This window comes from Sciurus vulgaris (genome assembly GCF_902686455.1).
Source record: "Sciurus vulgaris genome assembly, contig: HiC_scaffold_611_arrow_ctg1, whole genome shotgun sequence".
NCBI classification, from domain to species: Eukaryota; Metazoa; Chordata; class Mammalia; order Rodentia; family Sciuridae; genus Sciurus; species Sciurus vulgaris.
In genome coordinates this window covers 1,977,259-2,121,437 of record NW_027632409.1, presented here as the reverse complement: position 1 = coordinate 2,121,437, position 144,179 = coordinate 1,977,259, and positions in this window count along the sequence as shown.

Sequence of the window (144,179 nt, the reverse complement as noted above, 5' to 3'; positions counted from 1 at the left end):
ATATTTATGAATCTACGTAGGTGAGTTGACATCAATGATTCTAAACAGTTTAGTCAATAGCAGAAAATTCACAATGACTGCTTGATAAAATCTACCCCAATGAGTTGATATTGACAAATCTACATGAACTTGTGAATATCAAAGAATTTACCATCACCTCTTAATATTGGCAAATGTATACTGTTGAGTTGATATTGACAAACCTATATGGATAAATTGACATCAAAACATTTAAATTGATGAACCTTTAACAAGTTGATATCAAGTAATATACCCTATAAATTTGATATTGACAGATCGATATCAACAAATCTACATGGGCAAGTAGATATCAAGGAATATAACCCCAAACATCATAATTGATGAGTCTACAATGATGGTTGACATCAACATATGTATACATGTGAGAAGATATTGACAAATCTACCCCATAAATATTGACATATCTACATTGAAGAATTGATATTAACAAATCAACATCAGGCAGTCTACCCTGATGAGTAGATAATGATGAACCTACACCTTCAAGATTATATCAATGAATTTAAATATTTGAGTCAATATTGATAAATGTAGACCCATGGGTCGATACAAAAGAATCTATGCTGATGAGTCAATGTTGATGGATATGCCCAGTTGAGTCAATTTCAATGAATCTATCCTGATAAGTTGATTTGAAAAAAATCTACACCAATGATTCAATATCAACAAATCTGCAACAAAGAGTTGATATCAGCACATCTATTGAAGGATCAGTCCCAAAGGGTCAATACCAATGAATCTACATTGTTGAATTGATATTAACATACCAATATTGATAAATCTTTCCCAAAGGATTGGTATTATTGTATCTATGCCAATGAGTGAATATCAAGGAATCTTCTCCATCAAGTTTACATTGACAAATTGAAGTAACAGGTTGATATCAGCAAATCTACACTAAGCACCAATATTGTGGAATCTATTCTGATAGGTCAACATTAACAAATTTACCCTGTCGAGTCTATATCAAACAATCTGCTCAGAAGATTCAATATTTATGAACCTACCTCAAGAGGTAAATATTGAGGAATCTACCATGATGAATTAATATTAATGAATCTACCCCAATGTATCATTATTGCTGGATCTACACCAAGTCAATTTTGACAGAATATTCTGAGTTAAATGTCTTCATGTAGCTTTACATACAGGACGATGAGCAACTAATTGTAGTTTAGCTATTTTCCTTTAATCCTGATTTATGATCATGTTGAAAAAATCTCATTATACTATTTTCTATATTATTGGACTTTTTCCTTTTAAATATTTAATGAATAGCTTTATTACAGGGGCTGTGTGAAGATACCTTAGGAGACAGCAAACTGATGGATTTTAACTTTTTAAAATAAAATCAAACACTGTTTACAGAAGAATTATTCTTATTGATTTCTCTTTATTTCTCCAAGGAGAAAGTACCACATTTTACTGAACTTTTTCCTGTTATGGAATCTTATCTTTCACATTTTTTAAAAACTTACTTCTTTGGCTTTAGGCAATGACTGAAATATATATGGCATTTTCCCTGACCTTGACTAATATAAATTTAGTATTTTTCTTTTTCATTTTCCCAGTTGATGGATTACTTGCAAATGTATCCTGGAAATATTCTGTTTAAAAAACATGTATCCATTATCTTTAGATAAATTATTTTTGCATGATACTTTGTATAAAATGGGAATAAATTTATGTTTTGAAACAAATCAAGGAATCTGCTGAGTTATGTTATATATAATAATGATCTGTGTTTATGGCTATTGTGGAGAGCCTGAAATTAAACAGACACCATATTTATTTTTTGAAAAACAACTAACAGATTCTTCTTTGAATATTTTTTGTACTCATTGTTTCAACTTAAGACTCTTTGATTACTTTCTCTCTATACTTAGATTGAACAAAGTGGTGATTTACCACTGAGCTACATCTACAGTTCCTCTAGAAGTCCAACATCACAGGTTGCAGTTTTCACCTGTTTGGGCACTGTAGGGAAGGAGGAGCACCCTGCAAGAATTTGTGTGATGTTTGCCAACTCAATCATCACCTAAACCATGAAGTTGCACTGCAGGAACCTCAGTCCTACATCTGAAGTTGTCAATGGCCATCACTGTGAGTGACTCTGAGGGCCATAGGCCAGTTCCCTGAATAAGCAATATAGTGGGTGAGCCCAGACTTGGAGGAGCTGTGAGCAAGATCAATACCACTTTGTCCAGTGTCTTCCTCAGTGATCCTCGACTGAACAATTGGACATGCTTGGGTGGCAGGTGGCTTCCCTGGCCACTAGATATGGTGGGGACCAACAGCCTACAGCAGAACTGGCTTCACCAGCCTGTCAGCTTGCCTGGTGCTAACAGAAGATGGCAGTGCCACCTACCAGGCCTGGAGGGTAGTGTGGGGCTGTGAGTTTTCAGCAAGGTCCCTTGTCCAGGAAGTAGCTGGGCCACTGATAGGCCAGATGGGCCATACCCCCAATACACCCTCATTCCCCTTTCAGTGGGTGAATAAGTTGGGATTGCATTTCCTGAAAACACCAGGCCCCTGGGGCTGCCTATGTCAGTCTTCCCTCCTAACATCACAGCTGAGCTGGCACTTGCCTTGAGTGTTTGTCATAAAGGACCAGGACCAAAAGTGTCTGTGGTTGCCATGGGCAGTGTGACATCATGCTGCTGTCAGTCTGCCTCTCTGTGACATCACCAAGGATCTGCATGCACTTATTGGAATCTATTGCTACCAAGACCTATAAACAGTCCTGGGAACTAAAACAAATTGCACTGTCCTGAAGGAGCCTGGAATCTCCACGCCCTTCAATCTCAACTGTCTGAATGCCAACTGTCCCACTTGGAATATGTAATTGTCTCGTGATTTGCTATCATTTACCAGGAGCATTGTTTACAAACTTACACATTTCTTTGAGAAGGAGCAACACAAGTTTAGCAAGATTTTGGATGGAAGTGAATTATGGAATGCTCAATGAAAGTGGCTTTCTGGAAGCTAATCTTAGTGCAATGATTGCTGAGAGAAGTGCATTCAGCAGGACCTCAGGAAGTTTCTAAATTAGGTGAGGTTTCTTTCTTTTCTGCTAACACATGTTTGGCCTAGGGTCACATATCCCATGAGCCATTACCTTTTCACTTTGCGTATTTGTATTTACAGACAGGGTCTCATTAAGTTGCTTATTCTCTACTAAATATAGGGATGCTGGCTTTGTACTGGAGAATCTCCTGTCTCTGCCTCCCCCATCCCTGAGTTGACAGGTGAGATTCAGTACCTCCTCTGGCCCTTTCATTTTGGCCATGTATGTGCTGGTTAGTATTTTTGAAAGAGAATATCAAGGAGGAGAAGGTGCAGTGGAAACAAAATGAATTGATTATGGTTGGAATGGCTTGGACTTTATGTTTGAATTAACTCAACAGTCTTCTTATATAATAACAAGTTTAGCATATAATATATCCCAGATGTTCTTGCCTCTCCTCCCACTTCAGAGCAGCATGGATCTTTGAAGAGAATTGTCTGGTCAGAGAGTTAATACACAAGTCTTTTCTTGATTCTAAACACAGGGACAAAACTTTCTCTGGTGACACCCCCAATAAATGGGAACTTGATATGCAACTACATTTTCTGAAAATCCTGTTTCCAAAAATGTAATGAAAAATTTGGTTTTGTCTTCACATGAATTTATTTTTCTGTCTCTATTTACATGATGTTTATTTACCCTTAATTATATCAATGTGGTTTCTTTGTCATCCTGGGTTGCAATAACAAATGCCTTAGTTTAGTTGTCTTAGGCAACAGGAATTTTTTTAATATAGTTCTGGAGGATGAAAGGTCAAAGGTCAAAACACCTCCAGGTTTATTGTCTTATGAGGTCTCCCTTGTTGAGTTTCATACTGACACCCTTTCATTATGTCTCAGATGATCTTTCCTCAGCATAGATATTCACATATAAAGAATAATTCCAGAACACTTCTTAAAAGATTTCCAATCTTTTTAATTAGACCCCACAATCATGATCTCTCTTATATGAAATACATCCTAGATTTCCGATATACTAATATAATCTAAATTATTCCCTAGAAATTCCATATCCACTTACATTGAGTATTATTGGGGGAAACAATTCATTCCATAGAATAAGTTACTGTATTGATCGTTCAATGTGAAAAGTAATCTTTCTTTCCTATGATAGATTCCATTTATAAGCACTTTGTTGCTCATTGTGTTTAGTATTTTTTAGACATTTTGCCAAATATTTTAAGAACATTTACCTGTATTTTTAGTTTTCTTGGGATATCTTTGATTTTGGTATTAAGGTGTTACTACTGTATAATGATTTGGGATATATTCCACTTCATTCATTTTTGTTTTTTGAAGATTTTTTCAAATATTAATTATATTTTGTGATTGTTTATTCACCAGTAAAATAGTTGGGACATGGGCTTGAGAAAATATTTTAAGCTATCAATCCATGCTCTGTATTTTTATGTCCTGTCTGTCTTCCTATTTTTTTCTTTTTAAGTATGTGTATCTTATTAGGACTTTTTTCCCTTTCATCCTATTTTTTTACTTTGTTAGAAACATTTTTCAGAGTATTCCATTTCTTAAAATTTTTATTAACAAAAGTCTGTAGTGACAATCTTTCCTGATTTTAGTAATTTTAGTGTCTCATTATTAGAAAGTCATTCTTGTTAAAGGCTTGAACTTTTTTTCAACAAACCAAGTTTTGTTTTATTTGATTTCTTTATATTTTTATACTATTTATTTTTGTTCTCAATGTTCTTTTTCTCCTAGATTCAGCTTGCTTTAGGTTCCTTCTTTCTTCCTTTTGCCTATTTCTTATGGTGAAAGTTTAGGTTATTGATTTGATATTTCTCTTTTTAATATAGAATATAATAGAATCCATTTTCCTTTAAGCAGTTCTTTTGTTTAAAAAATGAGTACTGAGTTTATTTTAAACCTCACGCCATAAATTTTGTGTGCTCTTTGGTTTTGTCTTTATTTCATTCATCTTGATGTTTAATTGATGATACGAATTGTTTTTGAGCCGTTGGTTATTTTAAAATGCATTGTAGGAGTTGACATATTTTAATATCAGTACTATTCATCTGGTGGATCTTATTCTTTTTAGATACTAAAATTATGTTATATAGATTCCTTTAAATTTAATGAGGCTTATTTGATGATGCAATACATTCTCCAGCATAAGAAATGTTCCAAGCAGACTTGAGAAAAAGTGTGCATTCTGTATTTTCAGGTGGAATTACCTGCATATAATCTCTTTGGCATAGTGTTTTACAATGTGGTGCGAGTGAGTCTACTTCTCTATTGGTATGAGGTCAATTATTCCACACAGTACTAAAATTTACAGTTTTTTACCTACCTTTAAAATTTTGTTTTGGTTTTCTTTGTAGTTAATGAATAATCGTATAGAAATTTCATGAAGGGATTAGAATGAATTGTCCTTCCACCTTTTGTGTACAGTCTCTTTGTGTGTTTGTGTGTGTGTGTGTATGTTGGTAGACTTTTAATAAAATTCTTCATTAACCTTCACTTTCTGCTTTTATACAGCCTCAAATTTAGCTAAGTTTAAATATTGAAGCCTTATCATATCTTTCCTTTTTGTCACTATAAATATCTAAGAACTTTTTAAAAATTACTATTACTCCACATTCTTTTTAATATTTGGATCATTCTCATATTGTTCAACTTGGTTTCTCATCATGCTATATTTTAACTTTTTTATTACTCAAAATATATTGTCCATAATAGTTTCTAGGTTTTGAATACTAAATTTAAACTGTAAACTGTGTCAATTTTACAAATAAATGAGACTTTTTTCTCTTCTACAGTGCTTAGAACCTTTGTTTTTTTCTTATTTTATCTATGTATAATTTCAGTTCATGTCTGAAGCAAAGCATAGTGTATTCTTAAGAGTCATTAGTAATTACATTTTATAATACTTAATCGCTGCTATTAATTTAAATATCCAACTTGACAAAATGTGCAATTTGTGTGTAAATAGCAGTCTTGTATTCAATTTCATTCTTTTGATGTCATCTCTGCCATCACACTACTGCAATATCGGATGTATTTTAATAACTAATGGGGCTAGTTTTTCACTATAAAATACCTTTTTAAATTATTTTCTGTGTAGTTCTCATGTTCATTCTTCTAATAGTTTTCAAATAAGTTTAATTTTCAAATCTAATCCACCAAGAAATTGGCAATTAATTGGTATTATTTTGATAATTTATGGTGATTTGAAATCTTGATCTTATTGAATATTCTTTTCAAAGAATAATGATACCTACATATATTCTATAGACATATAAATGTTAGATCTTGCTTTATAACAGTTTTAAAATTTCTTCTTCATTCACTGTGAATATTTATTAAAAGATTAAAGCATTGTATTTTCACTATTGCATTTTAAAATGTATATTTTGTTGCTTTAAATTTCTCCCACAAGTATGTTACCATAGTTTAGATTAGTCTAAGAAGTCCACCAGGAGTGACTGAACAGCTAGTTTATAAAAAGACATTCATTTATACATGCAATATGGTAGAAGTAATCTGTATTAGAGATGCACATAACTTACACTGATAGAGGCTTCATAAGACTCAGCTAAGACTTTACTCTACTTAGGAATAAGAAAATGTGGTAGATAGAAAATATTGGCAAATCCAGGTTTTGAAATAAGTCATCTGGTAGGTTCAAAAAAGCTATTAGAAATGTGGTTGTCTTATGAGAATGAAGAGGTTAAATTAGTGTCTTGAAGAATGAAAATGGATGGACAGAATCCTGAGACAGACTCAGCTAGTTTTCCCTTTGAATCATCTGCAAAATTATAAAGCCAAGCGGGAGAGATCACCAAGAAGGAAAGACACCTGAGGATAGGTGAATTTTTCTAATTCTCCCTGAACTTGGGAGACACAGATGAGAGATTAGATGAGGGATCAAAACCATAAAATAAATAAACAGATACTGATCTGAAAATAAAGAAAGACTAAACCACAGACTCAAGAATGAGCAATGGGGGGATTCAAGATGGCGGACTAGAGGGTGGCTGCATTTCGTGTTGCTCCAGGACTCAGGACTCAAGAAGAGGAGATATAGAGAGCCTTGTGACCAACTCAAAGCAGCAGGGCGAGAGTTCCCCACTGGGCAGGCGTCCCGGATGGGGCAGGAGTCCTGGACAGGGCGGTAGCCCCAAAAGCAGGGATCTTTGCAAAGTAGAACGGCCTGCGAGGTGCCCCTCCCCCCGCCGGAGCAGTGATCGCAGACAGCTGGGAGCATTGAAGAGGGGGCTGCCCAGAAGAGAAGGAGAAATATGGGCTCCGCACGTTGCTTGGAATTGGATCAGCTGCGCCAGGGCTCCGGGCGGCTCTCCGGAGGAGCAGCGGGGACTCAGGACTCAAGAAAAGGAGATATTGAGAGACTTGGGACCAACTCAAAGCAGCCGGGGGAGTGTTTCCCACTGGGTAGGCATCCCGGACGGGGCGGTAGCCCCCGGACAGGGCGGTAGCCCCGAAAGCAGGGATCTTGCAAAGTAGAACTGCCGGGGAGGCGCCCCTTCCCCGGCCGGAGCAGTGATCGCAGACAGCTGGAGCATTGGAGAGGTGGCTGTTCACCACAGCGCTTGGACTCGGCGCAACCCACCTGCACTCTGGGAGGCTGCCCAAATGAGAAGGTGCTTGGTGAGGTGTTTGGACTGAACGTGACCACCCCTGAACACAGGGGGCTGCCCAGAGGAGAAGGAGAAATACGGGCTCGGCACATCGCTTGGAATTGGAGCAGCTGCGCCAGGGCTCTGGACGGCTATCCGGTGGAACAGCGTGGTGAGTGGTTTGGTCCCAGAGCATCCGCTCCTGAACATAGGGGGGTTGTCTGGAGAAGGAGGAGGAGCGCGGCGGGGTGCTTGGGCTCGAAGTGACTGCACCAGGGCTACGGGAAGCAGTCGGGACAAGAAGGTGCACAGTGAGTTCTTGGGACTCGTGACGCACCAGATCTCTGGGTGACTGCCTGGTGGAGAAAGTGGTGCGTGGTGGGTCACTTGGTCTTAGAGCGACCGCACGGAACAACAGGTGGCTGCCGGAGGAAAAGGCGTGTGGCGGGTCACTGGGACGCAGAGCGATTGTAAGGGGCTCCAGGTGGCTGCTCAGAGGAGGGGCCGCATAGCCAGGCGAAAAGTGCAGAGCAGGGTCCTAGACGGCTTCTTGGTGGAAGGGCCCCACAGACAAACTGAGGGGCGGAGCGAAGGCTCCAGGACTGCAGGCAGCTTCTCTGAGGAGAGGCAGCCGAAGGAGATTCGTTTGCAAAGGGTGAGGCTTCCAGGCCCAGGAGGTAGGTCCAGGTCCCTGGGAACATTGCAGAAGAAGGCTGCCCAGCCCAGGCGGTAGTTGTGAATTGAACAGAACCTCTGGGAGGAAAACCGACCAGCGAGACTCCCTACCGGGTGACTCCTCCCTGTTGGGTGAGGTTCTCCCAAAAGGACCGTAAAATCAGAGACACAGGCCCAAACTGGTCTTGCATCAGCCCATAACCTACTTCCCTTCTGGATGACCATTCATCAGCAAGTGAAGGTACCTCTGCCCACTAGCAGGGAATATACCCCACCAGAAGGCCACCACCCCTAGGGAGTCAGCTCCCTTGTAGAGCACTGCATTATCAACTGCCTCCAAGATTTCAGGCTACTGAAGACTAAGAGGGGATATAATAGAAATCTTCAGGGATATTATAAGACAATAGAGGAAATCTGCAATATCACAGCGGTCAACTGATACCTGAACAATATGAGAAAACAAGGAAAGAAAATGCTGCAAACAAATCTAGATGTTACATCAATGAAACCCAACAACAGCATGGCAGAAGAAATGACAGAAAGGGAGTTCAGAATGTACATAATTAAAATGCTCAGGGAAGCAAATGACGAGATGCAAGAGCAAATGCAGGCACTGAATGATCACACAAATCGACAGTTAAAAGAGCAAATACAGGAAGCAAAAGATCACTTCAATAAAGAGTTAGAGATATTGAAAAAAAACCAAACAGAAATCCTTGAAATGAAGAAAACAATAAACCAAGTTAAAACTCCATAGAAAGCATAACCAATAGAATAGAACACCTGGAAGACAGAACATCAGACATTGAAGATAAAATATTTAACCTTGAAAACAAAGTTAAACAAACAGAGAAGATGGTAAGAAATCATGAACAGAATCTCCAAGAACTATGGGATATCATGAAGAGGCCAAATTTGAGAATTATTGGAATTGAGGAAGGCTTAGAGAAACAGACCAAAGGAATGAACAATCTATTCAATGAAATACTATGAGAAAATTTCCCAAATCTGAAGAATGAAATGGAAGATCAAGTACAAGAGGCTTATAGGACTCCAAATATACAAAATTACAACAGACCCACACCAAGGCACATTATAATGAAAATGACCAACATACAAAATAAAGACAGAATTTTAAAGGCCGCAAGAGAGAGGAATCAAATTACATTCAGGGGGAAACCAATACGGATATCAGCAGATTTTTCAATCCAGACCCTAAAAGCTAGAAGGGCCTGGAACAACATTTTTCAAGCCCTGAAAGAAAATGGATGCCAACCAAGAATCTTATACCCAGCAAAACTTACCTTCAAATTTGATGATGAAATAAAATCCTTCCATGATAAACAAAAGCTAAAAGAATTTACAAAAAGAAAGCCAGCATTACAGAACATTCTCAGCAAAATATTCCATGAGGAAGAGATGAAAAACAAAGAAACAAATCAGCAATGGGAGGAACCATCCTAAAGGAATTGTCAAATAAAGGAAGAACCAAGTCGTCTCAAAATAAATAAATAAATAAATAAATAAATAAATAAATAAATAAATAAATAAATTGAACCAAATGACCGGGAATACTAATCATATCTCAATAATAACCCTGAATATTAATGGCCTGAACTCATCAATCAAAAGACATAGACTGGAAGATTGGATCAAAAAGAAAGATCCAACAATACGTTGCCTGCAAGAGACTCACCTTGTAGAAAGAGATACACATAGACTAAAGGTGAAAGGATGGGGGAAAACATATCATGCACATGGACTCAGCAAAAAAGCTGGGGTATCCATCCTCATTTCAGATAAGGTGGACTTCAAGTCAAAACTAGTCAAAAGGGATAAGGAAGGACATTACATACTGCTTATGGGAACCATAAATCAGCAAGACATAACAATCATAAACATCTATGCCCCAAACAGTGGCTCATCCATGTATGTCAAACAAATCCTTCTCAATTACAGAAACCAAATAGACCATAACACAATAATACTAGGTGATTTTAACACGCCTCTCTCACCACTGGACAGATCTTCCAAACAAAAATTGAACAAAGAAACCATAGATCTCAATAACACAATCAGCATTTTAGACTTAACAGACATTTATAGAATATACCATCCAACCAAGAGCGAATACACTTTCTTCTCAGCAGCACATGGATCCTTCTCTAAAATAGACCATATATTATGCCACAAAGCTAATGTAAGCAAATACAAGAAGATAGAGACACTACCTTGTATTCTATCAGATCATAATGGTTTGAAGTTAGAAATAAATGAAAGAGTAAAAAACAGAAGCTACTCCAACACCTGGAGATTAAACAATATGCTATTACATGATGAATGGATAACAGAAGATATTAGGAAGGAAATTAAAAAATTCCTAGAGGTAAATGAGAACAAAGAAACATCATATCAAAATCTTTGGGACACTATGAAAGCAGTACTTAGAGGAAAATTTAATTCATGGAGCGCATTCAATAAAAGAAGTAAAAATCAACAAATAAACAACCTAACACTTCCGCTCAAAGCCCTAGAAAAAGAAGAACAGACCAACACCAAAAGTAGTAGAAGACAGGAAATAGTTAAACTCAGAGCTGAAATCAACGAAATTGAAACAAAAGAAACTATACAAAAAATTGACAAAATAAATAGTTGGTCCTTTGAAAAAATAAACAAAATTGATAAACCCTTAGCCACTCTAACAAAGAGAAGACGAGAGAAAACCCAAAGCACCAAAATTCGGAATGAACAAGGAAATATCACAACAGACATGATTGAAATACAAAACATAATTAGAAGCTATTTTGAAAATCTATATTCTAATCAAATAGAAAATTTTGAAGACATCAACAGGTTTCTAGAGACATATGAATTGCCTAAATTGAACGAGGAGGACATACAAAATTTAAATAGACCAATTTCAAGTAATGAAGTAGAAGAGGTCATCAAAAGCCTACCAACAAAGAAAAGTCCAGGACCAGATGGGTTCTCAGCCGAGTTCTACAAAATCTTTAAAGAAGAGCTCATTCCAATACTTCTCAAAGTATTCCATGAAATAGAAGAGGAGGGTACCCTCCCAAACTCATTCTATGAAACCAATATTACCCTGATACCCAAGCCAGACAGAGATAAATCGAGGAAAGAAAATTTCAGACCGATACCATTAATGAACATTGACGCAAAAATTCTCAATAAAATTTTAGCAAATCGCATACAAAAATATATTAAAAAGATAGTGCACCACGATCAAGTGGGTTTTATCCCAGGGATGCAATGTTGGTTCAACATCCGGAAATCAATAAATGTAATTCACCATATCAATAGACTTAAAGTCAAGAACCACATGATTATTTCAATAGATGCAGAAAAAGCATTTGATAAAATACAACACCCCTTCATGCTCAAAACATTAGAAAAAATAGGGATAGTGGGAACATTCCTTAACATTGTAAAGGCCATCTATGCTAAGCCCATGGCTAATATCATTCTAAACGGTGAAAAACTGAAAGCATTCCCCCTAACAACTGGAACAAGACAGGGATGCCCTCTTTCACCACTCCTATTCAATATCGTTCTTGAGACTCCAGCCAGAGCAATTAGACAGACCAAGGAAATTAAAGGAATACGAATAGGAAAAGAAGAACTCAAACTATCCCTATTTGCGGATGATATGATTATATACTTAGAGGAACCAGGAAATTCCACCAGAAAACTGTTAGAACTCATAAGTGAATTCAGTAAAGTGGCAGGTTACAAGATCAATGCTCATAAATCCAATGCATTTTTATACATAAGTGATGAATTTTCAGAAAGAGAAGTTAGGAAAACTACCCCATTCACCATAGCATCGAAAAAAATAAAATACTTGGGAATCAATCTCACAAAAGAGGTAAAAGACCTCTACAATGAGAACTACAGAACACTAAAGAAAGAAATCGAAGAAAACCTTAGAAGATGGAAAGTTCTCCCATGTTCTTGGATAGGCCGAATTAATATTGTCAAAATGGCCATACTACCAAAAGTGCTATACAGATTCAATGCAATCCCAATTAAAATCCCAATGACGTACCTTACAGAAATAGAGCAAGGAATCATGAAATTCATCTGGAAGAATAAGAAACCCAGAATAGCTAAAGCAATCCTTCGCAGGAAAAATGAAGCAGGGGGTATCACAATACCCGAACTTCAACTTTATTACAAAGCAATAGTAACAAAGACGGCATGGTACTGGTACCAAAATAGACAGGTAGATCAATGGTACAGAATAGAGGACACAGACACAAACCCAAATAAATACAACTTTCTAATACTAGACAAAGGCGCCAAAAATATGCAATGGAGAAAAGATAGCCTCTTCAACAAATGGTGCTGGGAGAATTGGAAATCCATATGCAACAGAATGAAACTAAACCCATATCTCTCACCCTGCACAAAACTCAACTCACAATGGATTAAGGACCTTGGAATCAGACCAGAGACTCTGCAGATTATAGAAGAAAAAGTAGGTCCCGATCTTCAACATGTCGGCCTAGGACCAGACTTCCTCAACAGGACTCCCATAGCACAAGAAATAAAAGCAAGAATCAATAACTGGGATAGATTCAAACTAAAAAGCTTTCTCTCAGCAAAGGAAACTATCAGTAATGTGAAGAGAGAGCCTACAGAGTGGGAGAATATCTTTGCCAATCATACTTCAGATAGAGCACTAATCTCCAGAATCTATAAAGAACTCAAAAAACTCTACACCAAGAATGCAAATAATCCAATTGACAAATGGGCTAAGGAAATGAACAGACACTTCACAGAAGAAGATGTACAAGCAATCAATAAACATATGAAAAAATGTTCAACATCTCTAGTAATAAGAGAAATGCAAATCAAAACCACCCTAAGATTCCATCTCACCCCAATTAGAATGGCGATTATCAAAAATACAAGCAACAGGTGTTGGCGAGAATGTGCGGAGAAAGGTACACTCATACATTGCTGGTGGGGCTGCAAATTAGTGCAGCCACTCTGGAAAGCAGTGTGGAGATTCCTTAGAAAACTTGGAATGGACCCTCCATTTGACCCAGCTATCCCACTCCTTGGCCTATACCCAAAGGATCTAAAATCAGCATACTACAGAGATACAGCCACATCAATGTTCATAGCTGCTCAATTCACAATAGCCAGACTATGGAACCAACCTAGATGCCCTTCAATTGACGAGTGGATAAAGAAACTGTGGTATATATACACAATGGAATATTACTCAGCCATAAAGAATGACAAAATTATGGCATTTGCAGGCAAGTGGATGAAATTGGAGAATATCATGCTAAGTGAGATAAGCCAATCTCAAAAAGACAAGGGACGAATGATATCGCTAATAAGTGGAGGAAGACACATAATGGGGGGGAGGGAAGGGTTAGTGTTAGGGTTAGAGTTAGGGTTAGGGAGGGGGGCAAGTATGGAGGAAGAATGTACTGTATAGAGGGTAAAGAGGGGTGGGAGGGGTGGGGGGAAGGGGAAAAAATAACAGAATGAATCAAACAACATTACTGTATGTGGATTTATGTTTACACAAATGGTATGCCTTTGCGCCATGTACAAACAGAGAGGCAACATGTATCCCATTTGTTTACAATAAAATAAAAAAAAAATAAAAATAAAAAAAAATTAAAAAAAAGAATGAGCAATGGTGTCTCTCTGTCTTTCTCAACTTTAATGAACCAAAAAATTTCAGAATATATGTATATATATATATATATTTAAAAACACACAGACATGTACAAATATATATATATATATATACACACAAAAAAAACATATGTATAAAATTTCTGACAATTTAATCACTCTGCATTTTTTGTCGGGGCTAGTTTTCTTCATGTTGATATCCATATTTTAAAAAAATATTACTACACCTGTAATGTACCAGATGAGTGCTCTAATATCAATTTAGAAACTAATATGAAAGTAACCTAATATATTTTATGACTTTGAATTTGAAAATGTTTCATAAACGAGTTGTATAAAATGCTAAAGAAAAATGGCATATGAGATTTTCTTAAAACCAGAACCACTATTTCTCAAAATAATGCCAACAATGCAGTAATAGGGAATACAGTGTCAGATATTATACAATATGTTTTGCACAAAGCTCATGTTGATAATGTTTAATCTTCATACAAATCAATAACAAAAGACAATATTTCAATAGAGGAGAAACACCTAAAAGTTAAAGCATTCAGTTTATTCAAATAAATATCAAAATACTTAATAAACTTAAGAAAAAATCAAATAAATTACTTATAGAAGAAGTGAAAATTAAAGCTACAAGATAGCAAAAATGCATCTATCAGGATGACTAAAATGAAAAAATAAAATATATTAAATATTGTTTATGACATCAGTTAAATATGTACTCTCATGTGATACTGGTGCAACCACTGTGGAAAATTATGTGGTGTGATTAAAACTATATCTCATGACCTGTACATTGCATTGCAAGTAAATATCTTTCAAATATAAATAGGTGTATATATTTTATCTACTTAAAAATGGGTAGTCATAATAGTATTATTTACTATAATCTAAAAATTATAAATTACCCAAAAATGCCCATAGATAATAGACTAAATAAATATATGTATAAGTATGATGTATATTTTCTCAAAGAAATTTTTTTATGATCATAATTAATAATAATGTATGGTATGCTTAAAATTGATAGGGAATTACATTTCAAATATCTCTGCACAAAATAAAGGTAAATTGGGTGATGGATTTGTAAATTAGAGAGATTAAGCATTATTCAATATATGCATATATCAAAACATCACACTGCAGTTCATAAATACAATGAATAAATGAGGGAACCAGGCATAGACAAAGCAAGAATATTCAGAGAAGAAATAATTGGGTTACAAGACCCTTATCACAATTAGGGAATTAATCACCTAATAGGATTAATTGAGTGATAACTGAAGGCAGGTAGGAAATGGCTGGAGAATGTGGAACAGTGGGGCATGACTTTGGGGTACAAGTTTTGTATCTTGTGAGTGGAGATTCTCTCTCTGTCTCTCTGTCTCTCTATCTCTCTCTCTCTTTCTCTCCCCCCTATTCTGATAATCATGAGGGCAGAATATTTCTTCCACACAATTCTTCTATGATGTTCTGCTTGCTTCAAGCCCCAAGGGATGAAGTCAGACTTCCATGAACTAGTAGTACTCTGAAACCATGAGCCCTCAAACTTTTTCTCCTCTGCAATTGTTATGGTTGTGTCCTTTAGTCACAGCAATGAAAAATTTGGCTAAAACAGAAGGAAACTACAGACCAGTGTACTTGATGAACATAGATACAAAATTTCTTAAAATACTGGCAAACTGCATAGAAAAGTACATTAAAAAGATCAAGTGCATCATGATAAAGTGGGTTTATTTCCAGGGATGCAATGTTGGTTCAACATATGGAAATCAGTAAATTTTATAAAACACATAAAAGGACATATGGACAAGAATCATGTGGTTATTTCAAGAGATATGGCAAATCATTTGAAAAAGTAAAACACATTTTTAATACACTAGAGAAACTAGGGATAGAAGGAAATTAGCTTAATATTGTAAAGGTTATACATGATAAACCAAAGGCAGAAGGTATACAAAAGGAGAAAAATTGAAAGCATTTTCTCTAAAAACAGGAAGAGAAAGCATGCCCACTTTTCCCACTATTGTTCTGCAGAGTCCTTGAAACTCCAGACAGGGCAATTAGGCAAATGAAGGAAATTTAAAGAAAATATGTATAGGAAAAGAAGAGTTCCAATTATTTCTCTTGGCTGACTACATGATCCTATATTTAGAAGAAAAAAAAATCCACCAGAAAACTTCCAGAGTTCATAAATAAATTGAGCAAATAAGCAAGATAGAATGTCAACAACCATAAATCAATGATATTCTTATCTACAATGATCAATCTGATGAAAAATAATTATAAAAATGATACCATTTACAATATCCTCAAAAATAAATAAAATACTTGGGAATCAATCTAACAAAAGGGTAAAGGACTTCTACAATGAAAACTAAAGAACACTAAAGAAGAAAATTGGAGAAAACGTTAGAAGAAATACAAAATAGGTCTGGGGATGTAGTTCAGTGTTCAAGTGCCCCTGGGTTCAATCACCAGTACCCCCAAGATAAGAAAAACATGTCATATGAGTTACTAGTTGAAGTTGAGCTGTTTATAAAATATTCAAGAAGACAGAGTTATTAGGCTAGTAAGAATATAATGCAGGGGTCAAGAGGAAAATTACTTCTGGAAATATAAATTACAGGTAAATGAATTTAAAAGGGAGGTAGATAAAAATATAGAAATGGTAAAAACTTTTCCTGAGAAAACCAGTAGTAAGAAACAAGGCCATAAAATATTTGTATGTAAGAGGAGAATGAAGACAGATAAGTCAAAAAATTTAAATTGCTAAAAACTAAGGTGGGACCAAAACAGTACAAGATCAGCTCTTGATGAGGCATGTGGTATCCATCACCGACCACTTCTATGAAGTGACACCCTTCAATATGCCCTTGGGACCAGTCACAATTCTACTTTTCCCAAACATGCATTTAGTATTTATCCATTTTAAAAATGTTAAATGATACATGATGATTGTACACATTTATGGGGCACACATGTGATATTTTGATTTATAAATATATCAGGGAACTTAGAAAATCTATCACCTGAAATGTGAATCATGTCTTGTGTTGGGGATATTCAAATTTATGTTTTATCTTTTAAAATATATAATTTTTGACAATAGTCACCCTCTTATACTATGAACCATGAGTACTTAATCTCTTCCATGTACTGTGAGAACACAAATGATTGATTGTAATCTTAGGATAATGACTGAGAAAAAGTTATCTCAACTGGATCACAAATAGATCAAATTATGAAGGGTTTGTAACTGGTAGGTGAGGAGAAGTGCAAACATCCTTTCAGGAAGATAAAAAGGAATGATAGAATGTCCTCAGAAAGACAGCATAAATTATTAGAGTCACTGGCAAATATGATTGGAAAATCATGGAATGCATTATTGGACTGGGCACTAATGGAGAAAATGTTAAAAAAAAATAGGCAAGGACCAAATCACATATGTTCCTGTTAACTGTCTTAAAGATACCAGTAGACATATTTAAGCAAAAGGAAGTCATTAAATTTTGAAACAGTGTGCTGATCTGATGGGGGACGTTTGTATTTCCATTGCATAATGTTATTTTGCTGTAGTTTGGAAAGCAAGTTCAATGACAAAAGATTGCACTTAGCAAAATGACTATGAAAACAACTCTTCAGGAGAAACTAGGTAGAATTGTCTCCTTGGTATAAGAAAAGATTTGAAAGAGAAAATGATTTCTAATTTATTAGGACTCAAAATAGGCAGAAAATACACACCATGTAGGTTATAGTTATAGTTATAGTTATAACCATGTAGGTTATAGTTTTTTTTTTTTTTTTAAACAAGTGGCATTGAATAAAAATTCTAGAATTCAAGAGATCTCTCAGAGAGAATTATTTTTATAAGGATTCATTGAATATAAAAGTATGCTAGACAAACGGATTGGTCCTAAGACACATTCCCTAAGCCACCAGAATTATGGATAAGAAGCACTTGGGAAATTATCTTCCAGCTCTAAAAGGCCACAGTATTTTATAATGGAAGTTTATGGAGAAGAACATTTATTGCTATGTTGGCTCCAGATGAGAACAGAACAATATAAAGTTAGAAAATTTTAGGACAGGACAAGTATGGGAATGCAAGAATAGCTGCTGCTCCTGGACTGGTAGGTAATGAAAAGCACCTTGGTGCTCATGCTCCTGGTACATTGAATGAAGTGTTGAAATGTACACTTAGGAGTTAAAAGCGATTCTTTTTGCTCTGATTTCTCTCTTCTTTTGGAACTGTTAGTTGAATAACTTTCTTAACATCTCCTCTCTTCCATTCTCTGGCTTATAACAAAATTAGGACATCTCATTTTCTTATTAGTGGAAATTGTAACTTTGTGTTTTTAACTTAGAAACTAGATAAAGGAAAGTATGAATCAATAAAATAGGAAAAACCTTTCACTTTCCAAATTTACCTTGGGGCAGGAGTTTCAGTGTGAATTATGGATGGGTTGAAATTGAGATGCCCTTTGCAAGTGTAGGCACAGAAGTTCAGAAGAAATTGTGGCATTCAATATATATTTGAATGTTTCCTTAAAGTGAACACATAAATGATTAAATCAAGAAGGAATTTAACAAATATATTTCTTACCAAAATAAGCAGGTCATACTGGTGAATAATAGAAATTAAACAGATAACTAAGTTATTTGACATAGGTCATCTGGAAACATAAAAGAGAGATGTAAAATAAAATAACTATATATCACCAATAATAATGTGAAAAAACTAAAATAAATTGGAAAGGAAGTGCAAGATTTTATGAAATTATATTGAGTCCAGAAGCTATTTTCTTTAAAATTGCACCACTTTCTTCATATGTCTGATATACTAGATTCATTGAAAATGTTATTCGTACACATAACTATGTCAACTTCATAATCTTATAAGTGTATTTTTATATGTCTTTATTATCAATATTAAAATTTAAACTTCTTATTTTAATTGGAATTTAACTTATAGTTATTTTTTATTGCAGAAATTGAAAAAATAAATTTTATCATAGCTTTTTATCTTATTACCTAATAATAATGTCTCCAGTTTTTCACTAAATTGTTGTTTAGCACTACTTGTCAGACATAAGAGTAGTACAGATTATCACCATTACCATCATCATCATCATGATTACCCTAAAATTTTTAAATTTGTTTTGGTGGCCCTGACTGATGCACAACTCTAGAGAATGAGAATAAATATACTAATATTTTGTGTATAACATAGAAACATGGTTCAAATAATTTTCCCCAAATCATAAACCAGTTAATTTTCTGAAAAATTTGGACTAATTATAAGTTTTGTATAACATTAATATATCATTCACTTTCTAATTTGCATTTTTCTACTGTCTAACAATATTGAATACCTTTTAAAATTTTTATTTTTATTTTTATCTCTTCCTTGAATTCTCTGTTGCAATATATTGCCAATGCAAAAAATTGTACACTAATTGGGTTATCCTTATTGAGCTTTTAAGGTTCTATACCTATCATGCATAAATGTATTGTTCATACATATTTTGCCCTTGTGCATGGTTTGTGTTTAGAATATCTTTAAATCTCAGAAATTTTTATTTTAAGTATTCTCTTTTTATAGTTTATCTTTCATTCTACAAAAAAATGTTTTGCCTACTCAAATCATTTTTTGCAGTTTTTCTCTATTTCGGGTTAAAGTTTCTTTCTGTGATATCTCATCAGTTATTATTGACACATACTACACACACTATATTTTTGTCTTTTGAGGTTTATTTTTATACTGATTTTTAACATAAGAAGGCCATCACATCTTCTATATTGAACATATGAAATGTGGTTTTTTTTGTTTTTTTGGTGGTGCTGGGGATTGAACCCAGGGCCTTGTGCTTGTGAGGCAAGTACTTTACCAACTGAGCTATATCCCCAGCCCTTGAAATGTGTATTTTAATAAATGTTTGAAGTCTTTAGTAGTTCACTTAGCTATTTATGGGTCACTTTTCATGGATTTACTGTTCTTTATACATGATATTTTCCTGATAGTTTGGCATTCCTGATAATTTCCATTGGATACTGGAACTGTTAATTTTATAATGTTTCATATTGGTACAGATTATATTGTTGCAATTATTATTTTGTTATTTTTATTATTCTTTGCAAAAACAGGGATTGAACTCACACTACCATGGAGCTGCATACCCAGCCCTTCATGTATGCTTTGAGATGGGATCTCACCATGTTTACCACACTGGACTCGAACTTGGGATCCTCCCACCTCCACCATCCACGTAGCAGAGACTGCACATGCTTGCAAAGATAGAAAACAAAATTGATTTTACATTGGACACCTTTAATTTAAATCTAGGGTTTGCACTCCACACCTCTGGTTGGAACATTTCAATAGAAGTTTCTTCTCTCACTGTCCCACCATCCTTGGGGAAAGAGGTGGAAGTGTCCATTCCAGGCTGTGGGGAGAAGATGACGCACGTGCAAGATTCACTGTGGCCCCAGCACTCCCTTCAGCTCTGCGCATCCAGTGCACAGTCCAGGAGGAGGAGAAGCCCACAAGGGGGAAACAGCCTAAGCAGGATGTCCTGCTGGTGGGTGGACAATGCTGTCCATTGTTTCTGCTGCCTGGAGTCAGAGGTTGTGTGGGAATGGGGCACGAGTGGAAAAAGGGGGCTCAGGCCCAATGTGAAGTGGAGGTCAGATATGTAGCACTGGGGCTCCCTGTGCCAGTTACCCAATGGATCCTGAGTTACTCAGGCATTTTCATGGGGTGGGTAGAGTGTATGTGCATGTTTGTCCCACTCCTCCTGGCGATCATCCCTGGCCATCACCTACCATGCTTGCTGTGGCTTTGGTCTCCAGGGCAGGTGGATCATTCCTCCAGGGGGAGGAGAGGAAGAGGCAGAAAGCTCCCTGAGATACCCCCTCTGCAGGGGTGGGCCCAGATCTGCAGAAGGTGGGCAATAAGGCAGTGGCAATGGGGCTTCCAGCGTCTTGGAGATGCCCAGGGTGTGTGCGGGTTGGCACACAGAGTAACAGGAGGAGCAGGAGGAGCCTTAGCAAGGGGAGCAGATACCAAGACCAGGGCAGCCTTCTGCTGGCAGGTCACGCCCTGAGTGTCAGGAGCAGAGGTGGAGGGAATGTGGGACACACAAAGAACCAGGGGAGGGGGCGACAAGCAATGTGTAGCTTTAGTCATTGTTTTGGGTGTCTTTGTGCCTGATTCCTTTGCTCCCCAAATCCAGTGGATAGCTCCAGGTTCTCCCCCTCACACTGCCACATTGATTGTCCTATGGCTTCCCTCTCTCTTCTCCCACTTTTCACCCACTTCTTTTTTTGGGTAAGCAGTATTTTGCCTACGGCTTGGGGAACCTTTGCTAATGATAGGGTGCCTGAGCTTGTTCTGACCATGAACTGCCTTGAATTCCTCTCTTCCTCCCATTCTTTCCTTTCTGGGACCTAGAATGTCTCATGACCACTATCAATGAGCTTTTCTCCTGCAAAAATGGCAAAAACATTCAGTTGAAATACGTGGTGCCTCTCTTTTATGTGAATATATCCACTGAAGACACATGGCTTGTTATGTTTCCATCACCGCTTAGACTGTGTCTTAATTTTCTAGACATGGAAGTAGCAGATTTTGATTCTTGGTCATTTCTAGTCTCAGCAAAGTGCAGTCAGCCAGACCTTCTGTCACTTATTAGGAAATGATTGACTTATAGATGGATAATTCTCTCTTCAAATTTTATAGTTTTGGGGGGGTGTCTTCATTGAAGATATTTTTTTAAAAGCATTAGTGCTAGATGATGAGAGAAACAATCTGAGTTACAATGTTTTAGACCAACTTTGTTAACACATTGGACAGAAGAAAGTGAATGGGATTTTATGACTTCCAATTTTCTGAGTTGATCTAAAATCTGTCTTGAAGCTAGAAATAAGGCTGAAAACTATATTTTCAGAAAAAAATTGCTAGTGGTAACATCCTTTGTTTATCTTGTTTTGAGTCTGAGGAGTTGACTTAACTTTGGGATGCTTGTTAAAGGAGTCATTTCAGTCTTTGTGATTCTATCATCTTCCTACTTGCATCAACAATGAATTGGAACAAAAGAAATATGACTATACTTAAGATATATTCTATTTTTATTTTTTAATGTTATGAGAGAGAATTGGGGAATGTAAAGGGTGTTATCCTTTGATCTGGCAAATCATCTTATAGGACAGAAACCCTAAGAGTTTGAATGCTGTGTTTCAAAATATTTAGTCTGAATTTAAAATTATTCTACCTTATTTTTTAAAATTTTTAACTGAAATACTTTATTTTTCACATCAATATACTAGGGTCTTATGTGTACAATTTAAAACTATTGACAGTATAATTTTTAATTGTGTAAGTGTCATTTTCCACATAGGGCTTGAGTGAGTTTTTCAAAAATAGATAAAAGTCTCTTAGAATATATTTTTTAAACTAAAATCAGGATGGGATTCAAATAAAAATAGGTATTAAATAAATGGGAGAATTGAACACAAATGTATCACTAAGACATAAGCATAGATATATACTATAAGTGGTTCTTGGTAAACAAAATATTCCCTCACATTGGACTTTAAATTTGTTAGGCAAATATACTTCATTGCTCATTTTTAGTGAAAATAAAACATTATTGTCATATGAATGGAAAGATTATCAAAGCAAAGCATGTTAAATGTGTGGACATTGATATTGGCATCACTGTAAGAGTCAGATCTTGCTGCCTCAGAAGTATTGAAAATATAAAAATTAATAGATTTCAGTTCTGGGACCTGTCTTTGAATTATGGAACTTGTATCAGATCCTAACTGAGACTTGTGAAATTAACTGCTCATCTTCATACTCATGAATAATTTATATACATATATGTATATATATATATTTACAACACATGAAAAAGGCCATACTGTGTCCATTAATTTTTTTTTCTTTTCTTCATGTTTATTAATGCTTGCTTAGATTATTAAATTTATATCACTGTTAAGGAAACATACCAAAAAGAGAAGGAAGGTTTCTGGATGGTAGAATTTATTGGCCACTAATTTTGTTTCTCTGTATTTTTACAAAATTTTATGTTACTTTTATAAATTAAAAAAAAATGTAAAATAAGTCTTGTTAATATCTTAATTTGCCTGTGACTAAAGTAAGCTTTTATAAAGTGGGTAATTCACTTTCCTCCTCAGTTTAGGCCCAACAAAGTAACTTTCAGTTTTAAATAGTTAAAATAGTGTAGATTGTCATAGGTTCTGTTTCTAGAAGGACAAAAGAAAAATATGTAATAAGAAAAGATGAAATTAGAATAATTGATTCAATGGGTATGATAATCCTGTATACCAAACCTCTTTCTAATAAGTCATTAGTTCATAAAATAGCGAAAATATAAATTCTTTTTACTCTGTAGCACAGGATACCTGTGTTGAATAAGCAGATTTTTATGTATGAATGTTGATACATTTAATTTTCAGTACTGTTTTTCAGCCCTACAATTTTGTTGGCAAGGGCTGGCACATAAAATCATTTGCTTTGCTGTGTGAAGTCTTTTTGCCCTTAATTTTAGTAATTATATTTTTCTTCATTCCCTTCATTGATGAAGTAGATCTAACTCAAAAACAGTGCAAATATTTTGTTGTGAACATAGAACTCTACTGGCAAGAGATGAAGTGATTCAAAAGTGAACATAATGATGTCCCTTAATAATAGAAAACTACCTGTGAACACTAATTTTTACACATATTTGTTAACGCTGCATATTTTACACATATTTGTTAATGCTGCATTTGTAAATGCTGCATATTTATGCTATATTTTAAACATTTTTTACTCTTTCCTAATCTTTATCCTGGCATTTTCTACATAGTTTTTACATCCACAGTGATAATTATTTAATTTGTTGCTTCATTGGGGAAAAGCTACTACATGTTAAAACCAAATTATAAAAAATTCTTTACTATTTAAAAAATGTGTTTTATAAATTGTCACTCATTTCCTACTTGGAAAGGAGGAATTATTTTAGGTTCTTTTGAATTTTAAGTGAGCAATTTTAGCTGAAACTTTTAAATAGGAAATAGTTATTTAGAATACATGTTATAAAACAATTATGGCATTTGCACTTTAAATGCTGAAAAGATGTAACAAGTTTATGGCATTTAAAATGTGCTTTATATAGCAATCATGAAGTACAAAAAAACTCCTACACTGGAAAGCTTGGTACAGTGACTAGTGTACAACCTGTAATGTTACCTCTTTTTTTTTTTTTTTTTTTTTGAAACTATTGGAGAGGAGGGATTGAACTAACTTTTAAGAAATTTTATTGTCATTAGTGGATTCTTTCTCATTATTTTGCTCACAGTGTAGTAGGTGTTTACTTTTGATATCTGCAAAATGTTGACTTGGAACAAATGATTGCCAAGGGCTAGAAAAATGTATTGAGTATAACTTTAGGTTCCTATCCTATTTTCTCTCCCTGTTGGAGAAATTTTAAAATTAATATACATCTACCAGTAAATCTCATAATGTTGTGTTATTGTGTTCTGCAGTAACTTATGTTAGTGGATACTGTATTTGAGGAGATAAATTTGTAAATTCATGGTATATTGCGATGACATGAAAATTATCTTGCTTTCCAAATTCTCTTTGTAAAAAGATATTTTTAAAAATAATCTAGCCTAGTCTACTCAAGCTGCCATAACAAGATACCATACAGTATCAAGTATGACTTGAAAAACAAACAGGTGTTTTCTCACAGATCTGAAGTTCAGAAGTTTAATGCGCTGGTGAGGTGTTGATGAGAACCTACTTCCTGTTTTGTAGAGGGCTATTTTTCTAATATGTGGTCTCCTGGACTTTACTCTGGTACCTGTGTGTGGAGGGGAGTTATGAGAGAATGGGAGAGTTGGTTTCCTCTTTTGTTATGAGTTACCTCCTGCAGGGCCTAATATAAACCTAGTTACCTCCAAGAGGCTCAAATCCATAACTGTCACCCTGGGAGATTAGAGCATCAACACAGAAATTTTGGTGCCACTTAAACATTCAGTGCATAGCATAAACTCTATGAAAGTAATTAACATTAATGACATCCTCCGCTAGGTACTAGGTTGCTTTCTTAAATCTTCACAAAAAGTCCATCATATGGATGTTATACCTGTTTTCACATAAGGGAATAAAGACTTTAGGTTAAATAATTGTCTCCAGGGTCTTGCCACTATAGTGATCCTGAGATCCCATTTTAGCATTCAGTCCACTATGTTCAGTTCCTCCACTGGGATGGAATGCTGAAAACTTAGTTCAATGCTAATGTTTGCTCTTTATTAACAGTAGTAAGTTGAAAAGTCCAATTAAAATTAGATTTAAACTTAATTATTTACTATGTAAAAATGGAGCCATATAAATATATAATATAGAACATGTTTATTACTCAATGAATTCAAATAAGGATATAAACATATATTTAAAATATTTGCATATTCACTGAACATCATAAATTTATCAGTTATTTATGCATAAAATGAAATGAATATGAATGTTGGAATGTAAAAATTACTTGCATTGTGATGGAATTATTTTTACTTTTTTTGTATATTTTAATTATTTAAAAAATTTTTAGATATTGATGGACCTTTATTGTATTCAATTATTTATTTTTGGTGCTGAGAATGGAAACCAGTGCCTCACACATCCTAGGCAAGTGCTCTACCACTGAGCCACACCCCAGCCCCATATTTTACTTAGGTGTTACTTATTTGTTTTGAATTTTTAATGTGTTAACATTAGCTTTTAGTATTTGAGTATGTGCCATCAAAGGAAAGGCAATCCAGATACATGTTATGTAAGTTGCTCCATTAGTGGGTGAAAATTTTTCCTTAAGCCAGATAAATTTTATATACACACACATGAGCACCCATTGGTTTAAGTATTTGATATTGCTTATTCAAAGTAAGGTATGTATTATGAACTCATGTTTGAATTCATATGTGATTATATAACAATAAATTAAAATGGGACCAGATTATTCATTTTCTGTCATCACTTTTTATATTGAAAAGTGATCATTATGACATAAAAATAGCAAATTAGTATTATTAATATACATCTTATCTCTTGTTCATATTTAAAGAACAGAAATATTATTTCTTAAAGATAGTTCATTAAAATGAAAATGAGTGACAAAAAGCTTGCTTTCTTTTGTTGCCAAAACATTAATTTAATATAAATATATTTTGTCTATGTTTTACAACACATTCTTGTTTCTTTTTAGGTGGTGTAAATAATTTCAAGAATTTTCTAAATTTTGTATGTTTGTAAAATATGGGAAAAAGACCAAAGGGTTTTTTCAGTCTATTCTAGGTTAGTTATTAACTTTTTATTTTTCATGTCATATACTTAATCCAGCTATATTTATAATTGATGACTTTGTTTATAGTATGTTAATGTTCAATCATACAAAAATTGATAAAAATGAATTTGTGAGAAAATACCGATTAACAACATTGAATCTCTTATTATTCCAAATTGAGATATCCTCCTTAAGTTAATATGTATTACTAAAGAAAGGGGTCAGAGGAGAATGGAAATGTGTACTACCACTGTGATAGATACTGTAATTCAACAATGAAGAGACTGATATGTTCATATTACAAAGCTGTGACATTTCCTTGGACAGAAATTCTCATTTTGCGGCCAAATGTTTACAAGACTCTGCTTCTTTTAGCTGACATTGTGCTCCAGAGGTATCATGTTTTCCTTGAAATTTCCCCATGTTATATATTGTTTAATTTTGGGATTTGGAGAAACAATATTAAAAAATTAGTGTCAGAGTAGTCATGGCACAGAAGCAGTCAAAAGTAAATATTCATTTATTTTTGGTACCAGGGATTGAACTCAGGGACACTTAACCCTGATTCACATCCCCTAGCCATTTTTATATTTTTAGTGAAAGGGTCTTGCTAAGTTGCTGAGATTGGCTTTCAACTCACATTCCTCCTGCCTCAGGCTCCAGAGCCACAGGGATTGTATGTGTGCTCCACTGTGCTTCACTAAAAAGTAAACTTTTATATAGTAGATAACAATCATTCAACAAAGATTTTAAATATTGGAGCTATTGAATGGTAGTGATAGTTGGGTGAGAGTAATCTAGAAGGAGTTTTTAGACCAGTTTTGGCAGTAATTTGGCATTATTGAGACTTATTAATTATACATGATCTATACTAACTTGTTAGGTGAAAATAGGAAAAGAATGTAGCATTCAAGGATTATTTTCTTTTAGACAGATTAAAATAAAGCATTCCATTTTCTATTATATGTACAGACAATGAAAAGACACCAGAAGGACAATTGTCTATGTTCATGGTCTTAGGACCTATCCATAGCAACAAGGCATATACATGTAAGATAGCAATACACCATGGACACAAGCACCTCAGCTCAATTCAGCAAGTATGAATTGAGCACCTATCACCTATATGCTGCTCTGCTTAGAGCTGGTATAAAGACATGGATAAACAGTCTCTGGTATGCACCCATAACTGCTCAAGTAGCTTAATATAGCATCTCAGATGCAAAATAAAGGCATACTGAGCCACACAAGGAACACTAAGAAGGTGGGATTAACATTGCTAAAGGCACTTTGCTTAGGAAGGACTTTGTGGAGGGGGTGTGATTACGCTGGGCTAGGCATAAAAGAAACAGGAGGAATATTTTTGGTAGACAGGGTGAGGAGAGTGTGGGGGCAGGGATCAGCTAGAGGCAAGACACAAATGTGAACAAGCTTTGTGCTTTTGGGAGGTGCAGAAGCTCAGTAAGATGGGAGGATAAATAAAAAAGGAAGGGGAGTGACAGGAGATAAGGAAGTAGCCAGTGTCCAAGGGGCACAAGTCTACACTGTTTTTGAAATCACCCTGAAGGCATGGATTGGGAAGGGAGAGGCTGGATCCAGTTAGGGATACTATCAAAATATTCCAGGTGAAAGGCACTGAGTATGTGGGACAGGATCAGAGAAGATGAATCTGAGGGACTCAGGGAATGCCATCAATGGGAAATGGGGACTAACTTGGGGTTGGGAGAAAGCCAGAAGCTGACTATGAAGAAGGTTAGGGACAGAATAAGCTCATGGGTAAAGAGTTAAGAATTCATTTGGGACCATGTTGAGTTTGAGAACACTGTAGGACATTTGGATGAAAGTATCCAGTTGTAGCTGGAGAGGAGTGTTTGGGGCTGATGAAGAGTTAGGGAGTCATCAACATGTGAGGTACAGTTAGAACCATGGAAGTGGACACAGTCACTGTTGGAGAGAGTCTGTAAGCCCAGGGAACTAGGGGCTGGGTGGTCAGGGAAGTTGTGGGATGAGTGTTGAAAGACAGGTAGTTTGGAATTCAGTGGCTCTCTGTGTATGTTAGATGAGCTCAGGATACACCAAGCAAAGAAGTGCTCACAAAGGGAAGTTAGGGATTATCCAAAATCAGACCTAGAACTCAAGTTAAGGATACTTTTTTTCTCCCTGAAACTCTGACTCTTGAATGATTATGCTATCTTAAGGTGACAGTTTGGTGGCAGCATGCAGAATCAATAGGGAGTGAGGACCTGAGGTAGGTGGACTGGGTTAGCTAGCTGTGTAGGATACCTTCTGTAAAGTGATAAGAGATGAATGCATAAGGAAAGGGAATGAGGGAATACCTAGGATCATGAACCCCAGGAAGGCTCCAGGGGCCATGGAATTATGCATCCTGGCAACTGGGACATGTGGTGGTGGACAGAGTCATGAGCACAGTGATCTCATCTTGTTTTAACCTTGTCTGTGGTGCCTGAAACATATTTATACTCTCAGCCAGTGTTCGTGGAGGGGATAAATGGTACAGTTGACAGGAAGATGAAGAGTTTTAAGAAGTAGTAGATGTAGAAAGATGATGATGAGTTCAAGTTTGAACATGGGCATTGCAAGTAGAGATGCCAGTGAAGAGTGAGGGGACAGGATGGAACACACCCAGAATCATGCATGGCTCCAGCCCATCAAGTATTGAGGGCCTGAGTACTACAGGAGGAATACAGATGAGTTGATGCTTTTTAAAGACTACAGAAAGGTAGCATAAAGATAGACAGATTACCATAAAATGATGCAGCACATGCTCAATGATAAGGGAAAAAGCTATTATACTGTGTCCTAAAGATACAACAGGGAGAGAAAGCCAATCTATTGAAGGAAGGTGAAAAAAGTCTCCTTTGAGGAGATAGCATTTTGATGGGCAAAGGAAAGGAGGAGTAGACAAGAAGACATTGGGGAGCATAATCCTGGCAAAGGACTATGGGCAAGGGCCCAAGGGGGCACATCTGAGCAAGGCCAATGCACCTTGTTTGGCCAACATGTGGGCTTTTTAGTTGACTCAGTAACTATGTCAAAAGTTGAGTGGAGATAAAAAGTGAGATCCTGGTAGGAGCGTCCTTCTCCTTGCAAGTGAATGCCCAGGTGTTTCCTCCTGGCAGCCTGCAGAATCAGGAGCTTCCTATGGACACTTGTTAAAACAAGAATTCTGGGTAGAGGAAGTGATTGCATGGCTTTTGCTTGTAGCTTCTTTCTTTAGCACTTTCCCTTGGTCAATCTTGCCCGTCTGGCTCTGCAAGAATTTGAAGAGAGGTTATAAAAGCTCACACTCTTCCAGAGATAAGTCAGGGCAGGATTTATAGGAACTTTCCTTTAAAATGAACCAAACAACTTTTTAAGGCCACATGGGGCTTAGGGATAACAAAGATGCACGAGGGGAGTGGGTGATATCATTTCACAATGTTGATTTGCACACATTATACAAGGCATTTCAAACCTCTTGCACAAGGCAGTGGATTCTGAGGTATTTATCCCTTGGACAGCAGTGTGCGGCATCTTATGTCCAGGCAGTTGTGGGTACCAATTTTAGAAAATGAAAATCTGAATTCTAACTCTTAATTATCATGTAGATGATTAGAAAGTAATAGGTGTGTATTTCTGATCTTGTTTCAGAGAAAGGTAGCTGTTTTGTGCTTTTGAAAACTGTCCAGTTTTTGTTACTGGGCATTGAACCCAGGGCACTTGAGAGCTAGATAATTTGTTCATTATTATTCTTATTAGTAGTAATGGTAGTATTGAGAGAGGGTCTCTCTAAATTGATTAGGGCCCTGCTAAATTTCAGAGGTTGACCCCAATCTTGTTATCCTTCTGCCTCATACTCACATGTTGCTGAGATTATAGGCATGTGCACCACCTTGCCAGGCTGAAGACTATCTTTTTAGACTTTGGGAATCCTTCATTGAATACTGGGCTGGGGAGTTTGCCTCTACTTAGAATAAAAGCCCCATAGATTTACCAGCCAGAAATCTACTTATTTACCTATTTCTTGTCTTCTTTCTGGCTTGTGGCCAGAAACCCTGTGGCCTGTGTGGAAGGGAAAGCCAGCATGTCACTCTCCTGAGGAGTGTTGGCTGTACATCCAACCAGACAAGAATCACCCCCATAAAGTCCTCATGTTTGCCAGGTAACTGAATTTTCACCAATCCCACATCCAGAGAGAAATCTGAAAAACCCTGCTCAGAGCTTTTTAAGAAGCTAAGACAGGATATTTTAACAGAAGATTCTAAGCTATAAAGGGATGGTCAGTAATGGAAGATATGAACAATTAATGTTTAAACGTGTATGTGTGCTTTGTTTGTTTATAACCTACAGTGTCCACTATAGAAAAATAATTCAAAATAATTCAAAAAGAAAGAAAGAAAGCCCCTTCCTGGGTTCCCATTTTGCCTGAACACTAAATTTTCTTTAATTTAGGAGGGGGAGTAAGTTGAAGAAATCATTTGGACAGAAGTTGTTACAAATTTGAGTTTTCCACCAGAATATCAATACCTCTTTCCCTTATGAGTTGCTAAAAATTGCAAGGGCCAAACATGCTCTTCCAGGTGAGTGTTTGGAAATGAACTTGTAAACGTAGAACTTCTAAGGGATCTCCTTTCTCTCAATCCTGCAGAGGCTTAAGATGGTGGATTCTGCCTCATATTTGGTAAACATGTTGGTTTTCAAAGGGTATTCATAAAGACTGGGCTGCACACCCTTTTAGCGGTAGACACTTTTATTGAGAAAGAAATGGTGTACTTACATCAGCTGCCCGTAAGTGCAGCAATTAGTTCTTGATGTGTTTTGTATATTTTACTTTGACTAGGAAAACTGGACATTTTCAGGGAAATATGAAACTTAAGATAAAATATAATAATCCAGTTACTCAATGTACTGGTTTACTTGAAATAAATTCAAAAGTAAAAATAGCAACAGTTTTCCTCTCCTGGTCTAGAAAAGTTACCTGCATACTTCTAAATCATAATCAAGTTCTTCTTGTTCTGTGACTAAAAAAGAAAAAAAAAGAAAAAGAAAAAAAAAAAGAAAAAGAAAAAGAAAAAAGAGTATTCAGGGCATTGGTTTAAAAGACAATTAATTGTATATAGTTTGTATTGAGTGCAGCTAATACTGACCACCCCTCAACCTGTAGGATCAAAATAAGCTTACCAGGGGGTGGGGGGAAGCTGTAATACCTCAGTTCTTCACTGCTAGAGGGGAAGATACAGTAACAAAATGAAAAAACAGGAGAAGAAATTGTCTCTAACAAACTAAGATGCTATTTTGATAGAATTCAATGAGAGATATCACAAATAATGAGTTTGGAATCTACATAATTAAAATGATCCGTGAAGCTAAAGATAAGAGAACAAATGCAGGCAATGTATGAGCACACCAATAAACAGTTAAAAGAGAAAAAAAATAGGAAGGAAAAGAGCACTTCAATAAACAAATTGAGATTCTGGAAAAAAAAAAACCCAAATACTTGAAAGAAATAAAACCAAATTAAAAACTCAATAGATAGCATCACCAACAGACTAGATCTTGTGGAAGACAAAATCTCAGACAATGAAGACACAATATTTAATTTTGAAAATAAAGTTGGCCCAACTGGGAAGATGGAAAGAAATCATTAACAGTACATCCTAGAATTATGGGACATCATGAAAAGAACAAATTTGAGGATTATTGTGATTGAGGAAGACCCAGAGATACAAACCAAAGAACAGCATCTTCAATACAATAATATCAGAAAATTTCCCAAACCTGAAGAGTAAAATAGAAAATCAAATACAAGAGGCTTACAAAACACCAGGTGCACAAAATTACAACAGATCACACTAAGGCACATTATAATGAAAATGCTTCATATACAAAAGAAAGCTAGGATTTTATGGGCTGTGAGAGAAAATCATCAGATTATATGTAAGGGGAAACCAACACAGATATCAGCAAATTTCTCAGCCTAGACCCTAAAAGCAAGAAGGACCTGGAAAATATATATTTCAATCTCTGAAAGAACATTGATGCCAATCAAGAATCTTATACCCAGCAAAACTAAACTTCAGATATCATGATGAAATAAAATCTTTTCATGATAAACAAATGCTAAAAGAACATAGAAATAGAAAGCCTGGAGTAGAGATCATTCTTAGCAAAATATTTCTTGAAGAGAAAGTGAAAAACAATATAAGTCCACAAATGAAGAAACAACCCTAAAGGAAAAGTCAATGAAAGGAGAAACCACATCAAGTTAAAAACCAAAATTAAGCAAAAATGACCAGAAATACAAATCACATCACAATAGTAAACCTGAGTGTTAATGACCTAAACTCATTAATCACAAGACATTGGAAAGTTGAATTAAAAAGAAAGATGCAACAATGTGCTGTTTTCAAGAGACTCATCTCATGGAAAAAGACATCAACAAACTAAAGGTGAAAGGATGGGGAAAAACATACCATGCACATGGACTCAGTAAAAAAGCAGCAGTCTCCATCCTTATATCAGAAAATGTGGACTTCCAATATAAGTCAGAATGGATCATGAAGGACATTTTGTACTGCTTAGGGGAGAAATAAAGCAGCAAGACATAACAATTTTAAATATCTATGCCCCAATGTTGAAGCCATGTACATCAAGCAAACCCTTCTCAATTTGAAGAACCAAATAGACCACAACCCAAAAATACTGTGTTTCTTTAACATTCTACTATCACCATTGGATAGATACTCCAAACAAAGAATTACAAAGAAATTATAGAATTAAATAATACAATCAATGACATATACTTAATGGGCATGTACAGAGTGTTTCATCCATCGAGTCAATACAATTTCTTCTCAGCAACTGAAAGATTCTTATTCAAAATAGACCATAAGCTAAGACACAAAGAAGCCATTAGTAAACATAAAAAGATAGAGGTACTGTCTTGTGTTCTATCAGATCATAAAGGAATGCAATTAGAAAACAATGATAAAATAAAAAATAAAAACTTCTCTGACACCTGAAAGCTCAATAATATGCTATTGAATGATGCAATGATAACAGAAGACATTAGGAAAGAAATAAAAAATTCTTACAGGTAAGAGAAAACAACAACACAACATATTAAAATCTCTGGGGCACTCTGAGAGCAGTACAAAAAGGAAAGTTCATTGCATTGAGCTCATACATTAAAATAATAAAAAGTCAACAACTAAATGACCTAACATTACATTTCAAAGTCCTAGAAAAAGAAAAGCAGATCAACACCAAAAGCAGAAGACAGGATATAACTAAAATCACAGCTGAAATTAATGAAATTGAAACAAAAGAAACAATTCAAAAATTGATAAGACAAAAAGTTGATTCTTTGTAAAAATAAACAAAATAGATAAACCCTTAGCCATATAAACAAAGAGGAGAGAAAATACTCAATTACTAAAAATCATGATAAAAAATATCATGACAGACACCATTGAAATACATAATATAATTAGAAGCTACTTTGAAAATCTATTGTCTAACAAAATAGAAAACGTTGAATACTTTGACAAATATTTAGAAACATGCAATCCTCCCAAACTGAATCAGGAAGAAATCCACAATGTAAGCATATCAATTTCAAGCACCAAAATAGAAGAAGCCATCAAAAGCCTATCAATGAAGAAAAGCCCAGCAATAGATGGATTCTCAGTTGAATTCTATAAGACCTTCAAAGAAGAACTAATACAAATATTCCTCAATGCATTCCAGAAAATAGAAAAGAAGGGAACCCTTCCAAACTCATTCTATGAAGCTAGTATCACTCCGATACCAGAACCAGACAAAGATGCATCAAGGAAAGAAAATATTAGCTCAATATAGCTGCTGAACATAAATGCAAAAATCCTTGAAAAAATTCTGGCAATTTTCACAAAAGAACGTATTTAAAAGATAGTGCTCCATGATAAAGCGGAATTTATACCAGGGGTGGAAGGTTGGTCCAACATCTGGAAAATAATACATAATTCATCACATCAATACTTAAAGTTAAGAATACAGCACCCCTTGATGCTCAAAACAGTAGAAAATATAGGGATAGTAGAAACATATCTCAACATTGTAAAGACTATGCTAAGCCCACAGACAACATCATTCTTAATGGAGAAAAACTGAAAGCATTCCCTTTAAAAGCTGGAACAAGACAGGAATGCCATCTTTCATCACATCTATTCAAAATATTCCTTGAAACACTAGCCAGAGCAGTTATACAGACCAAAGTAATTAAAGAAATATGAAAAGAAGAAATCAAGTTCTCACTATTTGCTGATAATGATGATTCTATATTTATAGCATCCAAAATTTCCACCAGAAAACTTCTAAACCTAAAAAATGAATTCAGAAAAGTAGCAGGATATAAAATCAATACACTTAATTCTAATGCATTTCCATTCATAAGTGATGTATCCTCTGAAAGAGAAATTAAGAAAACCACTCCTTTCACAATAACCTCAAAAAAAAAAAAAAAGACTTGGGAATCAATCTAACAGAAGAGGTGAAAGACTGCAACAATAAGACCTACAGAACACTAAAGAGAGAAATTAATGAAAACCTCAGAAGATGGAAAGATATCCCATGTTCTTAGATAGTCAGAATTAATATTGTCAAAATTGTCATACTACCAAAGGCGCTAAATTGATTTTAATGCAATTCCAATTAAAGTCCCAGTGATATTCCTCATAGAATTAGAGAAAGCAATCATTAAATTTATCTGGAAGTATAAATGACTCAGAATAACTAAAACAATTCTGAGCACAGAGTGAAGTAGAAGGTACAAGGGACCAATAACATACAATGGATAAAAAATATCCTGTTCAAAAAATGGTGCTGGGAAAACTGGAAATCCATATGCAGTAAAATGAAATTAAACCCCTCTCACCCTGCACAAAACTCAACTCAAATGGGTCAAAGGCTTAGGAATTAGACCAGCAACCCTGAACCTAATAGAAGAAGTAGGCCCAAGTCTTCATTATGTTGGCTTAGGATCAGACATTCTTAACATGATTCCAAAAGCACAAGAAATCAAAGAAAGAATCAATAAATGGGATGGATTCAAACTAAAAATCTTGTTCTCAGAAAAGGATACAATACATAATGTGAAGAGAGAAACTACAGAAAGGAAGAAAATCTTTTCCATATGCACTTCAGATAGACCTCTAATCTTCAAAATTGATAAAGAACATACAATACTTTACACCAGTAAATAATGGGTCAAGGAACTGGACATACTCTTTACAAAAGAAGAGATACAGGAGAGTGACAAATACAGGAAAAAGTGTTCAACATCTCTAGTAATTAGAGAAATGCAAATTAAAGCAACTGTAAGGGTTCATCTTACTCCAATTAGAGTGACTATTTTCAAAGACACAAACAATAATAGATGTTAGTGTGGATGTGGGGAATAAAGTACATTCATATGTTGCTCATGGAGTTGCAAATTATTGCAGCCCCACTGGAAAGCAGTATAGAGATTCCTCATAAAACTTAGAATGAATCCATCTTTTGACACAGCTATCCTAGGCCTCAGTTTATACCCAAAGGACTTCACATTAGCATCCTACAGTAATGCAGCCACATCAATGTTTATAGCAACTCGATTCATGATAGCTAGATTGTAGAACCAACCTATATGTCCTTAAACAGATGAATGGATAAATAAACTGTGGTATATATACACGATGGAATAGTATTCAGCCATAAAGAATAATATTATGGTATTTGCAAATAAAAGAATGGAATTGGAGAATATCATTCTAAGTGAAATAAGTCAGTCCCAAAAAACCTAAGGCTGAATGTTTTCTCTAATAAGTGGATGATGATACATAATAGGGGTGAGGGGGAGAGAAGAATGAAGGAACATTAGATTGCAAAGAGGGAAATGTGAGGATGGAGGGGTAGTGCTATGAAAGATGGTGGAATGAGAAAGACATTATTATACTATGTACATGTATGATTACATTAATGTTATGAATCTGCATTGTGTACAATCATAGAAATGAAAATTTGTACACCATTTCTGTACAATGAATTAAAATGCTGTCTATAAAGATAAAAAAATTTAAAAAACAATGAAGACTTAGTTGCTTTATCTTGCCAAACTCTTTGGATTAGGAGAGCATTATTATTCACTTATGTGCTAGAATATATTGCAGTAGTATCACTTTCTATCATGTGGATATTGGTAATTTTTTCTTTGTTGCAAAAACATTGTTACTCATCCATGCACATTATTATTGTTTGGGTATGTGAATATAGGCAGGACAGATCCTAGGGACAGGAAAGAAGAAGGGTTAGACAAAGTGCAAACTCCCCCTATGGAACACTAGAGTTGTTTCATCCTCTCTGCATCCTGTGTCCCCAGTGTGGTTCATTTCAAACTGATTGCAGTTCTTTGGCTACCATGACATTTAGCACTTAGCATTTAGCCTGTTTATCTGGCAAACTTCAGTAGACTGTGGGTCCTGAATACTGGAATTTTATCCTGTTCCTCAAGGTGTCTCCAAGCATCTAGCTTGTTGACTGGAGTACTGATGATGTCAGCAATTATCAATGAATATCTGAATGAAAAGATACCAAATAATTCATAAAGAGATGTCAACAAGAGGTAAGGGTTAAAAACGTCAAGTCTGTTTACCTTTTGTTTTGGTCAGTTTGCTTGTCAAAATTATACATGCCAAGTACCGTCTCTGTGCCAGAAGTATTATGTACACAATGAGATTTAGTTTCTTATTGGAAAACAGTAAGCTAAAGAGATTCTAATTGCTATTTCACTTCTCTACCTTACTACTGGAATTGGGGTAGGCTATCATGATGTGACTATGTCCCAGGAGAGATTGGGTTTCATTCTTTCCCCTGGCTCATATTAGTATCACATGAATTCAAGCTTTAATCACACAGCAAAACATTGATTTTTAACCATTTTAACTTAGAGAAGCAAAAACTAGTAATTTTAAGTAAAATTGGCAATCAGCAAATCTAGTACTTCAAAAAAGCTTTAGTCTGGGCATCCTAATCCATTGTTAAAATTATATATACCAAGTACAATCTCTGTGCCAGAAGTATGATGTACACAATAAGATTTAGGGTTTTATTGGAAAATGGTGATAAAAGGCCTCATTGTCTTAAAGGCTCAAGGTTAGAACAGCAAACTCTGGGACTCTGTAGAGCAGAAAGGACTTATGTGGTTACAGTGAGCTCCTGGGGGCAGAACCCACAGCCTCTGTGAAATTCAGTAATATTTGTAAACAATGAATGTCCTCTCCTTTCCCTCCTTATTGGGAATTCTGCCCACAATTGAAATATGACTTGGTAATATCCTAGTAAAAGTTTGGGGAGTGACTGGAATTATGCTAATTTTCTCATCAAGTATTTCCACAGTAAGCATTGCTCATGTCCCTGGTTATTCTACACATTATCAGGATCTCTGGAGTTAGGAAGTATGTACCCAGGGGTTCTGAAAATTAGGATCCAGTCACCTGGATTTTGTATTAAAATAAAGATTGCTGAGTTCTTTAGGTCTTTGATAGGGTCTGACATAAATATTTCATTCAAGTGCCTAATAATGTCCTTGGTTCAGGGGTGATATATGGTTAATCTCTGAAGGCCAGTTGTTCCTAGTTTACATTTAGAAATCTGCAGAATAAATTGCACTCTGTTTGGTGAGGGGTGATCTACCACTGAGATGTATCCTCAACCCTTTTTGTTTTGAGACAGGGTCTTGTTAAGTTGCTGAGAATGGCCTTGAACTTTTGATCCTCTTGCCCTAGTCCTGAGTTACTAGGATTTTAACCCTGTTTCAATGTACCTGGCTTTATTACTGCATTTAAAAATTACTTGCTTGAGAGTTCAAATTATAGTTTTACCAAATAATCCTGTTTTTTTCTCTTGGTGACATTCAAAAGGCAGCCTGCCCACAATAAAATACAACCCAGTCTGGATGACTGATGCATTATATGACCTTGGTCCCTGTTTTCTTGGTTAGATCATGAAACTAAGGGAAAACAATTTTGCACCATTTAAGATATTATTATTCTTCTAATTAAAAGAATAGTTGAACAGAGCAATTTTAAAAATGATGAACAAAAAATAGGATACGAGGAAGATTTTCTGAAATGAGATGGCACAATTGATGAATATTCACTATTCCAATTATGAGTATGTCCCCACTAAACTTATAAAGATAATCTCCTTTCAAAATAACAAACCTCTTCCACATATGCCATTAATGTACCGCAAAAGGAAACAAAATAGACTTGGTCTACAACAAATTTTAAGTGATGCTGGTAGTTTTCCTGTTGTGATCTTTGTAATCTTAGGCTGGAAAACTGAGTGTGACAACTGACAAAGCTGAGAAATTTCTGAACATGACCATTAATTGTTCATTCATCTACAATCATTGTAGCAGGCTGTGAAGATATTAAAGAATTCCAAATAAGGAAAAAAGGCACTAGGCTTCCTGGAAGAGGTAGGCTTTTGAACTGAGATATATTTTATAAAGAGATAGATGCCAAAGACACTGTGCTAAGTGTTGAATGTCAAGGATCCCCCTTTACAAATAAATGTCTTTTTCAATTGGATAATTTGGCATTTTGAGCTTACATGTCTGTTCCATTCAAACTTTTTAAATAGATTTTTTAACAAATTTGAAATGCACCTGTAGGTACAGATAAATGTTGAAAGCGGTGGAACTAATGTATATTTGTATTTGTGACTGTGCTGAAATTTTTAGTTTGAAAAATCTAAGCCAGTAAATATCTGCAATGCTCTGAAGCAGGGAATGTTAAAGATATATAACACGTGAATTAACAGGAGAGTAAACAAAGTGAGAAGGGACTGAGAGGTTCTTTGCATCAAGGGACGGGACAGATTCTGAGGAAGAAGTGCTTCCTGGGCTGACGTGGGAGAAGGGACAGGATTTTGATAGAGAGCAAAGCATATTTTAAATTTAGTAGATCTGCCTAGTTTCTATAGGGGAAGAATATTCAGGAAGAGATCTGGTGATAGATTGCTGCTTGCTGCCGCTTGCCGCTTGCCACTGACCAGCAGGACAAATGACACGTACTCTTCAGAAGTTCAGGAAGCAGCTCTGCTGTATTCGGATAACACCCTCAATATATAAGTAGCCTCATGCACATGCAATTGTAATCAGATTTGTCCATCCAATCCTATTAAAGGTCAAGTGATCACGAGCTCAAGCATAAATGTGAGATGTATCTGTCCATGCGCTAGGTGGCTGAACTAATTATCATACAGCCAATGGTAAACACTTCCTGTTTTTCTCAAGGCGTATTCAGCATGCCGTTTTGCTCTCTGCCAGTTGCCATCTTTGGATGCATGTGGTGCAACCCTGAGCCCCAGGTCTCGCCTGCCACATTTCCCCCTTTCTGCTTATAAAAGAGACTGTGCCTGTCTTAGGTTGTCCACAGCATCCTTACCCTTCATTGGGAAATGAGGCTCTAGCTCTCATTTCCTGTCTTAGGTCAGTATGAGCTCCCCATGAATCTTACCCATCTTTGACTACTGGTCCAGCATATTTAACCAGACTTGGGGGGATGAGCCAGCATCAATTTCGATGAGAGCTTGGCAAATAATGGCTGTTTCTCTGCGCCGATGTATACTCATTTTGTATAAACACTATATGCACAGAACAGATATAACACACAATACACCTCTCCCCCGGAGAAAAACCCAAACCATTCATTTCCCAATTGAACAGCGGACTGGAGAAATATGGCCAATTGTTGTAAAAATAGGAGGATATAGAATAAAAGAGTTGGTAAGGGATACAGGATAGGGCCGTCTTTACTATCTCCCATAGTTCACGTGTGTCTCCTCCCTTAACTTGGTGAGAAATTGTCAATACCATCAGCGAGAGAAGCCTCCTCACCTTCTTCCTGTTTTGGGGTCTCTATTGAGGCCTTCAGCAATCTCTCAGGCACCCAAATTGGTGATTGTGCATCTCTCGGGTCCAGATTAATACCGGATCTGGGCCGTTCCATTTTCCCAATAGAATGTCCTTCCAGAGCACTTGAGATAGATGTTTCTTATTAGGTTCTGAATGACGGTCAGCAGCTGATCGGCCCTCAGAATCGAGATATAAGATGAACAAGACAAGAGATAATTTGTCTTTTGGGGATCTGTATGATGCCCCTATTCCCCCTTTTTGTTTATAAAGCATGTTTCTAAGCGTTAAATGGGCATGCTCAACAATGCTTTGTCCAGTAGGATTATAGGGAATTCCTGTGCCATGTTGAATACCAAAGGTGGACAAAAATTGTTTGAAAGCCTGGGATATATATCCAGGACCATTATCTGTTTTAATTTGTTTGGGAACCCCCAGGATGAAGAAAGAGTGTAAACAGTGTGTTATTACATCTTTGTTTTTTTCTCCAGTATGAGCAGAGGCCATAGTAAATCCTGAAAAGGTATCAATAGACACATGAATGAATTGTAGTTTTCCAAATTCTGAATAATGAGTTACATCCACTTGCCAAATATGATTGGGCTGAAGCCCTTTTGGATTTACTCCTAACGAGGGGTTAGGAATAAGTGTAGAACATTTAGCACAAGACTTGACTATGTCCTTAGTAATTTTCTAGAGGATATGTAGAGTGGAAGCATTTACATAAAATTTGGAATGAAAAGTTTATGCATTTTCAAGCATATTAAAGATGTGTGGGTCTCTGGTGGCTGTGTCTGTTAAACCATTGTGTAAACTTAGAGGACCTGGAAGGCCAGTATAAGCCTGAACATGCCCAATAAAATAAAAGATCTTTTCTGTCCAAGAGAAGTTTGTAAGCATTGTAAATATTTAGTAATAGTGGAGGTGAGGGAAATCAGACCAGTTAATTCTAAAGTTTGAATAGCATTAACAACGTATTTGCTATCAGAGAACAGGTTAAAAGGCTCATGGTGGGTTTTGAATACTTCTATAGCTACTAATAGTTCTGTTTGTTGTGCAGATAGAGTATTAAACAGCAATGTTTCTGTAACATTATCTATAGTAATATCACCTGAACCATTTTTTGATCCATTAGTAAATATAAGGGTAGCTCCTATAATAGGTTCTTTTCAGGTGAGAAGAGGATCAGATGGCAAATGATTGTCAGACACAGCAGAAGTATTAGTAAAGACTATAGGCCATGAGATTGAATTATTAATAAGATATTGTATAAGATCAGTAGTATATGGAGTAGTGATTGTTGAGGGATGTGATCCAAAGTGGAAAGGGATACCTTTAACGCCCTTAAGGATTAATTCTGCCACAGATTCAGTGAACAAAGATAAAACCTTGCTAGGTGCATAATTCATGTGAACCCATAGAATAGGACCCTTTTGCCAAAACACTCCTTGGGTAACTCATTTGTAGTCAGGACAATGAATGATAAAGGATTAGCTAGGTCAATAAAATCAAGATGAACCTTTTCAATAGCTGTTTCAACAAGAGTGAGGGCTGTTCGAACCTTAGGGGTAAGCAACCACTTAGAAAGGGAGTCAGAATATCAAACAGGGGGCCCAAATTTGAGGTGGGTAAATGAAGGTAAGGTCTAGTCCAATTAATATCACCCAAAAGTTTTTGAAAATCATTTAAAATTTTAAGTTTGTCCACCTGAATGGGAATTTTTATGGGTTTAACCATAGTTTCATTTATGATAGATCCCAGGAAGTTTTTGATGTCTGTCATTTGCACTTTATCAATGGCAATATGTAAGCCAAATCTTTCCAGTGACTTTAGTAAGGAATTATAACATTGCTCTAAGACAGGTTTTTCCTTATGAGCAAGCAAAATATCATCCATATAATGATAGATTAAAAGTTGAGGGTTAGTTTGTTGATACACACCGGGGTGGAAATTAATCTGATTACCTTGCCCTTCATGTGGTCCTTGGCCTGTCAGCATGTTTAGATTCCATTGAGGATTGCCCGCAACTAAATTATGTCGGGCAGTATCAGAACATAACTCCTGTTTAGCCACCTTCCATTTTAATGTGGCTGCACTTTTGTTAGGATTGGAAGCTATACCCAATCCCATTAAAGTCTGATCTGGTTGAAGTGGCCAGGCTTTGGGCCAATCTGTAATTTTGATAATACTTTTGTCAGCCTCAGTATCTAATAAGTCCTCAAAACTTTTGCCTTTTTTCACTAACTTTGTCTTAGGTCTATCTTTTAAATTCAATGTTAACATAACCATATTTTGGACAGTAGAACCTAATACTTTATTTCCCCTAATAATATTCTTTGATGGATATTGATCATGGCAACTGGTTAAGACCAACAATTGTACTATGCGATCACCCTGAGCTATTATTGCTACACCTCTTGGTGAAGAAGCAAGGATTTTTATTTCTCCTGTAAAATCAGGGTCTATAACTCCAGGGACAATATGTAATCCTTTTCAAGCAGAAGAACTCCTCCCCAGAACTAGTCCCACTGTTTCTTTAGGTAATTGGCCGACAACCAAAGTTGGTACTGGTTGTACTCCCATCTTTGGAGTTAATACTGCTCTGGCGGAGGCACAGAGGTCTGAACATCTACTTTCTCTTTTAGAACGTCGACTTGATTGTTCTCCTTTTACAGTGTCTAATGTCTTTTCCCCTTCTCTTAACCGTTCTTGAAATTTTGGTTTTTTGGAAGTCAGACAGAAATGAACTAATATCCATATGGGCACAACAAAAACAAACAGAAACAAAACAAGAAAAGGTAACACAAATGACACCTTACACATATTCATTTAGTACAGGATGTTGCTGTCTCTTGGGACAGCCTTTCATTACATTTCCTCTTTAGGGGAATCTTCCGTTAACATTCCCTCACTAGGGGAACCTTCTGTTAAAACCTTAAAGCAACCATTTCCTCAAATAGGGAAACCTTCTCGTTAATTACATTAGTGAAACAGTCTTTTACTTACCTGAGCACTCACCGCTCCCTGAACGGGCCACAACTTGCCGCTTGCTGCCGCATGCTGCTTTCCACCAACCAGTGGGACAAATGACACATACTCTTCAGAAGTTCATCAAGCAGCTTCCGCTGTATTCGGATAACACCCTCAATATATGTGGTCTCATGCATATTCAATTGTAACCAGATATGTCCATCTAATTCTATTAAAGGTCAAAGGATCATGAGCTCAAGCATACATGTAAGATATATCTGTCCACGTGCTAGGTGGCTGAACTAATTATCATACAGCCAATGGTAAACGCTTCCTGTTTTTCTTGAGGTGCATTCAGCATGCCGTTTGGCTCTCTGCCAGTCACCATCTTTGGATGCATGTGGCGTAACCCTGGGCCCCAGGTCTTGCCCACCACAATAGATGAATTCTGAAAAGGAGGTATGGGTCTTGAAGTGTTCCACCTTAATATGTTTTTATACCTTCAATAGTTATATCCTTGTGAAGGAAGAACTCAATAGGAAGTGGAAGGAACAGGAAGATAGGAGAAAATTATTACACTATTTCAAATACTGAAGGGAGAGTGGGTATAGGAATCAATTTTGAAGACATTTCAGAGGCAAGATTGAGAAGAATTTGAGTTTAGTTTGAGGAATAAGCAAGTAGTGAAAATGAGGAAGAGGCAAACTGACTGACTATGAGACTGGCAATATTTTAATAATAATAGCTTATGTGAATTGAAGGCTTCCTGTGTGCCATTGTGGGCCACTCATCATGATTTTTCATTTAATACTACCAGTAGTGCTATTTTAAAGTTGAGGAAACTAAGGTACAGATATACTGCCCAGATTATGCAAGATCATACACTAGTAAGTGTCAGAGCCTGATTAAAATTTAGTTTCAATCCCAACCACTACTCTTACTGACTTAGAGCACCAGAGAAGAGCAGCTCTATTCGAAAAGAAGCACTGCACTGACTAGGGATGCCAAAAATGGAAATTTTGTCAGGCCGAGCTATGGCTATGGAGAAAAGTAGGCCAAGGACAGAAGTCTGGCCTATGCTGCAACATAAAGAGGACTGTGATCCCCCTCCCATTCCCTCCCTCCTGTCTCCCACTCAACACACTGCCCTCAGTCAGGAACTGATCTGCCTTTCTATGAAGCACATTTTATTATTAGTTTCTTAAAATCACCCCAGGTTATCTCAGGCCAGCCATCTCAAACATCCTTCTGAAGCCACAGTGTTGATTTGACCATTTGTACTCTATAGATTACATGCTGAAGGACAGGAAATTGGAGGGAATGAAGTCCAAAAACAAATGTGGTTTGACCTGGAGCACTGGGTTCCAGTTTTGCTTGGAACTTCTGCCAGACATGTCCTCAATATTAGCTACTTTCTGGACCATCTTTTGAATGTCTTATATTCAAAATAATTCATACTTTTATTACTCCCATATCTATTAAATACTCATTATGTATAGGAAAAATGGGGGGTTGTAGTAAAGAGTCCATAAAAAGGACTAAGAAACATGCCAGTAAAGCCAGGGTAATTGAGAACTGTGACAACTGAGGGTACAGAAATAAAGAGTTAGGGGCAGAAGTCAGTGATCTCTTTAAAACAACAGACAAGACTAACAAAACCAAAGGGGATTCATTTTTTAAAATAATTTTTAGATATTTATGGATCTTTATTTTTTCATTTATTTGTATGTGGTGCTGAGAATCAAACTCAGTGCCTCACACATGCTAGGCAAGCACTCTACCTCTGAACCACAACCCTAGCCCCAGAAAGGGGATACTACTGAAAATATCAACAAGATGGTCAAAAACTCCAAACATAATATTAAAAAAAAACCCTAACAATAAAAATTTAAGGCCTTCTCTCCTCCATTGTTCACTCCCAGTCAATGGGATTAGTGGTTAGGAGTGTAAATAAAAGACTATAAATTATCGGTGAAGAATTTGAAAACACAGTTGAAGTAGATAACATTTTAGAAAAAAATAAAATTTTAGAGCACCAGAAAAGAACCTTGAATATATAAATAACCACTTAATAAATTGAACCAGTAATTAAGACAGCCCCTTACCCCTTCCACAGTAAGATGGTGGGCAATTTAGTACAGATAAATTCTAGTCATACCTTAAAATTAGGTGTTGCTGCATATTAGCTGTGACATTTATATAATCAGAAATTAAATTGTCTGCTCATTTGTAGCCCTAAATATTAATTGAAATGACAGCCCTTGATAAGCAAGGAGGAACAGATGTAAATAATTTACTGAAAGTCTAAAAAGTGCAAAAATCTATTTACTTGTTCTACAGATATTTATTGAACTTCTAAGAGGTGCCAGGCTTTATAATTTGATATTTAGTGCTGAAGTTTAATATTTAAACTTACTCTGGACTAAATATGAATGAAGCTACAAGACAGCATAGGAAATCATTTTAACATATATGATCCTAGGCAATAAAACATCTAGGTTCAGACAGTCAGGTATTAACAGGAGGCCTTTACTTTAACTTGTTCAGTTGGGAGCACAGATGATGAATTTGCTTCAGAACTGACACTTAGCAGTAAAATATATACCTTTTTATCTTGCTATTTATAATCTTAGTTGCTAGCAATATAGAAATTAACTGTACACTTAGTTTTTTTTTTTTCTTAAGAGTCATCTTTCTAATAAGTTTGATATTACTTATCAAGGAAAATATTTTTTCAGGAGCTGAGGTTTAGAGCTCAGTTCTATAGGGCTTGAATAGCATATGTGGGGCACTGCATTTGATTCACAGCACCACATATAAACAAATAAAGGTCCATTGACAGATAAAACAAAAGAATAAACTATGTGAAATGAAACTAAATGCATTCTGCTGTCATGTATAACTAATTAAAACAAAAAATTTTTAAATACATTTTCAACTTTAAAAGAGATACTTCTTCTAAATACTTCAAGATAAACAATCTTTATTTTTAGTTTACTGAGAAATATCTTAGTAGTGCTCTGGAAATCTGATGACAAATTTGAAAATATAGTATTAGAATTACCTATTTAGAGTCTGATTTAGTTTTTTTGCCCTCAATATTTAAAGCAGATCAGCATTCCTAGATGTCCTAGAACCTATTAAAAACAGTATTTGAATATGCTTTAGTAACACCTAAACTATGTACTTTTTTCTAGTAGCCTGTCATATTGAACAATTAAGTACATTTTATGGGCTTTAGTCTTCTTTGCTCTAGGTAATCTTACAATTGTCATCTGTAAATCATTCTATAAAATGGATTGGTCCACGGAGCTATCCAAGATGGCGGACTAGAGGGTGACTGCATCTCCAGTTGCTCCAGAACCCAGGATTCAAGAAGGGGAGGCATTGACAGATTCGGACTAAAATAGAGCGATGGGGTGAGTCTCCCCCACCCGGTGAAGCAGTGAAGCGCTGCCTGCGTGGCAGGCCCAGATTCCGGTGTCTTATTAGAGTAAGGCAGAGCAGCTAGAGTCCTCCCCAGGCAGCCCTGCACACTCCAGCAGTGGGCTCCTCCCACAGGGCCAAAATCTCTAGTATCCCAGAGCAGGCCCCACAGTGAGAGCCTTTCTGCACAGAACCAAGCTTCAGTTCCCTGAACCAGGGCGGTGAGTTCCTGCCCACAGATTGCTTCAGGGACCAGGACAGGGCAGAAAGGGATTTCCCCAAGCAGCCCGCAGTCTGGCTCCCTCCGGTGGGAAGTGCCTATCCAGGCTAGCTACTCGAAGCAGACGGCCCAGTGAGAGCCTTTCCACACAGAGCCAGCCACAAGTCCCCAAGCCAGTGATGACCTCCAGCCCACAAGCAGCCTCTGGGACCAGGGCAAGGCAGCCAGAGACCTCTCCAGGTGGACCTGTCCCCCAGCCCCCCGGCCACAGGTTTTTCCATGGGGCGATCCAAGATAGCGGACTAGGAGGTGACTGCATCTCCAGTCACTCCAGAACCCAGGATTTAAGAAGGGGAGGCATTGAGAGACTCGGACTAAAATAGAGCCTTGGGGTGAGTCTCTCCCACCCGGTGAAGTGGTGAAGCACTGCCTGGGTGGCAGGCCTGGATTCAGGTGGCTTATTAGAGTAAGGCACAGCAGCAAGAGTCCTCCCCATGAGGCCCTGCCGACTCCAGTGGTGGGCTCCTCCAACAGGGCCAGGTTCTCCAGCATCTCAGAGCAGGCCCCCCAGTGAGAGCCTTTCTGCACAGAGCGAAGCTTCAAGTCCCTGAACCAGGGCGGCAAGTTCCTGCCAACAGGTTGCTTCAGGGACCACGACAGGGCAGCCAGGGACTTCCCCAAGCAGCCTGAAGCATGGCCACCTCTGGCAGGAAGTGTCTTTCCAGGCTAGCTTCTCGGAGCAGACCCCCCAGTGAGAGCCTTTCCACACAGAGCCAGCTACATGTCCTGGAACCAGTAGATGACTAATGGCAGCATTCCTTGGAAGCACTGCATTATCAAGTTACTCCAAGATTTCAGGCTACTGAAGGCAGGAAGGAGATACACTGGAAATCTACAGGGACAATATAAGCCAATAGAAGAATTCTGAAATATTACAAAGTTGCAATGACATCTGAACAATATGAGAAAACAAGGGAAGAAAATGTCCCAAACAAGCCTACATACTATATCAATAAAACACAATGACAGCACAGAAGAAGAAATGTCAGAAAGGGAGTTCAGAATATACATAATTAAAACAATCAGGGAAGCAAACAAGGAGATGAAAGAGCAAATGCAGGCATTAAATGATCGCACCAATCAACAGTTAAAGGAGCAAATAGGGAAGCAAGAGATCATTTCAATAAAGAGTTAAAGATATTGAAAAAAACAAACATACACAAATCCTTGAAATGAAGGAAACAATAAACCAAGTTAAAAGCTCCATGGAAAGCATAACCAATAGGATGGAACACCTGGAAGACAGAACCTCAGATATTGAAGACAAAATATTTAATCTTGAAACAAAGTTGACCAAACAGAAAAGATGGTAAGAAATCATGAACAGAATCTACAAGAATTATGGGATACCATGAAATGGCCAAATTTAAGAATTATTGGGATTGAGGAAGGCTTAGCAAAACAAACCAAAGGAATGAACAATCTATTCAATGAAATAATATCAGAAAATTTCCCATATTTGAAGAATGAAATGGAAAACCAAGTACAAGAGGCTTATAGGACTCCAATTATAAAAATTACAACAGACCCACACCAAGGCACATTATAATGGAAATACCTAATATACAAAATAAAGACAGAATTTTAAAGGCCGCGAGAGAAAAGAATCAAATCACATTCAGGGGGAAACCAATAAGAATATCAGCAGATTTTTCAATCCAGACCCTAAAAGCTAGAAGGGCCTGGAACAACATTTTTCAAAACCTGAAAGAAAATGGATGCCAACCAAGAATCTTATACCCAGCAAAATTTACTTTCAGATTTGATGATGAAATAAGATTCTTCCATGATAAACAAAAGCTAAAGGAATTTACAAAAAGAAAGCCAGCATTACAGAACATTCTCAGCAAAATATTCCATGAGGAAGAGACGAAAAACAACAATGCAAATCAGCAATGGGAGGAACAAGCCTAAAGGAATAGCCAAATAAAGAGGAAATCAAATCATGTCAAAAAACAAAAATAAGTCAAATGACTGGGAATACAAATCATATCACAATAATAACCCTGAATGTTAATGGCCTGAACTCATCAATCAAAAGTCATAGACTGGCAAAATGGATAAAAAAAATTCAAACAATTTGCTGCCTGGAAGAGATTCATCTCATAGAAAGAGATACCGATAGACTAAAGATGAAAGGATGGGAAGAAACACACCATGCACACGGACACAGCAAAAAAGCTGGAGTATCCATCCTCATTTCAGATAATGTGTACTTCAAGCCAAAACTAGTCAGAAGGGATAAAGAAGGACATTACATATTGCTTAAGGGAAGCATAAATCAGCAAGGCATAACAATCATAAACATTGACCCAAAAAATGCCCCAAATATTGGCTCATCCATGTACGTCAAACAAATTCTTCTCAATTCCAGAAATCAAATAGACCACAACACAATAATACTAGGTGATTGTAACACACCTCTCTCACCACTGGATAGATCTTCCAAACAAAAAAATTGAATAAAGATACCATAGATCTCAATAACACAATCAACAATTTAGACTTAACAGATATATATAGAATACACCATCCAACAAAGAACAAATACACCTTCTTCTCAGCAGCACATGGATCCTTCTCTAAAATAGACCATGCCTTATGCCACAAAGCTAATGTTAGCAAGTATAAGAAGATACAGATACTACCTTGTACTCTATCAGATCATAATGGATTGAAATTAGAAATAAATGACAGAATAAAAAACAGAAACTTCTCCAATACCTGGAGATTAAATAATACATTATGATGAATGGATAACAGAAGACATCAGGAGGGAAATAAAAAATTCTTGAAGTGAGAACAAAGACACATCATATCAAAATCTCTGGGACACTATGAAAGCAGTACTTAGAGGAATATTTATTTCATGGGGTGCATTCAACAAAAGAACTGGAAATTAACAAATCAACGACTTAACACTACAGCTCAAAGCCCTAGAAAAAGAATAGCAGACCAACACCAAAAATAGTAGAAGGCAGGAAATAGTTAACATCAGAGCCGAAATCAACCAAATTGAAACAAAAGAAACAATCGGAAAAATTAACAAAATAAATAGTTGGTTCTTTGCAAAAATAAACAAAATTGATAAACCCTTATCCACACTAAAAAAGAGAAAGAGGGAGAAAACTCAAATTACTAAAATTCGGAATGCAGAAGGAAATATCACAACAGACATGAGTGAAATACAAAGCATAATTAGAAGCTATTTTGAAAATCTACACTCCAACATAACAGAAACCCGTGAAGACATCAACAAGTTTCTAGAGACATATGAATTACCTAAACTGAACCATGAGGACATACACAATGTAAATAAACCAATTTCAAGCAATGAAATAGAAGAGGTCATCAAAAGCCTAACAACAAAGAAAAGTCCGGAACCAGGTGGGTTCTCAACCGAGTTCTACAAAACCTTTAATGAAGAGCTCATTCCAATACTTCTCAAAGTATTCCATAAAATAGAAGGGGAGGGAACCCTCCCAAACTCATTCTATGAAGCCAAAATCACCCTGATACCTAAACCAGAGAGAGACACATCAAGGAAAGAAAATTTCAGACCAATATCATTAATGAACATCGATGCAAAAATTCTCAACAAAATTTTAGCAAATCGCATACAAATATATATTAAAAAGATAGTGCAACATGATCAAGTGGGTTTTATCCCAGGGATGCAAGATTGGTTCAACATCCGGAAATCAATAAATGTAATTCACCATATCAACAGACTAAAAGTTAAGAATCAGATGATTATTTCAATAGATGCAGAAAAAGCATTTGATAAAATACAGCATCCCTTCATGCTCAAAACACTAGAATAAATTGGGGTAGTGGGAACATTCCTTAACATTGTAAAGGCCATCTACGCTAAGCCCATGGCCAATATCATTCTAATGGTGAAAAACTGAAAGCATTCCCCATAAAAACTGGAACAAGACAGGGATGCCCTCTTTCACCACTTCTATTCAATATCGTTCTTGAGACTCTAGCCAGAGTAATTAGACAAACCAAAGAAATTAAAGGGATACGAATTGGAAAAGAGGAACTCAAACTATCCCTGTTCGCTGATGACATGATTATATATTTAGAGGAACTTGGAAATTCCACCAGAAAACTCTTAGAACTCATAAGTGAATTCAGTAAAGTGGCAGGTTACAAGATCAATGCTCATAAATCCAATGCATTTTTATACATAAGTGATGAATCTTCAGAAAGAGAAATTAGGAAAACTACCCCATTCACGATAGCATCGAAAAAAATAAAATACTTGGGAATCAATCTCACAAAAAAGGTGAAAGACCTCTACAATGCGAACTACAGGACACTAAAGAAATATTAAAGAAAACCTTAGAAGATGTAAAGATCTCCCATGTTCTTGTATAGGCAGAATTAATGTTGTCAAAATGGCCATACTACCAAATGTGCTATACAGATTCAATGCAATTCCAATTAAAATCCCAATTGTGTACCTTACAGAAATAGAGCAAGAAGTTATGAAATTCATCTGGAAGGATAAGAAACCCAGAATAGCTAAGGCAATCCTCAGTAGAAAGGGTGAAGCAGGGGGTATCACAATACGAGATCTTTATCTCCATTACAAAGCAATAGTAACAAAAACACGTGGTATTGGTACCAAAATAGACAGGTAGATCAATGGTACAGAATAGAGGACATGGACACAAACCCAAATAAATACAATTTTCTCATACTAGACAAAGGTTCCAAAAATATGCAATGGAGAAAACAGCCTCTTCAACAAATGGTGCTGTGAAAACTGGATATCAATATGCAACAGAATGAAATTAAATCCCTATCTCTCATCCTGCACAAAACTCAACTCAAAATGGATCAAGCACCTTGGAATCAGACCAGAAACCCTGCATCTTATAGAAGAAAAAGTAGGCCCAAACCTTCAACTTGTTGGCTTAGAATCAGACTTCCTTATCACGACTCCCATAGCACAAGATATAAAATCAAGAATCAACAACTGGGATAGATTCAAACTAAAAAGCTTTCTCTCAGCAAAAGAAACTACCAGTAATGTGAAGAGAGAGCCTACAGAGTGGGAGAATATCTTTGCCACTCATATTTCAAATAGAGTGCTAATTTCCAGAATCTATAAAGAACTCAAAATGCTCTACACCAAGAATACAAATAATCCAATCAACAAATGGGCTAAGAAAATGAACAGACACTTCACAGGAGATGTGCAAGCAATCAACAGATATATGAAAAAATGTTCAACATCTCTAGTAATAAGAGAAATGCAAATCACAACTACCCTAAGATTTCATCTCACCCCAATTAGAATGTCGATTATCAAGAACACAATAGGTGTTGGCGAGGATGTGGGGAAAAATGTACACTCATACATTGCTGGTGGGGTTGCAAATTATTGCAGCCACTCTGGAAAGCAGTATGGAGATTCCTTAGAAAACTTGAAATGAAACCACCATTTGACCCAGCTATCCCACTCCTCGGCCTATACCCAAAGGAGTTAAAATCCTCATACTACAGAGATACAGCCACATCAATGTTCATAGCTGCTCAATTCACTATAGCCAGATTGTGGAACCAACCTAGATGCCCTTCAGTTGATGAATGGATAAAGAAACTGTGGCATATATATATATATATATAATGGAATATTACTCTGCCATGATGAATAATAAAATTATGGTATTTGCAGGCAAATGGATGAAATTGGATGATATCATGCTATTTGAGATAAGTCAATCTCAAAAAACTAAAGGACGAATGATCTCGCTGATAAGTGAATGAGGACCTATAAGGGGGTCTAAGAGGGGTTAGTGTTAGGGTTAGTATTAGGTTTAAGTTTAGGGATAAGGAGGGTGGTAAGAATGGAGGACGGAAGGACTGAATAGAGGTAAAAGAGAGGTGGGAGGGGTGGGGGGAAGGGGAAAAATAACAGAATGAATCAAACACAATTACCCTATGTAAATTTATGATTTTTAATTAAAATAAATAAATTTAAAAAAATATTTTTAAAAAAATGAATTGGAAATTGATCCATCACAGGGGTGATGAAATTACCAAACTATGGTGGTCTGTTTGGGAATATAAAAATTCCATTTTTTTTCAGGGGATTTGTAATAAGGATTTTAAATTTCTTGCCCCCTGCAGTTTCCCACACTGCTTGACAGTCACATGTCAGTGCCAATTTCATCTGGATAGAGCTATGTATCCAGAACTGCAATCTTTGAACTCTCAGAAATTCTGATGAAGTCTGGCTGAAATTAAAGTCTCATTAACTGATCAAGTTTGTCCCCCTGGGCTAGTTTACCTGTATCAAAAGAAGGACATTGTGAAACCCTCTGTCCATTTGGTTTGCACTTTTCATAACAAGGATAGTCTACATTTATGTTGGCATTTTAAAAACTGTTTTTATATATTCAAGTATATATAAAAATCCATTTTTGCATTAAGTAAATTTTAATGCTTTTTTCTTTTTATATGCTCTTAGCTTTTTGGATTGAACATTGCTGACTCTGAAGAATTTTTCTTAATGTTTTCAGTGGAACTAATTAGGATGTGAACATTTTTTTCTCTTTAATTCTGCATATGCTGAATTGTGCTTGTATACACCCTATAACAAGCCATGCCTTCCTTTGCATTCAGTTTTATGTAGAAGACATATTTTTAGTATTAAGAGAAAATATTTGAAAGACAAAAATTTGTACCAAATTTTATTATTTTTTTTATTTTTATTATTGTAAAATTTTATTATTTTTTATAATAGGCAAAATATAAAATATTTATGTCACTTTTTTCTTTTAGATTTCAATTGTATAAGAATTGCCTTAATATCTCTTTTCAATTAAAATTAAGCAAATTTAATATAAAAGTAACATTTTATAAGAGTAAAATAACCCATACTTAGAAAATAAACATTCATATAAGAAAATGTTCTGAAGAGCATTTTTTTAAACTTTGAAGTCACTTAGATATTCATGCCTTTTCTCCACCCTAACAAAAATCTGAAATGGCTAGTCACTAGTTCATAGCATCCAGACTGCTATACTTTCTAGTTGAGCATATTATTTCAAAAGATTAGCCCTGATTCTTCATATAGAAAAATCACTCCCACCTGATATATTTACTGTATTAATAGAATTTGGGTTTCTCTAAATACCTGCAACCATAATTAACATTTAAAAGTCTACTATTTTGAAAGCTCACTGGTGAACTCAAGCAACAAAGAAGTGATTTTGTAGAACTTTTGTGAGGATAGCCACAATTTTTTTCGATCAAAAAATGTACTATAATACAAACATCAAACTAGGTAATGAAAGCCTTGCTTGTGGAAACAAAGGCATGATAAACTGCTTTATATTTTACTAAATTTATAGTAACATTGGAAGAAAACCTGGCAAAAATTCTTCAGGAATCGCATCACTGTGGAACTACCTGCAGATACAACAAAGAGATTCTTTTGTGTAGTATAGTTTAGAACAGTGATAAAACATTTTGTTATGAAACAAACAAACAAAAAAAGCCCATGATGCATCATTACAGTGGCACCGAACCTATATATGAAGCAGGAATATTCCAATGTAGATAAATGAACTAGAAAGTGCCCATTGAAGAGTAGTTTAGCTGTAATCCTTAACTAAAAATAACAGAAATCAACTTGAAATGTGACTAAATAGCTGATTCAAACCAGGCATTAAATTTCAGGGATTATAAAAAGGCTAAAAAGTGAACCTTATAAATACATATTACTTGAATTTTTAGAAACTAATATTAGGTTTAGTTAGACAGAAATTGTCACAGAGAACTGCTAGCCACACATTTTATAATATATTCTTGTAGTTAGAGTAGGAAATCATTCAGTTTGTGAAGAAACAAACATTTGAAAATAAACTGTTACAGGAACCTCTTCTCAAGAAAGGAAGAGATTAGTTTAGTCTGGTTTATACATAAAATAGTTTAAATTAATCAGATTTACAAAATGCCCTTTTATGCTTAAATATACACAGACACCTTTCCCCCACATGCACACTTTCTTTCTTAACATTACCTGGGACAGTAGGGCCCTGCCCACAGGGTTGACACTGGAGAACACACCATATTTATTACCCTCTCCCAGATGAGTCAGGTCCCTAAGTCTGTCTTTTATTTCACTAGATGACATAATTTCACTGTGACAGCAACTATTTATAAGTTACTTATCATGTATAAATGTTGTTTCAAACTTTTGTCAGAGCTTACTTTTTCCATCCTCTGAACAACCTTAGGAGGAACTACTATCATATAGGATTCTGTACATGAAGAAATGGAGGCCCACAGTGGTTACCTAATGGTTGAAGGACACTGAATTTGCTAGATTTCAAAACCTGCATTGAATATAGATGCTGTGATCTCAACCTACTTCAAAAGAGTTTAAAATTACAACCTGCATCTTTGCACAGAACACTACCTAACATATATAAATCTTAAACACATTTGCTCTATCATCATTCATCTGAGAGCAGATTATTGTTCCTTATAAAGCTGGCCCTACATAGTTTTCTCCCATAGTGACTTTTTCCCAGTCCTTCTCTCCCAGTGGTGTGTGCTGAGAATATCTTGATTATGGGTTAGTTCTTAATTTTCTACAGTCACATATTTTGACCTGTTAGCAAGAAATTTATCTTCTAATTCTAATGAATTTTTCACTGCTGCATTTGTCTTTGGTTCCATCAGATAGAGGAGACAAGATAATTTAATGCAACTGACAAATTTTACTTAGGACCCAGATTTCTTAATATAGTTGTGCTTTCATTCAACCAGCACATGCTACCATTTTTCTGACATGTATTAGGTACTAAGAACAGGTGAGTGAGACAAAATACTTTCCTTCATGGGGCTTACTATCTAAGTGAGAGAAATAAAATGTGAATAGTGTTCCTACAGGGTTAAGCATGAGAATGCTAATGGGATGAATGTAGTAAAATGGCATGGCATGTAACACAGTCTATGATAGAGTAGGGCATGGGTCCTTCTGGAATAAATTATTAAATGAAGACCTGAGGAAGGAGAGTAGCAAATAGAAGAAGACCAGAAGAAAAGAAGAAGCAGAGAAAAGAGAAAGTTTAAAGAACAGGTGAGAGAAGAAACATAGTAAGAACAACAAAAAAAAATCAGTATGGTTGGATTTCCTTTCACCCTGAGCATAGCAGCATAGCATATAACTCATCACCATATGAAATAGTAATGTATATTTGTGTCAATAGAGTATAAATTCAAAGGAAATATGGAGCTTCCAGTTAATGGAAAAGTAATCAAGGAGTGATTGACTAGGAGTCTTAGAAGAGCAAGATGACTGGAGTGGGCCCAAATAGATCTTTTGCTGATTTTCAGTGTTTCTAGAAAAACTATGGAAAAAATCATCCAGAGAACTCTGATGTCTACACTTGACATATCTTCCATTCATTTTCTGACAACCTCAGCTGCATACACACACAGGAAAGAAAACATTATGAAAGCTATACAAGTGGAATTAGTGTCAATACAGCTAGGGAAAAAGACTGAAGATTTTGTGACTCTTTTAATGAACACTGTTCAATGGAAGACTCAAAGTATTCCAAGTCTGTAGTCACTAGAATTCCATGTTCCAACCTGAGCACAATGTAGCCATCTTTTTCTAAATATGCAAGACCATTGTTGGATGCCAAACTTTCCTTTGTTCCTACAAAGTGCTATGTTATCATCCAGTCACCAGGTGCATATCCATGCTCATCTTTATGAGCTAACCAGGCATCTCAACTACAGCAGGGCTAAGAAGATGGAAGCAGCCATTATTATTCCTATCCCAGTCCCTCCTATTTATCTCTCTGCCTTCCTATCACAAATGTGTATCTGTAACCTAGCCCCTGTATATTGTGTCTGAAGTAGTAACATAATTGAAAGTTTTTTCCAGTAAGTTAATTTTCCCACTTCTCTTATAAGCTGCCAATAAAAAGTCTTCCTCAATACTAAAGATCAAAAATTCACCCAGGTATCGTGGTGCATGCCTGTAATCCCAGCAGCTGGAGAGACTGAGGCAGGAGGTTGTTGAGTTTAAAGCCAGCCTCAGCAAAGCAAATCACAAAGCAACTCAGTGAGACAATGTTTTTAAATAAAATAAAATATTAAAAAGGTAAATAATTTAAGCAGCTTCATACTTACTAACATAGTGATAGTCTTTCTATCTTAGTCTAATAGAAAATTGGTGAGTTCAATGGATGTTCTAGATCAGTGATGGAAACTTTTGACTTCAGCTAAGAATCATGATAACTGAGGGAAACTATTATCTAAATAAACCCAGAATCTAAACTTAATGTCAGAAAAGAAGTTCCTGTTGTGAACTGAACAGGAAATAGGGAAAAATACTGTAATGTTCCTTAAGTCTACAGTAATGCACTAAAAATTTTGGAGATTTCAAGTTTGCTATATATATATATTTGTTGATATACATTACAAACAAACACACAGTTTTCTCAGTAGCCCACTCATGAACTTCTATTGCTTCTTACCATTATTATATGGATGAACTTGTTAATGAAAAATATAATCAATTAAAGAATCTATGTTAGAAATTTAAAAAACAGAACCAATGGCATTAGAAATAATAATTTAAAAGTTATAAGACTAGACTACACAAAATAAAAATAACTAAAAAAAAAACACAGAAAAGCAGAGAATCAATATGGTACACGTCAAAAAATCTGAGAAACAATGAAATATTAGAGGACTCAAAGCACAAAAGCCATCTGAGACAAAACAAATAGCTAATTGACAGAACTAAGTCTTCCTTCTCCATAATTATACTAATTTTAACTGTTTACAAGTCTAAAGTTAAAATGCAAAGATTTGAAGAATGATTTAAAAATAGTACATCAATATACTATCCACAAGAGACTCAGTTTAGATAAACATAAACACATATACACACATACACACACAAAGAGGTTGAAAGTAAAAGAAGAGAAAAACACATTCCAACCAAAGAGTAAACAAGAGTGGAACAGGGTGACCTTACATTTGTGTGGAAAAAAAGTAGAATAAGAAAAATTACAGGAGATGAAGGACATTATATATAGATAATGTTCACTGTATTAAGAAGATAGAGAACCACTATGATCATGTATGCACCCAATATAAGAAGCCCAAAATAAACATTGACAGACTGAAAGGGGAAACAGTTATGTAACATTTGGAGATTTCAATAGTCCACTTACAATAAAGGGTAGGATAGCCTTTCAGAAAATCAACAAATACTTAGAAGAACTGAACACTATTAATCAGACACAAGAGACGTACAGAACTCTACCCAAAAACATTCTTCACAGAATGAGAAGTAAACACAAAATATTCTCAAGTACACACAAAATATTCTCTGAAATGTAATATGTTGAGTCACAAAATGGATATCAATAATTTCTGAAGAACCAAAATCATTCAAATATCTTTTCTATCGCAATGGAACAAAACTAAAATCAATAAAGGAGGAAAAGGAAAACTCACAAATATATCACAATTCAGGGGCACTTGAACACTGAGCCATTTCTCCAGTCCTAATTTGTACTTTACTTAGAGACAGGGTCTCACTGAGTTGCCTGTGCCTCACTTTTGATGAGGCTGCTTTGAACGCACAATCCTCTGTCTCAACCTTCCAAACCATTGGAATTACAGGCATGCACCACCTCACCCGGCTACAACATGCTCTTAACCAAGAGTTACAGAAGAAATCATAGCAGGCATTAGAAAATTCTTTGAGTCAAAAGAAGGAAAAAACACAATATATTTACACATATGGAATAGTCTGAAAAGAGTGGTGGAAGAGAGAAGTATAGCTTTAAATGCTTACATTGAAAAAGAAAGATGTCAAATCAAATATGTAACTCTACATTTCAATGAATGAATGAATGAATGAATGAATAAGTAAATAAATAAATAAATAATAAATAAACCAACCTAGGAGAAGGAAAAAAAATAATAAAGATTACTGATAAAGAAGAGAGACTCAAGAAAACCAAAAGTTGGTTCTATTGATTAGATTAATAACATTATTCAGGAAATAAGAAGTAAACACAAAATATTTTGAAGTACATGTAAAATATTCTCCAGAACATACATTGTTGGATTGATGGCAAAAAGAGATTCAAATTATTAAAATGAGAAGTGAAAGAGTAACATTACTACTGAAAGTACACAAACAAAAGAATTAGGAGAGCATAGCATGAACATCTGTATGCCAACAAACTGCTTAACAAAGACAAAAGGGATAAATTTCTAGAAACATAGATTGCCAAAACTTATCCAAGAAAAATAAAAATCTGAAAAGAACTATTTCAAGAAATGGGATTAAACCATTAACAGAATGTCCCACCAAAGAAATGCATAGGACCAGATCACTCCACTGGTATTGTAACAAACATTTAAAGAAGAATTAACATCAATCCTCAAAATATTCCAAAAGAATTGGAGGAAATATTTCCTAATTTATTCTATAATTCCAGAAATACCCTGATACCAAACCTAGACAGGCTCTACAAGGAAAGAAAACTACAGTGCACAACCATTGTAAACAAAGGCAAAACTCCTCAAAAAATTAATAGCAGATTGAATTTATCAGTATGTCCAAAGAAGTCAGGCCCAATCACATTAAATCCCTAATCAATAAACTTGAAATGATGTGAAATCTAAAAATTTTTGAGCAAATTATGCTACATATATTTTTGATTCCAAAACATTTCAGATATATTTTTGAAGTAGGGTTGGTCAACTAGTAAAGTATACACAAATATTGCAAAATTCAAACAGCACTAAAATCAGAAAATCTTCCATTCTGAGCAATTTGACAAGGGATATTCCACCTATAAATATTACAAACAAATGATATTTTCTCCAGGAATGTGAGAGTGGTTTAACATGAAAATAAATCCAAAATAATACACATCAACAGTTAAGAAAACATGACCATTACAAATGATGGATCAAAAAGCTCAAAAAAGCTCAATACTCTTTCACAATAAAAATATCCAGTACACTAGGAACAGAAGGAAACTTAATCAGCAAGTTAAAAAAGAAAGACACAGCTAATGGCATAATCAATGATAAAAAGTGAAAGTTATTTCCTTAAGATCAGAAACAAGTCAAGGATATTCTCGTTTTTTAGTTCTAAAGAGAGCAACTAGGCAAGAAAAAGAAAAGGAATCCACACTAGAAAGTAAGAAATTATCTATCTCTCCTTGGACATGACATAATATCAAATGTACCAAATCCTAAAGAATCCACAAAAAGTCTTTTAAACCTAATAAACAAATGCAGCAGCATGGAACAATATAAAATGAAAACAGAAAACCATTTGCATTTCTATGTGCAGGCAATGAAAACTTTCCAAATCAAATTAAGAAAACAGTTCCACCTACAATAACATCAAAACCAGTAATTACTTAGGAATAAATTTAATCAATGAGGTAGAAGACCTGTTCATTGAAAAATGTAAATTATTGCTCAAGGAAATCACACTAAATAAATGGAAAGACAGCTCATGTTCACAGCCTGGAAAACTTAATATTGTTAAGATAATTATACTACCTAAAGTGATCTACAGATTCAAATTCAGTGCAATCCTTATCAAAGTCCCAATGGTATTTTCTGTTATTTTTATATTTTGAGGAATAGAAAATTTTACTCCAATATTCAAATGGAATTTCAAGAGACACACAATAACTATAACAACCTTGAAAAAGAGCAATTTTGAAGAACCCATACTTCCTGATTTGAAAGCTTATAATAAAGATGTTGTAATCACACGCTGGTACTATCTGTATGGACTGTCATACAGACACATAAGACTAATGAAATACAACTGAGAGACCATAAAGAAACCCTTACGACTTGTCAACAATTTTTGACAAATGGTTGACTTACATTCATGGTCAACTATTTTCAACAAGGTGTTACTATCATTCAATGGAAAAGGACAGTCTTTTCAACAAATGGTTGAAACAAATGGTTATGAAAAAATGGATATTCATATGCAAAAGAATGAATTTGTGTTGATACAGTAGTACATGCCTGTAATCCTAGTGGCTGAGGAACCTGAAGCAGGAGGATTCCAAGTTTAAAGGCAGCCTCAGCAGCTTAGCAAAACCCTAAGCAATCAGTGAGAGTCTGTCTCTAAATAAAATATAAAAGAGGGCTGGGTCTGAGATGAGGTTCGGTGATAAAGCACCCCTGGATTCAAATTCTAGTACCAGAAAACTAAAAGAATGAAGTTGGACCCTAATTTTACACCAAAAAAATAAAATACAATTAACTCAAAATGTATGATGGCCTTAAATGTAAGAACTAAAAGTATAAACATCTTAAAAAAATAAAGGGGCAAATATTTATGATCTGGAGAAACTGGCAATAATTTCTTAAATATGACACCAAAGCCACAGGCAAAAAAAATTGAAAAAGATAAATTGGACCTTTTTAAAATTAATAACTTTTTTGCATCACAAGGGTACCTTCAAGAAAGTGAAAGAAAACCCACAGAATAAGAGGAAATAATTGCAAACAACATACCTTATAATGGTATCATCTCCAGGATCCATAAAGAATTCTAACAACTCAACAACAAAAAGACAACCCTACTTATAAAATAGGCAAAATACGTGAAGATACTTCTTTAAAGCAGATATACAAATAGCCAAAATACACATGAAAAGATGCCCAACATCAGTAAACTTTAGGTAAAGGTATATTAAAGTGAAAGTGAGACACCACTTCACCCCTATTAGAATGAAATTAATAATAAAGGACAATAATAAGTATTAGTGAGGATGAAGAGACACTGAAATCCTTGTGCATTACTACTGGGAATGTAAAATAGTACAAGTTCTATAGAAACAATTTGGTGACTCCACATGAAGTTAAACAGAATTGTATTCCACTTCTGGCTGTATATGTTATACTCCAAAGAATTTAAAACAGGGACTTATATAGATATTTACACCAACATTTCATGTAAGCATTAGGCACAACAGCTAAAAGGCAGAAATGACTCAGTGTCAATCAATAGATGAATGGATAAAGAAAATGTATATATTCATAATAGAGAATTATTCAGTCACAAAAGAAATGAAGTTTGGATTTATGCTAAACATGAAGGAGCCATGAAAATATGCCAAATGAAATAATCCAGATATGACAGAAAAATATATTATGACTCCTCTTACATGAATTATCCAGAATGAGCAAAGTCATAGAAATAGAGAATAGATTAAACTTATCAGGACTGGGGACAGCAAAGAAAAGGAATTTTAAAAAATGACTTCAATTTCTGTTTAGAATGATAAAAGATTATGGAAATAATGGCAAAGTTTGCACAACTTTGTGAATGTCACTAATGCCACTGAACTCTACACTGGATAACTTAAAATATTGTCACTTAAATATCATAGACAAGTAAAGAAAAATACTCATATGAATTGTTCCAATTCTAACAGATAATTATATTATAAGTAGTCTTTCAAACCTAATTGGATAAAGCCTCAGAAAATAGCCACAGTGTTCACGCATAGTGACACATTCTCTTTGTGTTACAAACACTGCTTGGGAAGAAAACAGAGGAGACATCTTCTCTTACCTTACAAACCTCTTCAGTTTAAGAGGATTTTTAAGTATTCAAGGTTCAAATATTTCTGAGTTTAAATTTTCTTCACTGTAATTTTCAGGATCTGAATGATGCTCAAGTATCAATAAACAAATAAAAACAACCCCAACAAACACTAGTTTGATGGCCAAATTTCTCAATGAAATGAAGAAACATCTCCAGAACATCCTAGGAACAAGAATTTTATGTAACAATTGGATGTATTTCTTCACCATTAGTATGTAACAATCAAACTTACAGATAACAATAGACCAAAATTGCAATAAACCAATTATATACACCATTGAATAGCAAAATTAAGTGTGCTGCTATACAAAATGACAGTAGAGATTACTAAATAATTGTCCAGAACTAATACAAAGCAGCTATCAATTCTGACACAGTGACTTCATGGTCTTAAAAAGGAATTATAAAAGAAAATAATCCCACTTTGCATAGTCATCTTCCCCAAAAAAGAAGTATGACCCAACAAAATCACATTTTATATGACATGGAGATAAAATGTGATTCTGTTATTACAAATTTTAGAAAAAAATGGAGGAATTTTAAAATAATATTTAAATCTTGCAAAGTACAATATTAATACCTTTCAGTTAGAAATGATAGCAGTTTATTAGGCTACAGGGTTTAATATAAAACCAATTTACAAATGTGAAAATAGTAGTGGCCCTTTATTCTCCATTACACATGAATCTCTTTCTTCCATAATTTTTTAAATAAAAATTTCAGTATTATAAAATATTAAAATAATAAATCCAAACATGCCACAATCACTATTCACGAATAAAGTTGAAGTGAAATATATGAAACTCACCTAATATTGTTAATGATAATAAACTACAAGATTACCTGAACAGAAATGGTAGGACCTCTGAATATTTTACAGTGAATGTCAGGAAACAATTAAGCTAGGAATATTTTCATGATATATAAGACAAAAATTTACATGACCATTTCAAAATATACCAATTAAGATTTAGTTTTTAAGATACACTAAACAATATTTCTTACAAGTAAACCCAAATGTTTCAAAACACTATTGCCTACACCAAAGTGTGTTTATGATGTTCAAGGAGATGCATAATTAAACTGTAATATTTAGCATCTCTGATAAACAGATAATTCCTCCTAATAATTTTAACACAAATCCTCTTAAGTTCTCATTTCTCTCATTTTAGTTTCTCATGGCTCATTTCAAAAGACATGACAATTTTTAGCCGAGTATTATTGAATGTTTCAGTGAATGTTATTTAAATAGCCCCCAAGTGAAACAAACTGTTCCCCAATGAAGTATCATCCTTGATTCTAATAAATGTATTTAAGACAAACAGAAATTTTCATCTTTAAATGGACTCATATGGTTAAGTTTGAACTAAACTGAAGCACAATGTAAAGTAGTTAAGTGAATTCATATACAAATACCCAGTAATATGCAGTGGACATTTCTAAAATGAAAAATAGGTGAAAATAAAAAAAATCGTGTGGCTTTAATTTATTGGTGTTTAATGTGAGAATCCAAAAATGTCAGATATTCACTTGATTCAATCAATTTCTGTCACATGCTCTCCTAAATAAAATGTGCTTATCAATCTCAGCTACTCTGTTTTCCAATGTTTTATTAGAAATTATGTAGCATGAACATAAGAGTGTTCAACATGGCTCACTTGTTTAACTGTTAAGAAAACTAAATATACATTCCAGGAAACACTGCAGTTTAATTTAAAAAATATACAGTACGAAGACAACTTGTGAGAAGAAATAAATGCATTCACACATAATACAGCCACTGCAACTTCTTCAGGCATTCAACTATTGTGGTAAATAAACAGGTAATTGTTATTTAGCAACAATGATTCCACAATAAGTAATGCACTGTGTTTCTCAGTCCTGCACAAAATATTGCAGCTACATTTACATAGATAGCTGTAACCTACTGACTCTAATGGCAGAGAAGACCTTAAAAATGACTACAAAAAAGCACCACAACATGACAAATAGAAATATAATCTACTGTAGATCTGAAATAAAAACACTTCACTATGAAGAGGACAGTATAGACAAAAGGAGATTCCAAGTCCACCAAAAGAAAAGTTTGCCTCCAGATCTCAGTCCTTGATTAGTAAGAAAGGCTGGGGGCTGGGCTTGACCATATTATTAAACAGCATGCTGTCTTCTGTTCTTCCCATGTCTTAAATACAAAGTCATTTTATGAGGCACTTAATGGTTCAGTTTTGTCCCACATACAGTATTTAGTGACTCTAGGAAGCTAATGTTCCCACCACCAAAGCTCATATTCCACAATAAGAGTGATCAGCACTATCTTACATGACCTTTTGGTGATGGGGTCAGTCTGCAGCTTCTGTGTTTCAAAGTGTTGACCCTGATGACTAGGGAAGCACAAAATGTGTCTTCTGCCTCATGTACCAGGAATGGCATGTGCAGTGATCAAGCAAGGTCACTTGCAAAACATCTTGTGTCATCTGCAGCCTTCAGGACCCCTGATGTGACTGAGTCAGATTTCTCACTCAAGGTTTCCTGAGCTGTCAACATCACATAGAAAACTGACTATGTGCAATGCTAAACACACAGAGTTGTGGAATGCACTGTACTTTGGGTTTTTATATATTTTTATTTGTTCCTGGACCTATATTTTATTTACTGATATGTGTTGCTGAGAATTGAATGCAGTGCCTCATACATGCTAGGCAATTATTCTACTACTGAGCCACAACCCCAGCTGTACATTAGCTTTTACATCCATAATTTTACTCATCAATGTATAAGCCAAAAACTTTGTTCCACAAAAAAACATGATCAACACATGAAATGGATTATGACACACACAACTGCCTCTGGGTAAGAAAAATTTCAAAACCTTGGGTCCTTTTGCAACTAAATCCCTTTCAAACTGAATACTGACATGCCTAAAATCCATGCTGAAATGCATGACAAAAACCATTGGGTGAAGTTAAATATTATTAAAAACATATACAATCCAACTTTAGAATAGCATTTAAAAAGTAGATAGTGATTCAACATAAACATATTTCTCTTATAAGTCTATATAGCCCTGCTGAAAGATTTGTCTTCTTTTGTCTATTTTAAGGAGGAAACCAAGGAAGTAATCCCTTTTCAGAATGCTTTCCCCAAACTCTGCTTCAAAGCACCATGCAAGCAGGTGTTTCTCTGAGAAACAAACAAACAAACAAACAAACAAACAAAACACATACTATTTGTTCCAGAACTTAATGGGTTTGGAGACCTCATCAAATGCATTACCAGGTTCTTATTCCCTCTGTCCTTTATTGCAATCTCATGATGGCATAAAGGTATCAGGTCCTCAAACTCACTTCAGATATTTAGTGAAGAACATGTAAAAGATTGGTGTACTACTTTAAACTGAAATTTTGTATTAATAATGCAATATAAACTTTTTTTTAAAAGGGCGCCTGTAATTCATTTCTCATTTCCAATCTCTGTCAGAAGGTAGTCTTATGTTAAAAAACATCCCATAAATGCTGAGTAAAAAGTCTAAAGGATTTCTTTTTCAATTTACTTGTTGCTCATTGCTATATAAATCTCAATGAATCACTATTGTCTAGTAAATGAGAATGGGAAATAAATGAAAGCTTTTCAAATTTGATTCCCAAATATTCTCCTAATTCCTCACTTACCTTACTCCATTTTAAAGTAAAACACTGGGTTAATGTTTGAAAAAGAATGTCAGAAATAAAATTGAAGAGTTACCTCCCACATGGGAAATATATTATTTTAATGGCTCAGATAATACACTGAGCCCTATCACAGGTATTGTAAAGTCAGAATGACCCCAAGAAAGGAAAATCATCTTTAGACATTAAGGTAAGTTTTTTCCACAAGGAAATTATCTTATGTTTCAACTGTGTCTCATTAATCTTTATAAAAATGCACTCTTAACAACTGAATTGAAGCTGTATTAGGCCTACAGATGTCATCACAGATGATATATTTCAAATTAAATGCAGTAAGATTGATGACCCATACTTAGTGTATTATGGGTTTTTTACAGTTTCTTAGAGTAGTGGCAATATATTTATTAAAAATTTATACACAATGGAAAATTATTTCTGATTTGAAAAACTGTACAGTGGGGCTCCTTCCTTTAAGAAATTTGATCTACTTTCAAAAATGACCAATGTTTCATATTTAAAATAAGCAACCCTCTCTAAACCTCTAATCCATATCATTCCCCAACATTAGACAAATTAACACAAAGGGAGAAAATTTGTATTTTCCTACATTCTGGTAAAGCAGGTATTCTTGGGGCCAGATTTTGAAAGTATGCATGCTTCATGGCCTCTTCTTCTAAAATCTTTTTCTTAGATTCAAACTGTAAAAGAGCAAAAAACTGCTTCATTAACCTTTACTCTCATTTACTATAAAAGTTGGAAAGGGACAAATAAGTATTTAGAGCATTTCTTTAAAAAATCTTAGTTGTTTAATATGAGGACTATTTTAAGTACTGATTTTTAGTACCCCAGACACACTTGAATTTGAATTGCAGTCGAAATTATACAGTAATAATTACATCTCAGTTCCAAATTTTCAAGATAAGTCTGGACCTTAAGTAAAATTTTAGATTCCTCTATTTTCTAAAGTGATGAAAAATTAAAATATTCAACTTTTGCTTTTTCTTTTCTTCATGAATCACCAAGGACTGGGGGCAATACACTCAGGGTCCTATGGCAGATTTCCTGAGTAACCTATCAATGCTCACTGTCCCTTTTCCTTGTTAAGTGGCAGATGGATCATAAATAAGGACTCTTTGTTTCTAAGTTTACGCTAATTACAACAATCCTGCTCCCAATTCCGAGCCTCTCTTACAATTAATGTGCTGGCCAATGAGACTTGGGAAGAAACCTTTCAGCTATTTCTACTCAAAGCCTTGTTTTCAAAATATAAAAGGGTAAATATGGCTGATATCACCCTTTTCGTTCCACTTCTTCCTGCTTTGGAGGAAATGTGAGTGGTATTTAGAACTGTGGCAACCTGAAAGGCATTAACTATAAGGAAAAAGAGAACATAAAAGATCAGAAATTTGGAGAACAGGACTTTGACATAGTTGATTAATGCCAGTAGCTGTTCTTGGTCACAATGGGAGATCCAGATCATTAAGAGTTACTATGTAATAAACATAACATATATTGTATTATGTATTGTATAATATACATATATATGTATATATATATATATATATATATATGTTTAACTTAAGCATGTTCCTGAATATCCTGGATACTACCATAAATAATCATTATCATTCTACATATGAGAAAACTGAGGCTTACTGACATTTAAGAATTACAAAGATGTGACACCTGTAGAAATTTTGTTAATAACTCAATTCCTTCAGAGTCTAACCGAGATATAGCAATAAAAAAGTGACAATTTTTATTTTAGCTGATAGAAACTTTTCAGCTGAAACTACTTCCTAAGTTTTTTGTTTGCTAAATGTAAGTGCCCTAAAACAGATACTCTTGTTGAGTTCAAATAGACTTAAAATTACTTTAGTCTGAGGTGGCTTATATTGTCATTGCCTTAGGAAGAGACCATAAATAACTTCAATTCAAATTTTCAATGTTCAAGAAAAATATTAAAGCTGTTGAATTTGAATCATCATTCTGTCTCAAAACCAAGTGACCTCCATAATAAGGAGAGCTTAATGACTACATCAATTTTCACAGTATTGAAATGAAGGAAAATGCATAAAAGTATCATTTTCCTATCATATGAGTAAAAACACAGAAAACGGACCCCAAAATATATCAGAACAGTTCGAGAAAAACACAGAGACAAACTATTGGATAAATGTTTATAGCAATGGGTAATAGAAGGTACTAAGCTCAATTTAAATGTGCATAACTTTATACAACTTCTGTAAGACCCCCAAAAAGGAGAACCTAACTCTGTCCCACGGATCAGCAGCAACCCCAATCAACCACAGGAGGCGTCAGTTGATGGAAACCGCAAGAGGCTTTTATTCCAGTGTGCTGGGACCCAACTCGTGACTCACCCAGGATTCGAGGAGTCGAGTCCCTAGCAGAAAATCTTACAAGTTTATAAAGGCAGAAACCACACATCGGGAGGTGTCACACATGGAAGGGAAAAGGGGAACAAAGTTGCTGGGAAATTCTAAAGTGGTTCTGGGTTTGCTGATAACATACAACATGTTTCACAATGTTTTACAAGAGGGCATAGATTCTGGTCAACAGTTTCTGGCAATCTTTAATCTTATATCCTATATATCTTAACTGTCTGAGCACTATCTTGCTCAATTTACCCTTTTACTCTCTGTTTGGGGCTGTTTCCTGGAACAGCTTTAAGGGCTTTGTTCCCATCACTGGGAGGGAGACCTTAGGGAGTTGAGATAAAACAGACAGCTTAAAAAATATTCATTCTTTCATTCCACCATTTTCTAATCATGAAAATTCTAATCATTAAATTCTAATCATGGAACTTCTGTCTCTATATACTCTTCTCCAAAGCTATTTCCTTGATGGAGGGACTGGTATTGTTGCCTGAGCATTAGTACCTGTACAGCACTTACTCTCTCCCTGATGAAGGTGACTAGGCGATTTAGGATGCAGGGCCCAAAAGTGAGGAGTAAAAGCAGTATAACAAGGGGACCCATCAGGGTGGACATGAGCATTGGGACTACTTATCGGCTGGAGGTGTGTCAACAGGAGCAGGAAAACAGTGGATGCGGAGCTTGAGGGGGTTGTCCAATTTTTCCACTATCCACATTGGGTCTGGTGGTGGTGCAGGCTTGACATGTGAAGCATGAATCCAGGCGGTGATGCCATTGACTTTTACTGCAGTTGGAGTAGTGAGCAGCACTGTGTATGGTCCTTTTCACCTTGGTTCCATACTGGCCACTCGGTGGCGCCAGATGTACACTGAGTCTCTGACCTGGAACTGATGAGGTACTTACAGATCTCGAGGCTTGTAGGCCTCGGACAACTGATTCCACACCTCCCTCTGCACAGTCTCAAGGGCTTTTAATATGGTGTACAGAGATTGAGAGGGGTAAGATTCTGGGGAAGGAAGGTGTTGTATGGTAATGAGTTGGGGGTGAGTCCCATAAAGGATTTCGAAAGGAGTTAGCTTGAGGGAGCCAGGGGTATTGTGCACCCGAAACAAAGCAAAGGGAAGGAGGACTGTCCAGTCTGTTATGCCAGTCTCTAAGGATAATTTAGTCATGACCTCTTTTAAAGTTCTATTCATTCTTTCTACCTGCCCTGAGCTTTGGGGCCTATAAGCACAATGTAATTTCCAATTAAGCCCCAGGATTTTGGCCAGTCCCTGACTTACCTGGGCAACAAATGCAGGGCTGTTGTCTGACCCGATTACCTTGGGAACCCCAAACCTCAGGAAGATGTCTTCTAGTATTGTTTTGGCCCCCACCTGAACAGTCTCCTTCTTGGTAGAAAAGGCTTCAACAAATCCTGAAAATGTATCCATGAATACTAATAAGTATCTGTATCCATACCTGGCTGGTTTTACCTCAGTAAAGTCCACTTCCCAGTAACTCCCAGGTCGGTCTCCTCGGAGCCGTTTGCTGTGAGGTAGCTTGCTGGGCCGGGCATTCACCATCTGGCAAGACTTGCATTCTTTTACAGTTGTATCTGCAAGCTCCCCGAGCTTCATGATGTAATACGGTGAAGACTGGACAAGAGTTTTTCAATGTTTTGGGCCCAGATGAGTTAACTTGTGAAGGTGTCTGAGAAAAATGATCGCCTGTTTTTAAGGGAGAATTCTTTTTCCTTCTGAGGTTTCCCGGATCCCCTCTGGAGTCTCCAGGCGAAATCCTAATCTGTCCATTTCCTCAAGGTCCAGTTCTGAATATTCAAAGTTCCTAATAGAGGGGTATACCACATCCTCAGGGTGAGACATCAGTTTTTTCCCCCCGACAAGGATAGGACATTAAGTTGCACACCTGGGGGAGTGAGCAAGGAATGGGTATCTGAGTCACAGCTTGTTTTCTGGCCTCCGTTAGCCATCTCTGCCCCCCTTTGAGGGTGTACCCCATGTACATTACCTCCTTTTGGCAGATCTGGGCCTTCTTGGTGGAGGCCCAGTATCCTAAGCAGGCAAGTTCTTGTAGCAGTAGTCCCATGCCCCATTGGCATTCCTCCTCTGTGGCCCCGGCCAGTAGTAAGTCATCTACAAACTGCAGAAGTGTTACCTGGATATGGCTGGCACGGAAGTGGGCTAAATCTTGGTGGAGAGCTTCATCAAAGAGGGTTGGGGAATTCTTGAACCCCTGGGGTAATCGGGTCCAAGTCAATTGTCCTGTTGCCCCAGAGTCAGGGTCCCTCCACTCGAATGCAAAGATGGTTTGGCTGGAAGGGTGTAGTTGCAGGTAGAAGAAAGTGGCCTTTAAGTCCAAGACAGTGTACCAAATATGATCTGGGGAAGAGAGATCAGAAAGTTGTAAGGGTTAGGTACAGTGGGGTGGAAGTCCTGTACTCGCTTGTTTACTTCTCTTAAGTCCTGCACCAGGAGATAGTCTCCTGTGCCAGGCTTTTTAACAGGTAACAAGGGAGTGTTGCATGGTGACTGACACTTCACTAGGATGCATTGCTGAAGGAGGCACTGGATATGGGGCCTAATTCCTTCCCAGGCCTCTTTAGTCATAGGGTATTGATGTACAGCCACAGGAGTAGATGTGGCCTTAAACTCTATAACTATGGGTGGTCTTTCTGCGGCTAGTCCTTTTCCAGCCATTTTGGCCACGCCCCTGGATATCAGTTCAACCAGTTATTTATGTGACATATTTTTGCTCCCTCTCTCTCAAAAAGTCTATGTTCATCATCCAGGCACATAGTCAGGGCAGTAGTTATTCTGTTGCTTTGGGTCATCTCTGGGCCATCATGGGTGAAGGTAATCTGAGCTCCCATTTTGGTTAGGAGATCTCTCCCAAGTAGAGGCACAGGGCACATTGGGATGACTAGAAATGAGTGGGTTACCCATCCCATTCCTAAGTCTACCATTCTTCAGGTAGTCCATGAGTACTGCTGGTGCCCTGTAGCTCCTATGACACACGATTTCTTGTGGGAGGTGGGCCCAGTTGGTTCGAGTAGGACCGAGTGTTGAGCCCCAGTATCTACTAAGAACTCAACTGGCTTTCCCTCCACCTCTTGTGTTACCCTAGGTTCGGGGAGGCATTTCAAGACCCATTCCCGCTAATCTTCTTCATCTTCTAGGGCTAATGCTTTCTTAGAGGGCCCACTCTTCTTCTTAGGACACTCTCTAGCCCAGTGACCTCTCTCTTTGCAGTACGCACACTGATCCTTGTCTAATGGAGCGCGGTTGCCCAGGTTACCTGACCCTATTTTAGCCCTGCCTTGTGTTTGTTCCTGGCCTTTCTCACCTACTACTGTGGCCAAAATCCATGTTAGGTTCTTCTCCTGCTTCCAATCCCTTTTGTTTTCTCTTTCCTCTCTCTCCTTTTCTTTCCTTTGCTCCTTCTCTTCCTCAGTTTCCCTTTTATGATACACTTCTCTGCCTCCTTAACTAAATCCTGTAGTGTATAATCTTGTAACCCTTCTATTCTCTGCAACTTTCTCTTAATATCTATTGCTGACTGCCCTATAAAAGCCATGGCCATGGGAGCCCTTTGCCCCTCAGAGGTAGTGTCAAATGGGGTGTAGTGCCTGAAAGCTTCCATTAAGCACTTGAGAAATACTGATGGGGGTTCTGTGGCCCCCTGGATAAACTCTCTTACCTTAGCCAAGTTAGTGGGGCATCTTTCTGCCCCATGGAGGCCAGCCACTAGAGTCTGGCAATAGACAGTCAGTCGCTCCCTACCTTCTGCCATGTTGAAATCCCAGTCAGGCCTGGAGAGGGGGAAGGCAGTCTCAATGATGTTGGGGAGCTGGGTGGGTCGTACATCTGTTTCTGGTACATTCTTCCTTGCCTCCAATAAAATCCTCTCCCTCTCCTCAGTAGTGAGAAGGGTCTGCAGTAGCTGCTGGCAATCATCCCATGTGGGCTGATGAGAGAACATTAAACACTCCACCAGTCCTATTAAGCACTGGGGGTCCTCTGAAAAGGGAGGATGATTAGTTTTCCAGTTATACAAGTCTGTGGAGGAAAAAGGCCAGTACTGGAGGGGCTGACGAGAAGCCGGTCCACTATCTGTTGCCACTGGCGGGGGCAAATAAGCCCTTAGGGGAAGGGCAATGGTGGTGTCGGGAATTATCCCACAGCGGCTCCTGGTACCCCTTGCAGGCCACGTGTTTCCCTGCGTGGGCCCCAGCAGAGACTCATTATGGGGAGCAAAGGGGATGACTACAGGGGCCAGCGGTTCTTCTGGCTCTTCCTGACCCCCTACAGTGACTGAGGAGGTAGGGTATGGAGGAGGTGATTCAAGGAGAAGGTGGTCAGCCTGGGTTTCGGGATAAATCTTCTTGGAGTGGTCTGAGTGACTGGATTTCCCCCCAGAACTGGGATGGCTAGGATTTGTGCGGCTAGCTGGGGCTTGGGTTTTGCAACCCAAGGTCAAATCCAGGGGGGTGGATTTTGCACTAGATCCTGCCAGATCATGATGTAGGGCTCCTGATTCAGATGGGTTCCAGGTTTCTTCTGAAAAACAATCTCTTTAACAGCAAGAATGACAGATAGATTAAAGGTCCCTTCTGCTGGCCATCCTACATTAAAAGCAGGCCATTCTGAAGAGCAGAAGGTCCGCCATGGGCCTTTCTTGATCTCAACTGATAGGTCGCGACCTCTTCCATTAACTTCAGCCCAGTGGTCTAATGTCAGATTAAGAGGGGTTATCACACTCTGTCCCATCATCAGTTCTCCATCGTTAGAAACACAAACAACAAAAATGCTACAGACATGAGGACCCACTTACTCCACCTTGTCTGCTGCAAACATACAACAGAATCAGACAGATGCCAAACTCTGATCCAACAATTGAACCCAATCAGTGCCCTTACCATAGGAGACTACCAGGCATCCCTGGCTCTCCTCCACCCTTGGGGTGTCCCTCAGGGCTGCAACCTGTGGCCCTCCAGGCACATCTACCAAGCAATGTTCGGCCACTCTCCCATGTCGCAGAAGGGCTGCGAAACCAAAACTGAAAGCACGCTCACAGGAACAGACCAACTATCAAAACACAAGACAAAGACACACAACCTCCAGGTACTCCTTCTCACCTCCAAGGTTGACTCAGCGGATGTGGGGGGCCATCAGATCCTGGATGAGCCCCCAAATGTAAGACCCCCAAAAAGGAGACCCTAACTCTGTCCCACAGATCGCCAGCAACCCCAATCAACCACAGGAGGCGTCAGTTGATGCAAACCGCAAGAGGCTTTTATTCCAGCACACTGGGACCCAACTTGTGACTCACCCAGGAGTCGAGGAGTCGAGTCCCTAGGAGAAAATCTTACAAGTTTATAAAAGCAGAAACCACACATTGGGAGGGGTCGCACACGGACAGGAAAAGGGGAACAAAGCCACCAGGAAATTCCAAAGGGGGGTCTGGGTTTGCTCATAACATACAACATGTTTTACAATGTTTTACAAGAGGGCATAGGTTCTGGTCAGCAGTTTCTGGTAATCTTATATCCTATATATCTTAACTGTCTGAGCACTATCTTGCTCAATTTACCCTTTTACTCTCTGTTTGGGGCTGTTTCCTGGAACATCTTTAAGGGCTTTGTTCCCATCACTGGGAGGGAGACCTTAGGGAGTTGAGATAAAACAGACAGCTTAAAAAATGTCCATTCTTTCACTGTCTGTCTCCCAAACCCCTGGGATTGCAGGCATGCACCATGCACCTGGAAGTAATGAAAATTTTTTACTGACCCATGAGAATATAAAATTTCCTTTGCTTCCTTTAAAGAAGTTAGAGGCAAATTTAAAGCACTCAGAGTATTCCCAGATAAAAGGGTATTTTTGATGGTCCTTAACTTTGCTTTTGCATTTTAAATACTCATGAATGTTTCTCTGTCACAGCCATTCACTTTGTGATTATGTAGAAGAGCAGTAAATACATTTTGACAAAGAGAGAAGGAGGGGTGGGGACTATTAAAAGGGAAATAACAACATAAACTCTTTTTAAAAGAATGTAATCTATGTAAGCATATGTAAATAACTTGTAATTTTTTGTTTAAACATAGGTGGCCCACTCATTTCCTTTTTAAAGAAGAAAATACAAATAGGAATTTACTCTTCAAATAGCAAAATACTAATTCAGTAGAAGTATACAAATTGTCAAAGACAAATTTACCATTTAAAAAGTAAATTTTTAATCCACTACTGAAAAAAACTCATAAAATTTAGTGAAATTTTCCAAAAATGAAATTATTGCAATAATTTGTGAAAAAGTAAAAATGCAATTTTGGAAAACTGCCTGGGTTTTTTAAAACTAAGTTATATCAAAGTATTCTGATAGTAACAAAAATTTCAAAGCTAATCTACAAAGTTCTTTCTTCTTCTAGTAGAAACAATTTACTCAAAACAAAAAGAACATCAAATTTTTTTTACTTTCAAGTCCCTTAAAATCAGATTACCTAAAATGATATAAGTAAATAAATACCAATTAAAGTACTAAGCACATAATAAATACAGTCATGGTGGCAAACATATAAAGGGACCCATTTTCAGAGGTGGATTTTAAATTCTTGGGTCTTGTAATTCATTTTAAGTTTTTAAAAATTATTAAGGACCCCCAAGTATTTTTACATATAGATTACTGCTGATGTTTGCCATAAAATATGAGAAAATTAAAACATTTAGTTATACATTAAAAACACCTCTCATGTTAGCATGAATAACATTTCTATAATTTTTTTCCAAAAATATTAGATAAGAATGATCTTTTTTAATATTTCAATAAATTGTTTAGAGTCTATTTTGATAGAAGACAACTGTATTCTATATTTGCTTTTGCTTTCTATCTGTTGTTATATGTTCCTTACTCCATATCACAACATATCTATATATATAGCTATATAAAGAAAATCAAATCTCATGAAGTTGGAAAAGAGGAGATACATTTTAATAGTATTTTCTAATTATTGTAGACAGTGTTCTTTGATAAGTTAGAATCAGATTAAGTTCTTTCTACAAGGTTATATGGTAACAGAAATTATATCAATAAACTATTCATACTTTTGTTAAAATTCACTGGTCTATCTTGCACTTTAAATGAATCTTTTACCATGCGTGATTTTATAATACAGAGTGCTGGAAACTGGAAAAAATATTTATTCTTGAGTTATAGATTAAAATTTTTATATATTTATTCAAAATTAAAAAAGAACTCTATTAGTTAATATCATAACTGACCATATCAGAAAAGATTCTAAGTAGTGGGAAGATACTAAACTTAAAGTAGCAGATGCAAAAATTCAAAAACTAATTAGTATTTGTAAAGCTGAGTTTTAGTATTGGCAAGGTATACCAGCATTTGATTTCCTTGAAGTGACAAGCTTACTTCATTAATTTTCAAGAAAATCTGCCAAATATCTAAGTCTGAATAACCACAGTTTGTCTGTTGGTTATTTTTTTCTAGCAAAAAACATGAAGTTCCTAGAAAAAAAAAGGGGGGGGCTAGTTCAGCTTGTAGCCAAATAATCCCCCAGTAACTTTTCCTTGAGATAACTGTAGTATTTTTGTGTTCAGTCCATGTGTTTTTATATAATTCCCATTTCATCATACATGTACAACACAAAAATAGTAGTCATTTACTCAAAGATGGAAATTTAATAAAATTAATGCATTTTACTTCTTGGCAAAATATTTTAAGTGTAACTGATACTTTTTGTCTAAGAAGGTTCAGTAGTGAAGAATACCATGAAATACTTTGGTGGCACTGACTGAACATATAGCAGGAAACAACAGTTATAATCTTATTGTTTCTTGATCAACAGTTCAAATATTAACACAGGGAAAAAAGCAAATAACATCTAGTGCATATCTGAAAATATATTTTTACCTCTGGGCACTCTCTGAAAGGGTATGAGAAACCTGGGGTCCATGAGGCACACCTGGGAACCCACCCCTTTTAGTACTTGTTGCTAATAACCAAAAAAACCACCCATAAAATTCTGTCAAATATTGATCAGTGAGCTCAGAGAAAATTTCCAAATTCACATGAAAGTGATAAGACATTGTGAAAATGGTTGTGCTTTTATACCCCACCACCTGGAGGAATTTATAAATATTTAATCATTCCATACCAAAATCTGCTAGCTTTAATTCCCCTTTTTAATTAATGAGAAGGTTCTGAGGTTTCAAGTCCAAATGTAACACCATTCTTCTCTGGCAATAAGTTAACCCATGTAGAATTTGGTATAGAAACAGCTACAAATGCAAAAGTAAAACTTAGTCTTACAGATATCAAGATATATTTGGTATTAACATAAGCTATGGTAAGTAGAAAAGCAACTGATTTAAATAGTAAAAGGAAAAAAACAAGAAATTATATCATTTTAAGGACCATGCCTATTCCATTTTGAGTTGTTTTCTCAATTTTAGTTCTTTGTTCAATTTAAAGCATCTATCATTTTTGTCAACAGTGTCTATGAAAATAAATATTATAAATAAAACAAAATTTTGTTTTCATAGTAATAGTTCCTTTATTAGAGAAAGCACCCTAAACACTAAAGCTTATAGTTTGATTATAAAATTCTATACTCTAAAGCTTATAGTTTGATTATAAAATTCCAGTATGTCAATCAAACACAGGCACTTACTCCTTTAAAAAACAATCTCATCTTGGTCAGTACCTCTAAATATGGCATTGGACTTGGTGGCTTTATGTAAAGTCTCAGGTATCTGAGAAAATGGGACTGCATATCCTGGCAAATTACAAGTTATAAAAATAACTCCATCAACTTTTAACACCTACCTTCTGGATACTTTACTTTCAACAATTTCTACTCAAAGTCATCTGTGATTCAAAAAGGGGTAATGCACTCTAGTGCTCTGAAAAAAAGCAATTCCTATAAGGGTTATGGTAGAGATTTTTTCTGTATTTTGGTGAAAAGAGAGATGTGGAACACATCTTGATTTTCTGTGGTTACCAAAGAGAACTTTAAGTATTGAAGACTCAAGTGGTACCTTTGGTTCATTTGTAGATGAAAAATGACATCTGAATACCAAGAATAAGCCAAGGCAGCAGGTAATTAATGGCAGGAATGCCTCTGGTGATTTTTTGGAGGGGGGTAGTAGGGATTGAACCCAAGATCATTCTACATCAGAGCTATGTCCCCAATTTTTTTGCATTTTAATTCTGAGATAGGGTCTCATTAAATTGCTCAGTCTGGCCTCAAATTTGTGATCCTTCTACCTCAGTTTCCCAAGTAGCTGGGTTGTGGGCATGCACTGAATAAATTGAAACCTGTGAAGTCTTCAGATTCCACATATTTATTTGAGTGTTTTGGAAACTCTAAAGTTACTACTTTAATATACTCCTGTTGGGTTGCATTGGGGATTCAGTGGTGAGCACAACTATCTTTCAATATATTCATGCTAAATTTTACATTTGGGAAACATTAAATGTGGTGTTAACAAACAATATTTTCCAACTATTTAACCTGACTTAAAATACTTCTCAAACCTCTATCATATTATGAAAATTTAAGACTATTTTTTACAAATTAGTGTGAATGTAAAAGCAGAAGAAACAGAATATTAAAAACTGAAAAGATATACAAATAGCCTTGACACCACCTTGCAAAGGACAATATAAACTATGATGAAAACAATCCTCATGAAATGTATATGGAAATACTTTTAAAGCCTTGTTCTAAAATTCTTAGCAATGTGCTAGTCATATGTTCAGTCCTCTCTGTCAATAACAGAACCTGACTTTCTTTTATATTTACCAAATTCACTATTTTAAAATATAAGTTTTAAGTTACTAATTTACTATATACAGAATTATAAATATCTCAAACATACAACATGGGACAGTCTGTTTTCAAAATAGGTTTCTATAAACTGTTAAACTTTGGACAAATAAAATCTTTAAAAATGTAAAATATACCACTCAGAACAAAGAAGTCTGTAAGAACACAAGTATGTCAAGTGCTTTTATTTATCTAATAACTTCTTGGTTTCTTCTGGATCTGAGTATTATAGCAAATTTTTTAGCATTTTTTGAATTCTTAGATGTACTACAAAAACACAATTATCTTACTAGTCCTTCTGACAATACAGGTAGTTACTTCAAACAAAGAAATCACAATGCCTACATGTTTCTGGTCTTATTTATAACCCTTATTTATAATGCATAACACTGAAAAGTCACTGTTATTTTATAATTTAATACTATTGTAAATATATTAGAGGAATTCACTTTTAAAGGTGGCCTTTTGCAAAATGTACCCATCATTTGGATCTTTTTTTTTTTCAGAAAGTAAAATATACCAGCAGATTTATTCTACACATGTAGGAAAATCAGTTATAATGTGAAATAAAATATCAAAAATATTTTAGAAGACTTTCAAAATTAAGTCTTTTTACAAAAAGGTATGATTTCAGGGAAGTTGTAGTACATTAAACAGAAGTTGAGTAAATAAGCCAAATAGAGAATTCCAGAGATTGGTTATGAGGTTGGTATACTTCACTGTGCAATCTAGCTCATTTTCTTTACACTTTATCATTATATAATAAACATAACTTTACATTGTGCATACTCATGATGTTCTCACAGTCATCCATGTACTATTTTAGGTCTTTACCCTGAAAAAGCACAGCATTTTACCACATGTTAACACAGTTTTCAGAATGCATGACTGATTAACTTAACAGTAATTAATTTTTTAAAGAAAATTGTTTACCAAGAAAAGATTCAGAATGCACCACCCAATCTACTTAAATACCAGTAAATGAACAACAATGGCCCTGGGACTGTCAAAAAAGTATAACTTTCTATTACTATAGAAAAATAAAATACTGAGTATTTTTAAATGCTTACCAGATAGATACTCAAGGACCAGAATCAAAAATTTATCGGGGTGAATAATGTCATGTAAGGTTACTATATTTGCATGTTTTAAATCCTTTAGGAGTGAAACTGTAAAACAGAAATCAAAGCCAGTTGTTCAGTCTGTGGAAGGCCAGATTTTAGAAATACTTGATGTAAGTTTAACATGTAAACCAACTGTGTATAATATTCTCTTAAGTTAAAAACAGCAATTTGCCAAGGGGGTGAGTGGTAGAAAAACTGAAGGTATTAGCTCTTCCCTTTTTATGATTTTGAGTTTGATAGTATAGTACCTAAGGTCATCTCTAATATTACAGCTCAACTTCTTCTGTCTTTTTTTTTCTTTAATGTTAACTGTTTGAGCCTCTCAGATTAATTTATATACAGTTCAAGGTAGGCTTTCTTCTGCTGTATTGCTAGTATGTTGCCTCCAAAATTATTTATCTATTTATTTATTTGTTTTGGTACCAAAACAAATTTATCTATTTATTTATTTGTTTGATTGAACCTGAGCCACATCCTTATCCCCTCTGCTTTTTCTTTAGTTTTTGTTTTGAGGCAGTGTCCAGCTAAGTTGCTTAGTTCCTCACTAAGTTGCTGAGTCTGGCTTCAAACCTGCATCCTGTCTTGGACTCCTGAGCCACTGGGATTGAAGGCATTTACCACCATGTGTGAATCAAACCAATTTTGAATAATTCACTTTTTAAATAAAATGGCATCATTACATATTTATATACAGTTTACTTATTTTTATATTTAATATATACAGCTAATTTACAGTTACCATTCTTCCCATGTACAAATATATATAATTTCCCTATAAGATATTTATCTGTACTTTTAATGACTTCATAGTATTTTACTACACATTAATAATATTAATCTCTTTCTACTGAATATATTATTTTACAAATAATTTTTAACAGTCTAATTATATCTTTCTGTCACTTATTATTTCTATCTGCTTTATTTATTATAATTCCCCTTATAGCGCTTTGGTTTTAAAACAGTCTAAATAAATATACCTGCTTTTATAGCTGTACTGGGTGTGCCTTCTTCCTGTTCCAAACAGATCTCTTTTAATGTCACCAAATTCTCTGTCAGCTTACTTCTTCCTTTATAAACTGTTGTATATGTACCCTATAAAACATATTTTGGAAGAAAAAGTCAAGAGTATCATAAGGGGGTAACAATGAAGAACAATAAAGAGCCCAAACTGAGTATCTAATTTATAAGTATGCTGAATTCCATCTTGCAAAGAAAACTCCACAACGTCCAGTATTAGATTTTCTTATGGCACAGATAACTTTCAGTTACATACACATATCTTCCATAGTTTTATAAAATCAACAGTGTCTCAAAAGTATAAAGCAAGAATTTAATTTACATTTGTGCTTTATTTCAAATTAAGATTTGGATCAATAGTAATAAAATCAAAGGTGCTGTCCCTGTAATGGTATGTGAATACTGAAGGACATTACACTATGCACATTAAATGAAAGAATAATTATACTGTTATATCAAAAAAAAGTTTTGCCCAGGTTTCCAAACTTTTCAAAATCTTTACACATTAATTCTTTTAAAAAGAAAAGAAGCTTCCCTATCAACTGTCTGATATTTTCCTTCCTGCTTTTATTATTTATTACTTCTATCTTTTTTATTTATTACTGTTTATTTATTACTTTTTATTTATTATTTTCTTGCACTTCATTACTGTGGAAGATAGAATGTTTCTAAATTAGTAACATTACAGGTAGTGAGAGGTTCAAGAAAAAAATACATTTTAAGAATTTCTTACCCTTCAATGAAATTTTTTTAATTTCTAAAGTGATTTTTAAGACATTTTAACTCATGCAATTTCCCATGACAGCACAGACATGAGGTTGCTAGGAGGTTAAACAAACAGATGCCTGTTGTGTTACCAAGAAAGCAAAATATTTTGTGCTTTAATAAAAGATTTTAAGCCTTTTTGAAATACTCATTTCCTCTCAAATGGATAGGTTACTTTCAATAATTGAAAGTTTCAATCCTAATTTTGTCACCTTTTTAGAAGAAGATATGATTGTTTAGACAATCATGTTCACAATTTTGTATGGTTGGCAAAACCATACACTTACATGATAAACCAGAAATTCTTACATTTTTGAAATAAGAATTTACTTACCTTTCTAAAGTTTTCCAATTTTATGTAGGTTTTCATTTTCCCAAGTTCAATTTCTGACTGCAAGTAAAACTATGAGAATTTGAGTGTTTATTCTTAAAATGTCATCTCTTCCTCAACTTCTAAAACTCTCTCATTCTACAGTGTTTAAGAATAGAAACAGTTGGTTATAGTCCAATTTTTGAACGTTAATCAAGTTTCAAAATATACTTGATATTGGAATATTGAAAGGGTCGTAAGCATCAGTCCTCATAATTGAAATAGACAACCTACCTTACATATGGATTGGATAATGGTCTGCAGTTAATGCCTTGATTTATTTCAAGACCCCAAATTTTAAACTAACACTGGCATAGATTTTAAGATAATAAAGAATTTGTAAAACATTTCTATTTGATTTTCCTTTTAACTAAATCATAAATTAATTTCTGACCGATCTTTGATTTCCTATGGAGACTTGAAACCAAAAAGATGCTATTTGTTTCAGGTTCTCCAATCAAAATACAATTAAAAAGAAAACTAATTTAATTCTACTATAGATCAGGAAACATGCAAATACAAAACCAGTAATGTAAGTCTCATTTTTCCCTTCTTAAAATCTTTAAAAGTGAGTTCCCCAATTCTTTCTTTTAAGCCTTAAACTCACTGCTTATTTTGCATTGAGTCAATAAATGGGGTATGTGGAATATATCAAAATATGTAACAGAAACCCAATATATCCAAAGTATATTTTAAAAGAAAATTTTAAAAAGTAAGGAAACTTAACACCAAAGATTTGGAAAAAAAACACAAACAGGAGGAAAAGAAATTGAGAGAACAAAATAAAACAAAAATAGTAAACAGAAGCTAAAAAAAGAATTTTCTTAAAAATGTTTTCTAGAATCCATTTGCAAAGTAGAAGATACAATAATAATCTAAAAAAGATTCACTTCTTGCATAGACGATGCTAATATCCTTGAATAAAAAACTACTTAAAGTATATAATGCATAACTTCAGTTTTCCTAGGTATATAAATCATATTAAATTATTAAAATATTGCATTTCACTATAATCCTAAAGAATCAAATATATATTTTTCTGGAGCTGTTAAATAAAATAAAACTAATACTTGGTGATTAGACTTTGCATCACTTACTCTTTTAGACAAAACAATAAACTTTCCAAACTTGAATGGCCAAAAGTAGAGGTCACACAAAGAAATTGTTTTTATCCTTTTGTTACACAGACATACACCAATTAAAATGATGTAGAAAACTGCAGGTCCAACTAACAAATGCTTAATTCAATTTTTATAAACTAAAACTCTACTCATAGGTAGTGTATTACTATATGACTGAAGAAGTGCTTATTTTTGGTTTTTTGTTACATTTTTTCTTTATATATAATGTTTTTCATGAAAAACATTAAATTAGAGAAATACAGTTTTAGAATCATCATATACTACCTACTCAGGTACTCTCTTTTATGTAACTTATTTTTTTATTTGTTATTCATTTATTTTTTTTATTTAGCATTTAATTTTTCACAGACTATATTTTGATTCATTGTACACAAATGGGGTACATCACTTCATTTCTGTGGTTGTACACAATGTAGATTCATACCATTCATGTAATCATACATGTACATAGGGTAATGATGTCTACTTCATTCCATCATTTTTCATATCCTCCTCCCTCTCATTTTCTTGTACATATTCTAAAGTTCCCTCATTATTCTCTCATTTCCCACCCCACCCCCATTATATATCATTCTCCACTTATCAGGGAAAACATTCAGCCTTTGGTTTTTTGGGCTTGGCTTATTTCACTTAGCATTGCATTCTCCAATTCCATCTATTTATTTGCCAATGCCATAATATTATTCTTCTTTATGGCTGAATAACATTCCATTGCGTATATATACCAGAGTTTCTTTATCCATTCATCTGTTGAAGGGCATCTAGGTTGGTTCCACAATCTAGCTATTGTGAACTGAGCTGCTATAAACATTGATGTGGCTGTGTTACTGTAGTTTTCTGATGTCAGCTTCTTTGGATATTAACCAAGGAGTGGGATAACTGGGTCAAAATGTGTGTCCATTCCACCTTTTCTTAGGATTCTCTGTACTGCTTTCCAGAGTGACTGCAACAATTTGCAACTCCACCAGCAATGAAAAAGTGTGCCTTTTTCCCCACATCCACACTAACATCTATTATTATTTGTGTTCTTGATAAAAGCCATTCTAATTGGAGTAAGATGAAATCTTAGAGTTGTTTTAATTTGAATTTCTCTAATTACTAGGGATGTTGAACACTTTTTCATATATTTATTAATTGTCTGTGTGTCTTCTTCTGTAAAATATCTGTCCAGTTCCTTGGCCCATATATTGATAGGGTTCTTTGTATTTTTGGTGTAAAGTTTTATAAGTTCTTTATAAATTTTGGAGATAAGTGCTCTATCTGAAGTGCATGTGAAAAAGAATTTTTTCCACTCTGTAGGCTCTCTCTTCACATTCTTGATTGTATCCTTTGCTGAGAAAAAGCTTTTCAGTTTGAGTCTATCCCATTTATTGATTCTTTCTTTGATTTTTTGTGCTTTGGGAGTCTTATTGAGGAAGTATGATCCTAAGCCAACATGATGAAGATTCAGGCCTACTTTGTCTTCTATAAGGTGCAGGGTCTCTAGTCTAATTCCTATGTCTTTGATCCATTTTGAGTTGAGTTTTGTGCTGGGTGAGAGATAGAGGTTTAATTTCATTTTACTGCATATGGATTTACAGTTTTGCCAGCACCATTTGTTGAACAGGCATCTTTTCTCCATTGTATGTTTTTGGCTCTTATGTTTAGTATGAAGTGACTGTATTTATGTGGTTTTGTCCCTGTGACTTCTATTCTGTACCATTGATCTTCCTCTGTATTTTGGTGTCAATACCATGCTGTTTTTGTTACTCTTGCTCTGTAGTATAGTTTAATGTCTTGTATTGTAATACCTCCTGTTTCACTTTTTCTATTCAGGATTGTTTTGGCAATTCAAGGGCTCTTGTTCTTCCAGATGAAGTTCATGATTGCTTTCTCTATTTCTATGAGGAATGTCATAGGGATTGTAATTGGAATTGCATTGAATCTGTATAGTGCCTTTGGTAGAATGGCCATTTTGACAATGTTAATTCTGTCTATCCAAGAACATGGGAGATCTTTCCATCTTTGAAGATTTTCTTCAATTTCTTTAATGTTCTGTAGTTTTCATTGTAAAGGTCTTACACCACTTTTGTTAGATTAATTCCCAAGTATTTTATTTTATTTTTTGAGGCCACTGTGAATGGAGTGGCTTTCCTAATTTCTCTTTCAGAGGATTCATCACTTATGAATAGAAATGCATTAGATTTATGCATATTGATTTTATATCTGGCTACTTTGCTGAATTCATTTATTACTTCTAGAAGTTTAGTAGTGGAGTTTTTTGGATCTTCCAAATATAGGATCATGCCATCAGCAAATAGTGATAGCTTTAATTATTCTTTTCCTATTCATATCCCTTTAATTTCTTTGGTCTAATTGCTCTGGCTGGAGCTTCAAGGACAATGTTGAATAAAAGTGGTGAAAGAGGGCATCCCTGCCTTGTTCCAGTTTTTAGAGGAAATGCTTTCAGCTTTTCTCCACTAAGAATAATATTGGCTCTGGGCTTAGCATAGATGGCCTTTAAAATATTGAGACATGTTCCTACTCTTCCTATTTTTTTTTTTTAGTGTTTGCAGCATGAAGGGGTGCTCTATTATATCAAAAGCTTTCCCAGCATCAATTGAAATAATCATGTGATTCTGAACCTTAAGTCTGTTCATGTGGTGAATTACATTTATTGATTTCCAAAAGTTGAACCAACCTTGCAGCACTGGGATAAACCCCACTTGTTCATTGTGCACTATCTTTTCAATATATTTTTGTATGCGATTTGCCACTATTCTGTTAAGGATTTTTGCATCTATGTTGCTCAGGGATATTGGTCTAAAGTTTTCTTTCTTTGATTGATGTGTCTTTGTCAGGTTTTGGTATCAGAGTGATACTATCATCACAGAATGAATTTGGAAGGGTTCCCTGCTTTTCTGTTTCCTGAAATACTTTGAGGAGTATTGGTGTCAGTACATCTTTAAAGGTCTTATAGAATTCAGCTGAGAATCCATCTGGTCCTGGGCTTTTCTTGGTTGGTAGGCTTTTGTTGACTTCTTCTATTTCAGTGCTTGAAGTTGATGTGTTTAGATTGTGTATGTTTTCTTTATTCAGTTTGTGAGGGTCATATGTCTCTAAAAATTGTCAATGTCTTCAATTTTGTTTCTATTTTGTTGGAGTATAGATTTTCAAAGTAGCTTCTAATTATGTTATGTATTTCAATGGTGTCTCTCAGATCTTTCTTTCTCATCACAAATTCTAGTAATTTAAGTTTTTTCTCTCTTTCTCTTCATTAGTGTGGCTAAGGGTTTATCAATTTTATTTGCTTTTTCAAAGAACCAACTTTTTGTTTTGTCAATTTTTTAAATTGTTTCTCTTGTCTCAATTTCATTGATTTTGGCTCTGATTTTAATAATTTCTGTCTTCTACTATTTTGAGTGTTGATCTCTTTTTCTTTTTCTAAGGCTTTGAAGTGTAATGTTAGGTCATTTAGTTGTTGGCTTTTTATTTTTTTAATGTATGATCTCAATGCAATGAACTTTCCTCTCAGTACTGCTTTCATAGTGTCCCAGAGATTTTGATATATTGTGTCATTGTTGTCATTTATTTCTAAGATTTTTTTATTTCTTCCCTGATATCTTCTGTTATCATTGCATCATTTAGTAGCATATTATTTAGTCTCCAGGTATATGAGTAGATTTTTTGTTATTTTACCATTTATTCCTAATTCATTCCTATTTAATCATTGCATTCCATTATGGTCTGATTGGATACAGGATAGAATCTCTATTTTTTTGTATTTACTAATGGCTTTTTCATGGCATAGCATATGGTCTATTTTGGAGAGGGATGCATGAGCTACTGAGAAGAAAGTATATTCGTTCAATGATGGATGAAATACTCCGTAAATATCCATTAAGTCTATATCATTGATTTTATTATTTAGTTCTATAGTTTCTTTGTTCAGTTTTTGTTTGGAGGATCTATCCAGTGGTGAGGGTGGTGTGTTAAAGTACCCCATTATTAATTCATTTTGGTCTATTTGATTCTTAAAATCGAGAAGGGTTTGTTTGATATACATAGATGCTCCATTGTTAGGGGCACACATATTTGAAATCCTTGTATCTTTCTGTTTTATGCTTCACTTAAGCAGTGTAAAATGTCCTTCTTTATCCCTTCTGAGTAACTTAGGTTTGAAGTCTACTTTATCTGATATGAGGATGGAGACCTCTGCTTTTTTACTGGGTCCATGTGCATGGTATATTTTTCCCCATCCTTTCACCTTTAGTTTTTGGATGTCTTTTTCTCTGAGATGAGTCTCTTGCAGGCAGCATATTGTTGGGTCTTTCTTTTTAATTCAATCTGCATGCCTATATCTTTTTATTATTGAATTTAGGCCTTTGACATTCAAGGTTATTATTGAGATATGGTGTATTCTTGCTATTTTGGGTTATTTTTGGTTTTCTATTTGTCCTTTGATTGGCTTTTCCTTTAGGGTCGTTCCTCCCTTTGCTGACTTGTATTGCTGTTTTTCACTTTCTCTGCATGAAATATTTTGCTGAGAATGTTCTGTAGGGCAGGCTTTCTATTTATAAATTCTTTTAACTTTTGTTTATCATGGAAAAATTTTATTTCATTTTCAAATCTGAAGGTTAGTTTTACTGGGTATAGTATTCTTGGTTCACATCCATGTTCTTTCAGAGCCTGAAATATATTTTTCCAGGGCCTTCCTGCTTTTAGAACCTGGGCTGAGAAATCTGCTGATATCCTTATTGGTTCCCCTTATATGTAATCTGATGCTTTTCTCTTGCAGCCTTTAAAATCCTATCTTTATTTTGAATATGAGGTATTTTCATTTTACTGTGTCTTGGTGTGGATCTATTGTAGTTCTGTGCACCTGGTGTTCTGTAAGCCTCTTGTATTTGATTTTCCATTTCATTTTGCAGGTTTGGAAAATTTTCTGACATTATTTCATTGAATAGGTTGTTCATGCCTTTGGTATGTATGTCTGTGCCTTCCTCAATCCCAATAATTCTTAAATTCAGTCTTTTCATGATATCCCATAATTCTTGGAGGTTCCATTCATGAGTTCTTAACATCTTCTCACTTTGTTCAACTTTATTTTCAAGATTGAATATTTTGCCTTTATTGTCTGGAATTCTGTCTTCTGTGAGGTCTATTCTGTTGGTGATGCTTTCTTTTGTGTTTTTAATTTGGTTTAGTGTTTCTTTCATTCCAAGTAATTCTGTTTTTTTTTTTTTTTTTTCAGAATCTCTATTTCTTTATTGAAGCGTTCTTTTGCTTCTTACATTTGTTTTTTTTAACTGTCTACTGGAATGGTCATGCATTGCCTTCATTTGCTCTCTTATCTCAACTTTTGCTTCACAATCATGCAAATTATAAACTCTTTTTCTGTCATTTCTACTGCCATACTGTAATTGGAGTCTATAACAATAGTGTCTTTGTTTGTTAGAAATATTTTCTTCATTTTTTTTTCATATTGTTTCTGTACATGCCCCTCTAGCAGTGAAAATCAGAGAGACTGAAGTTTGCCCCCTGCAGGCATATTATGACCCTGCAGTTTTCCACTACCTCTCCTTTGAAGGGACAAGCAATACCAATAACACCCAATACAAAATAAATGTAACCCTGAACCAGATTGCCCCTATAAAGACTTTAACATTTTTATAATAAACAGGATCAGTTCAATTACTATTTACATTATTTCTATTTGTGAACAAGAGGATGGGGGAAAGGAAGTAGGATATAAATGAGTAAATAGAGGTACCTGTCAAAGGGACTCCAGTCTCCTGTAGGTGTCTCAGGAAGGGAGCCACCCTTCCAATGATGATGTCCACACCCTCAGGAATAATTCAAAATGCCTGCAACAGTCTGGAAGGAAGCTGGGGTGTTGGGGGCTATGCCATACGGACTACACCAAGATGGCACCTGGCAGCCAGCCAGAAGTTGTTTTGATCACATTGGCAGTGAGGAAGTCGGTTAACATAAGCACACCCAGGTGTTTTATCATTAGCTGTATTCAAGTAAGTCCACGCACACAATGTGTGCACATGTGTTCCCAAGTGCTGCTGCTCGTGCCCGCTTGTTTCGACCTTGACCAAGATTGGAGAGCTAGTTCCTCACCTGATTTTTGCTTAACTAGCATTGGCCCTAGCCTTCACCTCCTGGAGGGTATATAAGCCGGCTCTCCTCGAGTGCCAGTGTTCCCAGGTTTCTGAATCACCAATAAACCATTTTGAATTCAAGGGTCTCACTACTCATTTGTCTCCTGCGCCAAATTGACTTCACTGGACGGTGTCAAATGGTGGCTAGTACAGGGAACTCTGCATTTGTCTCCCCTCCCGAGAACCCAAATGGTAAGTAGCGAGGTAAGCTGCAGCCCCTGTCTCCAAGGCAGTTAGGTGCTCAGGATAGCTGACCAGGTAGTAAAGTGCAAAAATGTGTGTATTTTGTGTTGCTTGTGTGTTTGTCAAATTCAAGTGTATTGCTACCCGATGCTCTATCCAAACGGTAAGTAGCGAGGTAAGCTGTAACCCCTGTCTCTAAGGCAGTTAGGTGCTCAGGTAAACTGTAGCCCCTGTCTCTAAGGCAGTTAGCTGCTAAGGATAGCTGGCCAAGTAGTGAAAAACAAAAATAAATGGGATTGTGAATTTGCTCCAGAGTGCATGTATTTTGTGTTGTTTGTGTGTTTGTACTACTGTTAGTGTGGTCTTTGTTCATCCTGTATCAAACTTATTTAGTAGTAAAAGATGGGTTTGGAAATACAAAATCAATCTGAAAGGATAATTCAAAAAGGAGGCATAAAAAGTATATTACAAGAAGGGAAGAAGTGCTAGAAGAGATTGAGGAGGAGGTTAGCTGGAGTGACCAAGAAAAGGAAGGAGGTTCTGAGGAGGAAGGAGATACTGAGGAGGAGCTAAAGAATAAGAAATTTAACATTGAAAAGTTGCTAAAGGGCAGGAAAGGCCATGAGATAATTACCCCTTTAGCTCCCCCTTATGATAAAAGGTGGGAAGACCCAACATTTTGTAAGCACTCTTGTCGGCCATGTTGTAGTGGAGTCCCCAGTGATAAACAGACCAGAGATTGCTGGGACCCTGTGGAAGGCCCATTAAGACTGTCCTGCCCAGTCTTGGCGACAATCAGGGACAGCGATTTCATCAGGCCCTAGATTTTAAAACAGTAAAAAATCTTAAAGAGGCAGTCACTGCTTATGGGCTTCAAGCTCCGTTTACCCTGACTATGGTGAAATCCATCGCAACACTTAATCTGACTCCTAGTGATTGGGTGAGTATGTGTCGAGCAGTTTTGCATGGTGGACGATATCTAATGTGGAAAGTAACCAATCAAGAGCTCTGTGCAGAGATGGCTCACAGAAATGCAGCCGCAGGTTTCTATCAACGAAACCTAGATATGTTACTGGGACAAGGACTATATGCTGAACAACAGCAACAAATTATGTATGATCCAGTGGTCTATCTTCAGATAACTACTGCTGGTATTAGAGCTTGGAAAACATTAAAAGGTCATGGGGAATTGCTAGGGCAATTATCCAAAGTTATAAAGGGCTCAAATGAACCATATGCAGAGTTTGTAGACCATCTGTTACAAACAGCAGTCAGAGTTTTGGGGGATTCAGAACAAGCAATGCCTTTAATAAAACAGTTAGCATATTAACAAGCTAATAAATGGTGCAGGGAAGCAATTAGGCCATGGAAAAATAAGGATCTCAATACCTATTTAAAAATATGCAGAGATATTAAAGAGTCAGCTATACAGGGTCAAGTACTAGCAGCTGCTGTCACCCAAGGAGTAGCTTAGGCTATAGGGGCTAAACCCAAAAGCTGTTTTTCATGTGGACAGCCAGGACATTTTAAAAGGGACTGTCCAAACCCAAGTCATAGTACATGTAAAAAAAATGCCTGGAGTATGTCCAAAATGTAAAAAAGGAAAAAATTGGGCAAGTGAATGTAAACTTGTAACTGACATTGAAGGAAAACCACTCCCAAAAAACGAGATGAGAGGCCCTTGGGCTCGGGCCCCACAAATATTTGGAGTCCTGAATGAAGGACAGTCAGTGGCAGATCACATCAGAGTGATTCCTTGAGCCCATTGTCCATTGATTCCCTCATTGGGCATACAGCAGGAGGCGTGGGATTAGATCTCTGTGCCACTGTCAGAGTAGTGCTGACTCCAGAAATGGGGGTTCAATTAATACCTACGGGTATCTATGGATCTCTTAAATAGGAAACAGTAGGTTTACTATTAGGGCACAGTTCTGCTGCCCTAAGAGGACTCCATATAACACTGGGAGTAATTGATCCAGATTTTGAGGGAGAGATAAAAATAATGGTCAGTTCCCCAAAAGGAATTTCTGTTATAAACCAGGGGGATAAAATAGCACAAATACTGGTGATACCCAGTGAACATGACAAATATTTAGCAAAAAAGAATAAAAGAAATAAATCAAGGTTTGGATCTACAGGGGAACCTATGACCATGCTTGCCTTAGATCTAAACACACACCCCATGTGTACTACAAGAATAAATGACAAGGAATTTAATGGGTTATGAGACACTGGAGCTGATTTTAGTATTATAACATTAAACCAAATAGCGAAAAGATTGGCCTCTTCAAAAGGTTGACCAGACCTTACAAGGTTTGGGGGTTGCCTCAAACCCACCCCAGAGTGTACAATTATTGAAATGGACAGATACAGAAGGAAATCACGGTACTTTTCAACCCTATGTCTTAAGAGATTTACCCATTAATTTATGGGGGAGAGAGATATTAAGACAATTACAGATCAAGTTGACTAATGAACAACACATATTAACCCGATAGCTTGTAATATCATGGTGAACCAGGGATTCATACCTGGAAAAGGACTGGGAGCACACTCACAGGGAATAACTGAACCCATCCAAGCTATGAGGAAAAGTTATAAAGAAGGACTGGGTTTTAAAGGGGGCCATTGAGCCAATAAAAATTACGTGGAAATCACAAAAGGCTGTTTGGATACCTCAGCGGCCTCAATATTCAGAAGTTACAAGCAGCCAGAGAGTTAGTAAGACAACAACTGCCCTTAGGCCATCTACAGCCTTCTACGTTTCCTTTCAACACACCTGTCTTTATAATTAAAAAGAAATCAGGATCCTCCTAAGAACAGATTATCCATAGCCCTTTTTACCTTAATTTTTTTTTTATATTTGGATAAATCAGGAAAATCAGCAGCAGATCGACATGCTGAAGTTGACACTGACATAAAGCCATAAGCTTTATGGAAAAATGTTGTAACAGGAGAATGGAAAAGACCTTCCCCAGTCTTGACTTGGGGAAGAGGGCATGTGTGTGCATTTCTACAGGAAGAAAAAACGCCAATTTGAATTCCAGAGAGGCTAGTCTGAGCAGTTGAGATGGTTTATTGAGATGCAGCCAGCCCTCTGAGTATCCTGCCACTACTGAAGATGGTGGTGAGTTTCGTCCAGGATGAACAGTTCTGGAAAATAGTCAGGGTATTACCTTGACTGGTTTTAGTCTCTCAAGGTGGTGCAGTCTTTCCTCAGTTCTTTTCCACTAGTGAATCTACTGGGCAAGCTACCCTTAGGTACACAGCACCATTGGACTCAGAGTTTCCCCTGAATTTATCATTAGAGAATGCATTATGCCTCACCTTTGGCAGTGACACACCTTGTGTGCAGTTGTTTGATTGTACTTTGGCAGATATTATTTTAGATGGGGAAAACAACTCCAATACAAACGTCACCGGTTACATGCCCAAAGCTATTAGTAATAAGATTGATTTTTATATCCATTGGTATGGCCATTGCCAGTCCTTCAGAAAGCCTATTGCTTGGCCTCCTTTATGGGAAGCTTGTCAGCACCTAGGACCTGATAAAAAGGTCTCCAGTAGTCTGGCTTTTGGACTTTGGTATTTACCTAATCAAATATATATCACATCTCAAAGCACAGAAGATTTTATGGAAAATTTTGAATGTAAATGTAATTTCAACCCCTTATCCATTTGGTCCTTATGTGGGCCTGAGGCATGTATGGATATAAGCCCCCTGGCTTTTGTAAAAGGAGGGTCTGTAAGTAAAGGAAAGTGCACTGATCAAAAGGTTAATGGAGTTAATACTTAAATATGTAGAGAGAGTGAAACAATTGATTTTCATGTACCCTTGTGTGTCTAGCTCTCCCTTTCCTTTTTGTGACTTCTAAGGAGAACTTCTCTAGACAGTTATTTTCACAGATCACACAACAATGGACACATAGATTCGATGAGCTGGTAGCAAGACTTAGACAGCAAATCCTCACCATAAATGTCACTAAGGTGGAAGTCAAACCGGGAGAACTTATCACAGGAGGATTAGATAAACTAACACAACTTGGCACCAAATTTGGGGGACTCTTAAGTCCCAAACTAATAAGCTTGGGTGTGCTTGTGTTAATTCTATTCTATGTTTACAAATGCTTCAAAGTCAGTCAACATACTCATAATGTGATAATAAAATAGGCCCTGGCTGCCCTTGAAGCGGGACAATCTCCCAGTATATGGCTTAGTATGCTGGATCAGTAGTCAAAAATGGGTAGCCATGGGAAAACACTGTACCAACCTAAGACAGAAGGGCTAACCCCACTTTGGTATCCTTTGATGATGGGTAAGGACAGGATGTTGATTCCCGGGACCTAAGAGAGACATGATATCTGCCAGCTTTATTTTCATTTCATAAAAGGAAGGGGGAGATGTTGGGGGCTATGCCATATGGACTATGCCAAGATGGCACCTGGCAGCTGCCGGAAGTTGTTTTGATCACATCAGCAGTGAGGAAGTCGGTTAACATAAGCACACCCAGGTGTTTTATCATTGGCCGTATTCAATTAAGTCCACACACACAATGTGTGCACATGTGTTTCCAATGTTCCTGCTTGTGCCTGCTGTTTTTCACATTTACCGTGATTGGACAGCTAGTTCCTTGCCTGATCTTCGCTTAACTAGAATTGGCCCTACCCTTCACCTCCTGGAGGGTATATAAGCCGGCTCTTCTTGAGCGCCGGCATTCCCAGGTTTCTGAATCACCAATAAACCGTTTCAAATTCAAGTGTCTCCCTACTCATTTGTCTCCCATGCCAAACTGACTCTGCTGGACAGCGCCACTGGGGAGCCCCAGCGAGGGTCCACAAAGTCAGGACAGAAGCAGTGCAGTGTCCCTCAGCAGTAGGGGGGCAGGTGGGTTGGCAGGTTCAGCTTGCAGTCACTGACATTGGTGTGGGGAGCAGGCTCAGCAACCACATCTGCCTCAGTGTGGGGGAGGGGCTCAGCACCACCCAACCTCGTTGTGGGGAAGGTGGATCAGCAACATCCAAACTCAGTGTGGGGGAGGCGGGTCAGCAATGTCCTTATGTTACTTATTATTTAATAAGTTCTTGCTTTCTACTACCAATAGCTGTGCAGAATATTGAAGCAAAACTATAAGATACAACATTTTTCAGAAATTAATAAAGATTTTTTACTTCATTATGGATAATGAGGCCAACAGCCCACTCTCTGGTACATGACAGTCTGCTTCCAATAATTTTGCACTTTATATAAAAAGTGAGGTTTAGAAGGTTAACAAAAGTATGATAAAATGATACTATTTTCTTATACCTATATGTGGAATTCAGATGTTTAAATTTACAAACATGGAACTACTGCACATTCAACTTGAATTTTAAGTTTTGAATCATCTTTTTCTGAGAGAAAGTAACACTACTTTGAAAACAAACATAAGCCAATATGAACAAAATGATGGGTATCCATGAAAAAGATATATAAAGTCATTGTCTATAACAAAGAGAGTACATAAGAAGACATGACTGACCTAGAAACCTTTTCTTCTTACAGTAGGAAAATTTTCTTACTCATGTGTGTATGTTAAGTGAATATGAGAAAGTCCTTAACATGAAGTACACACTGGTCTATTGGTGATCATGACAAAAACAATGAAATTTGCTTTAAAGATTATGCAAGTAAAAAAAAAAATAGATCAAATCCGTGTAGTGACTATAAATTAATCATTTTAAAGGTGAAAAGTTACTATATAGCATAGGCAATGACTTATAAAGGATACATGAAAAATTTAAGACTCCAAGAACCACTCTTCAGAGAATAAAATTTAATGACATTAGAATATGCTAAAAATTTGTTTCGTTTAAAGGGTAACAGGTTGGCAACAATTAACTGTGTATTTCAGCCAGTGTAGGGGATTGTGAATGTTCCCAACACAAAGAAATAATGAAATTTAAGGCGATAGATATTCCAGTTACTCTCATGTATTCAGCATGCATATATACATGTATTGAAATGTCATTATGCCAAATAAAAATATAAAATTATGTGCCAATTAAAAATAAAATTATATATGAATAAGAATATAATTATCATAATGTAATTATGAATAATCAGTCTCTAATATGAACAGCACCACTGAATTCCACCCATGCAAGAAAGTGGAAAATTCAAACAAAAGGCCGTTACTTTAGTAAACTATCAGATCCTAATGCAAAGAGTAAAGCACACTGCAATACCCATTTTAATAATTTCCAACTTAAGGATATAATGATAACACCTGAATAGTAATTACTCTAATTAATGATTTTTAATGAAATTTTTAGAAAAATTAACTTGCATTTGTATCTGTTGAACACAAGATTAAGAATAGTTATAATCACTAGCTTATTTACATTCTCTCCAGTGGAAATCATGCAGAGGACAGAAGACAAAACTAATTTCCTTAACATTTATCAAGCACAATGTTAGGTGGTGAGCACACAGTGAAGAAGACAAACATGATCCCCGCTCTTGCGAGTTCAAAATCTAGAATGAGTTGCACATTATTTTGAATATTTTGAAGCTTTTAAAGATGCATAAAAATAGAAAAAAGTGCTAAGAATAACAATGAACTTTACATTTTAATATAACATAAAAACTTACTTAATTCTGCTTTCCAGACAAAAGATGATCATTCTGATGGTATTTCATTGTTATAAGAAAATATTTCACTTTTTGACAGCCCAAGCAAGTTCCTATTAAGATAACTCTTATAGCAAAAGCACATGAACACTAAAAATATACATACATAAGATATATTACAACTTCTAATGGATGTTCCTATTTTTCAGCATACTTTGTTAGCAGTAGAAAGTGCAAAAAGACTTCTAGGTGGATTTGTTTCTAGCAACACAATTTATGAATCACAGTCATCAAACTGTATTAAGCTGGAGATGTACTTCCAATTTAGCTTTAGAACAAATGAAGAATATGCTGAGGTTCTACAGGTGCCATGTTAAAGGTGAGTATGTAATGAAAAACACTGTGGACAGCAGGAGGTTACTTCAAACACCCATTTCCCTCCCTGTGAGAATTGCTGAATTGCTCTATTTGACAGAAATGGGTTTTGTTCCTTGACATGTGAGGACAGAAAAGAGACTGAAAACCTCAATTCTACTGGCCATTTTTTTTTCAAAAAATTTCAGCATAGGAATGAGGAATTCACACACTGGGAAGAAATAGCACTTCTAATGTACCTAATCTCTAATTTTAATATAATGACAGAAGTTCATATATAGACTTTCATTCTATTGATGTTAAAAGTCTCAAAAAACCTCTACTGGGTATGCTATTATTGGAAATGCAACAAAACTCTCATGAATTCTGACTATCAGCATATAAGATTTCCCATTAGTTTAATATTTAACTGTGTTAAGAGAATACTTCATTTATTATCAATCATATGTAAGTATTGCATAGCACTTCCCAATCCAGTAACCAGTATCTTTAATATGAGATATGATTACTAAATATAACATGTATCCTGAAAGGGATTCTGGGACCAAAGTAGTTGGTAGTAAAAAACTAGAGAAATTTGAATAAAATGTGGAGTTTAGTAAATAGTAGTGTACCAATATTGGTTCTTTAGTAGTACAAAATGTATGAATGCAACATTCTATTAATAAATGGAAAAAACTGAGTATATGGTAAAATCACTGTATTTGCTTTGTAATTTCTCTGTTAATCTAAAATAAAAACAGTTTAAGTAGAAAGTCAATGAGAAGGATGAAGTTATAAAAGGGAGACTGAATATAAAAGAGTATTATAGGCATAACAGATATTCCAATAACCCTGAGCAGATGAGAACAAAAGGACAACATGATTGAAAAGAGGAGAGTAAGGTAGACAAATTTTCATGATTGGTATTCAGAAAATGGAGGAGTTTCAGGTTTACAGAATTTGTTCTCTTATTTTGAAGAAATCAGCTCCTTGCTTTGAGTAAGACAGTGAAATATGCAAAACTGAGGGTCTGCTTGAGGTAGATGACCATGGATTTATAGATCCCATCAGCCTTCCTTGTCACTCCCTCCAGCAAAAATGAATTCTAGGATTCATTTTCTTAATTCCCATCTAAGATGAAGGGCATGTTATCCATGGAAACTTGAACTCTTAATACATGTGAAGAATATTTTTTTTTACCCAACTGCTTTCCATCCATTGCTAACCACACCCTTGTTCTTCAAACATAAAGTCTAAGATTCAGATTGATATATTGAATAGACCTCACTGAGGAAAAAAACCTAATTTTAGATACATAATTAATACAGCATCTATGTAAACTTGAATTCTAAGCATTGTGAGAAATAGTTTTCTTTTCCCACCCATTTTCCACTATCCCATTCATTTGCCTACTTCCCACTTTCAAATATAAACACAAGATAAAGATTTTTCATTTTGAAGAAAAATTTTTGAATATATATTAAAAGCAATATGCTTAGTAATGTAAATGATAACAAAAGGGATGCATGGATAGAAACCAAAATGTAGCTGGCATGATTCATTTGAAACTTATAAGTCATTTCAAAATAAAAAATCATGGGAAATTGATAGCAACAGAAATCAATAATAAAAACCCTAATTACTAAGCATTCATAATAGGATTTCTTTTAGACTGCAGGAGAGAACTCTTTTTAAATGACAGTTTTGAGAACTGCATGGTAAGGGTTAGGGATGGAGCTCATTGGTAGAGCACTTACTTAGTATGCTGGAGACCCTGGGTTTGATAATACCCCCAAAAGCTGTCACAAGGTATTAAATCATTCTTTCCCATCTAATCAGAACAAACATATTTCAGAATTCATCTAAGTACAAATCTCTTTAAAAAATTGGTAGTCAAAGAAAACATTTGAGCAGAAAATCAAGTGACAAAATATATTTTAAAATGTTTTAAGCAGTGATGTGCAAAACTATGATAATCATAGACATGTACCAAAATCAAGTTGGTTACACTTTGTCAATGTGCTCAGGATGTATACAGAATAAAGTAATTATACACTTTGGAATATCTAATCAAAACAGAAACTTTTGTGAACAAAAAATTCCAGTGATACAATATATTGAATGGAAATAAACAGCTGTGAGAGCCTCTGAAGTCATCATCAATTGTTCCTCCCTCAGACACAAAGCTCACAAAGTCTGGTCTATTTTCTTTCAGCATGTGCGCTAGGGTCTGTGTTCTACTTTCTATTTCAATATCATGGCCACACCATAACTAATTTGGAATAAATTCCTAATTCATCTACATGCCTCTTGTCTATCTTTCCCTATAGTTCATTGTCTCTACTTTTGCTGAAGCTATTATTTGAAAGAAAAACATGATCGTGTCATACCTTGTTTAAACAAACACTTTATTACATGTGAGGTTCATACTCCTTTCAATGGATATCTCATGCTTTTTATGCTCTGGTTCATCCTATCCTTTCAAATCCTATTTTTAAAATAAATTATTACATACCGACCCTTCTTACCTGTTACAATTTTCCTAACATATCATACACATTCTTGTATCTGCATTTATTGCATGATATTCCCTCTCCTTAGAATGCTCTTTGTTCATAGACTCGTTTTCAAATTGACAAATTCCTACCCATCTTTCAAGGAGAATCTCAAGTGCTTCCTTCCCTGAAGATTTATGATTTGCAGGTCACTTAGTTTTTGCCCAATTTATTCATTACAACACTTTATATGTATCCCTAGTAGAGGACTCTAGTCATCCAAAAGACATAATATGTAATCACCCAAACTTATATCAAAGATCAAAGTGCACCAGGAAAACCTGTCCTTTCAATAACAAGTGCTAGGACAATTGCTACATTTTAGAGGATGTTTAAGACATAAAACTGACAAAGTTCCTTTATGTAGAATGTAAAGAATTCCTATAAATCACTAAGAAAAAGGTACAAAACCAGTAGGAAATAGACAACGAACTTGGGCAATTTATCTACAAAAGAGTATACCTCAATGACATACAAACATATTTAGAAGTCTTCAACTTAGACAATGAAGTGCAAAATAAAATCACAATGAGACCACTATTTTACCAGAAAAGTTAAAATTAAAAAAAGAAGAAGCAGCCTCAAAAATGGGCAAGAAGATCAATGAGAGCTATCATACATTGATGTTGGAAGTATAAGTTGGTACAACTACTTTGGAAAACTGATTTTATATTTTCTAGGAAGGCTGAACATATATATATATATATACACACACACACACACACAATATGATCCAATAATTCCACTCATAGGTATAAGGTATTACATATGTTAAGCAAAAAAAAAAAAAAAAACATTCACAGTAATTGTTTTAGCACTATCTGATAAGAATAAACAATGAATAGAAACAAAATGACCATCAACAGAATAAAGAAGGTGTAATGCACTAAAATAATACAATATACTTATACAATAAAAGAGCATGCAACACAACCAAATGAAATATCACTGTATGCAAAAATGTAGATAAAACTCACAAACTTAACACAGCAAAAGGAACCAACCACACAAAAAAGCATAATGTACACTTCCATACATATCAAGATGCAAAGCATTTAGTACATATGTGTGTGTACATACATACCAACTGTATAAATAACATACATTTCCATGTCTATGTAAACTTTTGAAAATATATTTCTATATTAAATTGCACAAAGTTCAGTGGTTTAAATAAGAATAATTAGAAAATAATTTTTTTAAGGAGGTTGCCAATTTTATTAGGTATTCAAATTACCAGTTTTGGTATTGAATTTTGTTCTTATATATTTCTATTGTTATTTTTTGACATTTTTTTATTGTACAGAAATTGGTTACATACTGTTTCTTGGTTTGTACACTAAGTAAAGGCATACCAATTGTGTAGTCATACTTTTACATAGGATAATAGTGTTTGATTCATTCTGTTATTTTTCCTTCCCCCAACCCCTCCCACCCATCTTTTCCCTCAATACAGTCCCCCCTTCCTCCATTCTTGCCCCACTTCCATCCCCCATTATGTGTCATCATCCACTTATCAGCGAGATCATTCGTCTTTGGTTTTTGAAATTGCCTTATCTCACTTAGTTTGATATTTTCCAATCTCATCCATTTGCCTGCAATGCCATAATTTTATTCATTATGGCTGAGTAATATTCCATTATATATATATCCTACAGTTTCATTATCCATTTATCAATTGAGGGGCATCTAGGTTGGTTCCACAATCTGTCTATTGTGAATTGAGCAGTTACGAACATTGATGTGGCTGTATCTCTGTAGTATGCCGATTTTAAGTCATTTGGGTATAGGCCAAGGAGTGGGATAGCTGGGTTAAATGGTGGGTCCATTCCAAGTTTTCTAAGGAATCTCCACACTGCTTTCCAGAGTAACTGCACTAATTTGCAACCCCACCAGCAGTGTATCAGTGTTCCTTTTCCCCCACATCCTCACCAACATATGTTGTTGCTTGTATTCTTGATAATTTCCATTCTAATTGGAGTAAGATGGAATTTTAGTGTACTTTTGATTTGCATTTCTCTTATTACTAAAGATGTTGAACATTTTTTCATATATCTATTGTTTGTTTCTAGATCATCTTCTGTGAAGTGTCTGTTCATTTCCTTAGCCCATTTGTTGATTGGGTTATTTATATTTTAGGAGTAGAATTTTTTGAGTTATTTAGATCGTGGAAATTAGTGCTCTATCTGAAGTGTGTGTAGGAAAGATTTTCTTCCACTCTTTAGGTTCATTTTTCACATTGTTGATAGTTTCCTTTGCTGAGAGAAAGCTATTTAATTTGAATCTATCCCTGTTATTGATTCTTGCTTTTATTTCTTGTGCTATAAGAGTCCTGTTAAGGAAATCTGACACTAAGCTGACATGTTGTAGATTTGGACCTACATTTTCTTCTATAAGATGCAGTGTCTCTGGTATGATTCCAAGGTCCTTGATCCATTTTGAGTTGAGTTTTGTGCAGGGTGAGAAATAGGGCTTTAGTTTCATTCTACTGCATATGGATTTCCAGTTTTCCCAGCACCATTTGCTGAATAGGCTATATTTTCTCCTTTGCATTTTTGGCACCTTTGTCTAGCATGAGAAAATTGTATTTATTTGGGTTTGTGTCCATGTCATCTATTCTGTACCATTGATCTACCTGTCTATTTTGGTACCAATACCATGCCATTTTTGTTACTATTGCTTTGTAGTACAGTTGAAGTTCTGGTATTGCAATAATCCCTGCTTCACACTTCCCGCTAAGGATTGCTTTAGCTATTCCTCATTTCTTAGTCTTCCAGATGAATTTCATGATCACTTGCTCTACTTGTGTAAGTTATGTCAGTGGGAATTTAATTGGAATTTCATTGAATCTCTATAGCACTTTTGGCAGTACGGCCATTTTGACAATATTAATTCTGCCTATCCAAGAACATGGAGATCTTTCCATCTTCTAAGTATTTATTTAATTTCTTTCTTTAGTGTTCCATAGTTCTCATTGTAGAAGTCTTTCACCTCTTTTGTTAGATTGATGCCTAAGTATTTTTTTTTTTTTTTGCAGCTATTGTGAGTGGGGTAGTGTTTCCACCTGCAGCAACAATCCCACAGTAATTTATCAGAGGTGGACTGGAACTGAACTACTTCTATGATCTTTATCTGGGCTAATTCCTTGCTTGTTTACTTATTCACTAGTTTATAGAGGAAGAGCTGCTTTGCTTATTTATAGTTTTAGAGGAAGAGAGGCTTTGAGAGGAAGAAAGCCTGCTTAGATGAAGAAAGAATTTTCTTAGAGGAAAAGAGACTTTGCTTAGAGGAAAAGATACTTTACTTAATTTTAGAGATGCTACACTTTCAGAGAGGCTATGCTCATCAAAGATCTGCTTCTTAAAGGTGGGTAGCTTCTTAGAGGTGTGGGGTGTGGCAGGTGGCATGCAGCCTGCTTCCTGCAACCTACGACCTAAAGGTGAGTGCTCAGTCCTCTGTTCTGTGATCTTCATTCTGTGATCTGCTACCTCCAGCCCCCACGTTCTACGATCTGTGATCTGCAACCCCCGCATTCTGCCATCTCTTTCTTGGCAAAGAGAATGTCTTATATACCCTAATGTAGCCAATCAGCTTATGATTAAGTAGCACGGTTGGAGCATGCGCCACAATCAAGAAAGAATGAGGAATATCTGTTGACCACTAGCACAGAGGAGACGTTAACTAATCAGGCAAAAGTAGACTACACCGTGTTAACACTAACTATGCACCACCTCTTGGCCCAATACCAGCCACCATCCTACGGCTACCCAAACATGTCTCTGCATATCCCCCTTTTTAGTTTTAAAAAGGTGAAGAAAAGTAACGGATGCGTGATAGCTATCACTACATCTGGAACGACTGTGCCTGTCTTAGGCGTCCACATGTCTCACTGACATCCTTACCCATCATCGAATTACCCAGAAGCTTGATATTATTTTCTTGGCTCCTGTCTTAGGTTGATATGTCAGCCACATGAGACTTTCCCATCTTTGACTACCAGCCATCCATTTAAGACAACCAAGCATTTCCTGCTTCTAAGGTGGCAAGTGCACTTTTTACAATGATCTTATTTCTTTGTTGGCATAGGAACATCTTACACATGCAATAAAATGCCAACACAAACAGACACATGCATAAATCTAAGTTTCCCAAAACTGGGGTCATGTGTAGCATTCATTTGTCATAAGTGAGTAGGCAAAGAGCCTTTTAATACTGATACCAACATAAGGGACTGGAAAGTGAGTTACACAGGATGAAAACAAGCAGCTTGCTTTACTGAGGAAAAGATGAAAACCTTCTGAGTGGCCAAGTCAGCTTTATGATTACCCTTATGTAAAGGACCAGGTAAGTTGGTGTAAGCACTAATATGTCCAACAATCAATGGTTCCCCGCACTCCCACAAAAGCTCCTGCACCTGCAAAAACAATTTCAATGCTGGAGTATGAGGGGCCACAGGTCTAGCCTACTCCAATCTGGGAATTGCCCAAGCGATGCCATCACTATCAGCAAAAAGATCTGTTGCTCCTTAAACTCTACAAGGGCTATAACAGCTGCTTCCATTTCCACCAATTGAGCCAATTTTTGAGATGTAATCTGAATGATAGTATCTTAGTGTGTAACTACTGCAGCAGTACCATTAAAAGAAACATTCAGGGCCTTAGGAATAGGTTGTTTTCTACGGGTAGAAAGGATTATGATGAGGAACCATCTGATTTCGTGATTTGACATTGTTCCCCTCTAAAGTTCCTTACTTTTATGAGCCCTGTGCTCCATTTTTTAAATGATTTTGTAACATCTTGCCCTCAACATCAGTAACTAATCTGCACTCGTTATCCCAATATTTTCTTTTTCTGCACTTTGGGTAAAGACCTGGGGCACGAGATGTAACAGATTTTACTGTAGTCATCTCTTGTCTTTTGTTAGGGCATTGTCTCTTTTCTGCTGTATATATCTGTGCATACAATCCAGGATCATACTGATTTAGTGTATCTATTGAAGTGTATTGGCCTTCTCCTATTAGCATACCAACATTTCTACCAGTAAACCTTGCTACTGCATTTCTGCAAGCAGTTTCAACAGCTATTTCCTGCCACTGAGCTCTCCAAATCAGATACTGTCCTCCAGATAACACTGCTCTACACAGCTGGTTTCAACCAGTCATAACTTCCTCCTTAATTTTTTTCTAATGGTTGATGGTATCTCTATTTTGGTCCTCAAATATGGGCAGGTTCCACAAATTTTGAAGTTCTTTGTATTAGATTCAGCTCTCTCCTACCTTTTTCCCTTGTTAAGTTTTAACTACTACTCAGTTATTCCTCTTTGGGGTTCTTTGTATTCAAGGGCATCTAAGCTCTTAGAAAGGTCCTGAGTAACCTTAGTCAGAGGATCCTCCCATGATGGTGCAGAATGTTGAATAAGATTTGGCTCTCCCTGATCTTTTTCTTTTGTTTTTAAGTAATTGCTTTCTAATTCACTACCACTTAATTCTTCCTCACTTTGGTCTCTTTGTTAAACAATTTCCTTCACCGTCATGTCATTACCTTTTAATACATCTTTTTTAACCTTAATCATTTGGGTCTTTGAAATTTTCAACCCCATTTTTTTCTTACTATCCCTCACCCTTAAACGCTCTGGCCAGAGACTCCGGTGAGGATCTTACTTTCCCTCACCCTATTCTTGCAAGGTTCTTTAGTTTACCCACTGTGCCTATTCCTGGAGTCAAACTTGGAATTTTCCCTCACCCTATACCTGCGAGGTTCCTCAGTTTCCCCACTGTGCTGATTTCCCTTTCTCCATATAGGCCACCATTTTTGCCACCCGCAGCAACAATCCCACTGTTGCTGCCCGCAGCAACAATCCCGTGGTAATTTATCGGAGGTGGACTGGAACTGAACTACTTCTATGATCTTTATCTGGGCTACTACCTTGCTTGTTTACTTGTTTGCTAGTTTATAGAGGAAGAGCTTCTTTGCTTACTTATAGTTTTAGAGGAAGAGAGGCTTTGAGAGGAAAAAAGACTTTGCTTAGAGGAAGAGAGATTTACTTAGAGAAAAAGAGACTTTGCTTAGAGGAAAAGATACTTTGCTTAATTTTAGAGATGCTACGCTTTCAGAGAGGCTACACTTATCAAAGGTCTACTGCTTCTTAAAGGTGGGTCACTTCTTAGAGGTGCAGGATGGGGCAGGTGGCATGCAGCCTGCATCCTGCAACCTGTGACCTAAAGGTGTGTGCTCAGTCTGTTCTGCGATCTGCGCCCTGCGACCCCCACATTCTACGATCTGTGATCTGCAACCCGCACATTCTGCCATCTCCTCCTAGGCAAAGAGAATGTCTTGTCTTATATACCCTAATGCAGCTGATCTGCTCAGGATTAAGTAGCACAGTTGGAGTATGCACCATGGTACCAATCAAGAAAGAATGAGGAATATCTGTTGACCACTAGTACAGAGGAGACATTAACTAATTAGGTAAAAGTACATCATGCCATGTTAGCACTCACTATGCGCCACCTCTTGGCCCAACACCAGCTGCCATCCTAGGGCTAACCGAACATGTCTCTGCAGGGTAGTTTTCCTAACTTCTATTTCCAAAGATTCATCACATATATATATAAATGCATTAGATTTATGAGCATTGATCTTATATCCTGCTACTTTACTGAATTCACTTATGAGTTCTAAAAATTTCTGGTGGAATTTCCTGGTTCCTCTAAGTATATAATCATGACATCAGCAAATATGGGTAGTTTCAGTTATTCTTTTCCTGTTCGAATCCATTTAATTTCTTTGGTCTGTCTAATTTCTCTGCACTAGAATTTCAAGGACAATATTGAATAGAAGTGGTGAAATAGGGCATCCCTGCCTTGTTCCAGTTTTTAGGGGGCATGCTTTCAGTTTTTCACCATTTAGAATGATATTGGCCATGGGCTTAGCATAGATAGCCTTTAGTATTTTAAGAAATATTTCCACTAACCCTATTTTTAATAACGTTTTGAGCATGAAGGGATGCTCTATTTGATCAAATGCTTTTTCTGCATCTATCAAAATAATCAAGTGATTCTTGACCTTAAGTCTGTTGATATGGTTAATTACACTTATAGATTTCCAGATGTTGAACCAAACTTGCATCCCTGAGATAAAATCCACTTGACCGTGGTGCACTATCTTTTAAATATATTTTTGTGTGCGACTCGCTAAAATTTGTTGATTGTGTTTGCGATGATATTCAGTAAGGTTATTGGTCTGAAATTTTCTTTCCTTGATGTGTCTCTGTCTGGTTTAGGTATCAAGGTGATATTGGCTTCATAAAATGAGTTTTGGAGGATTTTCTCCTCTTCTGTTTCATGGATAACTTTGAGGAGTATTGGAATGAGCTCTTCTCTAAAGGTTTTGTAGAACTCGGCTGAGAACCCATCTGATCCTGAACTTTTCTTTGTTAGTAGGCTTTTGATGACATCTTCAATTTCATTACTTGAAATTGTTCTATTTAAATTCTGTATCTCCTCCTGATTCAGTTTAGGTAATTCAAATGTCTCTAGAAACATATTGACATCTTTGAGATTTTCTATTTTGTTGGAGTATAAATTTTCAAAATAGCTTCTGATTATGTTTTGTATTTCATTCATGTCTGTCGTGATATTTCTTTGTTCATCCTGAATTTTAGTAATTTGAGTTTTCTCTCTCTTACTCTTTGTTAGTGTGGCTAACGGTTTATCATTTTTGTTTATTTTTTCAAAGAACCATTTATTTTGTTAATTTTGTCAATTGTTTCTTTTGTTTCAATTTCATTGATTTCAGCTCTGATTTTAACTATTTTCTGTCTTCTACTATTTTGGTGTTGCTCTGTTCTTCTTTTTCTAGGGCTTTGAGCTGTAGTGTTATGTAATTTATTCATTGATTTTTTTCTTCTTTAATTGAATGCACTCCATGAAATAAATTTTTCTCTAAGTACTGCTTTCATAGTGTCCCAGAAATTTTGATATGAGGCTTCTTTGTTCTCGTTTACCTCTAAGAATTTTTTTATTTCCCTCCTGATATCTTCTGTTATCCACTCATCATATAATAGCATATTATTAATCTCCAGGTGTTGGAGTAGTTTCTGCTTTTTACTCTGTCATTTATTTCTAATTATAATCCATTATGATCTGATAGAATACATGTTATTAATCCATTAATATCTGATAGAATATACATTATGATCTGATAGATTATCTCTATTTCCTTGTATTTGCTAACAGTAGCTTTGTGTCATAATACATGGTCTGTTTTAGAGAAGGATCCATGTGCTGCTGAGAAGAAAGTTTATTCACTCTTTTTTGGATGGTATATTCCATAAATGTCCGTGAAGTCTAAATTATTTACTGTGTTATGGAGATATATGGTTTCTTTGTTCAAGTTTTGTTTGAAGGATCTGTACAGTTTTGAGAGAGGTGTGTTAAAATTACCGAGTATTATTGTGTTGTGGTTTATTTGATTTCTGAAATCGAGAAGTATTTGTTTGACGTACATGGATGAGCCAATGTTTGGGGCATAGATATTTATGAATGTTATATCTTGCTGATTGATGCTCCCCTTAAACATTATGAAATATCCTTCTTTATCCCTTCTGACTAACTTTGGCTTGAAGTTCATATTATCTGAAATGAGGATGGATACCCCAGCTTTTTTGCTTAGTCCATGTGGATGGTATGTTTTCCCACATCCTTTCACCTTTAGTCTGTGGATATCTCTTTCTATGAGGTGAGTCTCTTGCAGGAAACATATTGTTGGATTTTTTTTTTAATCCAATCTGCCAGTCTATGTCTTTTGATTGATGGAGTTCAGGCCATTAATATTGACGGTTATAATTGAGATGTGATTTGTATTCCCGGTTATTTGACTTTTTAAAATTTTTTTTTTTAAAGACTTGGTTTCTCCTTTATTTGACTATTTCTTTAGGCTAGTTCCTCCCTTTGTTGATTTGTATTGTTGTTTTTCATCTCTTCCTCATGGAATATTTGGCTGAGAATGTTCTATAATATCAGCTTTCCTTTTGTAAATTCTTTTAGCTATTGTTTATCATGGAAGAATTTTATTTCATCAACAACTCTGCAGAAAAGTTTTGCTAGACATAAGATTCTTGGTTGGCATCCGTTTTCTTTCAGGGCTTGAAAATGTTGTTCCAGGCCTTTCTAGCTATTAGGGTCTGGATTGAAAAATCTGCTGATATCCGTAGTTTTTTCCCCTGAATGTAATTTGGTTCTTTTCTCTTGCAGCCTTTAAAAGTCTGTCTTTATTTTGTATGTTACGTATTTTATTTATAATGTGACTTTGTGTGGGTCTGTTTTAATTTTTTTGTATTTGGAGTCCTATAAGCCTTTTGTGCCTGATTTTCCATGTTTTTCTTCAGATTTTGGAAATTTTCTGATATTATTTCATTGAATAGATTTTTTATTCCTTTGGTTTGTTTCTATAAGCCTGCCTCAATCCCAATAATTCTTAAATTTGGCCTTTTCATGATGTCTCATAATTCTTGTAGGTACTGTTCATGATTTCTTACCATCTTCTCTGTTTGGTCAACTTTGTTTTCAAGATTAAATATTTCATCTTCAATATCTGTGGTTCTGTCTTCCAGGTGTTCTCCTATTGGTTATGTTTTCTATGGAGTTTCTAATTTGGTTTATTTTTTCCTTCATTTCAAGTATTTCTGTTTGGTTTTATTTCAATATCTCTAATGCTTTATTCAAATGATCTTTTGCTTCCTGTATTTGCTCTTTAAACTTTCGATTGGTGCGATCATTCAATGCATGCATTTGCTCTTTAATCTCATCATTCAATGCCTGCATTTGTTCTTTCATCCTCATCGTTTGCTTCCCTGATCACTTTAATTATGTACATTCTGAATTTTCTTTCTGACATTTCTTCTGCCATGGTGTCATTGGATTTTATTGATGTAACATCTAGATTAGTTTGTGGCATTTCTTCCCTTGTTTTCTCATATTGTTCAGGTATCAGTGGATCACTGAGATATTACAGATTTCCTCTACTGACTTATAGTGTCCCTGAAGATTTCTAATATATCACCTCCTAGCCTTCAGTAGCCTGAAATCTTGGAGTAACTTGATAATGCAATGTTCCACAAGGAAGGTGCCTCTCTAAGGGTGGTGGCATTCAGGTGGTGGATATTCCATTCTAGTGGGCAGAGATACCTCCACTTGTTGATCAGTGGTCACCCGAAGGGGAACTAGGCTGTGGGCTAAGGCAAGGCCTGTTTGGGCCTGTGTCTCTGGTTCTATTGTCCTTGTGGAAAAGCCTTGCCCGGTAGGGATGATTCACCTGGTGGGGACATCTCACTGGTTAGCTCCCCTCCTGGAAGTTCCCCTCAATCCACAACTACAGCCTGGGCTGGGCAGCCTTCTTCTGCAATGTTCCCAGGGGCCCAGGCCTACCTCCTAGGCCTGGGAGCCTCACCCTGTGCCCAAGAGTTTCCTTAGGCCACCCCTCCTCAGAGAAGCTGCCTGCAGTCCTGAAATCTTTACTCCACCCCTAAGCATCTCTCTGTGCAGCTCTTTCACCAATAAGCCACCTAGGCCTCCAGGACCGTGCTCTGCACTTAATTGTCTGGCTGTGCGGCCCCTCCTCTGAGTAGCTCCCTGGGAACCTGGGGCTGTCGCTCAGAGTCCAAATAACTCGCCAAACCCCTCCTGCTTTGAGCAGCCTCCTGGAGCCCCAGGGCAGTCTCTCTGAGTCAAAGTATTGTGCTGAGTGGCCCTCCTCTACATGCTCCCGCTTGTCCGAGTTTACTGCTCCAGTGGGGGGGAGGGGTGTCTCCTTGGCAACTTTACTTCACAAGGTTCCCTGCTTTCTGGGACTACCGCCCCATCTGGGATGCCTCCCCAATGGGCAAGACTCACTTGGGGGCTTTGAGTTGGTTCCAAGTCTCTCAAAACCTCATCTTCTTGAATCCTGAGTTCTGCAACGATATGAAAAGCAGTCACCCTCTAGTCCACCATCTTGAAAACCAGAAAATAATTATTACTAAGCATTTTCAAGGTAATTAAGAATGTGTACTTATGAGAATAAAAAAGTTCCAGGTATTAAAACATACTATAAAATAATATGATCAAAATTGTTTGATGCATGCAGGTAAAACTAATCTTTGGTATAAAACAGACAGGGATCATGGCTACAGGTGAGGGGTATTAAATAAAAATAAAGGTAATGGGGGGCTTTCTGGGATTTTTAAAATTTTATTCAACTGCATACTGCTCATACAGGTATGTTAACACTGCAGATATTCATTGAGTTGTAGAGTAATGGTTTGGGTACTTCACTGGATAACCCATATATATTAACAAATGTTCATTGTATCTAGTATAATACATCTAAGAATATTTATGTCATACATATTTTGCATATCTAGCATATATCAATAAAATTTACCAAACATAAAATATAACATAGCTTAAATCCCATTCCAATAAGCATGTATATTAAGGACTCCAATAAAACTTAAGAATGGAAAATGATAAAACACAGAAGGTTTACATAATATTAAATTAAGGGCTGGTATTTTTGCTAATTGAGAGAACTTGCCTAGTTTGTGCAAATTTGGGGGTTCAATTCCCATAATTGCCAAAAAATTAAAGGGTTTACATTCAGATAATAGAAAAAGCAGATCTGATGATGCAGGTAGGAGACCAAAATCTTACTAAGGAAGCTCTATGAGACCTCCAGCCCACTAGTTGCTCAAATGGTGGACAGTTGATTGCAACTTTTCCATATCCATCAGGTATTCTGATACCTGTAGGTAGGGATAACCATTTCTTTAAATCCTACAAAAAGAAAAGAAAGTAATAAAAACCAAAAAAGACAGGGCATATGACTTTTGATTCACATACTTTAGAGTATTGTTTTGTAGCAAAAATTAGCTGGAATTAACTGCAGTTTAAAAGTAACCTACATTGATTATATATATAATATATTGAAGGCAAAATATTTACTACTGTAAGCAAAGGAATATGATGCAGTTTTACAGAAATGTTCTAAGACAAATTGGATACAAATTTATTGTATCCAATTGGATACAAATACTGATACAAATCAGTAATTTTGTATCATGTATAGTCTAAATAATCTTAGTATCCTCTGTGAGCTGCATAACCTTAATGGCCTGAGTAGCCTATATTAACTTAATGTCTGTTCTTACCTCAGTAACCACTATTATCTTCACATTCTGCATGGCCTGAGTAGCCTAGGTGTACTGAATAATCTCTCAACTTTTATTTTGTTTATCACCTGAGTAGCTGTTAAAATTTCAAGGCCTTTATTTCCTGAGTAGCCTAGATGATCTTCCAAGTCTATATGGCTTTAGTAACTTAATGATCTTAATAGCCTCTATAATCTGCCTAGACTTTATGACCTGTATGTTCTCCAACTTAGTAGTGTATATGACTATGACCTGTGTAACTTCTCTTGTTTGCATATGCCTTATGATCTGAGTAGCATCTATGATCTGTGTACTCTTTATGTCTTGTTTTGCCTGAATCACCTGTATAGGTTCTAAGGCCTGAATAGCTTCTATGAACTTTGCAGTTTCTGTAACTGGTATGGTCTTTATGGCTCCAGAAACCATTGTGCTCTAAGTATCCTCCAGATCCATGTATCTTTCAAGATCAACTAGTCCCTATGACTTGCATAGAACTTGTGGCCTAAAATGCCTTTCTCTCTCTCTGTCCCTCTCTCTCTTTTTATTTTTTGCTTACCTCCATTAATTGAGTAGACAGTATGAACTTAGTGGTCTCTATGACCAGCATAACCTCTATGACTTTGAAGCCAGTAAACCTGCTTAGGTTCTATAGTGTGGAGAGTCTCAAGGATCTGTAGAGCCTCTATGACCTGATTAGCCTCTATGGCTATGAAACCACTATGACCTCTGTCACCTTTATGATCTGAGTAGCCTAAATGAATTCTGTATTTTCTGATCTCAGTAGCCATTTTGACCTATGTAGGCTTTGTGGTCAGAATAGACACTCTGTGTTGTGTAGCTTAAATGGTGTTAGTAGTCTCTATGATCTGTGACTTCTGTGTCTCAAGTAGCCTAAATAACCTTAGTAGATTTTAAGGCTTGTGAAGTCTCTGTGACCCAGCTAGACACAATGACTTGAGTTACCTCTCTAATCTGTTGATTCTCTCTGATATTAGTAGCTCATGTGACCTGTGAAGCCTTTATTCCCTGAGTATCTCCTCTGACCTGGATAGCATTTAATACCTTCATAGCCTAAATTACTTCAGTAGTCCCTATAACCTCAGTAGTCACTAATACTTTCACTGCTAATTAGACTCTCTGAACTGTGTAGCCTCTGTGGAATACAGATTCTATATCATCTAAAGAGTCTGTATGGCCAAATTAGCCTTTACACTCAAAGGAGCCTCTATTTCCTCCCTAGCTTGTATGGCCTTATTATCTTAAATGACCTTCAAAATTCCAGTGAGCATATAAACTCTATGACCTCTGTAGGATCTACATCCTGAGTAGGCTCTATGTCCTGTCTAGGCTCTAAGACCTGAATAGCCTCTGTGACCTTTCTGGCCTCTATATCCAATATAATCTCTATAAATCTCATAGACATTATCATCTCCATATGCTTTATGGCCCAGGTTACTAGGTGACCTAAAAAGACACTTTGCCCAGTAACTCCATGGCTTGTGTAGCCTCTAATGACCTGTGTAGCCTTTATGGCTTAAGTAACCCAAATACTTTTAGTACCCCCTATGACAATTGAAATATCCATTATCAGCATAACTTTTATTTCATTTATTACCTCTATGACCTCTCCGAATTTTATGGACCCAAAATCCTAACGAAACAGTAGCTCTGAAATTCTGCATAGGCTCTATGGCATCAATTGCCTCTATCACATGAATTACCTGTATTTTGCGCAAAACCTCTATGCCATGATAAGCCTTTATGGCCTCTTTAGTTTTCATGACCTGCATAGCATCTAAGCCCTGAATAGCCTCAGTCATCTGTTCAATCTCTATATCCTGCATAAACTTAGTGGCCTGAGTAGTCTAAATGATCACTGTATCTTATCTGACCTCTGTAGCTATTACAGTCTTTGTAATTACTATGGTCTTATTAGCCTCTATGCCCTGTATAGCCTCTTTGACCTTTGTATCACATCTTACCTGAGTAACATCTTTGTCCTGACTAGCCTTTATAACTGGAGTAGCCTAAATTATCTCCCTCACCTGTGTGGGCTTATTACCCTTAATGACATTAGTAGCCCCTATACCTGCATAGTTATTATGATCTGTGTGACTTCTATGATCTCAGTAGCTTCTATGCCTTGTGTACCCTCTGCTCTAGTCAGCTATTTCTACTACTGTGCCTAAATGATCTGGCCATCACAATTGTAGAAGAAAAAAAATGTTTATTTGATGGCTCACAGTTTCAAAGGTTTTAATCCATAGAAGGCTAGCTCCATTCCTCAGGGCTCGTGAGGCTGAACATCATGGAAAGAGAGGGTGGTGAAGGGGAACAGCTCCCATCATCAGGAAGCAGAGAGAAAGTGGGGGACTCCACTCTCCAGATACAAAATGTACACTCCATAGCCATACCCCCAATGAACCACTCCCTCCAGCCACACCCTACCTGCTTCCAGTGACCACTCAGTTAATCCGATCTGGAATTTATTCACTGACTGTATTAAGACTCCCACAACCCAATAATTTCTCCTCTGAACTTTCTTGCACTGTCTCTCATGAGAGCTTTTGGGGGATACCTCACATCCAAACCATAACACGCTCCTTGACTTATGTGGCCTCTATGATGTTTTTAGCCTCTGTGACCTACAGAGACTGCATTTTCAGAGTAGCCCTATTATATGCAGAGCCTCTATGGCCAGCATAACCTCTATGACCTGCTAGCCTTTATCAATTACAGAGGTATTATGGCATGAGTAGTTTCTATTATCTGCATATTTTCTATGGTGTGTGCATTACCTGTATCCTCAATAGCTTTTATGGCCTGAGTATCTTCTCTGGCATGTGTAGTCTCTAAGAACTGAGAACAGTTTATGACCTGGGTTTCTTCTACCTGTGTGTAGCTTCTATGTCCTTTGAATACTCTGTGGCCTGAGCAGATTCTATAGCCTTCATAGCATCTATTTCATGAGTAGAAATTTTTCTGCCTACCCTGTATGACCTTATTAGTGTATATTCTCTGTGACCTGTATGTCTTTTATAACCTGAGGAGCCTAAGTGATATCCCTAGCCTGTACTGTAGGGCTTTATTAGACTGAATTCCCTTAACAGTCCCTATGATTTTGAAACCTGTATGACCTGCATTTCCTCTATGACCTGAAAATCCTCCAATACCTGCATGGCCTATATGATGAAAACCTCTATGACATTGTGCAGCTTCTGTGACTTTTCTAGGCTGTATGTCCTTTATAGTCTTGAAGACCTGAATTGACAGTAAGACCTGTGTAAGATCAAAAAGCTCAGTGACCTCTTTGGTTTGTATAACCTTTACTTTGCAGATACTTTTTCCTGCATAGACCTTCATAGACTTCATGCTAACATGGCTTATTCTTTGATGTGAGTATCCTCTATGGTTAATGGTGTCTCCTTGGCTTCTGTAGCATTTATTATCTGTTTAACCTCTAAGAACCAAATAACTTCAATGACATGCATAGCTTCTATTATTAGTGAAGCCCCTATCACTGTTGTACCATCTATGATTTCCAAAGTCCATATGGTCAGTGTAGGCTCTATAATTGAAGTAGCATCTATGTACTGCATAGCCCCTATGACCTGCATAGCCTCTGTATCCTGTATAGTTCCATGACCTGTGTTGTCTTTATGGCTTGAATAGCCTAAATTACCTCTTTCACCTCCATGATCTCAGGAACCACTTCGAACTGTGTAGCTTCAATATCTAAGAAGACACTTTGGCTGACCTTGCCTCTATTACCTGTGTAATTTCAATCAACTTAATAAATTTGGTCACATTTTTTCCTGTACATTCTATGTAGCCTGCATAGTTTGTATGTCCTGAGTGACCTGTATAAAGTGTATATACTTATGTCCTGAGTAGTCTAACTCAGTACATAATTAATACCTGTTATCTGCATACCCTCAAAGGATGGAGTAGCCTCTATGTCCTGAAAGGCCTCTTTGACCTGTGCAGATTCTAGACCTATCTATATCTGTGTTCTGAATTGCCCATATTAAAAATCTACACTCTATTAATTCAGTAGCCCAAGTATTCTGCATACCTTCAATGGAGTAAGAAGACTTTTACACCTGTGTAGCCTGTATGAGCTGTGTAACCTCTATGTCCCAAATAGCTATTATGACCACACCTAAGAAGCCCTTTTGACCTGTATAAATCTCGTGGCTTGAGTAGCATTTATGCCTGGGTCGACTCTGTGACCTGAGTAGACTGAGTAGGCTCTGTCACCAACATAAACTCTCTCGGACTTTTTTAGTCTCTATGGCCTATGTAGCTTCTATGTCCTGGGAACACTATGTGGCCTATGTAGCTTGTATGACCTGAGTAGCCTCTGTGACCTAGAAGGAATCCTTAGCCTGAATAGCCCCATGAACTGAGTAAATGTTTGTAACTGATTAGCCATAACTTCTATTGATACCGCCGTTTACTGGTGACGAGTTCTGCTTCTTGTAATGTTGAAGATTGAACACTAGTGAAGCACAACAAGGCAAGCATATTAGGCAGGTTTTATTTAAAGGTAATAATACATACTTCTCCTGGCAGGAAGAAGGGGGCCATGGCTAATGTTCTAAAGTTCCCAGAAGTGAGCACACCCTACATGTTTTACAGGTTAAAGTCTCTTTTGGTCTCCAGTTCTCTCCCCCTTATCTCTCCTTCCTGCCTATGTGACTAGGCCTGGTTTTGCATTAAGTGAGAAGCCATGGACAGGGGGAGGGCCAAGGTGATTCAGGCAGGTAAGGGCCCAGGGGGCATTAATTAGCAGCTCCTGGTTTGCAGTCCTTGATAAAAGCAGGTAAATTTGGTAATCAATGGGCTCCAGAGATCCTTAACATTCCATTCTTCCAGGGGCAGTCTCCAATGTCCAGAGGCAGATGGCTTCATGGCTTCATTTCCTTGAATTGACCCAATCCCCTATTTCTATACTAACTACCTGTCCTTAATTCTGACTTCACTATACCTGCATAGCATATGTGGCTTGCACAACTTCTATTTCTGGAATAGTCTGTCTGGTGTTAGTAACCTGTATTTTCTGTATAATATGTATGAACTAAATGTCTTCCATGATTTTCATATATTCTGACATAAGTGGTTTATCTGGCATGAGTGGTTCCTATGAATTATGTAGAATCTATGGGCTGAGAAGAATCTTTATGCCTGTGTACCCTCTATGTGCTGAGTAGCTTCTATGACCAGTATAACTACTATTATCTCATGCCTCTAAAACTCATATGGAATGTGTAGCATCTATGATGAAAATAACATCTAGGACCTGTATTTCTTCCATGATCCACACAGCCTTTATGCCCTGGGTAGCTATCATTATCTATATCTCCTCTGTATGGAATAGTCTCTATGACTGGCATAGTATCTGTGACTCCTGGCATTTCTATGGCACAAGTTCAGCAAAGTCCTTATTGCCTCCATATTCTCCAAGAAATCCAATTCCACAATGGACAAAGTAACCTCTAACCTGTGTAACATCTATAAACTATGTGTCTTTAATGGCATGCATAGACATTATCACCTGTGCAATGTCTAGGATATATGTATCTCTATGGCCTGTTAGCCTCTTTATTGTGTGTCAACTCTATGGCCTTAGAGTTAGGACCATAGCCCCTATGCCCTGAAGAGCCTACATGTCCTTGAACTCTATGAACTACTTAGCCATATTGGGTGGGTAACCTCTATGACCAGGGTAGCCTTCATGATCTTTGTAATGTACATTACCTGCCTATCTGCAATGACCTGCATAGCCTCTATGATCTGTATAGCCATTGTAACTTTCATAGCATCTATACCTGAGTAACCTTTAGGACATGAATTGTACATATAGCCTGCTGTTAATCTGTGGCCTCTATGGCCTGCACAGCCTCTATGAATCTCATAGACTTTATGGTCTAAAAAGTTCAATTACTTCAGTATCCACTATAAATTTTCAGATTTTATGTCCTGAGTATTCTCTGGGAACTTGTGGCCTCCATGACCTTAGTACTTTCTATGACCTGCATAGACTTTACATCCTGCGTCATCTATTATGACCATGGAAGGTGCTATGTCCTCTGTATCCTAGATGGATATAGTAGTCCAAATTACTTCTTAGCCACTAAGGACTTAGTAAACTAAATGGCCTTAGCATATTCTATGACCTCAGTAGCCTCTGTGATCCACAGAACCTATGCGCTTGAGTAGCCCCTATGAACAGTATAACATTTATGACCTATGTAATCTTAATTGTTTGAGTAATCTAAATGACATGCAAGTCTCTATGACTTTATTGGCCTATATGAACTTAGCCTGAATTAACTGACTAGCTTCTATTAACTATAAAAAAGTCTGTGTCAAAAAAGCCTGTATGTCCTCTGTAGCTCTTTGGGATTAGTAGATTATTGATCTCTGTATCATCTTTGGCTTATATATTCTTTTTGACTATGAAGATTTTTATGGCCAGTATAGCCTCTATGGTCTGTGTAGCTTCACTTCAATAGTATGACTTCTATTGTCCATGTTCCTTCTGTAACCTGAGTAGACTATATACATAGTGCAACCTCTATGACCTGCATAGAATCTATGGAATAAATAAATTCTATTGCCTACAAGCCTCTATGACCTATGTATTTCTTATAACCTGTGTAGCCTATTTGGCATCAGTATTCTCTACAAAAACAGTATCCACTATAACATTTGAACTCTATGGCCTGTATAGCCACCATGAACTGCATAGACTCTATGAATTATGTAGCCTTCATGGCATGAGTATTCTCCATGGCCTTCAGAGTCTCTATTAACTGCATAATCTCTATTGTCTGGTCAGCCTCAAGTACCTATGTAGCCTCTTGGCTTGAATAATCTTATGTACTAAGCACTCTGTATGGCTGTAGTAGCCTTCATAATCTTCATAACTTCTGTGACTTCTCATATCTCTGTGGCCAAAGTGGGTTCTATGTCCTTGAGTAGCCTAAATAGTTTGAGTACCATCTTTGGACTGTATAACCCTTAGGACCAGAGTTGGTTCTGTAAACGTTGTAGCCACTGTAACCTGCCTCTCTTCTATCAGCTAAGTAGCATCTATAACCTGTATAAGTTTTGTGACATAGTAGCTTTTAACCAGCATACACACAATTCCTGTGTAATCATGATGTCCTGATAAATCTAAATGTAGGATAATGGCCTTAGTAGCATGAATGACCTTTTTATTCATATAAATTTTGTAGCCTTTTCTACCTGCCTAGCCTCTCTGTTCTTGTAGCCTCTATGGCCCAGGTATCCTCTTTGACCTGAGCAGCTTTTATGGTTGGTACAACCTTTATGAACTAAGTAGCCTCTTTGACCATTAAACCCTCTATGATCCCTGCAGCCTTTGTGACCTAAAAAGACTCTAGAACTGAGTAACATTTATGGCCTACATGCCCTCTATGGCTTGATTAGCCTCTGTGACCTTCATAACCTCTTTGACCTATATGTCTTCCATGACCTATGTAACCTCTATGACCTATGTAACCTCTATGACCTGATTAGCCCCTAAGATCTGTGTAGTACATGTGACTTAAATCTCTATTGTCTGCTTACACTCTATACCTCAGTAACATCTTGGAACTGAGTAGTCTCTCTCAGGAATACCTCTCTGACCTGTGTAGCCTCTATGACCTGCATCTTTTTTATGGCCTGGATTTTCTTAATTGCCAGAGTATTCTCTATGGTCTTAGTAACTTCTATGCCCTATCTGTGATTTACACATTCTCCATGACATGTATGTCATTGATAAATTATTTAGCCTACATGCCCTAAATAATTCCTATAACTTGTGTAGAATTTATCACTTGAAAAATCTTTTTCTCACTTAAACCTCTAAGCTGATCATACAGCTTGAACTGAGTCAATCTGAAGCCAATATAACTCCTATTACTTAGAAGCATCTGACATCTGCATAAACTCTATGGTCAATGTAGCATCTACCACCTGCATAGTATCCAGGACATGTCTATGACTCATTACATGCATAGCCTGTATGGTGTACACAGCCACTAATACCTGTGTTCCCTTATGGCCTGATTAGTCTAAATGACTTGTATAATTTCTATGATATCAGAAACAACTATGACCCATGGTGCCCCTAAGATCCTCACAGCCTTTATTACCTGTGAAGACTCCATGTCCTGAGTGACACCTAAGATTTATGTAGCTTATATAGCATGAATAACCTAAATAACCCCTATGGCCTGCAAAGTCTCTAAGTTTTCATTAGTGTCTAACACCAGATTAACCTGTATGACCTTCATATTCTCTATGACCTGAGTACATTCTATGATGTGCGCATTATTTATATCTTGAATGTCTCTATTTCTTTGAAAATTCTATAACTTTCATAGGTTATTTGGAATAAAAAGTGTAAACAAGCTTAGTAACTGATATGATTTATGTATTCTTTGTGTCCTGAGTTGCCTCTGTGACATGTGTGAATATTCTCTATGGCCAGCATCATCACTATGGCATGTGTAGCCTGTATGACCTGAGTAGCCTTTGTGAACTGTATCACCTCTATGACTTGGGTATCCTCTACAGCATTCATAGCCTCTATTGCCTGCTTGTCTTTCTATCTTGAGTAGCCTAGTAGACCTGAATAGCCTATATGGAATTAGTGGTCTAAATGACCTTAGTATGCCCTATAATACATATAGGACCTATGAATTGCATAACCTCTATAATTTGCACAGGGTATCTGTCCTGCATATACTCTCTGATATGACAGTAAAATCCATTCTGACATAATTTTACAAGCATGAAATATATCCTATTCTAATTAGAACCCCACTCTGTGGATGTACCTGGTGATGAGGTTCAGTGTGTTGTTTTCATATATATACATAGGAAAATTACATTAGTCTTATTCCATTCTTTTTGATTTTCCTATCCCCCTGCCTTCCACCCATTCCACATTGTCTAATCTACTGAATTTCCATTATTCCCCTATGCCCTCTGTAACATTGTTTAGCTTCCACATATCAGAGAAAACATTCAACTTTTGAATTTTGGAATTGGATTATTTCACTTAGCATTGATAGTCTACAGATCTGTCTATTCACTGTCAAATGTCATAAAGTCATTCTTTTTTATGTCATTCTTTTTTGTGCCCAAGTAACACTCCAGGATGTATATGTACCACATTTTCTTTATTCATTCATCTGTTCAAGGGCAATCTAGTTGGTCCCATAGCTTAGCTATTACAAGGTGAGCTGCTTTAAACATTGATGTGGGCTCATCACTTAATATGCTGATTTTAACTACTTTGTGTACCAAGGGGTGGGATAACTTGGTCAAATTGTGGCTCCATTCCTAGTTTTTGAGGATATTCATACTGCTTTTCAGGATAGTTGCAACAATTTTCAGTTCCACCAGCAATGTATGAATGAATCCTGTTCCCCATGTGCTCACAAGCTCATGAAATTTATTGTTACTTGTGTTCTTGAAAATTGCCATTGTAGTGATGCAATATTTCAGTGTGGTCTTAATTGGCATTATTCTAATAGCAAGAGAGGTTGAACATTTTTTCACATATTTGTTTCCCATTTACAAATGGGAAACATTTCCTCTTCTCTAAAGTTTCTCTTCAATTCCTTTGCCCTTTATTGATTTTTTGTATAAAGCTTTGAATTATTGTTTGTTCTAGAAACTATCATCCTATCTGAAAAGCAGATATAAAAGTTTTTTTTTCCCCAATGTATAGGTATCTCTTTATGCTCTTGATTGTGTCTTTTGCTATGAAGAAGCTTTTTAGTTTGATGCAATCACATTTATTTTCTTGATATTTTTATTCGGTACTAGGGATTAAACCCAGGGATTAGGCAAGCACTCTACCAACTGAACTATATTCCCAGTCCTTGTCTTTTGATTTTAATTTTTGTGTATTAAGTACCTTTTTGAGGAGTCAGTTTCTGCACCGATGTTTCATTGTTGGTCTAACAATTTTTTTTCCAGTGTGTGCAGCATTGCAGATCTAGTACTATGCCCTTGATCCACATTGAGGTGAGTTTTGTGTAGGGTGAGAGAAAGTGTTAATTTTCACCATATTACATATGGATTTCCAATTTTTCCAGCACCATTTGTTGAAGAGGCTACCTTTTCTCCAATGCATGTTTTTGGTACCTTTGTTTAATATGAGATAACTATATTCATGTGGGTTTGTCTCTTTGCCTTCTATTCTACTCCATTTGTCTTCTTGTCTCTTTTGGTGTCAATACCATGCTGTTTTGTTACTATAGCTCTAGAGTATATATCTGGTAACATGATACCTTCTGCATCAATTTTCTTGCTAAGAATTGTTTATCTATTCTGGGCTTTTTATTTTTATGATTGAATTTTATGTCTGCTATTTTTTTAGTTCCATGAAGAAGGTCATTGGAATTTTGATGGAATTTACTGTGTCTGTATAGTGCTTTTGGTACTATGGCCATTTTGGCAATAATAATTCTGCCTATCCAATAACATTAGAGGTTCTTCCATTTTCTGAGATCTTCCTCAATTTCTTCACTTAGTGTTTTTTTTTTTTTTAACTATGGAGGTCTTTCACTTCTTTTGATAGATTGATTTCGATGTATTTTATTTATTTGTATTTGAGGGGTTATTGTGAATGGGTTAGGTTTCTTAATTTATCTTTCAGCTCATTTTTCTTGGAGTATAGGTGTACAACTGATTTATGAGTGTAAATTTTGAATCCTGCTAGTTTTCTGATTTAATTTATGAGTACTACAATTTTCTGGTGGATTTTTGGGGTCTTGTAAATCTAGGATCATGCTGTTAGCAAGCAGGGATAGGTTTAGTACTTTTTTTCCTAACTGTATTCTTTAATTTCTTTCTTTTGACTAATTGATTTGAGTAGCTATTTTAGGACTATGATGAATAGATTGCAAAAGTGGGTATACTTTTCTTGTTCCTCTTTTTAGAGGTAATGGTTTCAGTTTTCTCTGTTTAGAATGCTGTTGGTTGTAGAGTTGGTGTATATAGCTATTACAATGTTGAGTTATGTTCCTTCTACACTATTTTTTCTAGTGTTTTGAACATGAATGTATTATGCATTTTGCCAATGCTTTTTCCTGCAGCTATTGAGGTAATCACGTGATTCTTGTCTTGAAGTCTAATGATGTGATGGATTATGTTTATTGATTTCCAGATTTTTAAAGAAACTTGTAGCCCTGGGAAGAACTCCATTTGATCATGTGCATACATTTTTCATTTTTTAATATAATTTGTCATTTTGTATTGAGAATCCTATATCTATGTTCATCAAGAAATGTTCTCTATGATCTGTGGACACCCCACATTAATCTTGAAAATTCCTATTATGAGTGAAGTGAGATAAAAATCTCTATTTAGTTCTTTTTAAATGTAATAATGTTATTGAGGTATAGGAAAAGAGCAAGGAAACGATAATAATAGATTCTCATCCATGTAATTTTGACTTGGATTTCACTGATTTCTAGACATGTTGAACATTTTTTCACAAATATGTTGGCCACACATGTTTCTTACTTTAAGCAATGTCTGCTTAGATTTTTTTGCCCATTTACTAATTGAGGAGGTTCATATTATTTTAGTTGTTTTGTATTCTGTTTATTAATTTCCTGTCATTAGGAGGAGGTGAAAAAGATTATATCACATTGGTAGATTATTCACGTTTTTTTTTCCTTTGTTGGGCAGAAGTTTTGAAATTTGATTTAATCCCACTTATTGATTCTTGGTTTCATATTTTATGCTTTGAAGTCTTATTAAGGCAGTTGATGCTTTTCTCAATATGTTGATGTGTTGGACCTACATTTTATTAAAGCACTTCCAGTCTTTCTGGTTTAATTCCTAAATCTTTGATCCACTAGAATTGGCTTTGGTGCAGGATGAGAGGTAGGGATCAAGTTTTATTTTTTTTTCTAAATATGGGTATCTAATTCTCATAGCATCATTCATTTAAAAGTATCTCCTTCCTCCAACATATCTTTTTGGCAACATTGTCACATATCAGGTCACCGTATCTATGTGATTTTTTTCTGTATTTTCTATTTCATTGGTCTTAAAGTCTGTTTTGGTAATACAGTTTGTATACAAAAGCTCTACAACAAAATTGATTATCTGTTTTTTTGATGTTTTCAGCATTCTTTATTTTTTCATTCACGGTGCTTTGGATATTCTATGTCTCTTAATTTTCCAATAAATTTTAGAACTGCTTTTTTGTCAGTGTATCTTGTAGAGAAGGCCATTGATATTTTGATTGGGGTTGTATTGAGTCTATTTACTGCTGTAGGTAGTATGGAAATTTTGATATTAATCCTGCTTATTCAATGACATGGGAAGTATTTCCATCTCCTAAGATCTGCTTCCAATTTTTTAAATTCAGTGTTCTGTGGTTTTCATTGTTGATGTCTTTCACCTCATAGGTTAGATTTTTTTCCAAGTATTTTTTAGGGTACTGTGATTGAAATAATTTTTCCCAATTTCTTTTGTAATAGGCTAAATTTCACAATATAGGAATACTATTGATTTATGTATGTCATTCTTATATCTAGCTCTTTTAGTCAATTTGTTTATCATCTCTTTATATTCACTAATGTAGCATTTTAAATCTTCTAAGTTAAGGTTCATGTCATCATTAAACAGAGACAAGTAAATTTTTTTATGTATATGCCATTAGATTTCTTATCTTGACTGATTTCTCTAGCTTGAATTTCAAGTTGAGTAAGAGTGGTGAGAGTTTGTATCCTTGTTTTCTTTTTTTTTTTTTTAGAGAAAATGCCTTAATTTTTCTCCATGCACTATAATGTTAGCATTCCGTTTCTCATATTCAGCTTTTATAATTTTGGAGAAATTTCCTTGTCACTAGTTCCTCTAGAGTTTTAAAGATGAATGGTTGCTGGATGTTTTCAGAAGACTTTTCTGCTTCTGTTGAGATAATCATGTGAATTTGTACTTAAATCTGTTTATCAAGTGAATTAAAAACATACACACACATATAGTAAATAATATGTAAGATATTACTCTATGGAGTAAAAAAAATTATTTTTTGACTTGCTGACTAGCAACATATGACACTAGTCACTTCTTAAATATTTTTCATGGCAGATGCCCAGAGGTTTTTTTTTCTGGGAGCTGCAACTGCTCACATAGCCACCACAGACTCTGCCACATTTAATGCAATTCTTTAAAATCCCAAAGACATTCTTCATAGAACTAGAATAAGCAATATGAAATTCATTTGGAAAAATAAAACCCAGAATAGCCAAATCAATCCGTAGCAAGAAAAGTGAGGCAGGTGACATCATAGTACCAGACCTCAGACTATACTACAGAGCTATATTAATAAAAATAGCATGGAATTGGCAACAAAACAGACATGTAGACCAATGGTACAGAAAAGAAGACACAGAGACAAACCCACATAAATACAGGTATCTCATATGGGACACATTTGCCAAAAATATCCACTGGAGAAAATATAGCTTATTCAACAAATAGTGTTGGGAAAATGGAAAGCCACATGTAACAAAATGAAATTGAACCCTTATCTTTCACCCTGCATGAAATTCAACTCACTGTGGGTCAAAGACTTAGGCACTTAAACAAAGAATCTATGACTACTAGAAGAAATATTAGGTCCAAATCTTCACCATGACAGCCAAGGACCTGACTTCCTTACAAAGACCCCTAAAGCACAAGAAGTTAAACCAAGAATCAATAGATGGGATAGACTTAAACTAAAAACTTCTTTTCAGCACAAGACAAAATCCAATAATGTGAAGTGAGAGCCTACAGATTGGAGGAAAATCTTTACCACATGCATCTCAGATAAAACATCAATTTCTAGGATATATAAAGAACTCAAAAAACTTAACATACACACACATACATACACACACACACACACAGAAATGAATACTCCAATCAATAAATGGGCTAAGGAACTGAACAGACATCTCACAGAAAAAGATATACAATTGATAAACAAATAAATGAAAAATGTTCAACATCTCTAGCATTTAGAGAAATGCAGATAAAAAAACTAAGATTTTGTGCTGGGGATATATCTCAGTTGATAGAGTGCTTGCCTCACAAGCATAAGGCCTTGGGTTCAATCCCAAGCACTACAAAAAAAAAAAATAATAAGATTTCATCTCACTCCAATTAGAATGGAAATTATCAATAATAAAAATAACAATAAATGTTGGTGAAGATGTGGGGGGAATGATACACTCATTTATTGCTGGTGGGAATGCGAATTGGTGCAACCAATATGGAAAGTAGTATGTAGATACTTCAGAAAGCTTAGAATTGAACCAGTTATTCTACTCCTTGATTTATACCCAAAAGGCTTAAAATCAATGTGCTTCTGTGACACATTCATATTAATGTTTATAACAGCTCAATTCACAAATGCTAAACTATGGAACCAACCTAGATGCCCTTCAACAAATGAATGGAAAAAGAAAATGTAAGATACATGTGTGTGTGTGTGTGTGTGTATACACATACATACATATATATGTATATATATATACACATATACATATATGTGTATATACATATGTATATGTTTATATATATATACACACACTGTATTTTGAGATATTATAGATGAATGGAATATATCTTATATATTAGGATTAGGATCCCATTCTTGTGGTTCAACATGATGTGGAAGATCACTGGTTGTGTATTCATAGATGAACATAGGAAAGTTATGTTCAATTCATTTGAATGTCCTCTCCCCATGCCACTTGTTACATTCATTTCCTTTGTCTAATATAATAAACTTGTTATCCCCTTCCCACCACTTATGTGTTAGAAACCACATATCAGAGAGAATATTTAACCTTTGGATTTTTAAGACAGGTATATTTCACTTAGTATGATAGTCTCTAGTTCCACCTATTTACTCTCAAATGCTATAATTTCATTCTTCGTTATGGTAGAGTAATATTTTACTGTTTATATATACCACATTTTCTTTATCCATTCATCTGTTGAGGGGCACATAGTGTGATTCCATAGCTATGCTCTTCAAAGTGACCTATAAGAATTGATGTGGTTGCATCACTCTAGTAAACTAGTTTTGTATATATACTAAGGAGTGTGATAACTTGGTCAAGTTTTTTGAGGAATCTCCATGCTGCTTTCCAAAGTGGTTGCACCAATTTGCAGTACCACCAGCAATGTATGAGTGAGCATTATCCCTCACATTCTCACCAACGTTATTAACTGTATTCTTGAAATTTGCCATTTTTACTGGAGTGGGAGGTAATCTCATTGTAGATTTGATTTGCATTTCTTTAAATGCTAGAGATATTGAACATTTTTTTCATATATTTGTTGATAATTTGTATTTCTTCTGTGATGTGCCTGCTAAATTCCTTTGCCCATTTAATGGTTGGGTTATTTTATGTGTGTGTGTATGTGTGTGTGTGTGTGTGTGTGTGTGTGTGTGTGTGTGTGTGTGTTAAGTATTTTGACTTCTTTATATATCCTAGAGTTTAATGCTCTCCTGAAGTGCAGGTGGGAAAGATTTCTCCCATTCTGTAGGCATTCTGATCACATTCTTGTTTTCTTTTCTGTGAGGAATTTTGTTTGATGTCATGCATTTATTGATTCTTGATTTTACCTTTTGTGTTTTAGAAGTCTGGTTGAGGATGTTAATTCCTATGCTAAAATGGTGGACAATTTGTCCTCTATTTTTTCTATGAGGTAAACAATCTCTTCTAATGTCTAGGTCCTTGACCTAAAGTGAGTTGAGTTTTGTGCACGCTGAAGGAGAGGGGATAAATTTTACTCTGCATGGATTTCCAATTTACCCAGCACCATGTGCTGAAGAGTTATGTGTTTGTGGAACTTTTTTCTAGAATGAGTTAACTACATATATGTAGGTTTGTTTCTGTGTTTTCTGTCCTGTTTGTCTTCATGACTGTTTTGGTACCAAAACTTGCTGTTTTTGTTACTATTGCTCTGTAGTATAACATAAGGCATAATATTGTGTTGCCTCCTGCTTCGCTTTTCTAATAAGCATTGCTTTAGTTATTCAGGTTCACTTGTTTTTCCAAAAATTTCATGATTGACTTTTCTATTTCTATGAAGAAAATCATTGAAGTATTTATAGGAATTAAATTAAATCTCTATAATGCTTTTGGTAGTATGGCCATTTTGGGATATTAATTCTGCTTATCTGAGAACATGGGAGATCTTTCCAACTTCTAACGTCTTCTTCAATTATTTTTTTAAATTTTTTTTGTGGTGCTAGGGATAAACCCAGGGCCTTGTGCTTGCCAGATAAGCACTCTACCAATTGAGTTATCTCCCCAGCCCTGTAGTTTTCATTGTAGAGGTCATTCACCTCTTTTGTTAGATTGATACTTGAGAATTTTTTGAGCCTATTGTGAATGGGAGTTTCCTAATTTCATTTAAGCTGATTCATCGGTGATATGTAGAAACAGAATTGGATTATGGGTATTAATTTTATATTCCTTTAATTTGCATAATCTGTTAATAAATTCTAGAAGCCTTCTGGTGAAGTTCTTGGGTTTTCTAAATATAGAATAATGACATTGACAAATAAGAGATAATTTAAGTTCTTTTCCAATTCATGTCACTTTAATTTCACTCTTTCATTTGATTGTTCCAGTGAGGTTTGTAAGCACTAAGTTGAATAGAAGTAGTAAAAAAGGGCATCCCTGTCTTGTTCCACTTTCTGCAGGAAAAAATTTAAATTTTATCCATTTAGAATTATAGTGGCCTTGGGTTTAGCATATATAGCATTTATAATATTGAGGATTGTTCCAACTACCCCTAATTTATTTAGAGTATAGAGCATGATTGGATGCTGAATTTTGTCAAATGCTTTTTCTTTCTCTATTGTGATAACTATGTAATTATTGTGTTTAATCTATTGATGTGATAAATTATTTTATTGATTTCTGTATGTTGGACCATCCTTGCATTCCTGGCATGAAACTCACTTGGTCATGTTACTCTATCATTTTTAATATGATATTGTATGGAAGTTGCCAGTATTTTTATTAGAAGCTTTGTTTCTATATTCATCAGGGATATTAGTCTGAAGTTTTCATTCCTTGACCTTTGGTTTTGATATCAGGGTGAAATTAGGATCATAGAATGAATTTTGAAGTGTTCCGCATTTTCTGTTTCACAGAATTATTTGAGAAAAATTGGGGTAAATTCTTTCTTTGAAGATCTGGAAGGACTTGCCTGAGAATCTATTTGGTCCTTTTGTGTGTGTGTTTGGTAGGCTTTCAATGGCATCTTCTATTTCATTGCTCTTATATTCATTGTTTTTATATTCTGTGTTCTCCTACATTAATTTGCATAAGTCATATTTCTCTAGAAATTTGTTGATCTCTTTGTGATTTTCTATTTTATTAAATTATTGATTTTCCCAATAGTTTCTCTCATCTGCATTTCTGTAGTGTCTGTGGTGCTATTTCATTTTCATCATAAAGTTTAGTAATTTGAATTTTCTCTCCTTTTTTCTTTAACTTGGCTAAGTGTTTATTAATTTTATTAATTTTTCAAAGAAGCAACTTTTTGTTTCATTGACTTTGAATTTGTTTCAACTTCATTGATTTTGGTACTGATTTTAATTATTTTCTGTCTTCTGTTTTGGTATAGATTTGTTCTTTTCTTAGGCTTTGAGATATAATTTTAGGTTATTTAGTTGGAATTTTTTATTCTTTTATCAAGTGAACTCAATGCAATAATCTTTCCAGTTAGAAGTTTCTTCATAGTGTCCCAGTAATTGTGATATGCTGTGTCACTTTTCTCACTTACCTCTATGTATTTTTAAAATTTTTTCACTGATTTTTTTCAGCTATTCATTAACTTTTCAACAGTGTAGTATTTATTGTGCAGTTGTCAGGGTAGCCTCTCTTTTTTATTTTATCATTGATTTCTCATTTCCTTCTTTTATGATCTGATATAATCCAAGGTATTAGAGCTATAGTTTGCATTTACACAGAGTTGCTTTGTAGTTTAAAATATATTTTAGTGAAGGATCCATGTACTATTGAGAAAAAAAGTGTATTTGGTCACAAATTGATGAAATATTCTATATATTAGTTTTGTCCAAATTATTAATTGTATTTTACATTGCTTAACCTTCTTTATTTAGTTTTTGGTTGGAGGATCTATCAGTTGTTGATAGGGATATATTAAAATCACCCAGTGTTATTGTGTTTTGGTTTATTTGATTCTTGAAATTGAAAAAGGTTTGATATATGTAGATGCTCCATTTTGGGGGGCATGGATATTTATAATTTGTATGTCTTATTTATGTATAATTTCCTTAAGCAGTATGATACAACATTCTTTGTTCCTTTTGATTAACTTAGACTTGAAGTCCACTCTATCTTATATAATTATATTAATGCCTCCTTTTATATGAGTTCCAAGTGAATGATATTTGTTTTCCATCCTTATACCCTAACTTGTAAATGCCTTTGCCCTTGTGGAGAGTCTTTTGGAGATAGCATATTGTTGGGTCTTCCTTTTTAGTCCAATCTTACAGACTATGTCTTTTTGTGTGTGTGGTTCTGGGGATCAAACCCAGGTCCCTGTGCTTGTAAGTCAATCACTTTACCAACTGAGCTAACTTTCCAGATGAAGACTGTGTCTTTTGATTGATGACAGATGGCATTTATATTCAATGTTATTGAGATATGATTTTTATTTCCTATCATTTTGAGTTATATCTCATTTTTAATTTGTTTTCATAAGGCAATTTCCAATTCCCTGGATCACCTGTTTTATACACATCCCCAAAACATGCACAGGCACATTTGCCATGTTCTGTTCATGACTTAGCCTCAACAGTTTAGATTCCTAAAGTTATCATTAGGTCAGTCATCAGAAACTTCTTCTTCATGGATCTTCAGATCTCAGTTCTGTTAGATTTTATTTGTTTCCAAGGTGCCCACAAACATCTCCTTCAGTCATTACAGATGTGGGCAGAAGGTATTCACAAAATTGGGGTCCCCACTAACAGGTTTTCTTCTTTCTGGTATTACCACTCACTTTCTATGATCTGGGAATTAACTCTCTGTTTTCTGGGTCCTCATGAGCCCAGGATACAGATCTTTAAAGATGTTTTTACCCCCTCCACCCTGTGACCTCTCCTCAAGCAAAAAGAGGAAGGAAAACCTGTTCCCATCCCAATGCCATGATATTGCCTTTTTCAAAGTGTTAAATGGACCTTTATTCTATGTCCTGACTTAGTATTTTTGCAGTGTTTTCAGGTAGGATTCCTTTTGTTCCTTTGTCTAGAGTTTATAATTGTCTCTGTGTATGTGCTAGAGATAGGAATAAAGAGACTCAGCCACACTAAGAAATAGATTTATAGAGCTCTCTTTTTTTATTAAAATGGTGTGAAAATCCATGAACCTTCTTGTGAAAATTAGACACACATGACACACTGAAATCTTGACATTATGTTCTAAAATTCTAATGTCCTGCCCATCTTTCTAAATTCTTCCTAGTTTTCCAATTATATATCTTTTCCCACATTAACCCATCTTCATTTTTGTTCATTCCCCTCTGCCAGATATTCCACCTCTTGAAGTCTCCCTCACCACAGCAGCATGGCTCCTTTTTATTACCACGTTTCCAGGGGCTTTCCCTCAGTCACCCTTGCTAAGTTCTACCATGTCCATGGCCAGCAGCTCCCATGCAGTTTATGTTGTTTCTTAGTTGACAGGTCAAATGTAGAATACTGAAGTGGTATATCCAAATGCCATACAAAGAGAAATAAAAGATTACGTAAGAACTTTTTCAGACAATTTATGAAGGAAACCCAAATGTGCTTCCTTGAGTGGTGAAATCTGAAGATTGCTTTCAATACATATTCTAGTCTACTTTTTGCTGAGCTATTGAGGATCAGAAAAATGAATTAAGTAGCCTGGAAATAATTAACTGTTATGTGTAAATTACTTGACAGTGTTGTGAACTTGATATCATCTTTCATTTTGAGAAGGCTTAGTTTATTTTTTTATGAGATTTTTTGGAGGGAAAGTTAAGGAAACATCCAAGAAAAATGTTTTTTAAACAATTGAGCAAGTTTATCTACTATAGAAGACACACATGAATATTTTAATGTCTCTGTGCACTAAATGAATACTCAACAAATATGCAAAATTTTACAGAGAAAATAGGAAGCTAAAATATTTATGAAAAAAATATCCTCACCTTGGTAACTATCTTGTAAAATAATAATAGAATATTTCAGAACAAGTACCATTACAATTTTATGTTTTCTTGTTTGCATTCATCTTTCCTGTATTATTTCATTTTATATACGATCTTAATATATTTATATTCTTCTGAAAAATTATGACATGTGAAAGTTATGATTAATAGTTCATCTTCAGCATGTGCATTTAACAAGTAATGAAGCATCTGTGATTATTTTATAAGAGAAAACATAGCATTCATTATTGCTTATTAAAGAGAATTTGGATGACATACTCTGTCCAAGTAAACAGTGACATAATATTTAGTATTGTTCCGTCTTCAATTGTTGAAGGGGAATAAAAAACAAAGCAAAACTCTAGTGTGAATTTCTTGCAAACTGAGTTAGAATGTTCTAATGTACCACATAAAAGTGTATGTTTAAATAAAACAAGAAACTAAAATTAATTTGCACTCATGGAAAATATTTAAAACTTTCAGTTAAGAAATTTTTAGTGCCATATTTATTGAATCACATTTGTGCTATATTATGATTTTGATCAATCTCTTTAAGAACTTTCAGAAACCCATGTTAGAAATGTCTTCTGCACTATATATTGCTCAGTGATAACCCTTTCCCATGTATCAATACTGAACTTATTTATGTAGTTCAAAAATTCTCATGCTGTTCAATTCCTAAATGTTTATATATTATAAACAAAATATATTTATTAATTTGTTTTTTTTTAATTTTAAGCCACTCTGGCATAAAAAAATAAGTATATCTCATAAATAAAAGCAGCAGTGCAAAAGACTCAGTGGTTATTTTGGACCACTCCACCCCCTCTATTATTCATTTTTTCTCCCAAAACATCCAAAAATCCCCACAGTGGAACCATATAATTAAAAATATTAAGTCACTGGGGTGTATGGTTCATATCAAGACATCATTTGAGTACTTTCAATATTGTACAGATCTTCATGTTAGAAACATATTTTGTTGTCACAGTTCCCTTAAAATGTAATTGTATTTAGGGGTTAGTCTGTTTGCTTTGGATGCTGTGTGCTGAGCTGTAACAAGTTGTTGCTTTTGTTATCTGTATACAGCTGCTTGCTTTAAATTAGTAGATCCTGAAATAACCTTTCTTGCTTGTCTAAACTAAAATTATTTCAACTAAAATAAAATAATAGCAACTATCAAAGTTATTTCAATGGGACTAATGTAAATGAAGGTTTTCCTGTTTCTGTCATTACTATTTTTCTCCCTTCTCCTTTTTATGTGGAGTACTCAAATGTTTTACACTTTTGCTACATCCGAATCTGATATCTGAAACTCATTATTCCACTGTAGCTCCAATCTAACATTATTGATCTGATTCTTGGGAAATATTTAGCTAAACATATAACCTTAATATTTTTCCCTCAGAAATGAACTCATACATGGGAAGGACTGTTTCTGTCCTCTCTGGGAAGCTTTTGAACATGTATTTTTAAAATATTTTCTTAAAGATGGATTTAATTTAGTAATACATTTTATTTAAATATATCCAATGAATCTTTTCCTCATTATCAGAAGAACAATTAAAATTTATTAAAGTTAAATTTTTTAGAGAAAATAAATGTTAATTACTGTCCTGGTCAACTAAGGGTTTTTATTTTTTTTAATGCATTTAATATGTACTGACTTAACCATTTTTGTGTTTGTTATTATGAAAATACTTCACGTTATTTTGCCACAATCACCATTATCTGTGTCTGAGAATTCTTTTTATTTTGTAAAACTGAAGATCTGTACCAGGTAATCAGTAATTCTCTTTTCACTTCTTCCCCCAGCAGCTACCATTTCTATTTTATTTTTCTATAATATTCATTACAATTATTGAATTATTTTATATTCTTTTTTTCTACTAAGTCTTTGAAATTTAATGTATATTTCATATTTATGACACACCTCAGTTTGTACTAATTTCTTTCAGGTACTCAGTCACATTTGGCTGTTGACTGCTGTTTCAAATACCCAGACTCTATGCTGTGATGTATACTGAATCCATATATAATTTATCTGTTAATATGTGATATAAATCATTTCTGTTATATTTTCTTAATTTTATTTCTATTTATTATTATTAATAATAGGCAGGTTCCAGTTTACATAAATTTTGAAATAGGCAGGTCCCAATTAAAAAACAATCATATGTCCAGATTCTTAAATCGTGTCTATATAGTTGGTTAGACATCAGTAACCATACAACTGTGTTTAAAAAGTTTGTTAAGAAGTTGGTGTTTATGAGCTACCAGCTCTTAGGAATTCTGTAGAATATAGACTTCTTGATGACTTTGTTGGGCCTGACAAAATTGCCATGATGGATGACTTGCTGCAGGGACTCTCTAGTGTCTCTATGGTAAAGTCTTATTTCAGACTCATCTAGAGAGATGGGAGTGACATAGCTTGGTTCATCTTAAATATTTAGTATGTTTAAATGAATGACATTGATGACTGACTGTGAAGGTAGCTCGATAAGTTTGACAGTCAGATATGACATACAATTTAAGACAGCCCTATACTAAACAGGTTTCTTTCTGGATTCAACTTTTGATTTCATTGACTACCTCCTTGCTTGGTAAAATATCTGTTATGTTATCTTTAAATCCACATCAAAACCTCCATTTTTGCCTATGATGGAGTAACTTGTAGAAGACTAAAGCTTCTGCTGAAACTATTAGAAGTGCTAAGAAATTAAAATCCTTTTGAAGACATTGTAGATCTGCTGAGTCAGTTAAGATTCAGGAGAGAAGGATATAGACACGTTCTATATTGGCTTTTCTCCTGTGTTTTCTAACTTTAAAGCTGTGTAGAGAAAAAGGATGAAAGCTTAGTAAGGTATAAAATATAAACAACTGGAGAAGTTCCATGGAGCTTTTGATAGTTTGGTGCTCTGTCTCAGGTTACAGTGGAATCTGTTGAAGGGTTGCATCATAAGAGTTAGGACAAACCACAGGCAGGTTAATCTTTATAATAGTGTTCAAACTCAGTCTCAAGCAATCTCTGTTCCTGATTGGATTGAGTTGTCTGTTCATCTACTTTGACTTTCCTCTAGAAAAGAATTAAATTTTCTTTGGTGGAAGGTAACAGCATCTAGAATCTGTATATTTTCCCTATAGGCATTTCATAAAATCATTTACATAGAGTGCTTGGCAGTTAATAAAAAATTGCTCAGTGTACAGTAAATCCAAGAGAAAAAAATCAAGAACGGAAACAGTTCAATGTATCAAAATAGTCTTAATATAGATTACACAGACTTGGGAGTTACAGAAGCATTAAAACAATATAACTAATCTAGTTATGAAAATGCATTCTGAGATTGAAAATTTTACTAGAGAAGTGGGATCTATAGAAAAAAGGAAATTTTGAAACAGAAAAACATGTTACTAAAATTAAGAACCCAATAGATAAATTTCATTTCAGGTTAGATACAGTTGAAAAGAGGAATAATAATCTAAAGGATAAATTAATAGAAAATATTCAGCAAAATATACTTGTAATTTTGGTGTTTTAACCAAACCAAGCTAAGGAATGAAGTCTTTTCAATAATTGACCAAAGTCCATCTCCTATTTTACAGAATAGGAGCATAAAAAGTATTTATTATAGTGTAATTGAAATTCTTGCTATTTCAATGTGTGTGGTTTTATATTTTTCTTGTAGTGTTCATTTTGAAATGTATAGTAAATATAACATGGAGATGGTAAGGAAAAAAATTACTGCTACTTGTAAATTTATACATGATACCCTCCATTCAGCCTCTGAGCAAAAAAAATTATTGCATAACTAGTATCTTATGAAGAGTTCACCTGCTCAGCAAACTCAACTACTTAGAATAGAGTCTTAGAATGAGACTGAGTAGCAGAACACAGACAGAAATAAGTAAGCATAGGTGGTTGGTAAAACTTTATTTTAGCATAAAGGAGCTTTTTAAAACATTAGTTGTTGATAGATAAAATTCCTTTATTTTGTTTATTTTTATGTGGTACTGAGGATTGAACCCAGTGCCTCACATTTGATAGGCAATCACTCCATCACTGAGCCACAACCCCAGTCCAAGCATAAAGGAGTTTATGAGGACCTCACATTTTTTTCATTTATTTTTATTGTAAACAAGTGGAATACATGTTGTTTCTGTTCGTACATGGAGGAACAGCATACCACTTCTGTAATCACACATTTACATAGGGTAATGATGTTTGAATCATTCTGTTATTTTTCCTTCCCCCACCTCTCCCACCCCTCTTTTCCCACTATACAGTCCCTCTTTCCTCCATTCTTGCACCCCTCCCACCCTGCATTATGTGTCATCATCTGCTTACCAGTGAGATTATTTGTCCTTTGGATTTTTGAGATTGGTTTATCTCACTTAGCATGATATTCTCCAATTTCATCCATTTACCTGCAAATGCCATAATTTTATTATTATTATTATATATATATATATATATATATATATATATATATATATATCACAGTTTCTTTTTCCATTCATCAATTGAATGACATCTAGATTGGTTCCACAATCTGGCTATTGTGAATTGAGCAGCTATGAACAATGATGGGGCTGTATCCCTGAAGTAGGCTGATTTTAAGTCCTTTGGGAATAGGCCGAGAAGTGGGATAGCTGGGTCAAATGGTGGGTCCATTCCAAGTTTTCTAAGGAACCTCCACACTGCTTTCCAGAGTGGCTGCACTAATTTGCAGCCCCACCAGCAGTGTATGAGTGTACCTTTTTCCCCACATCCTCGCCAACACCTATTGTTGCTTGTATTCTTGATAATCGCCATTCTAATTAGGGTGAGATGGAATCTTAGGGTAGTTTTGATTTGCATTTCTCTTATTACTAAAAATGGTGAACATTTTTTCATATGTTTGTTGATTGCTTGTAAATCTTCTGTGAAGTGTCTGTTCATATTCTTAGCCCATTTGTTGATTGGGTTATTTGTATTCTTTTGTAGAGTTTTTTGAGTTCTTTATATATTCTGGAAATTAGTGCTCTATCTGAAGTATGAGTGGCAAAGATATTTTCCCTCTCTGTATGCTCTCTCTTCGCATTGCTGATAGTTTCCTTTGCAAGAAACAGATATTCTCTGCTTGAAACTGGAGTTATGGAGTGACAAGGAACGCAACCTTCCTCTAGTCTGCCATCTTGAATCTCCCCAAGGACCTTACTCTTATGTAGGATAATGCTTATAGTATAATTATTATCTGGTAAACCTGCCCACTGCAAGTCAGAAAGTAAATTAGAAAGAAGTGATGGGTAAATTGTTGAACAAATGGGTTTGTGAGCAAGTACATTGTTTCATCATTTGTAAGTCTACACCATGAATTGTATCATTCATTTATGTATGTATAAGAAAGAAAAAATGCTCTCAATTACATTTTGACATCAATTAATTGTGAAATACATTCTAATTTTAGAGATTCTATAATGTGGAGGATAAAGTTAATGGAAATCCTATTTTTAAGTCTGATTACTTGTTATTTGTCTGACTTGGACCAGGGAACTTCTTTGAGAAAATTTCCTGATACATAAAAATGGAATAGTAAAAGGTCAAGGATTATTCTTTTTCCTTTCCTCTTTACTTCTCCTAACCCCTCATTATATCTGAAGATATCTACTGACTGGTTCCTATGAGATTGCGATTTATAGGAATAGAATCTTTTAGAAAGTACATTTTAAGAAAATTTCTAATCCTCCTAAATCTCAATATTATGATTGAATTCTAATTATGCAAAATTTCTGTTATTTTAATAGTGCCAAGTAAATATAGCTTTAATTAGCAAATGCATCTTTTTAAACATAAGGTTGAATTTTGTGATGTTTGACAAAGTAAAATATTCATGATTATATTCATCATGTTCCTATTTTGAAGATTCCCAGGAAACACAGAATGACATTGTTTTCTTGAGAAGTAAAATATCGATAAATTCACTTTTGTGTTCATTCTTTAAGAATTTTTTTCAATCCACATTCAATTGATAGGATGAAAAATTTTAAGAGAAGGCTATCCCTCCCTCTTTGAGGATGCAGAATATTGGTGAATCATTATCTAAATTAGGTGAACAAATTACTATTGAAAAAAACAGCAGCAAGAAGAATAGTACATATTTGGGATGGAGAAGATGCTTCCCCCATTTTATTACTTTATAAACAATGTGAATTTACTGTCTAGATAAAGTCATAATAATGACCTTTTATTTCTCACTCTCATTCCCTGGTGTTTTAGGAATCACAACATTGTATGACCTTCTCTTCCTTACTTGAATATTCTACTTTCACTCCAAAATTTTTACTATGCCTCTCTCAAGTCATAATGAATCATTCCATCCCACATTTCTGTTTTTTAACAGTTTATAAATAATGATACATTGCATAATATTATCCTAATTGTTAAATAACTATTTTGACATTTAAATTGACATTTAAATATTTTGCTAGTCTTATAACCTGAATTAATGCAGACTAAAAGTGCATAGAACATTTATGAAATTTGTGTGTGGTCTCAGCATAATTTTTCAATGTGCTGTATGCATATTGCATCTCTACTAAATTCTAAGGTTCATCATGAATAAATTTTTTTGTTTTTCAATTTTATGTTTGTCACAGACTTTATCTGTAGTACTGAGCACATAGAGAATGTAGGCATATAATGTTTCATTCATGTGACAGTCCTTTTAAAAGTCAAAGTAGTAATACACAGATAATGATATAAAATAAAGAGCTTGTTAAGGTGAATGAATTAAAACATAAACTGAATCACATTTTTAGAACAAATCTACATATTCAAAATGAAAATACCCCCTAGGAATATTAAAATTAGCATAAAGAAGCTTACGTGACTGGCTGACAGCGTGTCATGACACACAGATTACCTGGCAAGCCTTCCCTCATTGTGCCAGAGATTCTGCTGTAGAGATTTGTGGCAGCAGGTAAAACTTGGTCTCCCCCACCCCTTGTATTGCATGCAGATGCTTGTGCTATGAGAGAGGAAAAGGCATAGTGGAAAGTGATGTGCATTTTAAGTCAGAAGTCATGGGTTGGAATTTGATATGCAGAAACACTTCCTTGGATAACTCCAGGGAAGTCATTTATTCTACCAAGGCTTCAGACACCATATTTCCTTTTCTCTGAAGAATCATTATTTCCTCAAGGATACCCATTGTGTTGGTAGAATGAATACTTTACAGCCTAGTTTTCTTTGCTTCAAAGTCTACAGCATTGTATCTATTGTCCCAGACCTCCTAGCGTCTGTTGAGATTTCACTGAGAGCTGCTGTTTTGTGTTTAATGTAGGACAGGAGAGATGGGCTAGTAGGAAATTTAAAATAATAATTTGGATATGATTACACAGAAGAGGGTATGCCTTTGTATCAAATCCCAAAATTTATTTTATAGTCTTCTATTTTTCTTGCAAGATAATATCTGCTAGATACCTAAAAAAAATTATAATTTTCTTTCAAAAACCCATTGAATTCTTGGTATTACTTTAATCCAGTGTGTTCGGGCATTTTTTGTTTGTTTTTTGATACCAGGGATTGATCCAATGGTGCTTCACCACTGAGTCACATCTCTAGCCCTTTTTAACACTTTGATATGGGGTCTTGGTAATGTGTTTAGGGTCTTGCTAAATTTCTTAGAACCTTGCTACATAGCTAAGGCTACCTTTGAACTTGTGATCCTTGTTACCATGTCCAGCTCAGTGTGTTTATTTTTAAGTTAGAAGAGCCTTGACATTATGTTTTCCAGTGATATTCAGAAATAAAGTAAGCACAGTATGCATCTTCATGGGTGGTTTATGGGACATGTTTCTCTGTGGGGCGAGGGGTGGTACTGGGAATTGAACCCAGGGCTACTCTACCATTGGGCTGTATCCCTAGTTTTTTAGTTTTCATTTTGAAACTGTCTTGGTAAATTCCTGGCTTTTGGTTCAGTGATCATCCTACTTCAATTACCCAGGTAGCATGAGTCACTGTATGAGTTCATGAAATCATGAAGACTGGCAGACCTCCACCATCTAACAGCATCTTTTGTATTCTATAGCATGCTTCATCATAAAGCACATTCTAGGTAGTAAATTCATGAAGGAATGGAAGTAATCTTGAGATAGTTAAAGTCAGCAAATGGATAAAATTAGTATATTAGTTTTGGGATTATCTACTATTTTTATTACATGAGAAAGGGAGAGATATTAGCTAAATTTAAACATTTTATAATTGTTTTTCATAAGAAATTTTTTTAACTGTACTGCTTTGTATGGATGGTCCCAGACATGAGTTTATATGTAGTGATCTGTGTTACAACTTCAGTTTTCTGCTTTGCTTTCTCAATCCTTCCCATGTGATTCTGAATCTTGGGCTGGTGATGGAACAAATTTCAAATACTGTGAACCACAGAGCCTGTGCAGAAGACTGGCAGGCCTCCACCATCTAACAGCACTCATTCATTCCTCCACTAGTACACAGGGTCTTTCAAGAAACCCCCACTGTGTTACTGGAGGAAGCCTTGGATTCATCATGGCAATGCCCAGAAATGGAAGCAAATTTAGTAATTTGATTATTTGTCTATTTTATCTAACTTTCTGATTGTAGAGAATGCAAGTTTTCAGGTTTTATTCTGCCAACTTTTATTATCTGCTTTCTCTTTGCCAGTTAAAAAACAAGAGTAAGAAGGACATCAGAAAGATTGAAGGTTTTAGAAAGGGTATTTTTGATACTACAGAGAAGTAATATTTGAATACCTGTCCATCAGAAAGGAACCAAATCCCATAAGAAGGACATGCAGAATTTCAAAGTGATGGGCAGCTTAGGGTGGTGCTTAATTTAGGATCATACCTCATTAGTGCTTGAAATAATCACTATAGATTAGTGGAGTAATTAGATTATCACCTCAGATGTTACTCTTTTATTATTATGTCACTTTAAATATCCAGGAAAATACATGTCTGAAAGTTTCTATTTATCTTAGGTCTGACTTCTTTTTTTTATTTTTTATTTTTTTATTGTTATTGTAAACAAATGGGATACATGTTGTTTCTCTGTTTGTACAGCACTAACCTCCAGAATCTATAAAGAACTCAAAAAACTCTACACCAAGAATTCAAATAATCCAGTCGACAAATGGGCTAAGGTCTGACTTCTTGAACATATTTGGTGGTGTCTATTTTTTAAATTTTCAAAAAAACTTTATTTGCATTTGGGCATCAGGCCTTTATTTTATTTATTTATTTTTATGTGGTGCTAAAGAGGGAACCCAAGTGCCTCACATGTGCTGGGGGTATACTTTACCACTGAGCCTCAATAACAACCGTAGTGTTTTCTTTTTTAAAATTCATGATTGATTTGACTTATGCAACATGTTATTTTTTAATCATAACAATTAAAAATTTCTTGAAACTTTTTGGGGTACCAGGGTTGAACTCAGGGACAATCAACCCCTGAGCCACATCCCCAGACCTATTTTATATTTTATTTAGAGAAAACGTCTCACTCAGTGGCTTAGTGCCTCATTTTTGCTTAGACTGGCTTTGAACTCACCATCCTCCTGCCTCAGCAGGTGCCACCACACCCAGCTAAACATAACAATTTTATTGTTTCATTAGATAATTATATTTACTGAAGTTTCTGAGCATTTTTTCTACTGCTTGCATTCTTTCTTGCATAGCGGATTATTTACTGATGTGTTTCATGAAATTTGGGAATATGAACTCATGCGGTTTTTATCTGTGGGTAATGTGTGTAGCCTTTACCTGTTTAGGTGTGAGCTTACAGAATGGTGTGCTGCAGTCAGCTCACACTAAGAGATGAATTTTAAATTTTCAGCAATTTTGCCTGTTAACCATGGCTATTATTAATTTTTAATCATATAAAGTTATAATTAAGGTAAAATCAGTAGCAAAAGTAATGAATATGCAAGAGTAATTATTTCTGATTATTCTAGTGCTTTTACTATGGTTATCTATGCAGTAAGAGTTACTTCTGTGGTATATTTATTGCAAAGTACCATGTAATGGTGTGCTACTGCATGTTCTTCCCATTGTTACACATTCAGTGTCATGTTTGTAGTGTGAAGTCTGCTGTGGAGGACTGTTGCCAGAGGAAATCACAAAACACTACAGGTCAGGTCTTGGCTGACTGTTTGTTGATTGTCTAAACCAGGGGCTTGTTAGTACATTTTTAGTTTTTGTGTACTATGGTCTCTCTTGCATATTCTTTTCTTTGATTAGTAACATTTAAAATGCAAAAACAAAAAAATAAAAAAAACCAAAAACATATTTAGATTAGGATCCATACAAAAACATCTATTCTTGTACTGGACTCTTGATCTAGATTAAAGAAAGCAATGTTGAAAGAGTTAGGGAATGAGATAAAACTTAAATTTACTGTATCTGTAGCTATTATGTAGTAAATGGGCACAAAAATGGAGCAAGTGTTATGGTTCTCAAAAATTACTACAGCAAAGAATCCTCTTACCCCATTGACAGATTAGTAAAGTTCTGACATAAGTCTGCATTGGTTTCATTTTTCTTGATGGGATCTAAACTACTAATGAGCAGTTGTGTTTGAATGATACTTATTTGTTATTAACATGATAACTTGGTTGTGTCAGGTAGCATTCTTAGTTTTTATTCATAGTCTGAGACTACCAAACTTACCTCATAATTTTGCAAAAGACTGGTGTTTCTGTGAGGAATCAGTTGCAGTTTACACACCCAAGGCTTCACATTTTATCCCACTGTGGACGGAAACCCAAGCACTTTCCTGCCAGTATCAGCAACCCCTAGCAAGAAAGTGACAGTCTGTCTATGGTTAGGAGCTCTTGACTTCAATTCTCTCTTTGTTAAATTTGCTTCCTGGGTATTGCCTATACATTGTTGCAGCCACCTTTATATACTTAAGCATTATATTTTGATCTACATTTCATTGAGGTAGGAAAATTTTTAAATGTTGCCAGAAATATAAGGCATGTTTAATTTTTTTAACATTTTTAAGTGTGATAGAAAAAATGTGACTGTAGATGTATCTGATATAAAATTTTAAGAGATTAGGAATCAATCACCAATACAATTATTTTTGCTGCCAGGTTAATTTTTTGTCTAGATGTCAACATAAAATTTCTCCAGAATCTCTTTATCATAGAAGTGTATTCCATTATCATTTGCAAGTGTTTTTGAATATGAATTGGACTTTTTTAGTATTAAGTTACCAAGACAAAAATACAGAAATAAGGTAAATTTTAATGTTGATTTGGTAAGAAACCCTTGAGCTTAATTTTTAAAGTACTATTTTTAAGTAACTAATATTCATTCAAAGTTCAAATGTATATTTCCAGGGTATAATTTTTATTCAACTCTGGGTAATGACTTGAATGCAAGTTCGTTCCTAATTTCATAATCCAAGAGTGTAAAAGAATTTTTTAGTACTTCTTATTTGAAGACATTTGAGTTAATGTTTTGATCTCTTAACTGCACACATAAGCACCTGATTATTAAAGACATTTATTATCTAATTTTTGTATGTTGGTTATCTATATTTTACCTGCAATGATAATTACATAGTAGGATAAAATAAATATTCATTAAATTAAATATTGTCTCATTTTCCAATACAGATATACTTCACAAATATCTAAAAATGGGATCAAAAGTTGAGAGTGATCAAGCTTCTGGGAATTCATCTGATGAAGTCCACTCACCTACAGATGTTTGTCTCAGAAATCATAAACATAGATGGATCTAAATGGAGGTAACACTTTAAAATATATAAATATACATTTATATGTGTTTTGTATAAAAATAAACACACACATATATGTATGCATATATATATATCAAGCAAATAATGCAATTTGAAACTTTTCATAAAGAGAGCTGTATAATTACATCAGTGTGTTGTATTCTTGAGCAACACTGTTAACCAAAGGCATGATCACTTCACCCATCTGTTTCCTTTTTTTTTTTTTTCTTTTTTGTGGAGCTGGGGATTAAACCCAGGGCCTTGTGCTTGCGAGGCCAGAACTCTACCAACTGAGCTATATTCCCAGCCCTGCATTGTATTCTTAATATTTCCTTTTTTGTAATTACTATTCCAAGGCAAGTGCACATTAATCATAGTATTCTATATTCTACAGAATACAGAATATTCATTTTTAGTTCCCTGTTGAGGAAAGGGATATTTTTTTAAATTTCAGAAATCTAGATTGACATCATTCTAGAGGGCCTGAACAAAGTTCTCTTTTCAGAAAATGTGATTACAGTTATATCTCTTTGAGATTCATTTGACTACTTCATATTCAGATTTTAAGAAAGAAAAATAAAATAGACACCAGTTTTGTTTTTTTTTTAATTTCCTTGCTTTATAAGTATCAGTATCATTTCCTTTGTTGTTCATGGCACCTAGAAATCCTTATTATACATAGTAAATTATTTCTTCATGTAAGTTATGCAAATATTTCTTTCTTATCAATGGGATATTTTAACTTTGAAGACAGAAATTATGACTATTGTCATTTCAGTATGTACTATATATTAATATTTTTCTACAAAAAATGAAATCTTTAAAAATAGAAGTTTGTTTCTTTTATTGTAGCTGTAGAGACAATGAAGATTAGCGTGTCCGTCCTGCTGGTTGATTATATTTTTATTGTTAAAAGATTTTTTCTGAGTGAGTTAAGGAAAACAATATCAGTGTTCTCTGTAATAAATTAACACTTTCAACTCTTGAGATCAACTTGATATTTGTGCAAATATATAGATATATCAAAATAACAAAATTGTCCTTAGTTTTCTTTATAATATATGTTATTTTATCACAGGTATAAAATATGTTGGCATTTGGATCTATATGTAGATCA